At 47.4% G+C, this 126,078-nt stretch overlaps 4 protein-coding genes and 1 long non-coding RNA gene across 16 annotated transcripts; 2 read left to right on the forward strand and 3 right to left on the reverse strand.

Moving 5' to 3' along the window:
• Positions 1-425: 425 nt before the first annotated feature.
• LOC123842420 (sialic acid-binding Ig-like lectin 14) lies at positions 426-6,123 on the reverse strand. 5 transcript variants are annotated; one of them, XM_064581791.1, is made up of 8 exons: positions 5,875-6,104; positions 5,421-5,792; positions 4,921-5,196; positions 4,694-4,741; positions 2,230-2,487; positions 1,989-2,124; positions 1,739-1,851; positions 703-828 (listed from the first exon to the last, which is right to left on the reverse strand). In XM_064581791.1, exons 1-7 carry the CDS (start codon positions 5,909-5,911, stop codon positions 1,782-1,784), a joined length of 1,197 nt encoding a protein of 398 aa, XP_064437861.1. In that variant the 5' UTR covers positions 5,912-6,104; the 3' UTR covers positions 703-828; positions 1,739-1,781. The 5 variants fall into 5 exon arrangements, with proteins under 5 accessions (XP_064437859.1, XP_064437860.1, XP_064437863.1 ...); XM_064581792.1 differs by having other exon boundaries at positions 740-828; positions 1,781-1,851; positions 5,875-6,105; XM_064581789.1 differs by lacking the exon at positions 1,739-1,851 and having other exon boundaries at positions 426-828; positions 5,875-6,123.
• Positions 6,124-39,728: 33,605 nt separating this feature from the next.
• Positions 39,729-59,971, forward strand: SPACA6 (sperm acrosome associated 6). Of its 8 annotated transcripts, none has more exons than XM_064581811.1 (9): positions 39,729-40,786; positions 45,075-45,152; positions 50,969-51,037; positions 51,785-51,808; positions 52,144-52,221; positions 52,343-52,452; positions 52,818-52,974; positions 53,059-53,269; positions 54,386-59,971. In XM_064581811.1, exons 1-9 carry the CDS (start codon positions 40,237-40,239, stop codon positions 54,417-54,419), a joined length of 1,311 nt encoding a protein of 436 aa, XP_064437881.1. In that variant the 5' UTR covers positions 39,729-40,236; the 3' UTR covers positions 54,420-59,971. The 8 variants fall into 8 exon arrangements, 4 of the variants coding, with proteins under 4 accessions (XP_064437881.1, XP_064437882.1, XP_045748020.2 ...); XM_045892064.3 differs by lacking the exon at positions 39,729-40,786 and adding an exon at positions 42,404-44,542; XM_064581813.1 differs by lacking the exon at positions 39,729-40,786 and adding an exon at positions 42,404-42,675.
• On the reverse strand, positions 59,927-71,761 carry HAS1 (hyaluronan synthase 1). The gene is made up of 5 exons (XM_045892016.3): positions 71,459-71,761; positions 66,372-67,076; positions 63,700-63,925; positions 62,962-63,094; positions 59,927-60,602 (listed from the first exon to the last, which is right to left on the reverse strand). Exons 1-5 carry the CDS (start codon positions 71,465-71,467, stop codon positions 59,927-59,929), a joined length of 1,749 nt encoding a protein of 582 aa, XP_045747972.1. The 5' UTR covers positions 71,468-71,761.
• Positions 71,762-79,130: 7,369 nt separating this feature from the next.
• Positions 79,131-119,797, reverse strand: LOC123855941 (uncharacterized). Its single transcript, XR_010408303.1, has 4 exons — positions 119,519-119,797; positions 117,724-117,920; positions 113,493-113,619; positions 79,131-79,592 (listed from the first exon to the last, which is right to left on the reverse strand). It is a non-coding gene; the product is annotated as an uncharacterized LOC123855941 (long non-coding RNA).
• On the forward strand, positions 89,931-100,100 carry FPR2 (formyl peptide receptor 2). The gene is made up of 2 exons (XM_045892025.3): positions 89,931-89,991; positions 98,493-100,100. The coding sequence occupies exon 2, from the start codon at positions 98,504-98,506 to the stop codon at positions 99,557-99,559; it is 1,056 nt and encodes a 351-aa protein (XP_045747981.1). The 5' UTR covers positions 89,931-89,991; positions 98,493-98,503; the 3' UTR covers positions 99,560-100,100.
• Positions 119,798-126,078: the final 6,281 nt, after the last annotated feature.

Genomic DNA, 126,078 nt, shown 5'->3' on the forward strand with positions numbered 1-126,078 from the left:
GCATCCTGCTCAAATTTAACAACCACAGAAGGTGACTGGATCTCCCACACTTAATAATTGTAGAGAACACAAAGCTGCCAACCCAACACAATATGTGGGAGAGTTCCTAAAGGTGATTGTCTCTAAAGGCAAGGGAAACAAAGGCAAAAATGAACTATTGGGACTTCATCAAAATAAAAAGCTTTTGCACATGGGGTGCCTGGGTGGCTCTGTCAGTTAAACGTCTGCCTTCGGCTCAGGTCATGATCCCAGGGTCCTGGGATCGAGCCCCGCATCGGGCTCCCTGCTCAGCGGGAAGCCTGCTTCTCCCTCTCCCACTCCCCCTGCTTGTGTTCCCTCTCTCGCTGTGTCTCTCTCTGTCAAATAAATAAATAAAATCTTAAAAAAAAAAAAGGGCTGAAGGGCGCCTGGGTGGCTCAGTCGTTAAGCGCCGGCCTTCAGCTCAGGTCATGATCCCGGGGTCCTGGGATCGAGCCCCGCATCGGGCTCCCTGCTCGGCGGGAGGCCTGCTTCTCCCTCTCCCACTCCCCCTGCTTGTGTTCCCTCTCTCGCTGTGTCTCTCTGTCAAATAAATAAATAAAATATTTTTTTTTAAAAGTCTTCTTTGGAACATGCTCAACAAAAAAGGATACACGATTAAGATATAAATTTGCTCTAGAAACTTCCACAGAGACATTAAACAGTAAAATCAATTTTAATGTTGCATTTTTAATAAAACTTTTATTTATAATTAAATGTGATGTTCTGTAGCAATTATTATGAGGTAGGTGTCTTTCATCTGGGAAAGAAAAGCTGTATTCTTGACTCTCCTGTGTACGGCTGTCCACACTGAGAAGGAAGTTTGGGAGACCAGAAACTCAGGGTTTAAGCAGGTAACTGCCGGGTCCTGGGAAGTAAGCCAGGGGAACTCCCTTTGCAGGGGCAGGGCTGGGGCTGGAGAGGAGGAGGGTGGGAGGGGTGTGGGAGGCAGCACCAGCAAGGAGAGGCAGGCTGAGCGGATCAGTGGAGGTGTGTATTAGATTTTTTATTTCCTTTATCTTAAAAAGCTTGCCCTCTGGGGAGAGACCGCACCACCCAGGGCCAGCCAGTTCTTAAAGAGGGCAAAGTGCTCTGCCAGGAGCCCACCTTTCAGATCAAACCAACCAATCCCCAGCCCGTGTCCCCCAAACACCCTATTTATTTATTTGAGAGAGAGAGAGAGCACAAGCAGGGGGAGCGGCAGGCAGAGGGAGAAGCAGGCTCCCCGCTGAGCAGGGAGCCCCATGAGGGGCTCGATCCCGGGACTCTGGGATCATGACCTGAGCTGAAGGCAGATGCTTAACCAACTGAGCCACCCAGGGGCCCCCAAACACCATTTTTCTCTAACTCACACACCCTGCCCTAAATCACCAAGGATAGGTATAAGACAACTAGACCCACCCCTATAGGCCAAAGCGCCCCAGAATTACTCAAACTAGCTGATCCTGAGCTATACTCTTGGCCTTGCCTTTCCTACACAAAACCCAGGAAAGGCTTTTTCGAGGCTTCTCCTGCACCTGCTTCTGCCTCCCAACCAAGACGTAGTGCTTCTTCCCCTGTGGCCCTGCATAGCGTGGCATGCCACGTTTCCTTGGGAAAGCAGTAACTTCTTCTGATGGGGTTAGCCTCTCCAGGTCATCGCTCATTCACCTCCCCAAATTAAACTCCCAGGGGTACAAGTGAGAAGGTTTGAGTTGAGAGGTTCCAGGAAGAGCCTGACCATGACATCCCGTATCTGTCCCCCTGGGCTCCAGGTCCACACCTCAGTCCTGTCTTGAGAAGGAAGGAGGCTCGATCAGGCCTCTCAGCCCCACTCCCTGGGGGTCTCCACACCTGCAGAACCAACACGGGTCTCAGATCAGAGAGCTACCACTTTAGTTCTAACTCCAGGCAGGGTGGGACAGCTCAGCACCACCTGGAACTCAGGAGCCAATCACCAGACTTCCCTGGAGAGGGACAGGCCCGCTCACCTGCTGTAGTAGATCCAGGTGAGTCCATAGGTGAGGAGGAAGCCAGCCCCCATGAGGACCCCTCTGATCAGGGTGATGACCAGCGGCCAGGAGCCCTCCTGCTTCTCAGTCACACAGTTGCAAGAAGAGGGGGTTCCTGCAGAAGGGGATCCAGAGGATGAAGTTCCCCAGACCCCAGTCCCTTCTACATCCCAAACACCTGACCAGACTGACCACCCCCAGAAACTGTATTACAACTCACTCTGCACAAAGAGGCAGAAGGAAACGTGCTGGGAGCCCAGCGGGTGCTGAGCCTGGCAGGTGAACTCCCCTTCATCCTCAACCCCTACATGGGGCAACTCCAGGACCCCAGGTGCTGAGGGCTGGGACGGGCTCAGGGCTTTTCCCTCCCGGGACCAGCTCAGCGTGGCGGGGGGGTTGCTCTCAGCGATGCAGACCAGGCGCAGGAACTGGCCCTCCAAGACAGGCAGTGACGTGTGGTTGCACGGTGTCTTCAGGACTGGGTAAGAGATTCACCACAAAGCGGGTGGAGCCGAGAGATCCAGCTCTCCCTCCATCTTCCCATAGAGCCAGAAATAGGAAGACAGGGCCATGTGACAAGGGCTAAGGAGTCGGCTAATCATGGCTGAAGGGGCAATGACTCTGGTGGTCAAGTCGGGCCACCAGAGAGAAGGAGGCTCTGCTGCAGTGGGCAGGGCGAGTGGTGGGCGGGCAGCTCTGGCGGACATGCGCCAAGAATCTGAAACCGCCTGGTAGATGAGGGGAAGCGCACTTGCACCTGTAACTTGGCAGGGAGGACCGGGAGCACCAGAGGCACGATCACGGTGGGAGAGAAGGCAGAGTCAGAAATTTTGGGGCTCTGAGTGCCGGGCTGAGGGCATTGGGCTTTCCCCTGAGGTTACTGGGAAGCAGTAGGGGCTATGAGTAGGGGAAATGCAAATCAGTGCTGGGTCTAGAAAGACCCTGCTGGGGCCAAGGGGGGCCTGCGCCAGAGAGATTAAACAGGAGGCAGGGAGGCTGAGGAGGATGCTGAGGCAATAGTCCAGGGTCCAGGATAAGATTGGAGCTGGTCTGGGGCCAAAGGCAAGAAGAGGGAAATGATTTGAGAAATGAAGTTCTCGAGACTCGCTGACTCATGGGGTGCAGCTGGTGAGAAGGGGAGTTATCTAGTGTGGTGGCCAGGCCCCCTACCCCCGCCCCGGGGCTAAGTAGCGGACACAGAGAGGCACCCGCAAGAGGCAGCTACATGTCTCATCTGTGGCCAGCTAGAAAGTCGTGGGAGGCACCAGGATAGGGTCAGAATAGGGATGGGGTCACAAGTGGAGACATGGGACAGAATGAGGATGCCCAGGAAAGTGGGCACAGAGAGCAGCAGGGGTCCAGGGTGGAGCTACGGGGACTGGGAACATCGAAGGGTCCTACAGAAAATGACTAGATCAGCGATGAAGGAGTGCAGACACAAATTGAAGCGTAGGGAGCAGAACCTGGAGCAGTCAAAATCACAGAGACAGAGGTTGGAAGGGTGGCTGCCAGGGGCTGGGGAGGGGCTGGGGAGTCAGTGCATGATGGGCATAGAGTTTCCGTTCTGCAAGACGGAGAGAGCTCTGCAGACCGGTCGCAACACTGCGAAAGCCTTCAACACCGCTGCATGGTGAAGATAATAAGTTTTACATTGTGTCTGTTTTACTACAATTACACATAAACTCTAGGACGCCTGGGCGGCTCAGTCGGTTAAGCGTCTGCCTTCAGCTCAGGTCATGATCCCAGGGTCCTGGGATCGAATCCTGCATCAGGCTCCCTGCTCAGCAGGCAGTCTTCTTCTCCCTCTACCTGTCCCCCTACTCATATACTCTCTCTCTCTTTCTCAAAAATAAATAAATAAAATATTTTTTAGAAGTCCCTCCCCCCTTTCCTTTTGCCCCTCTCCCCATCTCTCTAATGTGAATAAATAAATAAATCATTTAAAAAGGAAAACAACCATAAACTCTAAAGCTAATGAAAAAAGGAAGGAGGTCAAAAGGCACCAACTTCCAGTTATAAAATAAATAAGTCAAGGGATGTAATGCGCAGTTTGGTGACTATAGTTAATAGCGCTATATTGTATATTTGAAAGTCCCTAAAAGAGTAGCTCTCAGATGGTCTCATCACAAGGAAAAAAATTGGGGGGCGCCTGGGTGGCTCAGTCATTAAGCATCTGCCTTCAGCTCAGGTCATGATCTCAGGGTCCTGGGATTGAGCCCCGCGTCGGGCTCCCTGCTCTGCGGGAAGCCTGCTTCTCCCTCCCCCACTCCCCCTGCTTGTGTTCCCTCTCTCGCTGTCTCTGTCAAAAAAATAAAATCTTTAAAAAAAAAAAATTTGTAGCTATGTGTGGTGAGGGATGTTAGGTAGACTTGTTGTGGTGACCATTTTGCAATAAACACAAATACCAAATCATTATGTTGTCCACCTGAAACTTACACACTCTTATGTGTCGATTAGAACTCAATTAAAATAAAACATACATAATACACACAAACTAGAGAAAAGAAGAGGCAGCAACTGAAAGCAATCCTGGGTCCACAATGGGAGACAATAGTGAGGTGGGTGGGGGCAGACACAGACCCAGGGGCTGAGGAGAGAGGGAGAGTCTCGTCTCCAAGCCCTGAGCCCTGAGCAGGCACACCCCATTCCCATCACAGCCCCAGGGAAGAGAGGATCCTTCCTACCTGTGTAGTTTCTCTGCAAAATGCGGGTGGTCATCAACTGCGGAGCGTCTGAGGAGGAAAGATATGGTGAGGGGCAGGGTGGGCTTTTGCCCTTTGTTCCAGGAGCCCCATAAGTGGAAGGGATGGGCTTTGTGACTTCCCCCAATGTCCCCCAGGAAAAGTATCCGGGGACTGATGCCTTTTCCCCCCACTGCCCTGAGGGACCCAGCCATCCCTCCAGCACTCACAGGAGACATTGAGCCTGATGGTTCTTTCCACGGTGTCCTGACCTGGCAGGTGCACCTGACAGGTGAGGTTGCTGCCATGGTCCTGCAGCCTCGGGGTGAGGGTCAGCACTGAGGAGTGGAGGGTCTGGGGGTCCAGCGAGTCAAGAGCATCCCCCACCCAGGAGAAGGTGAGAGGTCTTCCCTCTTCGCAGGATCCCAGCATACTGCAGGTCAGGTTTGTGGGATAGCCAGACTTCAGGGGCTCCGGAAAGTGGATGTCGGGTTTCTGTGTCAGGGCTGAGGAGGAGAGAGGGAGGTGCTTGGGCCCCAGGGAGGTGGGGACCCAGACTGTGACCCTGAGAGGGACCAGGGCCTCAGGGCACAAGCTGACCCCGGGCCCCCATACCTCTTCCCACCATCCCAGCCCCAAGACCTGGAGCAAGGAATGTTCCAGTGTCCGGTTCCTGTTCTATGAGGGGGTCTCCACGTCCCAGAGCCCTCTTCTGGGGCCCCTGCCGGACCTGCCACCTGCACCATCAGCTTCTTATCTCTGTAATTATATTTCACGTTGTCTCTCTCCATTCGGAACTTGTAGACTCCCTGGTCACTCTTCCTGGCCTCTCTGATTCTCAGGGAGCAGTTGTTGTCCCAGGGGTTCCCGATGAGGTGGAATCGGCCCCGGGCCTCTATCATCACCATTTTCCTTTGGTCATTTGTAGCCACAGGATAACGGCTGTCCCCATTCCGGAACCAGTACACGTAGGGCTTCTCACGGGAATACCACGGGCTCCAGGGGTAGGAGAAGGAGCAGGGCACGTGGACACAGAGACCCTCCTGCACCGTCACTGAGTCCTGCACTCGGAGCTCGAACCCTGGATCCTCCTGCAGGGACCCTGGGGGGACACGGAGGCTCAGCTGCGGCTCCAGCCCACTCCCACCTGTGCCCAGCCAGCCCCCCTCCCTTGGCCCACTTACCCCCCCACAGCAGGGACAGCAGCAGCAGGGGCCCCATGTCTGCACCGGCCAGGGCAGGAGCCCGGGTTCGGGTCCCTCTGTCAGGGAAGGAAATGGCCCGAATGGAGGGTGAGGCCAAGGAAGCCCCAACAGGAAGCCGGGTGTGACAGAGCTGTGGTCACCACAGAAGGGGAACTTCGTCAGCACGGGCCATGGGAGGTGAAGTGGGGGCTGAGAAATCATCCCGTCTTGCCTCCCTGCCATTTGCAGATGGTGAGAGGCTTGTCTAGGGGGACAAGGCCCCAGAACTATGGCCCTTTCCCAGGGCAACGTGGTTTTTATTTTTTATTTTTTTATTTTTTTAAAGATTTTATTTATTTATTTATTAAAGAGCGAGCGAGAGAGAAACAGCATGAGAGAGGAGAGGGTCAGAGGGAGAAGCAGGCTCCCCGCTGAGCAGGGAGCCCGATGCGGGGCTCGATCCCAAGACCCTGGGATTATGACCTGAGCCGAAGGCAGTCGCTTAACCAACTGAGCCACCCAGGCGCCCTATTTTTTATTTATTTATTTTTTTTTTGAGAGAGAGACAGCATGAGCAGGGGGAGGGGCAGAGGGAGAAGGAGAAGCAGACTCCCTGGTGAGTATGGAGCCCGACATGGGGCTCCACACGGGGCTCCATCCCAGGACCCCAAGATCAGACACTTCACTGACTGAGCCACCGGGGCGTCCCTCCTCATGCACCATGTTTGCACAGGGAAGAGAACACCACCTTGCCAGTTTCCTGAGAACAGTGCCTCTGGGCGCTAGAAGAGATCCGGAGCAAATGCATTAGCACATGATGGAGCTCTAAGGAGAGGCTCCGAGGCTGAGGGGCCAGGTGGCAGGGTCTGCCCCTCTGTCAGGAGAGAAGTTATCAGGGACAAATACGTCAAGTAGACATACATGACTTGGTCCACAGTAGTCACAAGAGATGTGGCTCCCATCAGTGACCCTGGGGCCTCCTGGCCCCTTGGATTTGGGTCCCCAGTCCCACCACAGTCCTCATCCCAGGCCACCTCAGACTCTGGTCTTGCTGTTGATGCAGAACTGACCTGAGAGCTGGGCATTTGGAATGTGGAAGTTGAGGGCATGGAGTGACTGGGTTGGAACCCAGATACCTACCTACTGACCACCTCAGCTACCACCTGCTCAACTTTACTAAAATTAGTTAACCTCTCTGTGCCTCAGTTTGCTCATCTACAAAATGGGGACACTACTACAAATGCTGTGTGCATTACATTAAATGAGTTCATGTATGTCAGATACTTAGGACTGTGCCTGGCACTGAGCATTTGTTCATCCAAATGATGTTTCCTGGACACCTCCCATGTGCCAGGCCCTGTTTTAGGGCTGGAGATACAGCAAAGGGTCAGCTCCTAAGAGCTGAGGATGGAAAAGATGAGTCAGAAACTCTAGTTAGAAGACAAACAGTTAATAAAAAAATTAAAATGCGCTATCCCTTAGAGAGTGACATATGTTAGGGAAAAAAACCCCAAAACAGAAAAACATCAGAGGAATTTTTGAAGACTGCTGAAATTTAAAAAAAAAGACTGTGCCTGCGACAAGCCTCATGGAAAAGTTGACATCTGAGTGAAGACATGGACAAAGTGAGAGATCCTGTGGGCACCCACACAAAAGGAACCCATTGTGAAGGACTAGTGCACTCAGAAGTCCTAAGTGGGAATAGGTGTGTTGGCAGACAGCTGGATAACAGCGTAGCAGAGTGAGCCATGGGGAACATGGGAGGAGAGGAGGTCTCGGAGGTACCCTAGGTCAGCTTCTGAAGAGCTCTGGAGGCTGCTGAGAGAACTTGACTTGTACTCTGGGTGTATTAGCCAGGGTTCTCCAAACAGAACCCATAGGATCACATTCTATGCATATATAAAGAGATCTATTGTAAGGATTTGGCTCCTGTGATTATGGAGGTTCAGAAGTCCCAAGATGTGCAGTTGGCAAGTTGGAGACCCAGAACATCTGATGGTGAGTTCCAGTCCAGAGACCAGGGGTTTAAGATCCAGGAAAAGCCGATGTTTCAGCTCAAGTCCAAAGGCACAGAAAAAATGATGTCCTAGCTCAAAGGCAGTGAAGGAGAAAGAGTTCCACTTACTTATGGAAGGGTCAACCCTTTCCTTCTATGCAGGCCCCTAATTGGACCGGGCCCACCCACACTGGGAAGGACAATCTGCTTTACTCAATCCACGGATTTAAATCATTGGCCATTGGTGATTTATTCAACTTCCAGCCCCTCTCCCCTCCCTGGAGGTCAAAGTCCCAACCCTTCACTCAAAGTTTCCCTTAGCAACCAGCCCGCATCCTTAGCTGCTATCCAAAAGTCACCTCATTAATATAACAAAAGACACCTTAATTGCTTTCATCACTTAGTAAATTCCAAAGGTTTTAGGAGCTCTGTGCCAGAAACTGGGATGGGAAGACCAAACGTACATGTTTCTGATTATAAATCACAGTATTACAGGTATGAAGGACAGTGCAGGCCTTGAACAGAAAAGGGACAGGATGTGCTTTGCTTTTCCCCTGAGCCCCTGCTTGCTGGACTGAGCTCAGACTCCTCTGGGGTTGTTATGTTGCCCTGCTTGTGAGATGGGGGCGCCCAGGTCTGGGTGGACATGGTGGGTTGGTGGGAAGCTGATGGCTAGCAGTATTTGTTGGTGCATCAGATGCATATTGAGAGAAAAAGAGAAAAATCAACAACACCAATGTGTTTCTCCTGAGTAGTTGCAAGCTCCAAGCTGCCATTGCTGGAAAAGGGAAAGATTTTTAAGATTTTGAAAGAAGAAATTCGGGAGCTCAATTTCGGACATGTTGGGTTAGAGATGCATGTCACACACACAAGTGGAAAAATCAATAGAGGGTGCTTGATCTGTGGGTCTGTAGTTTAGAAAAAGTTCCAGCTGGACCCATGAACTTGGAGTGTCACCACACAGACTATATTTAACAGTGGGCTTGAGTGTGATCACACAAGGCACGAGATGAAACAGAAAGGAGGTGAGGACCATCTCCAGTGGGCATCAGACCCACCTTCCTGCTGAAAACAACCACAAACACAAAGGGAAAATCATGGCAAATCTGAAAACCACTGAAGGGCTGACAGAATTTTCAGCGTGAAGTCGAGGACAGGGTAGAAACCCAGACAGAGAAGGGAGACACCAAAGCCACACTTTAGCTGAGGGAATTTTGAATGTGGATTTGGGACTTGACCGTCCCTAAGGATTCAAGTCAGATTGTATGTCAGGTGGGGAAGGCTCAGGACCTGCAGAAGCCACAACATGTAGAGAGATAAGGGCCCTATTTGAACAGAAAAGGAAGTTTCCCCATAGCATTTCCAAGGAAGGGAGAAGCCAGATGGGACAACCTCTGGTCCCACAGGAGGAGGACTGAGGGAGAAGACTCTGTCCCAGCCTGAGGGTCCAGCAGCCCTCTGAGGGCACTTGGATGGGTGTGGAAACACCAATACAACAAGTTCTCAGGGTCAGATCTGCAGTTCCAAGCCTCAATCCAACCCATATATCTTATAGCCCTGGGAAAGCCTGTCCTCACCTCCACTGCCTCCCCTACATTCCTGGGTTCCCCAGGGCTCCCTCATGGCTCTGTCTTCCTATGCTATTGTTTTGTTGGTTGGTTGGTTGGTTGGTTGGTTGGTTGGTTGGTTTTTGAATGTCCAGATCCTGGTTTCTATCTAAAAGCGGCATCTTACTCTATGTGGAAAACCCAAAAGACTTCACCCCAAAATTGCTAGAATTCATACAGGAAATCAGCAAAGTGGCAGGATATAAAATCAATGCACAGAAATCAGTTGCAATTCTATACACTAACAACGAGACAGAAGAAAGAGAAATTTAGGAGTCAACCCCATTTACAATTGCACCAAAAACCATAAGATACCTAGGAATAAACCTAACCAAAGAGGCAACGGATCTGTACTCAGAAAACTATAGAATACTCATGAAAGAAATTGAGGAAGACACAAAGAAATGGAAAAATGTTCCATGCTCATAGAATGGAAGGACAAATATTGTTAAAATGTCTATGCTACCTAGAGCAATCTACACATTCAATGAAATCCCTATCAAAATACCATCAACTTTTTTCACAGAGCTGGAACAAATAATCCAAAAATTTGTATGGAACCAGAAAAGACCCCAAATAGCCAAGGAATGTTGGAAAAGAAAACCAAAGCTGGGGGGCATCACAATTCCAGACTTCAAGCTCTATTACAAAGCTGTCATCATCAAGACAGTGGCATAAAAACAGACACATAGATCAATGGAACCAAATAGAAAACCCAGAAATGGACCCTCAACTCTATGGTCCACTAATCTTCAACAAAGCAGGAAAGAATATCCAATGGAAAAAAGACAGTCTCTTCAACAAATGGTATTGGGAAAATTGAACAGCCACATGCAGAAGAATGAAACTGGACCATTTCCTTACACCATACACAAAAATAGACTCAAAATGGATAAAAGATCTAAATGGGAGACAGGAATCCATCAAAATCCGAGAGAAAAACACAGGCAGCAACCTCTGTGACCTCGGCCACAGCAACTTCTTGCTAGTCTCCAAAGGCAAGGGAAACAAAGGCAAAAATGAACTATTGGAACTTAATCAAGATAAAAAGCTTTTGCACAGCAAAAGAAACAGTCAACAAAACCAAAAGACAACCGACAGAATGGGAGAAGATATTTGCAAATGAGGTATCAGATAAAGGGCTAGTATCCAAAATCTATAAAGTACTTATCAAACTCTGGGTGCCTGGGTGGCTCAGTCGTTAAGTGTCTGCCTTCAGCTCAGGTCATGACCCCAGGATTCCGGGATTGAGCCCCTGCTCAACAGGAAGCCTGCTTCTCCCTCCCCCACTCCCCCTGCTTGTGTTCCCTCTCTCGCTGTCTCTCTCTCTGTCAAATAAATAAATAAATAAAATCTTTAAAAAAAAAAAAGAACTTATCAAACTCAACACCCAAAGAACAAAGAAGCCAATCAAGAAATGGGCATCAGGAGCGCCTGGGTGGCTCAGTCAGTTAAGCGGCTGCCTTCGGCTCAGGTCATGATCCCAGGGTCCTGGGATCGAGCCCCTCATTGGGCTCCTTGCTCAGCAGGCAGCCTGCTTCTCCCTCTGCCTCTGCCTGCCGCTCCCCCTGCTTGTGCTCTCTCTCTCACTATCTCTCTCTCTGTGTCAAATAAAAATAAATAAAATCTTTAAAAAAAAAAAAAAGAAAAGAAATGGGCATCAGACACGAACAGACATTTCTCCAGAGAAGACATACAAATGGCCAACAACCACATGAAAAATGCTCAACATCACTCGGCATCAGGGAAATACAAAGCAAAACCATAATGAGATACTACCTCACACCAGTCAGAATGGCTACAATTAACCACTCAGGAAACAACAGATGTTGGCAAGGATGCGAAGAAAGGGGGACCCTCCTACACTGTTGGTGGGAATGCAAGCTGGTGCAGCCACTGTGGAAAACAGTATGGAGGATCCTCAAAGGGTTGAAAATAGAGCTACCCTATGACCCAGCAATTGCACTACTGGGTATTTACCCCAGAGATAGAAATGTGGTGATCTGAAGGGGCACTTGCACCCCAATGTTTATAGCAGCAATGTCCACAATAGCCCAACTATGGAAAGAGCCCAGATGTCCATTGACAGATGAATGGATAAAGAAGATGTGGTGTATATATACAATGGAATATTATGCAGCCATCAAAAGGAACGAGATCTTGCCATTTGCAATGACATGGATGGAACTGGAGGGTGTTATGCTAAGTGAAATAAGTCAATCAGAGAAAGACAATTATCATATGATCTTGCTGATATGTAGAATTTAAGAAACAAAACAGAGGACCATAGGGGAAGAGAGGAAAAAATAAAAGAAAAAGAAATCAGGGAGACAAACCATAAGAGACTCTTAATCTATAGGAGACAAACTGAGGGCTGCTGGAGGGGATGTGGGTGAGGGGGTGGGGTAACTGGATGATGGACATTAAGGAGGGCATGATATGTAATGAGCGCTGGGTATTATATAAGACTGATGGAACACTGACCTCTACCTCTGAAACCAGGAATACATTATACGTTAACTGAATTTAATTAAAAATAAATTAATTACAAAAAATAGGAGCAGTATCTTGGGGTGCCTGGATGACTCAGTCGGCTGGGCATCCGATTCTTGGTTTTGGCTCCAGTCATGATCTCAGGGTCATGGCATTGAGCATCTCTCTAAAATAAATAAATAAATCTTTAAAAAATAATAAAAATAAAAGCAGCATCTTGATTTCCTTTTGGAGGACGGCCATCCTCCCACCATCAAGCCCACTCCAGGGGTGAATCTGTGAACCAACACTGACCAGTTGGCATAGTTCATCACTGACAACACCTGTAGTCAATTCATCAACACCTGGATGAGCCTATATCCATTTTCGTCTAAAGAGTTTCCAGGACTTTTGCTATACCTTTGGGAAAAATAGCTGTTCTCTTTCCTCTGGGGTCTTTGAATGGGCAAGTTTCAAGCCTGGAGCTATCAGAGGCTCGAGAGAGGTATGCTGCTTTTATTTTTATTATTTTTTAAAGATTTATTTATTACCTGCCTGAGAACAAAGCCCACAGAGGAAAGCAGAGCTATAGGGGTAGCAAATTTTTAAAAAGGATTTCGGTGACATTGACCAAACTCTAGAACCCTCTGTGCCAGAAGCCAGCATATTTCAAAACTTTTTAGCTCACAGAGTATGATACTGTGGTTTTACAATAAGAAATATACATTTGGTCATTGTCCCAGTTCCTGGCACAATGTCCTAAAACCCTTGGAATTTCCTAAGCAATGAGAGGGGATAAAGGTGCCTTTTGCTCTGCTAACGAGGTGACTTGGAAAGCACCTAAGGGTGGGGGGTGGTTGCCAGGGGAAACAACCATGCAATTAGAATGTTGGGACTTTCAGTCCTAACCCCTGACTTCCAGGGAGGGGAGAGGAGCTGGAGGTTGAGTTCAAATGCCAATGGCCAATGATTTAAGCACTCAAGCCTATATGATGAAGCCTCCATATAGACCCAAAAGGACGAGGTCCAGAGAGAGCTTTCTGATGAGTGAACCAGAACACATCCACGTGCCACCATACAGGGCCCCAAACTCCACAGGGACAGAAAAGCTCCTTTGTTCAGAACCTCACCCTATGTACCTTTGATCCAGCTGTCGATTTGTATCCTTCGATATCCTTTGTAATATATTGGTAATCTAGTGAGTAAACAGGTTTCCTGAATATGTGAGCTGCTCTAGCAAATTAACTAAACCCAAGGAGGGGCTGCTGGGAGCCTCTGATCTAGAACCAGTGGCTCAGAAGCGCAGGTGAGAACCTGAGACCTATGATTGGCATCTGAAGTAGGGGAAGGGGGCAGTCTTGTGGGACTGAGCCCTTAACCTATGGGATCTGAGGCTGTCTCCAGTAGCTAGTGTCTGAATTGCAGGACACCTGGCTAGTGTCAGAGAATTTCCTGAATGTGTAAAGAGAAGACCTACATGTTGGAAATTGGGAGTAGAATTGTGGTGAGTTAATACTTTTTTCCCCTCCATTAGGCCAGTTTGAACTGGACTGATGTTACATGTACCTGAAAAAGTTCTAACACAACCTCCCCGCTAACCACCGTGCCCACACCCCCTTACCTACTCTGCCTCAGCCCCTAAAGCTGCCCAAACCTCTCAAACTCAATTTCACAGCTCATAAGCCTTCCACGGACTTTCGGGAAAGACACTGACATACGGTCATGCTTTTTAATAAGCCCATCTCTGATGCCCATCAGTATAAGAAGAACATGACCAAAACCCGTCGTAGAAATAAAGACCAATCTTAGCTTGCGCTTCCATAACAAAATACCACAGACTGGCCACTTAAACAAAATGGAAGGAGGGAAGGGGGAGGGGGGAGGGAGAGACAGGCAGCCAGCGAGCAAGCCCCGAGTGAGCATGCATGCCACTCTCTGTTTGTCCTCTTACAAGAACATCTATCCCATCATGGGGGCTCCACCCTCATGACCTCATCTAAACTTAATCACCTCCCAGAGGCTCCACCTCCAAATTTGATCACATTGAGGGGTTAGGGCTTCAACATATGAATTTAGGATGGGGGTGGGGGGGCACAAACATTTAGTCCATAATAACGAACCAAATGAGAGCAGGTAGAAGCTATTTATTCAGAAGGGGGGGAAATCGGAGGGCGAGACCAACCATGAGAGACGATGGACTCTGAAAAACAAACTGAGGGTTCTAGAGGGGAGGGGGGTGGGAGGATGGGTTAGCCTGGTGATGGGTATTAAAGAGGGCACGTTCTGCATGGAGCACTGGGTGTTATGCACAAACAATGAATCATGGAACACTTCATCTAAAACTAATGATGTAATGTATGGTGATTAACATAACAATAAAAAATTTTTAAAAGAAGCTATTTATTCAGAGCTTGCTATGGTAAGGGAGTCGGCCACCATCACTTGCACTTGGGGCAGAGCCTCAAAGGCAGGCAGAGGATTGGGAAAGCTTCATTGAGGAGAAAAGAGAAGGCTTCAGGTGTGTCCTGGTTGGAGGCTGTTGACCTGGGGAAGCTGGAGGAGGGTTAACTGAAGTGAGGCACCCTAAGTGACTGGTTAGGGGTACACACTGGCTTTCTCTGTTTGGTCCTAGACTGGAAACTGGGACAAAAACCAGGGAAGCCATCAGTTATTAATCGAGTCCTGGACACTTGGGGCTGCTTGCTACAGGGGTTAATGTTTGGCGTCCTGAATCCGTTATCAGAGATACAGTCTGACTTCGCACAAGTTTGATCTGTGGATAGTAGGCTGGCTTCCTGGGCTGGTGGCTGCAGATTGTGGGTCAGAGTTCTATTTTTACATATGGTCTGAGTTTCCTGCATTTGCATATTCAGTCTCTCACCCTATAGTGAAGCAATGTCCACGTTCACAGAGGACCACAAAATTCTTCTCAGGGAGAAGACCTACATACTTACTTTTCAAAACAAATCAATGACCTTTTTTGGGTGTCTAAACAGAAAGCCCAGGATCAGCCTGGAGCTTGGGCTAAAGAGTAGGCTAGTATGTCTCCGCCTGATAAAATCATATGAACCCCAAGACTGGCTGAGAGAAAGACTGAGGGCGGCTTGGGTCTCAGTGGCAGTGGAGGTGGTGGGGACGGAAGCTGGACTTCTTATGAGAGATGTGATAGGAGATGCAGCTGCTATGAGGCCCCATGGGGTAGAGATGGACAGTGCAGATTAATGTCCCATTTAGGGTGCTTCTTCTTCTGTGGGGCTGTTCCCCACTGCTGTCCCTGAACCTTTCGTATGTTACACATAATACCATTGGATTAAAGTGCTGGAGAAGGCAAGAAAGAAGTTTTGTTTTGTTCCCATATTGGGGGAAAGGACATCACAATATGTGTGACAATTAGGAGAATGTCATCATTCCCAGTAATCCTCCTAAATAATATGCAGAGTGTGCAATTTTGTATATACTGTACTTTTGTGGCATGGGGGCTCCAGTTATATTCTCTAGATGTTAAAATCCTGGGGGGCTGCAGGATTCAGGGGATGCATGATGGCTAAAATCCCTGAAGATATCAATCTGGTGTACAAAATTTGGACATAATTGAAGGTGACAGAAGGAGCTGAGAACAAAGGTGTAACCCCTGCATTTGACCAGCAGTGGTTCCAGGACTAAAGGTAAAACCAGGCACCTGGGAAGAGCCTCTCTCCCCTTGACTTGGTTTCCAACAAACAGGCCAGGTCTAAGTCATATTTGTATTTTGTTTGGTTGGACTGGTTTGGAAATATTTTAACAAATGAACTTACAACATTTAAATATTGGGAGATATTTCAAGATTTTTTTTTTAAAGATTTTATTTATTTATTTGATAGAGACACAGCGAGAGAGGGAACACAAGCAGGGGGAGTGGGAGAGGGAGAAACAGGCTTCCCGCCGAGCAGGGAGCCCGATGTGGGGCTCGATCCCAGGACCCTGGGATCATGACCTGAGCCGAAGGCAGACGCTTAACGACTGAGCCACCCAGGCGCCCCCCCCTTTTTTTTTTAAGTAGGCTCCACGCCCAGCACGGTTTCCAGTGTGGGGCTTTGAACGCATGACCCTGAGATGGAGACCTGAGCCAAGATCAAAGATCCGCTTAACCAGCTGAGCCACCCAGGTGCCCCTCAAGATATTTCTTGAAAAATTAAAAGATCTGGTATTCTCACATGGTAGCAATCAGCTGAGACTGCACAGGAATTGACTGCCTTTATACCAATGCACTCCCCACCATGCGCATCCCTCCACTAAAGCCAAATCCAGGTACTGTTTATCAGACACTTGCCAACTCCAAGTACCATTTGTCAGGTACTTTGCTTACGCTAGTCTGCTCCCCTCATTTACCAAACTGCCTTGTCTGTGTAGGGATTTGATTTTGGAGAAAAGCCCTCAGCATCTGTGGTCCTGGTTTGAGGAAGTACTGATATCCTTAAAATATTGAATATTCAAATTCATGAGCATGACATATCTCTTACTGAGGACTTCTTTAATTTCTCTCAGCAACATTTTCAGTTTTGGGTGTAGAGGTCTTGAAACGATTTTGTTAGTTCTACTTTTAAGAATATTGTGATTTGGGGTGCTTTTTAAAATGATATTGGAAAAAAAAATTTTTTTTAAGATTTTATTTATTTATTTGAGAGAGAGAGAATGAGAGAGAGAGCGCACATGAGAGGGGGGAGGGTCAGAGGCAGAAGCAGGCTCCCTGCTGAGCAGGGAGCCCGATGCGGGACTCGATCCTGGGACTCCAGGATCATGACCTGAGCCGAAGGCAGTCGCTTAACCAACTGAGCCACCCAGGCGCCCGGAAAAAAATTTTAAAAATAAAATGATATTGTATTTTTTATTTAATTTTCTGATATTTGCTAATACAGATATAGAAATCATTTCTATATGTCGGCTTTGGATACAGTAACTCCACCGAATTACATATTGATTCCAGTAGTTTGCTTGTCTGTTTTGGATTTTCTGTGTAAATGATCTTGTCATTGGAAACAATGATGTTACTGCTTCCTTTCCAGCTACATTGCCTTTTCCCCCTGCTTCATTGAAGCTTGCAGTCATTTCATCACAACACGGAATAGAAGTAGTGAAAATAGAGACCCCTGGCTGACTCAGTCAGAACGTGCAACTCTTGATCTTGGGGATGTGAGTTCAAGCCCCATGTTGGGTGTGGAGATTACTTTTAATTTTTTTAAAAATATATTTTAAAGGGCGCCTGGGTGGCTCAGTTGGTTAAGCGACTGCCTTCGGCTCAGGTCATGATCCTGGAGTCGCAGGATCGAGTCCTGCATCGGGCTCCTTGCTCAGCAGGGAGTCTGCTTCTCCCTCTGACTCTCCCCCCTCTCATGCTCTCTCTCTCTATTTCATTCTCTCAAATAAATAAATAAAATCTTTAAAAATATATATATATATTTTAAAGAAGAAAAAGGAAGAGGGGGAGAAGAGGAAGAAGTGGTGAAAATAGACATCCTTGTCTCTTTTTTGACCTTAGGGGAACAGAATTCTGTATTTCAGCGTAACTGAAGCCAATTCCACGTAAGTACAGTGAATCCTGTGCCACCCACCAAAACATTCTAGATGATAGTTTGCATTTAGTTCACACATAGGTTTCTTTTTTCTTTCTTTCTTTTTTAAAGATTTTATTTATTTATTTGACAGAGAGAGACACAGCGAGAGAGGGAACACAAGCAGGGGGAGGGGGAGAGGGAGAAGCAGGCTTTCTGCAGAGCAGGGAGCCTGATGTGGGGCTTGATCCCAGGACCCTGAGATCATGACCTGAGCCCAAGGCAGACGCCCAACGACTGAGCCACCCAGGCGCCTCTACACACAGGTTTCTAAAACAGTTTTACCTCATTGGTCACAGTTTAACATTTGGAGATCTCTCACAATAATCGGAATGTCCACCGTCTCTTGAAAATGTTGATGATCTGGCATGCCCATATGGCAGAAACCAGGTTGGGCTGAGCAGGATCTGTGCGGCTTTATTGTGGGGCATTCTCCCAGCAAGTGCTGTGGTCTCTCCAGAATTCAGGCCAAAGCCATGTACCGTTTTTCAGTACACTTGCCCCATTATTGTCCTTTACCCCACGTCTCCTAGCTCATTTTCCATACCTGCCTTTCTGTTGTAGGGGTTTGATTTTGCATCTGCTGGGAAAAGAGATGCACTCTCCCATCAAGCAAAAAATTCCTCTAGCCAGAGGTTTACTCTTGACTTCATTTCTCAACCGGGGAATGGATCCTGTTCAACCGGAGGCAGGGAGGCAATCAAAGTCCAAGTGCGCCCCCTGCTGGACAAAGTGCGCTCAGCACGCTTGGCCCGTAAATCACGGAGCGGACAGGATTCCCAAGTTAGATGCCTAATAATGCTCCAGCTCTCTTCCAACACAATTTTGACAAATAATAAAGGAGAAAAAGAAAAGAGCATGAAAAAATTATAGAGAGGTGGCCAGCTGGCTCAGTCGGTGGAGCATGCGACTCTTGATCTTGGAGTTGTGAGTTTGAGCCTCTCGTTGGGTGTAGAAATTACTTAAAAAAAATTTTTTTAAAGAGTATTTTAATTTATTAACTGCATGAAGCAAAAAAAAATCGTAGGCTATAGCAGCTTCCCACTTATAAGGAAATTAAAGAAAACTTATATAAGCAATGATAAGAAAACAATACAAATGGAGCTAGTAAATCTAGGGGAAATTATTAAACGGAAAACAATGACAATGAAAAATTAAAATGGGACTTAGAAGCAGAAGTACAATACTTGGCACACAGAAAGTAAAAACTAGTGGCATAGATTCTAAGCTCAGGAAAATCACACAGGGTGCCGAGGAAAGAACCAAAAGGTGAAAATAATGAAAGGGAAAGTGACAGTTCTGGAAGAACCACTTTACTTAGAGAATTCTTCATTCAACTCCTTGCTAATAACTAAAAAAGTTGGGATAAATGAATGATTTTTCAGAAACATAAGTTGCAAAAACTCTTCTTAGGAAGAGATGAACTTGTTAAATAGATTGGTAACTATAAAATAAACTGACAGAATCAGATTAATTTATTTTATTTTATTTTTAAAGATTTTATTTTTAAGTAATCTCTACACCCAACATGGGGCTCGAACCCACGACCCCAAGATCAAGAGTCGCTCACTCTTCCAACTGAGCGAGCCAGGTGCCCCATACTAAATTATTTTAAACTATCAACAGATAGGCGATTCTGACTCGATGTAAACTAAAGATAAAAATTAAAACTTCCCAATTGTATGTATAGAGCCAACACTATAAATCTAATATGGTAAGACAAAAAGGGAAAACTACAGACAAATCTCCCTAATGAATATTGATGGAAAAATTCCAAATAGATAACTAGTGTGGAAACCTCCAGTACATTTAAAATATATATATATGTACACACCATGGCCAAAGGGATCTCCTAAAATTCAGGTACATTTCCCAACAAAAATCCTCTTATATGAGATTATTTCCTGAATTTATTTTTTTTTAAAGATTTTATTTATTTATTTATTTGACAGAGAAAGACACAGTGAGAGAGGGAACACAAGCAGGAGGAGTGGGAGAGGGAGAAGCAGACTCCCTGCAGAGCAGGGAGCCCGATGTGGGACTCGATCCAGGGACTCCAGGATCATGACCTGAGCCGAAGGCAGTCGCTCAACCAACTGAGCCACCAGGCGCCCTATTTCCTGAATTTAGAAATCTACTTGGGGGGCTTGGCTGGCTCAGAAGGAAGATCACATGACTTAATCTCAGGGTCATGAGTTCAAGCCCCACATTGGGTGTAGAGATTACTAAAAATAACAAGCAAACTTAAAAAAAATCTTCAGAATTCTATTTACCTACCTATCTGTCAGGTCACATAAAAAGAAAAACAAGTTAATTGCTTTCTTTTTTTGTTTGTTTTATTTATTTATTCATGAGAGTCAGAGAGAGAGAGAGAGAGAGAGGCAGCGGCAGAGGGAGAAGCAGACTCCCTGCCTAGCAGGGAGCCCGATGCGGGACTCGACCCCAGGACCCTGGGATCGTGACATGAGCAGAAGGCAGACGCTTAACCATCTGAGCCACCCAGGCGTCCCAAGTTAATTGCTTTCTTACAAAACACTGCATTGGCCTATCCCAAGGCTTACTCCTGTAGGTGAGGAGAACAACGGCAAAAGGCAATGTAGATGGGCACCTGGGTGGCTCAGTCAGTTAAGCGTTTGCCTTCTGCTCAGGTCATGATCTCAGGGTCTTGGGATGGAGCCCTGTGTTGGGCTCCATGCTCAGCATGGAGTCTGCTTGAGATTCTCTCTCTCTCTCTGCCCCTCCCACTCATGCTCACTCTCTCTCTCTCTCTAAAATAAATAAATAAAATGTTAAAAAAAAAAATAACTTGCAGCCCATTGACAAACACTTGAGGCAGGCAGAGTATGACATTCCTCCAGGAACTCCCAACTGTCTTAATGTTAATACTTTGCTAGAGACAAAAAACCACCTTGGCTTGACAATAGCTAGGCCTCCAGGATCCTGTAAGTCTTTAACATATAAAAATCCTTTTGGAAACTTGCTTTATCTCTGCCCCTTCCAACTTAAAAGTATATAATCAGGGGCACCTGGGTGGCTCAGTTGGTTGGGCATCTGACTCTGGATTTCAGCTCAGGTCATGATCTCAAGGTTGTGAAATCGAGCCCTGCATAAGGCCCCGCACTGGGTGCGGAGACTGCTTGAGATTCTCTCTCCCTCTGCCCCTGCCCCGCTCACGTGCTCTCTTTCTCTCTCTCTCTAAAAATAAAATAAAAATAAAATCTTAAAAAAAAGTATATAATCAGTCACTCCTCACAACCTTGGTGCAGCTCTATCTGCCCTCGGGTCCTGTCCCTGTGCTTTAATAAAACCACCTTTTTTGTACCAAAATGTCTCGAGAATTCTTTCTTGACCATTCACTCCCAGATACCACATAAAATCACATCACTTGGACCACTTCTCTCTGCCATCTTTTTTTTTTTTTTAAGATTTTTATTTATTTGAGAGAGAGAGAGAGCACATGAGAGCGGGGAGGGTCAGAGGGAGAAGCAGGCTCCCCGCTGAGCCAGGAGCCCGATGTGGGACTCGATCCTGGGACTCCAGGATCATGACCTGAGCCAAAGGCAGTCGCTTAACCAACTGAGCCACCCAGGCTCCCCTTCTCTCTGCCATCTTTACTCATTCCCAAAGCAATTTCTTCCAGTCTGAAGTCTTTAAACACTATCAAATATTGATAACTCCCAAATGTGTATCCTCCTTCTGGTCCTCTCCCCAAAGCTCCAGATTCATCAATTTAATTGCCTGCTTGGGTATCTAATATGCACCTTAAACTCACCCATGCCCAAGACTTACTCTAGATTTCTGCTCCATGCCTGCTCTTCCCACAGTCTTCCCCATCTCAGAAGAAGGTAACTCTACTTTGCAGGTGCACAGGCCAAAGACCTCAGAGTCATCCCTGTCTCCCCTCCTTCTCATTCGCCCTACATCCCATCGGAAATATCCTCAGCTCTGCGTTCAAAATATATGCAGAATTCATCTTCTCCTTTTTTCTCCTCTCCTTCCCTTCTCTTCTTTTCTCTTTCCCTCCTGAGTAGTAGGGCTCGGGTATGACAGAGCTAGACGGATACCTGTACAGAGAGGTGGCCGGGAATGGAGTGTCTCAAATACAGTGAGGAGGGGGTCTACTCAAGAATGTCATAGAGGAATGTCAGAACCTGAGCAAGATGAGGAGGGCATTTACATGTGTTTGCTCTCTGAAATGACTCAGCAGGATGATGAGGGAGTCCTAGGTAGAGTAGGTGGGAACATCCCAGCAGGGAAAGCAGAGCCAAGAGGGATAAGGAGGGCAACCACACTGGGGAGGAATGGTGGCTGAGAGGGAGAGCTAGATACGCTCAGGGGGTCTGGATGAAATAAGTAAATATGTTTTGAATAATGGGAAACAGATTTCTCATTTTCAGAGAAGGGATTTACACATACAGGAAAGCAGAAACTAGAATGACCCATGTGGTATTGGATTGGAACTGGAGGTAAAGGACTGAACACATGGATTTCAATATTTATTTTGTAAATGAATTAATGAATGTGTGCAGACAAAAGGCTATTTCCAACTAAGTCGAGAAAAAGAGAGTGGCACCTGCTATCACAATTATTATTTAACATTCTAGGGGTGCCTGGGTGGCTCAGTCGTTGGGCGTCTGCCTTCGGCTCAGGTCGTGATCCCAGGGTCCTGGGATCGAGCCCCGCATCGGGCTCCCTGCTCCACAGGAACCCTGCTTCTCCCTCTCCCACTCCCCCTGCTTGTGTTCCCTCTCTCGCTGTATCTCTGCCAAATAAATAAATAAAATCTTTTAAAAAGGGGGGGGGGGCACCTGGGTGGCTCAGTCGGTTAAGCGTCTGCCTTCGGCTCAGGTCATGATCCCAGGATCCTGGGATCGAGCCCCGCATCGGGCTCCTTGCTCTGCGGGAAGCCTGCTTCTCCCTCTCCCATTCCCCCTGCTTGTGTTCCCTCTCTTGCTGTCTCTCTCTCTCTCTGTCAAATAAATAAAATTTATAAAAAAATTATTATTTAACATTCTAATAGTTGGGTTCTTGGTTGCAAAGGAAACCAATTTGGGTTGACTAAAAAGAAAACAAAAGGAATTCATTCATAGGACATGGGGCAGCTGATAGTTTGGATGAGAAAGCTAAAGTAGCAAGTTAAAATGGGTCAGAACCCAAGGAAACAATGAAAGGAGAATGGTCACCAAGTTTGCCTAGGGACAGACTGGTTCAGTGCCAATGCCATCCAAATGAGCTCTGACCCATTCTTAATGTCTTTATAAAGTCTCAGTGTGAGTTCAGTTAAACACCTGCATGCTGACCACTAGGTTTCAGGGAAAGCAACTATCTGGCCTTTAGGTCCTTAATGGTAGGAAGTGGGACCTCACAATTCCCAAACAGGGAGACAGAGTTCAGCTGCTCAGTGCAAACATGGATCTGACGGTGCCCGCCAAATGTAGTTACAGAACAGAACCAAACAACAGGTATAAGAACTGGAAAGGATATATCTTTATTTCTTGCAATTAGTGTGGTTGTGTGCCTGGGAAATCCAAAATTAACTGGAGGAACTCTTAGAACCAATATAATAACTCAATCAAGGTGTCAAGTTACACCACAGTTTTTCAATTTCAGCATTATTTATATTTGGAACTGGATAATCCCTTGTTGTGGGGAGAGAGAAGACACCCTGTGGCATGCTTAGCTGATCTCTGTCTTCCACTCACTAGATGCCAGTGGCATACCTCTCCCCCCACTCAGGACAAACAAATGTCTCCAGACCTTGCCAGATGTCCCCAGGTGGGAGAGCAAAATTGTCCCCACTTGGATCAGGTTGTACAATTAATTTATAAAAATCAGTAACTTTCTTACATTAAAAAACAACCAATCAAAAACTATAATGGGAAAGGGGCGCCTGGGTGGCTCAGTCGGTTAAGTGTCTGCCTTCGGCTTGGGTCATGATCCCAGGGTCCTGGGATTGAGCCCCGCATTGGGCTCCCTGCTCGGCGGGAAGCCTGCTTCTCCCTCTCCCACTCCCCCTGCTTGTGTTCCCTCTCTCGCTGTGTCTCTCTCTGTCAAATAAATAAATAAAAATAAATAAATAAATAAATAAAATTATAATGGGAAAATACTTTTTGTTCATACATAAATTACCTTAAAATCATATTAAATCCAGCTGGAATGACATTGTGTATGGTGTGAGATATAGACCTAATTTTACTTGTTGATTCTTCATAAGATCTTGATTAGTATATTTATCTTGTATCTTGCCAAGTCAAAGAACTTGATAATGAGTTCTGTTTCTCTGTAAATTCTCTTGGGTTTTCTAGGTAAAGGATCATATCGTTGGCAAAAGATAACCATCTTGTCTTTTCATTTCTCATGTTTACACTGTTTATTTCAATTTCCTGTCTAGCTGCCTTTCCTAGCACTTCAGAAGCAATTATGATTGTGTTAATAGTGAGACTGCCTTTGTTCCTGGCATAAATGGGAAGACTTTAGAATTTCACCATTATCATTAATGACTCTTAAGTTTCTTTAGCAGTTGGGATGGCTGTACTCTGTTGGATTTGATATAATTCTTTTCTAGATATTCTGTAATAGCGATTTTGACTTTTCTCTTTGGCCTACTGTCAGAGAATGTTTTTCTTCCATTTTTGCTGCGTGTATGTGTGATTTTTACCATTTTGTGATGGATACAGTGACTCATTAATTACATGAAATAGATCCTCTATGTGGCTATCCAACACTTGAAATACGGCTAGTTGTGACTCACTGAATATTCAATTTTACTTCGCTCTAAAATTAATTAAAATTTTTTTTTATTTTTAAGTAATCCCTACACCCAACATGGGGCTTAAACTTACAACCCCGAAATCAAGAGTTTCATGCTCTCCTGACTGAGCCTGTCGGGTGCCCCTCACTTAATTATTTTAAATGTACATACCCGAATGTGGCTACTGGCTACCACATTAGACAGGACAGCTCTAAAATTTTACCTATTTTTATGCATTGACTCTACCCTGGCCGAGAGAAGTGAATTAAAATCTCTTAGTATAGGTCAGTATTTGTGTATTTCTCCTCATGTTCTGTGGTTTTTGCTGTTTAAATTGTGATGCGATATTATATGATATGTAGAATATTGTGGCTCTTAGATTATTCTTGTGTAATACATTTTTTTATCCTTTTAAAGTATCTCTCTTTAACCCGTTTATGGCTTTTTGTCCTGAATTCAACTTGGTTGTATATTAAAATTAAAGCCCTGATTTTTCTGTCCGTTGGTCTCATTCACCTTGGCCCATCTTTTCATTTGCAAACTCTCTGAGTCAATTCGTTTTTTTGTTTGTTTTTTAAATGTTTTATTTATTTATTCATGAGAGTCAGAGAGAGAGAGAGGAAGAGGCAGAGGGAGAAGCAGACTCCCCGCCTAGCAGGGAGCCCGATGCGGGACTCGATCCCAAAACACTGGGATCATGACCTGAGCCGAAGGCAGAGGCTTAACCATCTGAGCCACCCAGGCGCCCTGAGTCAATTCGTTTTAACATGTCTCTTATATTCCCAGAAAATAGTTGGGTTTTACTGTGTGATCTGATGTGATAATTGGTTTTTTTAATATGTAGAATAAGCACATTTTTTTTAAAAGATTTTTTTTTTAATGTATTTATTAGAGAGAGAGAGTGAGAGAGAGCGCGCAAGAGGGGTAGGGTTAGAGGGAGAAGCAGACTCCCCGCTGAGCAGGGAGCCCGATGCGGGACTCGATCCCCGGACTCCGGGATCATGACCTGAGCCGAAGGCAGTCGCCCAACCAACTGAGCCACCCAGGCGCCCTGTAGAATAAGCACATTTAAATTAATTCTTATGACAGATATATTTGACCTTAGTTTTTTTTTTTTTTAAGATTTTATTTATTTATTCATGAGAGACAGAGAGAGAGGCAGAGGGAGAAGCAGGGTCCTAAGGAGCAGGGAGCCCGATGTGGGACCCGATCCCAGGACCCTGAGATCACGACCTGAGCCGAAGGCAGACGCTTAACGGCTGAGCCACCCAGGCGCCCCTTGACCTTAGTTTATCAGCATTTTAATGTTATGCTGTTTTTATTGCTTCTTTTGAAATTATATTTCACAATATGGTCTGTGTTTTGTTTGCATTGGTGTGTGTGTGTGTGTGGTGTGTGTGTGTGTGTGTGTGGTCTTTCTTCACTGTGAGCAATGACAAAATTAGAATCTTTCCACTTCCTCTTATCCCCTCCATACCCAATTTTATTTGATTTTGCTGTTTTTCTTAGTTCTTCTGGGTTTTACTTTTATATCTTCAAATATTCATCCTCCTATTGTTTGATCTACTTTATTTTTTTTTATTTTTTATTTTTTTAAAAATTTTATTTAATTATTTGAGACAGAGAGAATGAGAGACAGAGAGCATGAGAGGGAGGAGGGTCAGAGGGAGAAGCAGACTCCCTGCCGAGCAGGGAGCCCGATGCGGGACTCGATCCAGGGACTCCAGGATCATGACCTGAGCCGAAGGCAGTCGCTTAACCAACTGAGCCACCCAGGCGCCCTGTTTGATCTACTTTAATGTTTTATTTTACTCCACCTGTGAAAACTTAAGAGATCTATGTTCTTTTACCACTTTCCGTCTTTGATTCTTCCCAATTTTTGTCAGTATATTATTCTTAAAGGCAAATGACTTATAATACTTTTGTTCTGTGACAACAATCCCCATCGTTGTCTTACTCTGAGTCCAACAGGTAAGTAGGTTAATGTTTACTGGGTTGAAGTTCATCATTTTATAGTGGGGCTAGTACAGTTGGCTGGTTGCCCCACAGCTGTTCTCTGCCCCCTTAACTGTTCACACCTAGCAAGAAGCTAGTTCTCCACATTTATTTAAATGATCTTCAATTTACTGTTTAGAGACAGTTTCCTCCGCTGAAGCTCAGGAAGGTGGACACATGCTGGTCCAGGCATATATGGTTCCTACAATCTACGATGACAGAGCAAGTAAGATCCTTTCTCTTTCCTGTCATTCATTTATCAAATCTCTTAGAAAAGTAATGAAGGGTGTTTGCTTATTTGTTTGTTTTCACATGGCATAAGAATATACTATAAGTCGGGCGCCTGGGTGGCTCAGTTGGTTAAGCGACTGCCTTCAGCTCAGGTCATGATCCTGGAGTCCCAGGATCGAGTCCCGCATCGGGCTCCCTGCTCGGCAGGGAGTCTGCTTCTCCCTCTGACCCTCCTCCCTCTCATGCTCTCTGTCTCTCATTCTCTCTCTCGCAAATAAATAAAATCTTAAAAAAAAAAAGAATATACTATAAGTCTAATGTTATCAAATTAGTATAATATTGGAATAAGAATAGAAAAGTTGGGCGCCTGGGTGGCTCAGTCGTTAAGCGACTGCCTTCGGTTCAGGTCATGATCCCAGGATCCTGGGATCGAGTCCCACATCGGGCTCCCTGCTCGGCGGGAAGCCTGCTTTCCCTCCCCCACTCCCCCTGCTTATGTTCCCTCTCTCGCTGTGTCTCTCTCTGTCAAATAAATAAATAAAATCTTTAAAAAAAAATAGAAAAGTTGATCAAAGGACACAGTAAAGAATCCACAGTAGATTCAAGTCTGCATGGGAATTTTAACTATGACAATTGTGATAGTCCTATTCAAATGAGAAAGAATAGTTTATTTAACAAACACGCCTCGGCCAAACAGACCTATCTGAAAATATAATAAAGCTGGACTCCCATCTTAGCTCATACCATATACAAAGAGGCATGCCAGAATTAAACATTTTTTAAAAGTCGTGAAAGTATTAGAAGAAAATCAAGGCAATTATGGAGCTGTGGAGGTAACTTTCTTAAGCAGGAAACCCAAAAGCTCTTGGGGGGGGGCGGGGGATAGGGATAATCATGTGGCTATATGGATATAAAAACTTTTGCCAAGAAACAGGCTTTTTTTTTTTTTAGATTTTATTTATTTATTCGACAGAGACACAGCGAGAGAGGGAACACAAGCAGGGGGAGTGGGAGAGGGAGAAGCAGGCTTCCCACTGAGCAGGCAGCCCGATGCGGGGCTCCATGCGGGGCTCGATCCCAGGACCCTGGGATCACGACCTGAGCCGAAGGCAGATGCTTAACGACTGAGCGCCCCAAGAAACAGACTCTTAACTATAGACAGCAAACTGATGGTTACAAGGGGGGAGGGGATGGGGGGATGGGTTAAATAAGTGATGGGGATTAAGGAGTGCACTTGTGATGAGCCCCAGGTGTTGTATGGAAGTGTTGAATCCTAAATTCTACACCTGAAACTAATATTACACTGTATGTTAACTAACTGGCATTTAAATAAAAACTTTAAAAAAATGAAATGGAATAAAACTTAAGACTTAAAAAATAAATAAAACCTTTTGAATGGTAAAATGTACCAAAACCATAATCAGTGTATTAAGGGTCATGGATAGTAAATTTTTCAATACTGATGGTTGATAAAAAATCAAGATCTATATTCCTACAAGACGAAAAAAAAAAAAGACAAGCCAATAGAAAATGGGCAAAGAATGAGAATAGAGAATTCATAGAAAAGCAAATCCAAAAAGCTAAATATGAAACAAATGCTCAAATCAACCAGGAGTTTGAAAAGTGCATATCTGAGTAAAATCAAGATGTCACTTTAGATGGCAAAATACAAGGAATTTGAACACCCTCAGTTGGTGTGAATGTGAGGAAAAACTATCCTTACATGTGGAAACAATACAGAATCATCCACTAGCATTATATCTACACCTTCACTTAATCTCAACCATCCCATTCCAGAGAATCAATCCCACAGAGACAGAAGTAGGAACACATAAGGATTATTTACGGTAGCAAACCAAACCAAACCAAACCCACAAAACTGGAAACAAACTGAATGTTCATCAACTGAATAATGGCTGAATAAATTCTCGTACACTAACACCACTGAATACAAGGCAAATAAAAAAACACATCACAACAAACTGAGTAAAGAAGCAGGTATGAGAATTCAGTTATCTCCCATTAAGTCAGGTATTAAAGAGACTCGCAAAAATGTAAAACAATATCCCTTTATATTGATTTTTGTTTTTGAAAATATAAGTGTTTTTCATTAAATATATTAACTGTTCTAACATGTATGGATTTATCATTGTTATTTTAAATAAATTAATGTTTTGACAACGATTCTCATTGGATGAGGATTATAAAGAAACTACAAACCTAATTAGAAAAAGAATTAGAGGGGCACCTGGGTGGCTCAGTCAGTTGAGCGGTTGAGCATCGGTCGCTTGATTTCAGCTCAGGTCATCATCTCAGGATCGTGAGATTGAGCCCCATGGGGCCTGCTTAACATTCTCCCTCTCCATCTGCCCCTCCCCCCTCTAAAAGAGAATAAAACATTTTTTAATTTAATTTAAAATTTTTAAAGATTTTATTTATTTGACAGAAAGAGACACAGCGAGAGAGGGAACACAAGCAGGGGGACTGGGAGAGGGAGAAGCAGGCTCCCCGCTGAGCAGGGATCCCGATGTGGGGCTCGATCCCAAGACCCTGGGATCATGACCTGAGCTGAAGGCAGACGCTCAACGACTGAGCCACCCAGGCACCCCATAAAACATTTATTTTAATTAAAAATAAAAAGAATTAGAGAGGCGCCTGGACGGTGCAGTTGGTTATGCGTCTGACTTGGTTTTGGCTCACGTTGTGACCTCACAGTTGTGATATATGAAACTGCCTCAGCTCCGCACTCAGTGGGGAGTCTGCTTGAGATTCTCTCTCTCCTTCTCCCTCTGCCCCTCCCCCCCCACTTGCACACACTCTCTCTCAAATAAATAACTAAATCTTTAAAAAAATAAATTTATTATTTAAAAATATATAGTAATGTTGATAGTACTGAACCAATGTTAATTTCTTGAGTTTTGAAATTTTTTTATTTTATTGCAATAAACTGAACATGAGATCTACCCTCTTAACGAATTTTTTTTAAGTATTTTTTTAAAATTTTTTAAAAGATTTTATTTATTTATTTGACAGAGAGACATAGTGAGAGCAGGAACACAAGCAGGGGGAGTGGGAGAGGGAGAAGCAGGCTTCCCGCGGAGCAGGGAGCCCGATGTGGGACTGGATCCCAGGACCCTGGGATCATGACCTGAGCCGAAGGCAGACGCTTAACGACTGAGCCACCCAGGCGCCCTCTTAACGAATTTTTAAGTGTGCAATACAGTGGTGTTGACTGTAGGTAGGGTTGTACCACAGATCTCTAAAACTCATTCATCTTGCTTAACTGAACTTTATGTCAGTTGATAGCTTTCTATTTCCTCCTTCCTCATCTCCTGGCAACCATCATTCCACTCTTTGATTTTATGAATTTGACTATTTCAGATACCTCACATAAGTGGAATCATCCAGTATTTGTCTTTCTGTGACTGGCTTATTTCAGTTAGCATCGTGTCCTCAAGGTTCATCCATTTAGTTGCATATTGCAGGATTTCCTTTCTTTAAAGCCGAATAATATCACATCATATGTCTATACCACAGGTTTTTTCTTTATCTATCCACCTGTCAATGAACATTTAGGTTGTTTCCACATTTTGGCTATTGTTAATAATGCTGCAGTGAACATGAGAGTAAGTAACTCTTCAAGATCCCAGTTCAGTATTTTTAGATGAATATCTAGAAGTGAGATTGCTGGATAATAGATAATTCTATTTTTAAATTTTCAAGAAAGCTCCATACTGTTCTCCTTTTTAAAAAAAAATTTATTTGTTTATTTGAGAGAGAGCGAGAGAGCCCAAGCAGGAGGAGGGTCAGAGGCAGAGAATCTCAAGCAGACTCCCCGCTGAGCATGGAGCCTGACATAGGGCTCAATCCCAGGACCCTGGGATTATGACTTGAGCTGAAGTCAAGAGTCTGAGCCACACGTGTGTCCCTCCATACTGTTTTTAATAACACTTGTGCCGTTTTGCATTCCTACCAACAGTGTGCAAAGGTTCTAATTTCTCTACAACCTCGTTAACACTTGTTGGGTTTTTTGGGTTTTTTTATAATAGCCATCCTGACAGGTGTGAAGTAATAGCTCACTGTGGTTTTGATTTGCAGTTCTGTGATGATTAGTGATGTTAAGCATTTTTTTCATGTATCTGTTGGCTATTGGTATTTCTTCTTTGGAGAAATGTCTATTCAATCTTTAGCTTATTTTAAAATTGAGTTATTGGGGCACCTGGGTGGCTCAGTCGGTTAAGCGTCTGCCTTCGGCTCGGGTCATGATCCCAAGGTCCTGGGATCGAGCCCCGTGTCAGGCTCCCTGCTCAGTGAGGAGTCTGCTTCTCCCTCTCCCTCTGCCCCTCTCTGTGCTTGTTCTCTCTCTCTCAAATAAATAAATACAATCTAAATAAATAAATAAACAAATAAAATTGAGTTATTAAGATGGTTTTTTGGGGGGGTTTGTTTGTTTTGGTTTTTTTACTCTTGAATTGTAGGAGTTCCTTATATTTTCTAGAGATTAACTCCTTATCAGATATATGGTTTGTAAATATTTTCCCCATTCCATAGGTTGTCTTTTCACCCTGTTGATTGTTTCCTTTGCTATGCAGAAGTTTTGAGTTTGATGTAGTCCCCCTTGTTTGTTTTTGTTCCTGTTGCCTGTGCTTTTCGGATCATATCCATGAAATGATTACCAAGGCCAATGTCATGAAGCTTTTCCCTATGTTTTCTTCTAGGAGCTTTATAGTCTCAGGTCTTATGCTTAAGTCTTCAACCCATTTTGAATTGATTTTTGTGTGGGGCATGAGATAAGGGTCCAATTTCATTGTTTTGCATGTGGATATTCAATTTTCCCAACACCATTTTTTTTTATTTTATTTTTTTAAAAGATTTTATTTATTTATTCATGAGAGACAGAGAGAGAGAGAGAGAGAGAGGCAGAGGGAGAAGCAGGATCCCCAGGAGCAGGGAGCCTGATGCGGGACTCGATCCCAGGACCCTGGGATCATGACCTGAGCCGAAGGCAGACGCTTAACCATTTGAGCCACCCAGGCGCCCCCCAACACCATTTTTAAAGGGATTATTCTTTCTCCATTGTGCATTCTTGGCGCCAGTTATATAAGAAGTCAACTTTAGGGAAAGCTAGAGGAGTATGTGGGAATTCTCGGTACTATTTTTACAACTTTTCAAAACACTAAAATTAGTTCAACATAAACAGTTAAAATTAAAACTGCATGGTGGTCTGACTTTAACATTTTAACATTAGAGCATGGGAACAATGATTTCTCGGCATTTTTAGCTGTTATTTCTTTTTTCTCTGTTCACCATACTGCACAGTTCTGATACTAAATAAATGCTCACTTTGCCAGTAACAGATCTCCATGATAGTGATCTCCCCACCAAGTTATTAAGCTTTCCTTCCTCACTAAGAGAAGGTGATTAAAATAAAGGATTACTTCCTGTTCAGGAAAATTTGGTCAAAAGCGATGATGTAATTTCATTAAAGGTGAACCACAAACTGAGTCTTTGCTGCTTTCTCAACAGTTTCAGATGCAGACTTAAGATTGTTGCTCTCAGCTATATTTTTTGTGAAGTATAACCTAAAAATGCATGAAACAAATGTATTCATACACATATCATGAGTAATTTTAAAATAAACATTCCTATTCTCACATAGGTCAAGAAATGAAATATACACAATATTTCAGACTCTCCTCCATGTGTTTTCCTCAATGATAACTCCTCCATCGCTCCAGAAGTTGACAACATTCTTTTTTATAATCTTCACCTCACTCTTCTTTTCAATGCCATCCCTTATGTAGGTTTCTTTTGCTCGTTTTCAAGTATAGATATTTATTTGTATGAAACAAGACTATATATTTTTTTTATCTTATTTTCTCCAACATTTTGTGTGTGAGAGTTGTCTACGTAGTTCATTTCTTTTCCTAGCTGCATTTGCTTATCCATCTGATTCTAAGTGGACATTTGGATTGCTTCCAGATTGGTACCATGACAAATGAAGTTGCGGTGAACATTCTTACATGTACATCTGGTGTAACTGTGCAAAGTATCTATAGGGAAGCAGTTCCCAGAGTTTTTAGTTTCAGGACTCCTTTACACTATGAAAAAAGAAGTATCGCGAGCCCCAAGAGCTTTTGCTTATGCAGGTTCTATCTATGAATACTTGCCTTCCTAGAGGTGGCTCAGTCAGTTCAGTGTCCCACTCCTGATTTTGGCTCACATCATGATCTCAGAGTCATGAGCTTGAGCCCTGTGGCTGGCTCCACGCTGCGTGTGAAGCCTGCTTAGCATTCTCTCTCTCCCTCTCCCTCTGCCCCTCCCCACCCCCACTTGCATTCTCTCTCTCTCAGAAAATAAGTAAATAAATAAATAGAAATTAAAATGGAGAAAATTTCAAAATATTTATGTGTTAATTCATTTAGAATGGTCTGGGGGTGGTAATAGCTCCTCATATTGCTTGTACTGGATCTCTCACCATTCCTTACTGGACCTCTTAATCCTGCCACACCTCTGTAACTAGTTATACCTTTATTAGTTTATGTGTAATTGGGCCCCTAACAGTGCATCAGTTTCCTACTGAGATTCTGACTGATACATCTATACCTTTACCATGTTCTTGCTCTGGGATCATTTTCCTTTTGTGATTTAAGTACCTTCCTCCAGAGGGGGTCGAAGTTTGCTTTTCCATTTGCCCTGGTACTAATGTGGTACCACTTTGTTTATGTTCCCTTCATTCCAGGAGCCTGTTTTCATAATTAGAGTAAGCAAATGCTCATTGGTCAAAAGCAGTTTGGAATATACATATACAAAATCTTTCAAAAGTATTCTTATAAAATATGTTGTTTTGAAGTTTGATTAGTGAGAACAACATGTATTTCAGGCATCTTATTTCTAACACTTTCCTATTTTTCCGGTGCTCTTTGCATTCATTATTATGTCTGGATCAAAGATGTTTTATCATAAAAGTTGTTATACATGATTTTGGAGTTTTATTTCTACCTCAAGAAATTTAACTCAGCAAAGTTTCAAACTTTAAAATTCATCTGCACGGGGTACCTGGGTGGCTCAGTCGGTTAAGCCTCTGCTCTTGGTTTCAGCTCAGGTCAAGATCTCAGGGTCAATATCTCAGGGTCCTGAGATGGAGCCCCTGTGACAGGCTCAGCATGGAGTCCGCTTGTCTGTCTGTCTCCCTCCTCCTCTGTTCCTCCCTCCACTCGAGCTCTCTCTGTCAAATAAATGAATAAAGAAATAAAATCTTTAAAATTCATCTTCACAAATGTGAAGTATACTTTTTAAAATACAATTAAACAACTTAAAAAATCAACTACAGTTAAGATTTTTTTTAATAGTATGAATGGTAGAATACAAAACAATTCTACAAAGAAGGCTGCCTGCGATAAAAAAAAAAAAAAGTCCCTGAATTTCCAACCTGATCTTTGCTGTTTTGCCTCTATTATTATTTACATTTTAGATTTGTCAATCCCAAGAGGAGAAAATTGTCTTCCTAATGGTATCTAAATAAAACACCTTTAATATTCACACCCACTCTATTTCCTGATTTGTATAATTACACGGAAGTTCTCAAGATTTGTTTTGGGCATGTAAAAGGCATGGTGTAATGGACAGATTTCCCATCTCAGGATGCTGCTGGGGGTGCTGAGGTCTTGAAGCGGAGTGTGTCTTCCTGCCCCTCTCCCCCCTCCCCCACCCCTGCTCCCCAGGAGCTTGTCCTCAGGGAAAAGGAGCTGCCTCACCCACAGTCACAGCCCCTTCGTGGAGGCAGCCCATATCCATCACCTGGTCCATGTGTAATATAAAGGCTTGGTCCCCTTGCCCCAGATTTGAGACACGTGCCTGGGGGCATTCAGCTCTAGCACTGCCTATGGGACCCGCTGAAGTATACTTCAGCTTCTCCCTCCCCCACCCCCTTTAGGCTGTTGAACCTGAGAGCAGTCCCAGTTAATATCCTAAACCCTAATTTCTTTTTCAGAGTCCTTTTCCTGAAAACCCAACCTACAGCCTACAGGCTTTCACAATCATCATTAATTATTTCAGCGTCTTATTCCTGTAATTATGTAATTACTCACACACACACACACACACACACACACACTTCAGCTGACTGATAAAATTTTAACCTTGAATGCACACACAAGATTTTCATTCCACGTTACACCAGGATGCTCAAATTTGAAAGTGACTCTTACGATCTTAAATTAGACAGGAACCACCTGGCTTGTTCAATATCCCTCACGCTATTACGCTGGTTAGATGTGATGGTAACCCAGCTGATCACATACTCATGGAATCCACCCAAGTTCAGAGACACGAGGCATAACCTTCGATCTGGCATTCAGTGCTTCAACCTTCAAAAGACTGAAGGAAGGCTGAAGTCAAATAGAAAAACTTGAACAAATGCAGAGGCCAAAGTGGAATTTTAACACAAACCATATATATACATACACATATATGCACATGCGTGGGCATGTGTGTGTTTACTTGAGCACCTGGTGTGGAAAGACAGATTAACACGGATATGATTTGCTTTCCTAGGATTTCCATAACTAATTACCTCAAACTGGGTGGCTTAAAACAACAAATTTATTCTCTCATGGTTACGGAGGTCAGAAGTTGGATATCAGGTGTCAGCTACCTCTGAAGACTCTGTCCTTTTTTTTTTTAATAAATGAGGTAGACTTTTATTTTATTTATTTATTTTTAAAGATTTTATTTATTTATTTGAGAGAGAGGCAGAGCACAAGTGGGGGTTAGAGGGAGAGGGAGAAACAGAATCCCCGCAGAGCGGGGAGCCCAACGTGGGGCTCAGTCCCAGGACCCTGAGATCATGACCTGAGCCAAAGGCAGATGCTTAACTGACTGAGCCACCCAGGTGCCCCTGAAGGCTCCTTCCTGACCTCTTCCAGCTTCCAGTGGTTGCCAGCAATCCTTGGCATTCCTTGGCTTGCAGATGCATCATCCTGATCTCTGCATCCCCCATCATATGGCTTTCTTCCCTGTATCTCCTTTGTATCTTCAAATCTTCTTCTCCTTATAAGGATACCAGCCATTGGATTTAAGGCCCACCCTATTCCATATGATCACATCTTAATTTGACTGCATCTATAAAAACTCCCAAATAAGGTCACATTCACAGGTACTGGGCATTAGGACTTCAACATATGTGGGTGGGGGCGTAATTCAATCTACAACAGATACCATACCATACGGGATTCAGAGTGGAGAGGCACCTGGGGAGTGGACAAGAAGGGAAAAGTCAAGAAAAGGCAAGCAAAGAAAGAAGAAAGGGGAGGGGAGGAGGAGGAAGAATGTAGTAAAAATATTTACATTAGTATAAATTGTTCTGTTAATGTAAAATGCTGTGCATGTGTATGCAGAAATTACAGAGCTAGCTATTTTTTTGTAGGAATAACAACAGATAATTCTTCTATGGGCTTACTATGTGCCAGACATTGTTTTAAGCACTCTGTATATATTAACTCCTTTAATCTTCATATACCTTGTGATGTAGGTACTATTAATTATCATACCCATTTCAGGGTTTTGACAAAATTGAGGCATAAAGAGACACAGCTAGAAAAATGGCTGAGCCAGGATTCAAGCCCAGGCAGCCTGGCTTCAGAATCTGCTCTTAAACACCTTGCTATACACAATATAATTCTGTTCTTGGAAAACAAAAACACTGTATGTGTGTACAAATGCTTGTATATTTTAGAAGACATAAAATAAGGTGTCAAGATAAAAAAGTAAAGGAGCGCCTGGCTGGCTCAGTCAGTGGGGTGTGAGATTTGATCTCAGGGTTGTGAGTTTGAGCTCCACGTTGGGTGTAGGGATTACTTAAAAATAAAATCTTAAAAAGGATAAAAACGTAAAATCTTGGACTTTAATCAGTTCTGTTGGGGGGGTGGGGGTCACAAATGAATGAATGTTCTGATTGGCCCGTGTTGGGTTACATGCCCAGACCACATGTTTTGAGGGAGGAAGCATCAGTGCTAGAACATTCTTTTTCTTTTCTTTTTTTTTTTAAAGATTTTATTTATTTGACAGAAAGAGACACAGCAAGAGAGGGAACACCAGCAGGGGGAGTGGGAGAGGGAGAAGCAGGCTTCCCGTGGAGCAGGGAGCCGGATGCGGGGCTCGATCCCAGGACCCTGGGATCATGACCTGAGCTGAAGGCAGACGCTCAAGGACTGAGCCACCCAGGCGCCCCTAGTGCTAGAACATTCTTATTAGAGTCATGTAGAGTGGATTTCTCACAGGAAAGAGGCTCTATTGCCTGAGGAAGGGGAAGTGGATGGCAGCTGAGGGGCTTGAAAAAACTACCCATCCACTTGTCTCCTTGAGCCTCAGAACCACCTTCCCTACCTTTTGCAGAAATGCAAAGAGCAGAGCAGCTGAAAGCCCTTCACTATTCAGATGACACTCTCCCCAAAATTCACACCCATTTTTCCTACCCCCCTGTCCAGGAAAGGGTTAAAAAAGGGACCAAGCTTTGTCTTCTCCACACCCACCACACACACACACACACACACACACACACACACACACAGAAAAGGTCTCCTGTCCCCAATTCCTACAAGGGGCAAGTGCCCATCTAGGATTATTTACTGGTGCAACGGGAACATGTGTTATATTTGGATCATCTGGTATTTTGGATGTTCTGCCAGTCTGAGGATTATTGCACCTGTGGAGATTAAGTGGCACTCTAGGATTATCTTGAGTTTGGAGTTTAACCCCCATGTGGAAGGATTTTCTGGTGGTACTGCAGGATTATCTCCGGTTTGGGATTGATCCTTCATGTGGAAGGATTCTCTGCTACTTTGATGTTCTTCATGACCTGAGGCCTTCTTTCCTATAGTAATAATCAGTGAGTCCTTGACTCAGACCTACTTCAAGGCAGGTATCTTCCTGGCTAACAGTTCCTGTTCTGGGAACTTGGGGATGGACTTTGTGATGATGGGTGGGATGTTTCTATTTTCCACTGGCGGACTGTTCCAAGGGATAATAAGAATGGCAAAACTTGGATCTCAGGAGTTGATGGGAATGGTGGTCCCTGTATTTTAGGGGTATAGGAATTATGGATGTTGGGTATCAGGGATTAATAAGAATGACGGTACTTCTGTGCCAATGTCTGATGAGAACGGGGCCCTTGTGCCTCCAGGGTTGATGGGTCCCAAGTCCGGGGTGGGGGTGCTGAGGGCAACAGTGGGTCCCGAGTCCCAGCGATTGATGGGAATTGCATCAGCTGAGTCTTAGGTGCCAAGGGATTTGTGAACTCTGTATATCAGAGAATGATGGAAACAGTGGTTCCTGTGACTCACTAACCAATGGGAATGGGGGCCTTATGGTACGGGAACTAATGGGAATTAGGTTCTTTTATCCCAGAGGCTTAAGCAAGTCCCAACCTAACCCATAAAGCCATTTGTTATTCATCCATCCCTCCATTCATTACCAAACATTTTCCTAGGCCCCTGCTCTTAGCCACACCCTATGCTGGGTGACAGTGAGGACACAGAGATGACTCAGACCTAGATTGTGCCCTCAGTGAATTCCCAGAGCCAGACCCAGACACCGAAAGTCACAACATGACAGGATCAGAGCCAGGACAAGGAGACAGCAGGGTAGCGCAGTTACCGTCCTGTCCCGACTACAGGGCATCTGTGGTAAATGTAGAGTGACAGTAATTCTGGATACTAAATCAAGGTGCAGAGTCTGACAAAAGGTCTTTTTTATCCTATATGAGTTTGTGTGCATGGTAAGCCTAACATGAGCCAAGTAACTAATCTCAAGTAAGGTACATATTTTTGCAGAGGCAGCTCACCTCCAAAGAAAAGGCATGGAACTTGGAGTCAGAGAGGCCTGGGTTCAAATCCTAACTTTGTGAGTCTGGCTAACTCACTATGCAGGATCTCAGTTCCCTTCTCCTTACACGGAGATAAAACAATTCCAATAGTAAGACCGCTGCGATGATTGAAGGATCCAGTGTGTAACAAATACCCAGCCCACTGCGGGTCCCGAACTAGACATTCAATAAAGATTATGTGTTGTCATCATTATTGTTCCTATCATTAATAATTAATAACAAAATTTAGGGGCGCCTGGGTGGCTCAGATGGTTAAGCGTCTGCCTTCGGCTCAGGTCATGATCCTGGGGTCTTGGGATCGAGTCCCGCATCGGGCTCCCTGCTAGGCGGGGAGCCTGCTTCTCCCTCTCTCTCTCTCTGACTCTCATGAATAAATAAATAAAACATTTAAAAAATAATAATTAATAACAAAATCTAGAAGACCTTGAAATGAGTATTTATCAAATATCTGAGTTCAGAGGCTTAAGAGCATTGGAAGAAGTCAGTAAAAAAAAAAAAGTAATTTACATATGCATCAGTATTAGTTTTTGTATGCAAGAAAAAAAATCTCCCAATTGACTGATTGGATAAGTATGGATAAATAAATTTATGCAACGGAATACTATACAGCCCCTAAAACGAAAGAGTTAGCTCGATAAGTGTGGGTAGAGAAGGATCTTCAAGATAGAGTGCTAAAAAAGCAAAGTGTGGGATAATGTGATCCCAGCTGGGGCCAAAGAAAGAAGGGGGTGGCATGATGTATGTGCAGAGCGGTACAGAACTCGTTTGAAAAGATGCACAGGAAATTGGTAAGCACAAGCTGTCTCCAGCGAGTACCGGGTGGCTGGGGGACAGGGTGGAAGGGAAATGCATTTGTCACTGTTAGAGCCCCAGAACCGTATACCCACCACTGTCTGAACGTCTTCCCTAAATGTCCCCTGGCCCAAAGGTCCATGAAGTTCCAAGTTGCGCATATCACCTATCCTCTCCTGTCCCCTCTTCCTACTGATTCCCAGTTGGGAACAACTTCTGTCCCCTCAGCTCCTGGGCCAGACTCCCGGTTGGTGCATCTTCTTCACCTCTTCCCTCCCCGTCGGCCCCCCAGTCTGTCCGTGCGCAGTCCTTCCTGCCTCCTCACATTCTCTGCCCCGCCCCGTCCTTTCTGTCGGCAGGGTCCCAGCCCCAGCTCGGGCATCCCTCCCGCCCCCGCCCGCACCCATCCCCCACAGGGCCCCAGAGGGGACTCTCGGACGCCCAGATCTGGCCACAACCCCCCATGGCTCCCGGTCCCCCCCAGGAGAAAGTTCCCAGCCTGGCCCCGCCCCCCCCTCAGCCGCATCGTCGGGGCTCCTGGGCTCCTGTCCTCTAAGGCTCGAGGCCGACTTGACGGCTCTGCGGTCCTCCCGGAATCGCCCCCGGTTCCGGGCCTTCGAGCCTCTGCCTGCAACGCCCTCGCCGCGGCCAGCCCCGTCTCGGCCATCCAGACCTAACTTCTCCCGGTTCTCGGAGGCCCCTTCGGCTGTCTCCGGCTGAAAGGACTCCTTCCGCCCCCGGGCTCCCACAGCCGCTGGCCTCTGGCTCTGTCATAGCCCGGTCGCCCTGGATTGGAACTGTCTGCGTCTGGGGCTGTCTCCTCCATCGGACTGTGAGCTCCGTCTGCAAGGGCAGATGCGGGTCTGATTCACCTTCGGGGCCCTAGTGCGGGGAGCGGGCGGGGGGCCCGAAGCGGAGGGAGGAGGGGGAGGCTGGGAGGGCAGGAAGGGGGAGAGCGAGGAGGGGAGCAGACCCCGCTGCGGCGGGGGGGGGTGCGGCGGGAGGAGGGAGAGGAGAGACACAGAGACCGAGAGGCCAAGAGGAGAATGCAGCGCGCAGGCGGCGGCGGCCGCGGGAGAAGGCGAGGGAGCCGAGGTGGAGGGCGCGGGAGAAAGCGGGGAGGGGAGAGCCGGGCCGGCCGCGGGCGGGGAGGGCGGGAGAAGGGGAGCGCGGCGCCCCGCCGCCCCGGCCCCTTTTGTCCCTTCCCTCCGCCCTGCGTCACGCTCCCGGCCGGCCTCCCCGCGCGCTCCCTCCCCCGCCCGCGCCTCCTCCCCGGGGCCGGATGGAATTTTTTCCCCTGGACCGGGGCCAGCTCCGGGGCCGGGGGAGGCAGGCCGGGCCGGGCCGGCGGCGGGGAGGGGCCGGGGCGGGGGCGCCCGCGGAGGGGGCCGGCCCGCGGGGTCCCGGGCGGAGACGCGGGCCGGAGGGAGTCGGGCGGAGGGAGGGAGGATGGCGAGGCCGCCGGGAGGAAGGGGAGAGGCCGTCGGGCGGCGGAGGCGGGGAGAGGATGGAGAGCGGGCGGCGGCTGGCCGGGCTCGGCGCGGCCTGGGGGCTGGCCGGGGAGCCCCTGCCCTCCGACGCGGGAGCCCCGGAGCCGTGAGTCTGCGGAAAGCCGGCTTGGGGGGCGGCGGGGGGCGGGGGGGAGACGGCTGGGGCCCCGACCCAGGGTTCCAGGAGGAGGCCGCCGCGGCCTGGGTTTCTGGGTCCGTGGAGGAGGAGGGGGCTGGGGACCCAGACTCCCGAATCCTCGGAGGAGGGGGCTGGGGGCCTGAGGGCCCGGATTCCGGGGGTCCAGAGGAGGAGAGGGCGGAGAACACCTCCTGGATTCCAGAGGAAGACAGAGATGGGGCCGGGATAGCTAGATGCGGAGGCTGAAGAACGCTGGGGCAAGATGCCCGCCCGAGCCCTTAGGGGAGGTGCAGGGAGAGAGGTTGGCTTCGGAGGTGCCTCCGGCAGCAGAAGGGTTAACGTCTGGCTAGAGGGGAGGGGGAGGGGCGGGGAAGGGGCTGCGGGGCTTTGAGGGGTCAAGGGTGAGCCGTTCGAGGTGGGGGCGGAGGAGGGGGGGAGGTTGTCTGGGCTGCCAGACAGGCCAGGGTCAGCGGCGGGGGCAGGGGATGTCTGGCGGAGGAGAGGCCCAGCATCCAGGCTCCCTTGGGGAACTGGGATTCCAGGCCCCAGCCCCCTCCTCCCTCAGACCTGGGAGTCCGCAACCCAGCCCCCTCCCTCAGAATTCCAGAATCCGAACCCTTAGCCTCCTTTACCCCAGGACCCGAGAGAGTCTGGGCCTCCGGCCTCTTCTTCCCGCAGACCTGGGAGTCCACACCCCAGCCCCCACCCTTCACAAAACGTCCGAGTCCGGGCCCCTCTCCCCTTCCTCCCCCGAACCCAGGCGTCCCCACCTCCTCTTTAAGCCCCAGCTGGATCTCAGCCCTCCGGGGGTTAAGGGGGCGGGACCAGCTGGTTGCCATGGTGCCAGACTGTTTGGGTCTGCTCTCTGACCCTTGGGGGCTCCCCAGGGTCTGCAGAGAGGGGGAGGGGGACCCAGACCTGAGGGAAGTCCAGCGCCAACCCCTTCCCCAAATCGGGCCTGTGGGCCCAGAGAGTTCATGTCTCCATCAACGCCGCGTCCAGTGACCTTGAACAAGTCCTGACCCTTCTCTCTGGGTCTCAGTTTCCCCAAGGAGAAATTTGTCGAGGGAGTGGGGGGATGCTCGGGTCCTGCAAATCTTTAAGATTCTCAGCTCCCCTCTCACCCCCTCCTCAGGCCCCAGGCAGCCCCGGGGCATGCTGGGAACCCGGCCTGGGCTCTGGGCCAGGTTGTGGGGGGGCGGGGGCAGCCTCCTCCCTTCCCCTTCCTCCCCACCTTGGCCTGACTCTCGCCCCCGCCTGAGGGTCTGGGAGGTTGGGAAGGAGGGAAGGGGGATGAGAACCGGACCCGACTCTGGCCCCCCATCTCCTTTCCTCCTCCGCCCCCTTCCCGCCTCTCCTCCCCCTCCTCAGCAGGTCGCTACCCCAGCCCTGGGCCCCTTCTCGAACCACCCCCACCCCACCCCCAGCTCCAGACCTGGCTCCGAGCTGCGAGGGGGAGGGAGAGAGGGAAGGAGAAAGACAGAGAGAGAGAGAGAGAGGCAGAGAGGGGGCGAAGGAGAAGGAAGGGAGGGAGAAAGAAGGGTGGGGGGGAGGGAAGGGAGGAAAGAGACAGAGGGAGACAGAGATGGGAGAGGGAGAGAAACGGAGAGGGGAAGGGAGAGGGCCAGAGACAGAGACCTTGAGGTAGGAAGAGACTGAGAGAATGAGAGACAAAGAGAGAGGGAGGGAGGAGGAGGAAGAAAGACCGAAGGGAAAGAAAAAGAATGAGAAAGGAGAGAGAGGGCGAGGCCATCTGCGAGGGAGAGCGCCGGGACCACGGAGGGGCGAGAAGGACAGGAGCGGAGAATGAGCAATGCAGAGCCCGAGAAACAGACGCAGGAGGAGCTGGAGACCAGGTAAGCCGGGGGCTGACGCGGAGGCCAGGCGCCGCAGAAACAGCAGGAGGAAAGAGCCAGAAAGATGGAGATGGAGCGTGGGACGGGGAGAGCAAGACAGACCGAACTGGACAGAGAGGCCGACCTGCCACTCGCAGGTGCGCACTCTTAGCCCCGGGGTGGGGAGGCTGGGTGCTGGGCCACCGCCTACCAGGCCCGGCTCCTCCCGCTTGCCCGGCTCTGGCCCAGCCTCTCCCGATCTCTGGGCAGCCTTCTCCCCTGCCCAGTGGGGAAGCTGACAGCACCTTGCTAGGCCTGGGGCAGCGTCAGTGCTCAGGGTTCATAGCTGTCATCATTATAAATGATGGGAGGCCCAAAGAAGAAATGAGAGAGGGGGGAAAATACCCAGAGAGGTTTGAAGGTTTCATATCCCTGCCTCCGCCCTAGTCCTGGATTCCAGAATCTGACAGGTAGGTAGGGAGCTGCTTGCCCAAGGGGCCAAACTCCGAAACAGGTGAGGTTCCCTCTGACTCCGCATCCAGGAAGCCAGGAAGCCCGGCTGCGCCTTCCCCAGGGAGGCAGGCCTGGCTGGCCTCCCGGGTCTGAGGGAAGAGGGGGCTGGGGGCCTGGACTTCTGTGTCTGAGAGAGGAGGGGCCTACTGGCCTGGACTCCAGGGACCTCTGAGGAGGAAGGGGCTAGGGGCCTGAACTCCTGGGTCCCTGAGACTGATTCCTGGGTTCCTTGGGGAGGAGGGGGCCGGGGGCCCGGATTCCTGGGTCCTGGCACCCACCCGTAGAACCGACCTTGCGGGGCCTTCGCCGCACACAAGCTCGAGTCTGTGGGTCCGTGTCGGGGGCTCACCATCGCGGCTGGGGTCTTCCCGGCCCTCCCCACCCTCCCTGGCCCTCCTGGCCCCCATCTGTCCGTCCATCCGTCTGTCTGTCCACCTGCCGCGCCCCCCGGGCTGAGGTAGGAGGTTGTATAGTTGAGGAGGACACCCACGGAGATCACTATACGGCCTCCTAGCTTTCCCCAGGCTGCGCCCTGCACGGGACGCCCGGCGGGGACCCCAGCCCCTGACCGCTGCCCCATGCGGGGGGACCCTGGGAGGAGGAGCTGGGCTGTCTCTCCTGTCCTGTCCTTGCATTCCCTCCTCCCACTTCCCTCAAAGAGTTTCTGTCCCATGAAGAAACCTCTATTTTGCTTTCTCTGTCTCTCCATCTCCACTGTGTCTCTGGAGTCGGCTGGGTGTCTACCCAGCGGCCTCTCAGACTCTCTCTCCATGTCTCTCTTATTGTGCTTTCCGGTATCTCTCCGTGTGTCAGTTTCTGTCTCTCGGGCTCTCACAGTATCTCTGTGCCATCTCCACTCTGGCCTGTCAGGCCACCGCACACAACACTGCCGGCCTCTGGGTCCCTGAGACCCTTTAACCTGTGAGGACATCCAGGGTCACAGGTGAGGTTCTTGGGAGCCTGGCGTCCGGCCTAACCACAAGCTTGGGGATTGCCCGCCTGACCCCTGACTCCTCACACCCGTTCTCCCCGAAAACCCAGAGCTTGACATTTGACCAGCCACAGAAATCCAACCTCTGCCCCCATACCACATGCCCCTCCCCCACCCCATGGTGACCTCACAAAGGTCACCAGCTTCTCCCTGGGCCAAGACCCTCTGTTATGGCCCTGCTGGCCCCAGGCAGTGCTGTCCCATCTGCCCTGGTAGCCCTCATGGTCTTCAGGGCCCCCGCCTGGGCCTGTCTCCTCTGCTTCACATCCTATAAGGAGCGTGTCCGCATCTGCCAGATCTTTGCTGGTATAGAGGGCCCTGAGCTGGAAAAGTGTGAGGAGGCATTCACCGCCGCCTTTAAGGGCCTCCTAGACACTGAAATCAGTGAGGAGAACTGCCACTTCTTCCAGGGTCCTGGGGTAGGGGGGAGGGTGTCTGCACAGGGAGGTTCCAGAGAGCCTGGCGAACCATTGAGAGATTCACCCAGAGAGGGAGGGGTGGGGCAGACTTAGAGGGGAGGATGGAGACTGAGGGACAGACTCAGTGAGAGGAGGATAGAGTGTGGGACAGACTCAGAGGGGGAGGATAGAGACCGGGGGACAGACTAAGGAGAGGATAGAGATGGGGAGATAGATTCAGAGGGGGCGAGGATAGAAATGTGGGGGGACAGACTCAGGGAGGAGGACAGAGATGGGGGACAGACTCCGGGAGGTGGATAGAGATGGGGGACAGACTCAGAGAAGGCAGGATAGACACTGGGGGGGAGGGACAGACTCAGAGATGGGGGATAGCAGTGGGGCAGGGACAGAGACTTGGAGACAGGAGGTGTCTTAGAGAGACAGAGAATGTCCACGGAGTGGACATGGTGTTGAGGGAACTGCTTTTCCCAGCCTCTGTCCTCCACCCTTACTCCCAGACTACGATGAGAGAAGCCACCTGCATGACGCCTTCACCCAGATGACCCACTCTCTCCAGGAGACGGCCACTGCCCAGGGTGAGTGGGGTGGGGACGGTTTGGTGGACATGGGGTGTAAGCCCCCAAGAGATGGATGTGTGTGCAGGGGGGCCCCCAGAATGTGGCAGATCTGGAGGAGGCAGTGCTAGGAAGCTGAGTGAGCTTGATTACTTGTTGGGGGGAAGGGACGGTCAGATGCTGGTGGGGAGCTCAAAGAAGAGTGCAGAAATGACCTAGAGTCTGAAACCTAGTTGGGATCAGGAGGACATGAGTTCTGAGCTGGCTGTGTGGCTCCCCCTGGCTATGAGGTTTTGGATGTGTTACTGCCTCCCTCTGGGTCTCAACTTACCCACCTGTAAGGTGGGACAATGTCCTTGCCTCCCTGAGAGGGAGGAGCCTCCTGACCAGATGGACCTCGGAGGGAGAGGGAGGAGGAAGGCGGAGCACTGCTTGCAGCATAAACTGGCCAGTTGCTGGTCCAGGGCTCAGGGCTTATTTCTACATCTGCTGTTACACCCTTTGTTTTCTGCTCTTGCCCACCAAGCTTTCTGACGATGATCCTGAAAGATGGGGAGGTTCCTGGCCACCCAGGGGGTGTCTGGGGGGTCAGCATGAAGAAGACTTCAGCTACAGATCCCCCAACCCCAAAGAGAGGCCTGAGCAACTCAAAGCTGGGGTGAGGGGAGGTGCTCAGGATTCCAGAAAACACCCTTTCTCCCCACTTAGGCCATCTTGTCATAGAAGGTTTTGAGGAGAACAGGAACAAGTCCAGTTCTGTGTGTAGAAGACCTCCCTAGAGCCTTGTGTGGGACGCAATGGAGTGGGGAGGCAGTGGAGGCTGGGCGGCCTGGGTGGAGGCTGGGGTGAGGGAGGCCTGAGCTGGGGCGGGGCTGTGAAGGTGGAAAAGCAGCACGGATGAAGAAGAGAGTCAAGGGCAGGAGGGACGGGGCTTGGGTCTGAAGGTCTGTTTGGGGACTGGGGTTGGGGGGGGAATGGATAGCACCCAGGGTCCAGCTCCATGCGAGGGTGGGCACTGGGTCTTCCCTGAGACGGGAAGCCTGGGAGAAAGAGCAGGGTGGGAGCAGATGGTGAGCTGGGCTAGGACATAGCGACGGTGAGGGACTCGGGGGACATCCAGGAAGCAGCTAGACCACAGGTCCAGGGTTTAACTGAAAGGTCAAGGAGACTTGAGACTGTCCTGAAGGAGCAGGGCTGTGAGCAGGGGAAGGGCAGGCTCAGTTCTGGGCATGGAAAGACCCTCTGGGGTTGTGAAGGGGACAGACTGGAGGCCGGGAGAAGCTGGTGCAATATGACCAACAGGTATTCATCGAATGTGCCAGAAACAACACTGGGGACATAGCTCTGACCAGATCTGCAGACCACTAGCCCTCAGGTTGCTTATACTGCGGGGGGTGGGGGTGGGGGAGGCAGACAATAAACATAATCCATGAAATACTACAGTGTGTCAGTTGGTAATCCAGGATGTAGGAGGAAAACAGGAGGGAAAGGGAACAGGGTACCCAGTGGGGTGGTTATTTTAAATAGGTTGGTCAGGGGAGTTGCACGTGAGAAGGTCCAATTGAAGAAAGACCTGAACCAGGTGACAGAGCCATACAGATAATCAGGGGAAAGAGCGTTCCAGGCAGATGGAAGAGCCAGTGTGAAGGGCTGGAGTGGAGTCAAGGGGGGAGGGAGAGGATGCAGGAGATGAAATCAGAGGCTGCACAGAACCACATCCTGTAGGACCTCATAGGCCAGTGGTTCTCAAGCCCCAGTGTGTGCCAGAATCTCCTGGGAGCTTGTGAAAATGCAGACTCCTGGGTGCCACCCTCCATTTCTGCCCCTTAGGTCTGAGGTAGGGCCAGGAAGTGGGCCTTTCTAACAAGTTGCCCACTGCCGCAGCTGCTCCAGGAACACGCTTGGGGACCCGACCTTGTGTACCCTTGAACTGACTTCCACTTTCGCTCTTGAGGGGGTAGCCATCAGAGGCTTTTAGGGAGAGAGAAAGAGACAGGATCAGACCACGGCCACGAGGGCCAAGGGCAGAAGCAGGGAGACCGGTGAGGAGGTTAGCGGTGGTTCGGACCAGTCGCAACCCCAAGATGAGGGCTGAGCTGAGAGGGGCAAGTGTGAGGGGGGAGGGGGAGGAAGATGACGGATCTGACTCTGTGCCAAACCTGCTTCATACATGGGAGAGGCCGTGTCTGCACTTACTGATGCTAACTATCGTCCTAAAGGGTATCTTCCTACCAGCCCTGTCACGTGGGGTTTGGTAAGCCCATTTTCCAGATGGGGGAAGTTGGGGCCCAGCTGGACAGAAAGGATGGACCCAGGAGATATCAAGACTGGCCTTGTGTAGGGGAAGCGTGGGGGAGGGGAAGGGCAACTCCCAGGTCTCCCAGATGGAGGACCCAAGAGATGGACGTGCTGACTCAGAGAGGCTCTTGGTGGTGGCAGGTGATACTGTTTGTGTCCATACACCAGGGAGTGGGTGGTGTGGTGTGAAGGGCAGCGTGTCACAGGTAATGCAGCTCGATCACCAGGGGTCAAATCTAGCTATGTGACCTTTGGCCACCTTCCTAACTTCTCCGTGCCTCCATTTCCCCATCTCAAACTTGGAGATGGTAACATACTCACTGTGTCCCAGACACCATCCTAAGGGCTTACGGACATTCTCAAATGTAGCCATCCAATGGTACATAGTTTGGCACGGGGATGCTTTTATATTGTATGGCATTAAATCCCCCCCAACCCTAATAGACACTGATACTGTCCCCATTTTACCAACTGAGGATCAGGAAAATTACATATTTGGCCAAGGTCATGTAGGGAAGAGGATTTGAAATGGGTTTCTCAGATAGGAGGCAGGTGCGCTCACAGATGGACAAGCCAGGACTCAAACCCGGATGGTCTGAAAGTTGAAGTTCCTAATGATACCCACCTCTCTGGGGGAGACTTTACAACATCTACCATGCCCCCTTCTGGTTCACTTGAGATAACCTCCACCCCTTGGCCTCTTTGGACATTTCACTCCATCCCTACTTTATTCCCATGACATACTTAGATATAACACACACACACACACACACCCCTGCCATGGCTCACTTGGCATATCCCACACTCATCCTCCCTGTGAGTCACTTGGTTTGGCACAGAGATATTCCTTGGATGACTCCTCCAACATCTTAGCCTCTCATCTGAGCACCCCACTCTGACCACATCCTCCTGACCATCCTGCCATTTCCAGACCACACGCCCGCCCTGTGGCCAAGGAGAGACCTCTAAGTCCTTGACCCCTCATTTTGAACCCACTTCCTGGCTTCAGTGCCCCCTCTCTCCAGTTTATACTCAAGGATCATCTCATCAGCCACCCTCTCACCAGTATTCTCAGTTCCTTCCCTTTCTGTATGGTTTGAAATTACACATTTCACGTGCAATGGCTTAAGCCAGCTAGAAGTCTTGAGGTAGGTGCTTAAGTTTCATATGGCAGCACCATTTCATTTTCTGGGGGACCCAAACCTTTTCCAGCTTCCTGCTTTACTATCCTAGGATGTAGCCCTTATCCTCATGGTTCTGCATGCCTGCTAGAGCTCCAGCCATCAAATCCAAGTCTAAGGCAGCAGATGGAGGAAGGGGAAGGGTCAATAAGATGGTGCCATTTCTCTCTTAAGGCTCCTTCCTATGACTCGCACATGACATTTCCACTTACAAATCATTATATGACCACAAGTGGGTCACATGACCACACCTAGCTGCAAGGGATATTGAGGAATACAGTCTTTTAGCTGGGTGGTTGGTGGGGCCGGGGGTGCTTTCCCAGCTGAAATGCAGTGTGATGTTACTACAGAGATATCTGGAAGCAACTAGCAATCCCTGTCTACCAGTTTGCTAGGGCTGCCATAACAAAGTGCCATATACTGGGTTGCTTAAACAATAGAAATGTATTTGTTCACAATTCTGGAGGCTAGAAGTCCAAGATCAAGGTGTCAGAGTGAGCAGGATTGGTTCCTTCTGAGGCATCACTCTTTGGCCTGTAGATGACCATCTTCTCTCCCCCTGTGTCTTCACATGGTCTTCCCTCAGTGTGTTGGTGTCCAGATTTCCTTCTCTCTTTTTTTTTTTTTAAGATTTTATTTATTTATTTGAGACAGAGAGAATGAGAGACAGAGAGCATGAGAGGGAGGAGGGTCAGAGGGAGAAGCAGACTCCCTGCCGAGCAGGGAGCCCGATGCGGGACACGATCCCGGGACTCCAGGATCATGACCTGAGCTGAAGGCAGTCGCTTAACCAACTGAGCCACCCAGGCGCCCCTAGATTTCCTTCTCTTATAAGGCAATCAGTCATACTGGATCAGGGCCCATCCTAATGTCCTAATTGTAACTTAATTACCTCTTTAAGGCTGTATCTCCAAGTACAGTCACATTCTGAGGTACTGGGGTTTAGGGCTTCCAACATTATGACTTTGGGAGGGACACGATTCAGTCCGTAACACCTGCCACATTTCTTATTTATTTATTTATTTGGGGGGGGGGGCGCAAGGGAGAGGGAGAGAGAGAGAGAATCCCAAGCAGAATCTGTGTTGAGCACGGAGCCCAACGCGGGGCTTGATCTCACAACCCTGAGATCATGACCTGAGCAGAAATCAAGAGTCAGACACTTAACCAACTTAGTTAGCCACCCAGGTGCCCCACATCTGCTACATTTCTAATTTCCAAAACCACCTCCACCGGTAAATCAATCCAGCCAGCCATCCACTTTGGGAAAAACCACAAAACCTTACAGTTTGGAGGCCATTACAATGGTCAAAACTCCAAAAGCATAAGAATCAGAGATAAAAAAGAGTCAAAGGGGTAGAAATGAATAGTCTGGGCACCATGCAGAAGTGGCAGGTGCATGCCCAGGGGGGTGGCTGCCACGAAGCTCTAGCTAATTGCTGCCTCATGAAAATACAGTCTCTTGTGTTATAGCTCTTCCAAATTTTGTAAAAGAGATGCCAAACATTCTATGTGACTTTCCCAAATTTTACACGATAGCAACTGGTTCATATTTTAAAAATACTTTCCAGTCCAAATATAACACATTCAAGGGATGGACTGGGGCCAGAGGCCACCAGTTGTGGTCTTCATTCCAGCTGGATCCTGGAATTCATTCTACACATACTTCTGAGCACTTGCTAAGACTCAGGGCCCCCTCCTGGGTTCTGGGGATACAGCACTGAAGAATGACATGTTTACTAACTGAAGAGACAGACTTAAATGATCACTGTATATATAAATATATATAATTGTAAACTGGTGAGAACTCTGAATGGAATGAATGGAACACTTCAAGAGGCAAAAATAGGGAACTGGATTAGGTTAGATTTGTGGTCAGGGAACACCTCGAAGGAGAGGACATGAGGTAGGAGATGAAGGATGAGTAGGAGTAGGAGGAAAGATGTGCTGGAAACACACCAGCACATGCAAAGGCCCTGAGGTGCTAGAGAATATGGTCGTTTTCATACATGAAAGGTGGGCAACAGGGATGGAATAGAGAGGCAGAGGAAACTAGGCCAGACCTTGTAGGGCCCTTGGTGAGGAATTTGATCTTTATCCTCCCCTTTCCTCTCAACAAGATCAACACAGAGGATGCAGAGGAGGGGTTCCATCAGAAAGATAGTCCAGATGCAGATGGAAGGAGACTTGGGGATCTGTCAGCCTTCCAGGTAGACAGGGCGGGAGGAGGTGAGACGGGGGTGCTTTATATACTAGACATGTGGGGATGGGGAGGGCCTGAGGAAGGCACAAACACCGTGATAGCAAGTTGACCGGGCTTGAGAAAGGGTCTTTACCACAAGGCCCCCCTCCACCCTCCAGGCTCCTTTAAGGTGGCTTTTCCTGATGCTGCGGAGAAAATGCGGAAGGTCATTATGCAGCTTAAAGAAGGTAAAAGAAGTCAGCGCGCAGGCGTCGGTACACACACACACACACACACACACAGTTCTAAAATCCTGAGCCAGTCATCGTCTCCCGTTAGCCCAGCCCCTCTGAGCCTCTTCCCCTGTGAGGAACACTCTAGAATCTGGTCCCTGCTTCAATGGAAGGTTTCCTTTCCAGCTAGGACCCCATTTTGGGATGATTCTGTCCCAGATTAGCCCGGTCCTCTCTCTGGATCTCTCTGGCCCTGTGCACTCTGTGATGTTTCCTTTCCAACTGGGCCCCCTCGGTGGGCGAATTCTAGCCTGCCACACCTCTTCTCTAATTGGGCCCCCTCGTTTGACCCAGTCCCCTGGAACTATCGCCCGGGGCCTAGCCCCGCCCCCTCAGTGGGATACCCCAGGGTTCATCCCGCCTCCTTAGTCGGCAGGCCTGTGCCTGACCTTAGTGGAATACTGCAGGCCTGGCCCCGCCTACAGGGGGACTGCTGCAGGCTTAGCCCCGCCCCCTAGGTGGGATACCCCAGGGTTGATCCCGCCTCCTTAGTCGGCAGGCCTGTGCCTGACCTTAGTGGAATACTGCAGGCCTGGCCCCGCCTACGGGGGGACTGCTGCAAGCTTAGCCCCGCCCCCTAGGTGGGCTGCAGCAGGCCTGGCTCCGCCCCCTCGGAGGAAAGCATCTGGCCCAGTAACCTATCCTCTAGGGGAGCTTCAGGTGGGCACTTCCAGGATAGTAACCCTTCCTCTCTCTCCACAGTCCGGGCCTGCATCCCTCCCTGCGGTAAGCACTACACCCCAAGCTCAGAACTGAGGGGGAAGGGAGGTGGTCGGGAGCGAAACCTGGGACTAGAACGGGAGACCAGTAAGAGCCCTGGAGAAAAGTAAAAGCAGGTACTGCTCACAAACCTCATACAAGGCGGGCCCGAAAGCAAAAACAAGCCAATAGGAGTCCCAGAGGCCGGAGAGTGTTGCGAGCCAGCCAGTGAGCGCAGGGAAGGCGGCGCCCAGGACCCGTCGGGCCGTTAGAGCCCGGGAGGCTGCACAGACCTTATTGGCCAAAGGGACCCGGACTGGGGAACGCAGACGGAGCCCAGGTGCAGCGTTTCCGTCCCACAGGACTCCAGGAAGTCGCCCGGCGTTTCCATTGCCGCGGGTGCTACTCCACGGTCTGCGACCTCCCGCTGGACTGCCCAGGTGAGGGGCGGGGCCTGGAAGGGGAAAGGAACCGGACGGACCGGAGGAACGAGAGCTGAGCAGGGAAGGGACCGGGCCAGACGGGGGGGGGGCTCGGGCGGTGACGCGGACCTGTTTTCAGTTCAGGACCTGACGGTGACTCGGGGTCATCAGGCTAAGTTCTCTTGCACTGTGAACTTCCAACTGCCTAAGGAGGAAGTCACCTATTCCTGGAAGTTCGCAGGAGGAGGTGTGAGTCGGAGCGGGGCCAGCGCGAAGGGCTTAGGAGGAGGGTTATGCTTCTCTAGAGGACGGGTGGTCAGGACGCAGCGGGTGGGGCTCGGGGGAGCTCGGTCTAGATTCAGGCTTCGTGCACGGGGAGGGTCCCTGGATTTAGAAGTGGAGGCAGGGCTCGGGAGGTGGCTTAGAGGGGCGGGGTCGTGCGTGAAGGGTCAGTGCCTAAGGGGCTAGGGGTGGGGCCAGGGCTCAAGAAGGTGTGGCCTAGCTCGGGGGCGGGGCTTGGACGTCGCGCTTTGGCGAGACCCAGCAGAGGGAATCTGACCTGGGCTCGGGCGAGGCTCCTCTCCTCCCGCCGCTTCAGCCCGAGCGTCCCGCAGGTCCGGACGCAGGACGTGTCCTACTTCGAAGACCTCCCGCGGGCCCGAGGAAACCTGGCGCGGATCCGGCCGGTGCAGCCCGCGCACCGCGGGACGTTCTCTTGCGTGATCCTGCACGACCAGCTCCCGCTGGCGCGGCTCTACTTCTTTCTTAACGGTGCGGGCGGGGCTGCGCGGGGGCGGGGCTGCGCGGGGCGGGGCGGGGCGGGGCTTGCGCCTGCTGACGTACGTGGCCCCGCAGTGACTGGTGCGCCCCCACGTGGGGAGACCGAGCTCCAGGTCTCCTTTCGGGAAGTGCTGCGTTGGGCGCCGCTGGAGGCGGAGATGATCGAACCTTGGAGGCCAAGCCTGGGCGAGCTGCTGGCCAGGCCCGAGGCTCTGACGCTGAGCAACCAATGCTTGCTCGCGGCCGTCGCGGCCTTAGCATCAGTCAGTGCGACCCTTGTGGTGTGGTGAGTGCCCAGGACCCCGGAGTCCCAGCATCCGCTCTCCTTCCTCAGCCCTGGTGTCCAGCACCCTCAGACCCAGGAGTCCAGACCCCCAGCCCCTCCTTTTTCAGACCTAGGAATCCAGGCCCCCAGCCCCCTCCTCCCTCAGACCCAGGAGTCCAGGCCCCCAGCCCCCTCCTCCCTCAGACCCAGGGTCCAGGGCCCCACCTCCCTCCACCCTCAGACCCAGGAGTCCAGGCCCTCAGCTCCTCCTCCCTCGGACCCAGGAGTCCAGGGCCCCAGCCATCTCCTCCTTCAGACCCAGGAGTCCAGGCCCTCAGCTCCTCCTCCCTCGGACCCAGGAGTCCAGGGCCCCAGCCATCTCCTCCCTCAGACCCAGGGTCCAGGGCCCCACCTCCCTCCACCCTCAGACCCAGGAGTCCAGGCCCCCAGCCACCTCCTCTATCAGACCCAGGAGTCCAGGCCCCACCTCCCTCCACCCTCAGACCCAGGAGTCCAGGTCCCCAGCCACCTCCTCCATCAGACCCAGGAGTCCAGGCCCCACCTCCCTCCACCCTCAGACCCAGGAGTCCAGGCCCCTACCTCCCTCCACCCTCAGACCCAGGAGTTCAGGCCTCCACCTCACTCCACCCTCAGACCCAGGAGTCCAGGCCCCCAGCCACCTCCTCCCTCAGACTCAGGAGTCCAGACCTCCACCTCCCTCCACCCTCAGACCCAGGAATCCAGGCCCCCACCTCACTCCACCCTCAGACCCAGGAGTCCAGGCCCCCAGCCACCTCCTCCCTCAGACTCAGGAGTCCAGACCTCCACCTCCCTCCACCCTCAGACCCAGGAATCCAGGCCCCCACCTCCCTCCACCCTCAGACCCAGGAATCCAGGCCCCCAGCCACCTCCTCCCTCAGACTCAGGAGTCCAGGCCCCCACCTCCCTCCACCCTGACCCAGGAGTCCAGGCCCCCAGTCCCTTCCTCCTCCAGTTTCAGGAGTCCAAGCCCATAGGCCCTCTTCTCTCAGATCCAAGAGTGCAGGCCTTGTCTACCTTTGGGACCCAGGCTTCCAGGACCCAGATATCTAATCCCAAAACTTTCCCACCAACACAAATGCCTCCTTGTTTCCCCAGGATGTTCTTTCGATGGTACTTCAAGGGCAACTAACAAAGGTATCTTTTTCTTACTTCCTTACCCGGTTTTCATTCCTAAAATAAAGAATATATTTCAGCTCTGTAGATTCTTTCATCTTTGAAGGTGGTCACCGCTAACGCAGGTAGGAGGAGGGGCAGCATACCCCAAATATGCCCAGGTGACTATTCCTTTAATGACAGTAATATGTAGAGCTGTCAAGGTACATGCAAGGTCCTGTGCTGAGGACTTTCCGTACAAGCCTAGACCCCTCCCTAGATTGCTGACTGTCTCTTTGACATTTCAACTTGCAGACGATACCCTCAGACGGATTCCTTGATGTCTCTTTGGGTTTTTTGTTGTTGCTTTTGTTTGTTTGTTTTGTGCAAGAAGGTGATTTTATTAAAGCATGGGGACAGGACCTGTGGGCAGAAAGCGCTGCCCTTGATGTCTCTCTGAACGCCTGTTCCTCCTCAAGGCTTTCCTGCTGAAGGCACCACCATCCACCCAGCTGCTCATCCCGAAACCCGCGTTTAATTCCTCCCCCACTTCTACTTCCATGACTCAGCCTTTTTAACTCCTAAACATCTTGTGTAGCTGCCCTCTGTCTGTGGTCCCAGTCACCATCGTCTCTTGCCTGGATCACTGCAGCAGCATCCCCACTCGCCTCCCTGCCCCGAATCAGCCTTGCCTCACTCCGGTCCATCCTCCACATGGCAGCCAGAGTAATATTTTAAAGTATGTCAGATCATGTCACTCCTCTGCTCAAAAGCCTTTGGTGGCTCCCTATTGCCATTGGAACAAATCCAATTCCTTGTCAAGGCCTCTAAGATGCTCCAGGTTCTGGCCCTTGCTGACCTGGCAGGCCTTGTCCCCTACCACTCTTCTCCCTTGATCTTTTTACCCTGCACTTTGTCTGGCCTTTGCTTATTCCTTACATTTGTCATGATTCTTGTCATCCTCTCCAGGACCTGGTTACGTGCTGTTTCCTGCCTAGAATAAGGTTTTCTCCCTTTTGTGTCTAGTTAACTCAGTTACAGTTTCCCCTGAAAAGCCTTTACATATATTAACCTATTTAATCCCCACGATGAGTCTGTGTATCTGGTGCTATTTTTGCCGGACTCCACCTCCCTTTTCTTGTTCCCCTCTTTACCCTCTAGCCCCACTAGCCATTTTTTTTTTTTTTTTTTTTGTCCCTGGAACACGCAAAGCTCAGTCCCATGTTCGGGCTTTTGCACATGCTGTCCCTTCATACTTGACATGACTTTACTGTGAACCTCACGGAGCTACCTCCCTCTCACAGCTCCCCGCTCAAATGTCATCTTCTCTGACTACTTCCCTCCCCCTATTTTGGCTTGTGCACAGTACTCATTGGGACTTAATGTCAACTTCTGTTTTTTATTTGGGTTTGTGTCTTCCCACCTAAAGGATAAGTTCCTTCTGGGCATCTACTCATTCTTGTTCACTGATATAGTCCCCTTTACTGACTCACTCATTCAGAGAATATTTACTGAGTACTTCTATGTGCCAGGCATTTTCAAGGTACTGTAGAGACAGCAGTGAAGAAATCAGAACAGACAAAAATCTGCACCCTCATGGAGTTTAGATTCTTTTGGTGGGGCGGGGGGGCAGAGGGAGGAGAGAAAGAATCTTAAGCAGGCTCCACACCCAATGTGGAGCCCAAGGTGGGGCTCGATCTTACAATCCTGACATCATGACCTGAGCTGAAATCAAGAGTCAGATGCTTAACCGATTGAGCTACCCAGGCGCCCCATGGAGTTTAGATTGTAATGGATGGTTAGATAATAAACAAGAAAATTAAGCACAATAAGACATGGATCAAAGCAAAAACAGCAGGGACAAAAGCCCCTGAGTGTGCCTAGTGTTGGGGACGTGGCCGGGAGGCATATGGAGCAGAACTTTAATGAAAGAGTAGGCAGTGAGGTCAGAGAGGATGTGAGGGGACCAGATCATGGAGGACCTTGGCCACTGTAAGGTCTGGATTTTCCTGAGATGAGAGTTATGGGCAGTTTTTGAGGCGAGGAAGGTCATGATATGATTTGAGTTGCATGGCTACTGCATAGATAAACTGTAGGGGGCAGGGGTGGAACTAGGAACTGCTGTTAGGTGCTGTGGTAATCTGGACAGCTTTAATCCAGGAAGGAGATGCAGCTCGGGGACAAAGTGGTGACAGTGAGGAGCAGTGGCTCTAGATCCGTCCTGAAGGTAGAACCAGTGGGGTTTGCTGATGGATCAGAATGTTGGGTGTGAGGGGAAGAAAAAAGAAGGGGCAGGTGTCAATGGTCATGGCAGCCGCAATGTCAGTAGAACCCTCTGCCATGACGGGAACATTCTAGATGTGCTCTGTCCATGTGGTGGCCTCCAGCCACCTGTGGCCATGAAGCAGGTCAAATGTGGCCAGTGACACTGAGGAGCTAAATTTATTTTTTTTTAAGATTTTATTTGAGAGAGAGTGAGGGAGAGAGCGGGACGGAGCAGAGGCAGAGGGAGAAGCAGGTTCCCTGCTGAGCAGGGAGCCCAACGTACGACTCAATCCCAGGACCCTGGGATCATGACCCGAGCCGAAGGAAGATGGCTTAACCGACTGAGCCACCCAGGCACCCCCGAGGAGAGCTAAATTTATAATCTTTTATAGCTTTAATAATTTAAATTGTCCCTCATCTATGAAAACAGAAGTCACAGAGGCAGGTGTCTGGGGACCCTGGGTATAACTCCGGATCACACTCTTTGTTTACTTAACTAGGAGCTACTGGAAGGCAGGGGCTGCCTCTCATTCATTTCGGTATTTGCAAACCCGGCAAAATGTGGAATTCAGTACATACTTAGTAAATGGTTTGGGGACTGATTGACATCATCAAAGAATGAGTGAATGAAAAAAAAAAAAGTCCAGGAATTTAGAGGTGAGGTCTGATCTGAAGATACAAGTTGCAGAGCCCCCTCTCCAGGCATGGAGCGTGAATGAGGCACGCAGAGCCACGCCGCTGGATACACAGAGGAAATGAGTGTAGACGGATAAGAGAAGTGGGTAGGAGGAGGTTTCTCCAAAGGTAAGCAGTCCGAACCATGAAGAGGAACTGAGAAGGAAAAACGGGGAAAGCAAGGCAGCTGCGGCATTCTGAAAGCCAGGCGAAGAAAACATTTCAAGGAGATAGTGATCAGCTGGGTCACATGCTGCCACATGGTGAAAGATAAGGCCTGAGAACTGGCCGTTGGTTTTAGCAAGCTGGACATCACTGATGAACCTGACCAGAGCCATTTCCATAGAGCGGTGGGGGGGAGCCATCTGATTGGCATGGGTTTAAGCCACACTCGTCATGCAAAAGGGAAATGCAAATCAAAACCACAGTGAGATACCATTTCACACCCCCTGGGAGGCTATAATCAAAAAGTCAGGTGAGGGGCACCTGGGTGGCTCCGTCGGTTAAGCGTCTGCCTTCGACTCAGGTCATGGTCCCAGGGTCCTTCGATCGAGCCCCGCATCGGGCTCCCTGCTTAGTGGGGAGTCTGCTTCTTCCTCTCCCTCAACCCCTCGCCCCACTCATGCTCTCTCTCTCAAATAAATAAAATCTTTTTTTTTTTTTAAGTCAGGTGATAACAAATGTTGGTGAGGATGTAAGGAATTCGGAACCCTCCTACTTTGCTGGTAGGAATATAAAATGGTACTGGCATTGTGAAAACCATCTGGCACTTCCTCAATAAAATTAAACAGGATCACCATATGACTCAGCAACTCCATTCCCAGAGAATTTAACCTGTGTTCACACAAAAACTTGTATGTGAATGTTCGTAACATTATTCACAGTGGCCAAAAAATGGAAACATCGCAAATGTCCATCAACTGATAAATGCATAAACCAAATGCGATACTTCCCTACAATGGAATATTATTTGGCAATAAAAAGGAATGAGCCAGTGATACATGCAAATCTGTAGAGACAGAGAGTAGATTATGGTTGCCTAGGGCATCGAGGTGGTTTTGGGGTGAGGAATGAAAGGGACTGCTGGTGGTCATAGGGTTCCTCTTTGGGGGTGAGGGAAATGTTCTAAAATCAGATTACGGTAATGGTTGCACAAGTCTATAAACTTACTAAAAACCACTGAATTACACACTTGACATGGCTGAACTTTGTGGGAGAGAAATTGGAGACAAATATAAACAGCTCTCAAGGAGTTTTGCTGTTAGAAATGAGACAGGATGGGGTGCCTGGCTGGCTCAGTCGGTAGATCATGCAGAAGATCTTGATCTCAGGGTCATGAGTTTGAGCCCCACTGGGGGTAGAGATTACTTAAAAAAAATGAGACAGTAGTTCAGGAGGAAATAGGTCAAGACAGGGAGTCTTAAAAATCAGAGAGTGAGGGGCACTGGGTGGCTCAGTTGGTTGAGTGTCTGCCTTCGGCTCAGGTCATGATCCCGGGGTCCTGGGATCAAGCCCCGCATCGGGCTCCCTGCTCAGCGGAGAGCCTGCTTCTCCCTCTCCCTCTGCCGCTCCCAATGCTTGTGCTCTCTCACTCGCTCACTCTATCAAATAAGTAAATAAAAATCTTTTAAAAATGTATTTTAAAAATCGGAGAATGACAGCACATTTGGATGCTGAGGGGAAAGACCCGTGGGGAGGCAAGAATTGATGACGTGGGAAGAACAGAAGGAGTGAGATCTTTGAGTAGACCAGAGGGTATGAGGTCCAGTGCCCCAGTGGAAGGGGTTGGCATTGGAAAAGGCAGTTCACCCTCACGAATGGGGGAAGGTGGCCTGTGTGGGCACAGATGCAAACCAGTGGAAAGACGTGCAGGTGGGACTGAAAGTTTTCTTCCTCACCTTTGTTTTCCCAGTGAGATGGAAAGCAAGCTAAGGGTGAGGTGCTAGGCGTTTGAGGAGACAAGGTATGACTTACCTTTCTTAGACAGTAGCCAAGTGGATGGACCAGGGAAGGGCCCTCCACGGTACCTAAGAGTGTCCCCACATAGTAGGCACTGCGTAAGTATCGGTGATGAGAAGTTGAGAAATTTCACCCTCACAACTGACCCAGGGGATTATTATCCATTTCCCGAGGAAGGAGCCTGTCTACGTTCGAACAGCTGGTACCCAAGACAGAGCCACGAGTCCCCACCCTTCGACCCTGTAGCCCTTCAGTTCTCAAAAAAAAAAAAAAAAAAGTGGGGGGGGAGACTCAGAAGAAAATAAATAAAATTCTTTATTATATCCTAATCACACAGTACAAACGGATATTAAATAAGAACAGGGAGAAAGCAGGCCCCTGGACAGCATGTGGGGACCCTTGTCCCCCCCCCTAAAAATGCACGCCCTGATCAATAAATACCCCTCCCCAGGGACCCTGAAGTCCCAGCCCCCAAACGGCCCAGGTTGAAGAATCTTGGGTCCACCCGTCGCTTCACAGAGGAGGGAAACTGAGGCCCAGAGAATCACCCGGCAAGTGCGTGGCTCTGTTCCCCGCCCCCCCCCCCCCGCGGGTCTCCTCCCGCCTCCCCGAAGTCCCTCGGGCCAGCAGCCCGCACACCTGCACTCACACCTGGACCCGGTAGCCACCCGACCGCCGCCGGCAGAGCCTCCGCACGCCCCCCCAGTAGAGCGCCAGCATGACCGCCCAGTACCCCACGTAGGCGCCAGCGCCCGCGGCCAGGTGGCGGGCCTCGGCGGCGCGGGCAGGGCCGCTCCAGTCGGCCCGGGCCTCGCGCACCACGCCGCGGACCAGGCCTCCCAGCAGCAGCAGAGCCCAGACGGCCAGCGGCAGCAGCGGCACGTAGCTGGCGGCCAGCGCGCGCCGGCCCGAGGTGCCCCAGCCGCTCCGGTTCATGGTGGCGAGCGCCAGGAACTTGGCGGGCAGCAGGCCGCCCATGTAGAGCGGCGCGTAGAGCGAGAGCAGCAGCATGCGCGCGCAGCCGCGCAGCCAGGCCGCGAAGGCCGCCTTGGCCAGCGCCACGCCCTGCACGCACAGCAGCACCCACAGCAGCGCCCACGGGCGGCCCGCGTAGAAGAGCCGCAGCACGGTGGCCGCCACGAAGAAGGGGAAGAGCCCCGCGACCACGGCCTCGTAGGTCATCCACGCGTGGTGGCGGTGCCACCAGAGCGCGTTGTACAGCCACTCGCGGAAGTAGGACTTGGACCAGCGCGTCTGCTGGCTCAGCCAGCGCAGGAAGGACGACGGGGTCTCGGAGTAGCAGCGCGAGCGGGACGTGTACCTGCGCCGGAGGGACGAGGCGGGGCTTCAGCACGGCCCTCCCTGCGGCCGGGACAGCGATCGGGGCGGGAGAAGGCCACCGCGCCGGGCGGCCACGGGGCCGCAAGCCTGCCTGACCTCCCTGGGCCTCGCGTTGCCGTGAGCAAAACGGCCTCGACCAGGATTCCTACCTAATAGGGCTGCGGTGAGCACCGAATCAGGACTCGTGCCGCCTGCTGAGCTCAGGATGTTGGACTTGCTCAGTAAGTATTAGGAACTACTACTGTGGGCGCCTGGGTGGCTCAGATGGTCGAGCGACTGCCTTCGGCTCAGGTCATGATCCTGGAGTCCCGGGATCGAGTCCCGCATCGGGCTCCCTGCTCGGCGGGGAGCCTGCTTCTCCCTCTGACCCTCCCCCCTCTCATGCTGTCTCTCATTCTCTCTCTCAAATAAATAAATAAAATCTTAAAAAAAAAAAAAGAAAAGAAAAGAAACTACTACTGTGGGCGCCTGGGTGACTCAGATGGTTAAGCGTCCGCCTTCGGCTCGGGTCATGATCCCAGGGTCCTGGGATCGAGCCCCGCATCGGGCTCCCGGCTCGGCGGGGAGCCTGCTTCTCCCTCTCCCACTCCCCCTGCTTGTGTTCCCTCTCTTGCTGAGTCTGTCTCTGTCAAATGAATAAATTTTTAAAAAATCTTAAAAATAAATAAATAAGGGGCGCCTGGCTGGCTCAGTCGTTAAGCGTCTGCCTTCGGCTCAGGTCATGATCCCAGAGTCCTGGGATCGAGCCCCACATCGGGCTCCCTGCTCGGCGGGGAGCCTGCTTCTCCCTCTGACCCTCTCCCCTCTCAGGCTGTTTCTCTCTCACTCGCTCTCTAAAAAATAAGTAAAATCTTTAAAAAAGAAAAAAAAAAGAAAGAAACTACTACTGTTTGCACAATGACTAATACCACGACTGCCGTTACTAATATCATTACAGTTACTGACCTATTACTAGTGCTATCACTAATCTATTACGAATACTTTAGTGGTCACTCTTACTGGCAGGCCCGGTGGTGAGGGATAAGCCAGGCGATGTTCCTACCCGGGGCAGCCCATGTGTTCAAGCTCAAGGGACCATTAGGCCCCCTTCCTGTGGCCACAGCGGACATCCCAGTCAACCCCACCCAGTTCGCAGCTAAGCCCACACAAGGCTAGGATCCCGTTTCTGGAACGTCATCAAGTGGGCCACTAACAGTCAAGTTTGTTAGGAGGCGTCAAACTATTCTACCCCACGGGTATTACTTGACACCCTCCCGCTCCTTCCCCTGTGTGGTCTGGCATCCCCAGTAGCCTCCCTGCCCTGCCCTTGTCTCCTGCAGTCTGTACTCAAAACAGCTGCCAGAAGGATCCTATCACAACTCTGCCCAGAACCTCCCATGGCTCCCTCATCTTCGTTCAAAGTTCTTGGGTGGCCTCTAAGCCTTTCTTGAGTGCTCCCCGTCACCACTCTGTCCTCCTCCCCTGACGCTCTCCCCCTTGCTAGGGCTCCAGCTGCACCGTTTCCAGCCTCCATCCCTGCCCTTCCTAGGGCATCCTAGTTAACATTTCATTCCCTGCTCCCAGACTCTCTAACCCCCTTTCCTGGCACGTCCATTATCCAGCCTACTACATGTTCTCCTTAGTTACTGTCTCCCCAGTAGGTATGAGCATGAATCTGTGTCTCTTGGTAACTGCTGCATCCTCAGAGCTTGAAACATTGTAATGAGGGGTGCCTGGCTGGCTCTGCCAGAAGAGCGTGCTGTTCTTGATCTTGGGGTCATGAGTTCAAGCCCCACACTGGGCATAGAGAGTACTTAAATAAATAAACTTAAACAAAAACACATTATAATGAATGTTTGCCTTGTGAATGAATGCATGAATTCCCTTGGTGTACCCCAAGTTCTCTCTGGCCCTTTCACAGGGTCTAGCTTTGTAGAAATCTCTTTCCCCTGAACTCGACCTGGTTGAACCCATACTCCCCGAGTCTCACTGAATTACAACTCTTCCTGAAGCACTTGATTCTTCTTGCTCACTCTCTCACTAGATCCCACTCTCTTTCCCTCCCCACCTCACCTGAAGTAATCTGCGCTGCCGGGGGAGAGCCATCCTGCCCCATCTCATGTGGTTTATTCTAGGCGGAATTCCCCACCCTCACCTTGCCTCATTTAGTAGAGTCCATTGGGTCACATAATCAATGCAAATGCCACCCCTACTCCTTCTAGTATCTTCCACTCTCCCCTAACGTCTCATTTGGTAGAGCCCACTGTCCTGCACGATAACTTGGGTTTGGAGAATTCCCAACACACACACAGAGTCACTGGCCTCCACACACACCCAACTACCAGATCCCCTCTGCTTACTTGGTCGCATAGCCCATGCTGAGCATGCGGTTGGTGAGGTGCCGGTCATCCCCAAAGGTGCAGTGGGTACCCAGGAACTTCTGGTTGTACCACGCCTCAAGGAACTGCTGCAGGAGGTTGTTCCTGTACAGGCCTAGGTGGGGGTGGGGAGTACAGGACCATCAGCCTCTACTGTGCCCAGTACTGTCCCCAATCCTATCTCCCAACCCAGTTCACCTCCAATTCTGGCCCCATCCTCAACCATCTCAATCCTGTCCTCAGCCCTATCTCCAGCAACAACTCTAGCCCCAATCCCATTCTCAACACCAATCCTTCTTCAACCCTATACCCATCCCAAATGTGCCCCAATCCTGTCCCTGACCCACACCCACATCCACTTTGACAGCAAAGCCACCCCAACTCCATCCTCGACCCCATATCCATTCTCAGTCCTATCCCCTACCCATCCCCATCCAAAAACCCTTCACCAACCCCAAACTTGGCCCCAACCCTTTCCTTGACTCCAATTCCATCCCATTCCCTTCCCTAAACCTTTCCCCATTCCCTATCCCCATCCACACCCTTTCTCCAACCCCACCAAACGCCATCCCGCCTCCAACTTCCAGTTGTGTCCCTATCCCCAACCCCTGTTGCAGCCCCATCTTTGTCCCCAATCTCAATCATATCCTCAACCCGTTCTGGCTCCCTCTCGCCCCCTCCACCCTATCCATGCCCTTCCCAAGTCCTACCCCTGCTCACCTAGGGGACCACTGATGCAGGACACACAGTGGAAGTAGCTCTGACAAGCCCGCTCCACGTTGAAGGCCACCCAGTACCGCAGGCTGCTTAGGAAGCTGACCCAGGAGTCCAGGGGGTTAAGGATCCGCACATCCCCCCCAACAGCTCCTACCCGGGGGTCCTCATCCAGCACCCGCACCAGCTCCAGCAGTGCCATGGGGTCCAGCCTTGTGTCCGAGTCACAGACCTGTGGGGTGGAAAGGGCCAGGATCAGGCCAAATCCCTGCCCAGGGCTGGTGCTTGAGGGGAAGGCACCAAAGGGTGGGGAGCTGCTGGGACACTCCGCACCCAATCTGAACACAACTTTCAATTTTGTAGTCATTTTCAATGTCTAATCACACTTTAAGATGACCTCCCTAAGACCCATAACCTTGTATCATACCCTCCTCTGGCATGTGGGCAAGACCTGTAACTTGCTTCTAACCCACAGGATATGGCAAAAGTGATGGCACATAACTCCCATGATTATATTGCCTTATATGCAAATAGTAAAGGAGTTTTGCAATGTAATTAAGATCCCTGGGGCACCTGGGTGGCTCAGTCGTTAGGTGTCTGCCTTCGGCTCAGGTCATGATCCCGGGGTCCTGGGATCGAGCCCTGCATTGGGCTCCCTGCTCCACAGGAACCCTGCTTCTCCCTCTCCAACTCCCCCTGCTTGTATTCCCTCTCTCGCTGTCTCTCCCTCTGTCAAATAAATAAATAAAATCTTAAAAAAAAAAAATCTCTAATCTACTGAGATTTCCTGGGTGGGTCTGACCTAATCAGGTGAGCCCCCCCTTTTTTTTTTAAGATTTTATTTATTTATTTGACAGAGAGAATGAGAGAGAGAGAGCACATGAGAGGGGGGAGGGTCAGAGGGAGAAGCAGACTCCCTGCCGAGCAGAGAGCCCGATGCGGGACTCGATCCAGGGACTCCAGGATCATGACCTGAACTGAGCCACACAGGCGCCCCCAGGTGAGCCCTTTAAAAGAAGGTCTAGAAGTCAGAGACTTTCTCTTGCTGATCTGGAAGAAGAAGTATTATGGCTGCAAGAACATGAGTTCTGCCCACAAACACATTCGCTTGGAAGAGGCCCCTGAGCCTTAGATAGGACCCAGCTCCAGCTGACATCATGATTATAGCCTGATGGTACCTGAACAGAGGAACCAGCTAAGCTTCGCTCAGACTCCTGATTCATGGAAACTAGGAGATAAGTGTTTTGTTTCAAGCTGCCAAATTTGTGGTCATCTGTTAGGCAGCAATAGAAAACTAATGCAGTGCATTACTGAATGAGTTTCTACTTTGGATGAAGACAGGAAGAAATCTCTACGTTGAATGGGTGAATAAAGCAATGAATGATTTCTACATTGGATGGATAAATGAATAAATCTTTAGATTGAGTGGATGACTGGATGGATGGATGGATGGATGGATGGGTGAACGAGGGAAGGAAAGAGGTTGCATCCAACAGGTAATGAATGAACAAAATAAATGAATGACCTCCGTACTGGAGAGATGGATGTAAGAAGGGACGAGTGATGTCAACTACAATTAAAAAAAAAAAAAAAAGAATGTATGAGTAAGAGTGAAAGAAAGAGTATAGAGTATGCAACTTGAGGTTGAATGAATGAAGAAAGGGAGGAGTTGGGTGCCTGGGGGGCTCAGTTGGTTAGGCGACTGCCTTCGGCTCAGGTCATGATCCTGGAGTCCCGGGATCGAGTCCCGCATCGGGCTCCCTGCTCGGCGGGGAGTCTGCTTCTCCCTCTGACCCTCCCCCCTCTCATGTGCTCTCTCTCTCCTCTCATCCTCTCTCTCAAATAAATAAATAAAATCTAAAAAAAAAAGGGGGGGAGGAATTAATGAATCGCTACACGATGAATAAAATGAGTGGTCTCCTTATTGGATGGACGGATAGAGGGACGTAAGAACGAAGGAGAGACGGAAAGAATCCCTACACTGAATGCTGGATAAAAAAGGGAGTTAGAGGTCCATTCTGGGGCGCCTGGGTGGCTCAGTTGGTTAAGCGACTGCCTTCGGCTCAGGTCATGATCCTGGAGTCCCGGGATCGAGTCCCGCATCGGGCTCCCTGCTCAGCGAGGAGCCTGCTTCTCCCTCTGACCCTCCTCCCTCTCATGTGCTCTCTCTCTCCTCTCATCCTCTCTCTCAAATAAATAAATAAATAAAATCTAAAAAAAAAAGGGGGGGTGGAGGAATTAATGAATCGCTACACGATGAATAAAATGAGTGGTCTCCTTATTGGATGGACGGATAGAGGGACGTAAGAACGAAGGAGAGACGGAAAGAATCCCTACACTGAATGCTGGATAAAAAAGGGAGTTAGAAAGAGGTCCATTCTGGGGCGCCTGGGTGGCTCAGTTGGTTGAGCGACTGCCTTCGGCTCAGGTCATGATCCTGGAGTCCCGGGATCGAGTCCCGCATCGGGCTCCCTGCTCGGCGGGGAGTCTGCTTCTCCCTCTGACCCTCCCCCCTCTCATGCTCTCTGTCTCTCATTCTCTCTCAAATAAATAAATAAAATCTTAAAAAAAAAAAAAAAAAAAGAGGTCCACTCCGCTTTCCGCCCTGAAGGAAGAAGCCTAGCGAAGAGGGACTGCGAGCGTCAGGGGCGCGGTGGGGCGCGCGCACTCGCACTCACCTGCACGTAGTCCACGGAGTCGCCGAGGGCCTTGAAGGCCGTGTACATGACCTCGCGCTTGCCGCCCCAGCGCTGCGCCACGCACACGCACCTGTGCGTCCTCACGAGCGCCTCGACCGCCAGCCGCCCCGGGTCCTCGGCCTCCACCTCCCGGTAGGCGCCCGCGCCTGCAGCGCCCGCCGCCGCGGGTTCCCAGGGCTGGTGGTAGTTGCCGTCCCACACGTACGTGGCGGGGTCCTCGTCGGCGAACACCTCGCGGAACATGTCCACCATGTAGAGGTCCTCGGCGCGGTTGCCGTCCACCACCATGAGGACGCGCAGCCGCGCGCGCGGGTACCGCAGGGCGCGGGCGGACGCCAGGCACTGGCGCAGGTACGCCGGGTCCTCCTGGTACGCCGAGATGGTCAGCGCCACGCTGCGCGCCGCCGCCGCGTCCGGGGGCCCCCGCGCCGCCGCCCGCCGCGCCGCCGCCGCCCCCCGCCGGTGCTCCAGGGACGCGAAGAGGCTCTGCGCCACCAGGTGTGCGGAGAGGAAAGCCCCGTAGAGACCGAAGGCCAGGAGGCCGTGGCGATCGGAGGCGAGCGGCACCCCGGCGGCGTAGGCCCAGGTCATGAGGCCCAAGATGAGCAGCGCGAAGGTGATAGTCAGCACCCGCCGGGCCAGGCCAGAGCAGTGGCGGGCGGCCGGGGTGGGCTTGGGCGCGTCCTGCTGGGAGCAGAGAGAGGGGATAGCAGGGGGAAGAGTCCTGAGATCCTCTTCTGGGAAGGGAAGACCTAGGGTTTTTGCTTTCCCCCAAGCCAATACAACATCCCCTTTTTGTAAAGAAAATCCCCTGGGAGGGGGGTGGGGGGGCGCCTGGGTGGCTCCGTCGTTAAGCGTCTGCCTTCGGCTCAGGTCATGATCCCAGGGTCCTGGGATCGAGCCCCGCATCGGGCTCCCTGCTCAGCAGGAAGCCTGCTTCTCCCTCTCCCACTCTCCCTGCTTGTGTTCCCTCTCTCACTGTGTCTCTCTCTGTCAAAGAAATAAATAAAATCTTAAAAAAAAGAAAGGAAAGAAAGAAAGAGAGAGAGAGAGAGAGAAAGGGAAGGAAGGAAGGAAGGAAGGAAGGAAGGAAGGAAGGAAGGAAGGAAGGAAGGAAGGAAGGAAGGAAGGAAGGAAGGAAGGAAGGAAGGAAGGAAGGAAGGAAGGAAGGAAGGAAGGAAGGAAGGAAGGAAGGAAGGAAGGAAGGAAGGAAGGAAGGAAGGAAGGAAGGAAGAGAAAGAAAGAAAGAAAATCCCCTGGGTACTGCAAAGTTATTTCCACTAATGAAAATAATTGTGGCAAACAGCAAAGCTCCATGCCTGATTATAGTATATTGATTCTAATACATTTTTCCCCACATTTTAAACAGCTCTTCAATCCATGAGGATTACACTCAACGGAATGTCACAGTTTAATTAACAGGGGATCTCCTCCCCTCCCGCTTCTTGGTGGCACATAAACACTCATCTCACAATTAAAGGTTTCTTAGTGTTGAGATCATCATCATCATCTTAAAAATAATGCAATATGAGGGTGCCTGGGTGGCTCAGTCCTTGAGTGTCTGCCTTCGGCTCAGGTCATGATCCCGGGGTCCTGGGATCGAGCCCCACATCGGGCTCCCTGCTCAGCGGGAAGCCTGCTTCTCCCTCTCCCACTCCCCCTGCTTGTGTTCCCTCTCGCTGTCTCTCTCTCTGTCAAATAAAGAAATAATTTTTTTTTAATGCAATATGGTATGTACCAGGTGCTGCTATAAGCCTTTTATAGAAACTTATTTTAATCCTCAGGACAGTCCTATGAGGTAGGTACTATTATCCCCATTTTACAGCCGAGGCAACTGAGTCAGAGAGAGGTGCAGCAACCTGCCCAAGGTCACAGCTGGATAGCAGAGAAGCCAGGATTTGAAACTAAGAATCCGGTCATTGAACTACCAGCTTAAATACTGGCTTTACTTGTCGGGAGAGCTGGGGATGGGGGGGCAGGAGATAATGTTTACTGCCACCATACACATAGCAAAACTGAGGACTGATTAGCCAGGAAGAGTGGCTTGCTCAAGGTCATGAAGCTCACAGGTGGAGGAGTCTTTTCTCTGACTTCCCAAAGGAACGACCACATTCTCCTTCATTGCTCAGGTTCCCGACAGGGCCAAGTGCCCAGTACATGTTGCAGGAAGAGCTCAGAATCAGAGAGAGGGGTGCCTCCGTTTTCTCATCTTGTAAAATGAGGATTTAGCCCCTTCTACACGCCAAGTACTGTCCAAGTGTGGTGGATACTGTTGCTCCTATTACATATAAGGAAACTGAGGCACAGGGCAGTGATTTCTCTTGCCCAAGGCCATTCAGGCAGTCTGGCTCCATCGTCCTCTAAACTGCCTCCTGTGTCACCAGCTCCCATCTCATGGGCTTCTTTACGAGTTAAATGAGTCATTAGGACACAGATTTGTGTCGTCCAATACAGGCGTCACCAGCCACACGTGGCTACTGGGTCCTTGAAAAACAGCCAGTAGGACAGAGGAACTGAATTTTTAATTTTATTTAAATATTTAACGTCAGAAACTGACACTTGATTCAATTATTGGAAAGCTTTTAAGTATGTTTGAAACAAGTAGGGTGTGGGAAGCTGCTTTTTCATTGGTAAATTTTATGAAATCTAAATGCAGATCAAGTATCTCCAATGAAAATACAGCATCTGGGGCGCCTGGGTGGCTCAGTTGGTTAAGTGACTGCCTTCGGCTCAGGTCATGATCCTGGAGTCCCGGGATCGAGTCCCGCATCAGGCTCCCTGCTCGGCAGGGAGCCTGCTTCTCCCTCTGACCCTCCCCCCTCTCATGTGCTCTCTGTCTCTCTCATTCTCTGTCTCAAATAAATAAATAAAATCTTTAAAAAAAAAAAAAAAGAAAATACAGCATCTGCGTGAGATGTGCTACACATCTGGATTCTGAAGCCTTAGTTTGAAAAAAAAAAGAGTAAAATATCTCGTTAATATTTTTGTATTGGTTACATACTGAAATGATAGTTTTAAAAATCTTGTTTTGAAGTTTTATGTTATGTTGTAGCAAATATAGGTCTGATGCGTCTATTCATGAAATGATAATATTTCTGAGAGAGCCGGGATTGGCACCCTACAGCCCTCGGGCCAAATGCCTGCTACCCTTTTCACTACAACCCTGCAAGCGAAGACAACATTTTAGTTTGTTTGGTTTTTTAAAGATTTTATTTATTTATTTTAAGATTTTATTTATTTGAGAGAGAGAGACACAGCGAGAGAGAAAACACGAGCAGGGGGAGCGGGAGAGGGAGAAGTAGGCTTCCCGCCGAGCAGGGAGCCCGATGCGGGTCTTGATCCCAGGACCCTGGGATCATGACCTGAGCCGAAGGCAGACGCTTAATGACTGAGCCACCCAGGCACCCCAGATTTTATTTTTTAAGTAACCTCTACACCCAGTGTGGGGCTTGAACTTACAGCCCCGAGATTAAGAAGCACGTGCTCAGGGGTGCCTGGGTAGTTCAGCCAGTTAAGCACCTGCCTTTGGTTCAGGTCATGATCCCAGGGTCCTGGGATCCAGCCACACATGGGCTCCCTGCTCAGCAGGGAGTCTGCTTCTCCCTCTCCCTCTGCTGCTCCCCTTGCTTGTATTCTCTTTCTCTGTCAAATAAATAAATAAAAATCTTAAAAAAAAAATCGCATGCTCTACCAACTGAGCCAGTTGGGCATCCCTAGTTTTTACATTTTTAAATAGGTGAAAAAAGTCAAAAGAATAATATTTTGTGGCATATGAAAATTACATGAAATTCAAATTTCAGCATCCTTAAATCAACTTTGATTGGCATACAGTCACATCTGTTTACATACTGTCTATGGCTGATTTCACGCTACACCAAAGTTGAGTAGTTGCAATAGAGATCATATGACACACACACAAAAACTCAAATATTGACTATCTAGCGTTATACAGAAAAAAACTGATGCCCCCTGATATATTGGGTTACATAAATATTATTGATCGTAAGTTTACCTTTTAAATGTGGCTACTAAAAATTTTAAATTATGTATGTGGCTCACATGATGTTTCTATAGGACATGGCTTTTAGCTTCTATAAGTAGAGCTTTGAGCCTAGTAATCACTCAATATTAATGATTACATTATTAAAACACTCAGAAACACACCTGTATCAGCTGTGGACACACAGCCCCACACATATATTCACACATGACAAGAGACACACAGTGTGCCCACACAGGAGGACGTTCATATTCTAGAAGATAACCCAGACACCTGCTGTTAGAACTTAGGGATCCTGAGACCCGCACCAACAGCCACACAGGTGAACTTGGGAGCACGCCCTTGAGCAGGAAGGAGCTAAACCAGGACCGGATGCCCACAGAGCAACAGAGATACAGGCACCCACTTGTGGGTCCGGGTGGGAGCAAAGGGACAGAGCTTCAGAAAACAGTAACAGTTAAGGTTGAGCCCTATGAAGTGGCCTTTTTTTTTTTTAAAGATTTTGTTTATTTATTTGAGAGAGAATGAGAGACAGAGAACACGAGAGGGAAGAGGGTCAGAAGGAGAAGCAGACCCCCCCCCCCCCCCCCCCCCCCCCCGCTGAGCAGGGAGCCCGACGCGGGACTCGATCCCGGGACTCCAGGATCATGACCTGAGCCGAAGGCAGTCGCTTAACCAACTGAGCCACCCAGGCGCCCTGGAGTGGCCATTTTTTAAAGGGCAGAAGTGACCAGATACCTGCGATTTCATTTGGTTCAACTTAATAGTTATTGAGCACATAAACGTAGAAATCCGGCCCACGTGTCGAGCAAATACAGCTCTGCCTCGCCCACCCGCACCCCGCACGCAGACACGGGCTTACAGCGGGATCAGCAAGGACATGTCACTTCTCATACACTACAGGCGCGATGGCCACCTACACAGGGGGATGGAACCCAAGCGCTCCGACCGGGTCACTGTCCCACAGCGACGGTCGCCGTCATGCACAGGAGCGCGCGCGGTGTCCCCCGACCCCCCCACCCACGTGGTCGCACAGGTGCCAGAGTCCCCGCCCGGCCGCACGCACCTGTGTCATCGCCGCGGGTCGGCGGGCGCTCCTCTCCTGCTCGCTCCCGGGTCTCGCTGTGGCTGGGGAGCCCGGGGGTCATTTGAAGACCGACGCAGGCGGGGGCGGAGGAGGGCTGACGTCAGGGAGGAGCTGGGCCAGGGGCCCTGAGGTCACGGACCAGCCGGGCAGCTCCACCCGCTTCCCGCCATTGCCCGCACCCCCGCGCCCGACGGCCTCCCTTCCCAGGGCCGCCGTCTCGCCCTTCCCTGCCCTCCCAGGCCTCCTTCTCGGCTCTGCGCTCTCGTTCCCCGCTCTTCTTTCTCTCCATTTCTGCGCTCCCCTCCCTCGCTTTCTCCCCGCCCCCCCACACCCTCCGTCTTTCCTCCTGTCTGCCCGATTTCTCTGCCCACCTCTCCCGCATCCCAGCCGCTCCCCTCGAAGCCCCGGGGACGAGAAAATGCGCACACGCGCGTGGTTGTGGGTGTGGCCGCGCGCGCTGGCTGTGAGGCCCGCTGTCCGCAAGGAGCTGTGAGTGGTGGTGGGTCTGCATGTGTGCCCGTGCGAGCGTGTGCGCGTGTGCCAGGGCCCGGGGAGGGGGCTGGGCACTGGGATTTGTCTCCCAGGGGCTCCGCCGTGAACTCACAGAGTTGTGCGTCAGCTGCCCCCAGGGAGCCCCGGGAACCTGAGTCAGAGTGAAGGTGGCCTCGCTTAGAGGCCAGAGACGGGGTCCTGGGGCTTCTAAGGCCCCAGCCCCTCAGGACCAGGAGGCTCAGTGATAAATGTCATTGTTTCCATGCCCTTCTTTTCCCATGATTAAAAACAAACAAACAAACAAACAAACAAAACCCTCTATCTAATTCTTTCTCTCTGTTCCTCTTCGGGTGAACTGATAATGCCCGTCTCTCTCCCTCTATAGCTGCCTCTGTTTCTCCGTCTGTGGTCGTACATGCCCATCTCCTACTGTCTCTGAGTCTCTGTCCACCTGTCTGTCTCTGTGTGTTCCTGTTTCTCTCCATGCCTCTCTCTCTCTCTCTCTCCCTTTTCCTTCTCTCTGTGCCCATTTCTGTCTGCTTCCCTCTGGGTTTGTGTCTGTCTGTCTCTTCATTTCCGACTCTCGGTCTCCCTGACTTTCCTACTCTATGACTCTCTTCCTTTCTCACTCTCCTGTGTGTCTCTGCCTTTGTTTCCTTTGTGTTTGTCTATCTTCTCTGTTTCTCTCTCAATATCTGTATTTGTATCTTTTTTTCCCATCTCCCTGTTTTTGTTTCTCTGTTTCTCCCTGTTCCTCTCAGTGGTTGTTGCTCTTTTCTCTGTCTCTCTTGGTCTCTGTCTCTGTCTCTATCGCCCTCGGTCTCTGTGTATCTCTGTGCATCTTCTTCTGAGGTTCCATCTCTGTATATGTTTTTCTGACTCTCTCATTCCCTGCTTCTCTCTGACTGTGTTTTCTGTCTCTAAGTCCTCCTTTTCCCCTCCTGCTGCTTCATCGCATCCAGACTGTCCTGGAGCTTTCCCCTGCAGGACACCAAGTCCTCACTCCCTGGGTTTCCCCGGGGAAGGCAGGGTGTGAGGGGCCATCACTAGGTTGGGCCTTGCCTGGTCTGGCTGTCGGGGAAAAGGCCAGTTCAGGGCCCAAGTGAGAGGCACCCCGCCCACTTCACCAGGGCAGGGCCGCATCCTGACGCTGCTGTTGCCAGGAGCCTGCCGCCTGGTGTCTGGCTGTGTCAGGATGATGGATCCCCCGGTGGGAGCTGAGCCCAGAGCAGGAGGGGAGGGAGATTCCTCTACCCCAGGGTGGGGGTGGGGGCAGGCCAGGCTCCACTCAGAAGCCGGGCATTTGGCTGCCCAGCCCCCACCGCACCCTGCCCGGGTGGAGCAGCTGTATAAAACCAGATGTTTCTAAAACCAGAGTGTGGATGAAGGAGGGACCAGCACTTTAAACCCCAATGGTTTCCACTTCCAGGATCCAGGAGTCCTGACCCCAGCTCCCTCTTCCTTCAGACCCAGGAGTCCAGGCCCCCACCCCCCTCCTCCCTCAGACTCAGGAGTCCAGGCCCCCAGCCCCTCCTCCCTCAAACCTAGGAGTCCTGCCCCCAGCCCCTTCCTCCCTCAGACTCAGGAATCCAGGCCCCCAGCCCCCCAGCCCCCTCCTCCCTCAGACCCAGGAATCCAGGCCCTCAGCCCCCCAGCCCCCTCCTCCCTCAGACCCAGGAGTCCAGGCCCCCAGCCCCTCCTCCCTCAGACCCAGGAATCCAGGCCCCCAGCCTCCTCCTCCCTCAGACCAAGGAGTCCAGGCCCCCAGCCCCCTCCTCCCTCAGACCCAGGAGTCCAGGCCCCCAGCCCCCTCCTCCCTCCCAAAAGTCCAAGCTCCCAGCCCCCTCCTCCCTCAGGTTCACATGTCCAGTCTCCCAAAATTCCTTGCAGGGAGAGATGATCAAGGCTGGCAGCAGCCAAAACAAGGACAGATGAAACCAGGCACTCCCACAGGAGGCAAGAGGTAGTGGCAGGATCACCTCTTGCTCCCCTCACTAACACCCATCTCTCCCAGAACCCTCCACTCCAGTGGAGGCTGATCTCTGTTCCCTGCCCTGGGTACACAGTGGCCCTCCCAAGATTTCCATCATCATCAGAAAACCTTGGGCTTTGGTTTACAGAAAACCAGGACAGGGGTGAAGAGTGGGGAGAAAATAAGGCAGAAATGGAAAGGCAGGGGAAAAGAACATTTGTTCCCTGTAGGAACATCTCCTGCACCACCAGTGGGTCAGGCTCTCGGCTGGGTGATGCCAGGCACACAGAGATGACTCAGACCTGGGCCCTGCCCTTGTGGAGATGCCAATCTTGTGAAGGAGACAGCTGTGTAAACAGAGGATCAAAGACGAGTGCGAGGATGCCCCAACCCGGCTGAAGAATCAGGGTGGGCTTCCTGGAGGAGGTGATGTCCAGGAGGAGTAGAGTTAGCCAAGGTAAGGGTGGGGGTGGGACTAGCGGTTAGAAAGTGGAGTAGGAAGGGCACTCAAGGCAAGAAATGTCCTGGCCGGTCAGCAAAGTACAGGTGGGTTGATGTGTAGAAGCATAAAGGGCAAAGCACTGGGTGGGGGTGGGATGCATAGCTGGGTTCACCACATGCAGGATTGGCAGATTCAGGGGCTGGGATTTGGTCCTGGGGGTGCTGGAGAGTTATGGGTGGCTCTGGGTGCCTGTGAGGGACAAACTGGATGGAGAGACCGGGGACTTATGGCAGGGGTGGCTGAGTGGCGGGGTTATATCAGGGTCTCTTATGAACAAGTCTGAGCTGGGATGCAGGCAGTAGCTGCTGTGGGGCTGGAGGAGAGGGGGAGCACAGAGCGAGGTTGAGCAGAGCTCCCTGAGGACCCTGAGGAGCAAGGAGACCGAGAGGCAGCTCACTGAGCCTTTCATCTGAGCTCCTTTTGACTACATTTGCCTCATTTCGGTCAGGTACCCTTCTCAATGATGACTTGTCTCCTGGGGAAGGAGGGAAAGCAAGGGCCCTGGGGAAGTAAGGTGAGGAAGTTGTGGTGTTTTGTTAAATACCTGAGTCCAGGCAAATGTGTCTGGGTGGGAAGGAAGTGCTTTGGGAGAGTGTAGATAGGGAGACACAGAGGATGGAGGGATGAGGGAAGGAGAGAAACAGAGAAGGGTGGAAGGATGGAGGAGAGGAGGAATGAAAGAAGGAAGTGAGGGAGGGAGAAGGGAAGAGGGAGGCTGGCTTACCTGGCTACCCTCATCTGGAAACCTGCCCCCCACCACTCCTGTTCCCCTTTACCTCCCTCTGCTCTTTCCTGTTTGTCACAGCATTTTTCACCTTCCTACATAAAGTGTAAGTTGCCCGTTTATTGCCTTTCTTGTATAAAGTGCATCTCCCTCCTTAGAACACAAGCTCCATACAGGCAGTGGTCTTTGCCTGTTTTGGTCATGACTCTGTTCCGTTGGGATCTGGACCCGTGCCTTGTACACAGTAGGTGTTCAACAAACGCGTGTCGGATGAATGAGATCCCGATGGAAGACAGAACTACCACCGCCCGTTCTGTCTTCCTAAGAGGAAAGACAAAGAAGAGGAGGAAAAGGAGAGAAGAGGAAGGAGGGTAGAGGAGGAGGAGGGAGGGGAGAGGGACAAGGAGGAAGGTGAAGTGGGCAGGAGAGAGCCCAGTGCTGGGACCCCCTCCCCACACCCCTACCCAGTTGGTGGGGGAGCCATCCCTGAGTGGTCAGTCCTGAGAGGCACGGGATTAGGGGCTCCCAGGGAGGTGGGACCCTAGGCAAGGTGCCCCAGGGTCAGCAAAGATCCAAATCTGGAAGCAGATTGCCTGTGGACTTCCAGGAACTCAGAGGGCTTGGGTCCCAGCGCTGAGCAGAGCCCTGGACAGTGGCAGCCCACAGGGCCTTTCCTCCCACACGCCTGCATTCTGGGAAACACCCAGGCCTCCAAGGTTCGGCAGAAATTCTGGAAGGGAGGGAGAGAGGGAGGCAGCAGTGACTGCATGTCCACCTTTGGCCTCCAGGAGGAAGTTGTGGGGCCTCCGGGGGCCCTGTCCTTCCTTAACCCTGTCCCAGCTTCCTCCTTTGCTCCTGTCCATGTCCCTGAAGGAAACAGAAACAGAAAGAGCCAAAAAGAGGGAAAGGAAGAAGAAGGAGACTTCCTTTTTCTGGGAGTTCTAAACTCTCCCAGGAAAGCAAGAGAAGTGTCTCCTTTTTCAGAGAGGGAGCCTGAGGCCTGAGAAGAACAGTTTCCTAGCCAGAGTGATGCAGCAGAGTCAGAAAAGAAGGTCACTGAGGGAGGAACGGCTGGGGGCTGGACCTCTGGGTCTGAGGGAGGAGGGGCTGGGGTCTGGACTCCTGGGTCTGCGGGAGGAGGGTGGTCTGGACTCCTGGGTCTGAGGGAGGAGGGACTGGGGGGCCTTGATTCCTGGGTTTGAGGGGGGAGGGACTAGGGGGCCTGGACTCCTGGATCTGAGGGAGGAGTGGGCTGGGGGCCTGGATTCCTGGGTCTGAAAGAGGAGGGACTGGGGGGCCTGGACTCCTGGGTCTGAGGGAGGAGGGGCTGGGGGCCTGGACCCCTGGGTCTGAGGGAGGAGGGGCTGGGGGCCTGGACTCCTGGGTCTGAGGGAGGAGGGGCTGGGGGCCTGGACCCCTGGGTCTGAGGGAGGAGGGACTGAAGCCTGGACTCCTGGGTCTGAGGGAGGAGGGGCAGGGGGCCTGGACTCCTGGGCCTGAAGGAGGAGGGGTTGGGGGCAGGACCCCTGGGTCTGAGGGAGGGATCTGCACTGCTAGGTGCTGAAGCGGAGGCCTGGGGCTGGACTCTCTTCTGAGCTCCAACAGAAAATTTTGTGAGACCCAGGTTACTCTTGCTCACATGGCTTTGGCTCTGTGCCTCCACCACTTCCTTCCGAAAGCGGTCCACTGTGAACCTGAGTCCAGTTCCAAGACAGACCAGTGCTTGATGAGCTTCCATGGGAGGAACACAACTGTCTGAGTCAGAAGACAGATGCGAGGATGTGGAAGGAGGGACAGTCTGGGGCCCCAAGGAGGAGGTGGTTACTTGTGTGTTCTTGGCAAGGAGTCATTTCATTCCCCTGAGCCTCTCTTTCCTCATCTGTGAAATGGAAGTATCTCAAGTTGTCCCTCACAGGGTAGCCCTTCAGATTCACGGAGAGAGCATCTGCCTGGCACACTGCCATGTGAGATACTTGTTAACTGTTCCCGAACCAGCAGCACTGAAGGTCTCGGTGAATGGTTCAGGTGGCAACAGGGGACTCTGGCCACCTCAGTCATGATCTGGGGGGGTCAGCCCGGTAGGGTCTGGGAGGGGCCCACGGTCTGGAGTCAGCTGCTCCTGGGTTCCAAGGCTGGTGGCCTTCGGCAAGTCCTGTCCTACCCTGGCCGAGTGTCCTCCTTCCAGCTGCAGACGAGGAGAGCCCATGACCTCACGGATGTGCGTGGATGGAGCTGTGCTGGCCACAGAGCCAATCCCTGGGCCCCGGCTTCCTCAGCTCTGGAGGAGGGAGAAAAGACCCGCCCGCTCGAGACTATTTCAAGGAGCTTGGAAAAGTTTGGGGAGTGGACAGCATGCAGCACAGATGGCAGGGCACGAAGGGGTGCCCTGTGGGCTCCAGATGGAGGAAGTCAGAGGGACAGATGCCGGGAGCCTCCTCTGTGGTCAGTGCTGCAGGCCTGTCTCCAGCAGGCGGAAATAGCCAAAATGTTGATGGTGGCCAGGGTCTGCGCCACACCCCAGGCCGCCTACTTCACATCCATTAGCTCTAACCAAAGGTCTCCTTCAGATAGTTACTCCAGACCCGGTGTTAGAGAAAACTGAGGTTCAAAAAGGTAAGTGACCCGGTGAAGGTCACACAGGTAGCAGCGGAGCTGGGATTTGAACACGGCTCATTCGGAATCGGAGGTCCCCGTGCTTTCTGCACTGCGGTGTGCTGTTAAATGTTAACAACGGGCTCCAGGAAAAACAGTATGCCTGTACATAGAGACTTACGTTTACAATAAAAGATTTACTGACTTTAAAGCCCAGGTAGCACACAGTTTACAAATAATAGTACAATCCATGATACTCTTTGTTGTAAATTCCATACGACTGTAGTTTCAGGAGACTTGCTGTTTCTTGCAAAACCCTGCACCAATTTTCATAATTCTGTCGCCAACAGTAATATCACACTATCAGACTACAAACGAATATTTGATTATCATCTAATCCAGCAAATATGTAGCTCGTTCACTGACGAAGAAGTGTAGGTGCGACATGAATGTCGGGTGGTATTTTTGTTTACGTTAATGAAAGACAGACGTGAAACAAAGATGTATGTTGGAACTTGATTTGCTCCTCAAATATAGCAAAGAAATTAGGAGGTGATGGATTTTAAGAATTTGTCTTTTTAAAATGTGACTTAATTTTATATGATTGATTTCTAATAATGGCTCCTAAAATTCCTGAAATTTTAACAACTATCTCTTTGCGAGAGGGTACAAGCCATCTCAACACATCACTGGTGTTGCCCCCACAGACAACAGGGGGCAGAGAGAAGGACAGATTTGGGGTCGCCACCATGTCAGAGTCAAGAAATCATGGTCCCTGCCTGTTCTGAGGCTTGGGGGACCGAGACCATCTGAAGCCTGTGGAAATAATCCTGCCCAGAGTGGGCATTTGTCCGTGGTGGTCTCTGCCTCAGGCACTATCCAGATTGCTTCAGGTCACTGACAACTGTGCTGGGAACACAGATATTTCTGTGCGTAGTGCTGGTGTTTCTCCCAGCGCCCCTCTGTGTGGATGAGGTGGGGTGGGGAAGAGTACGAAATGATTTTCACTGTCTTCCTGGAGCCCTGTGTCAACTCACCCACCTCAAATCTGCAGCTGCAGAAATCTCTGAAACCCACCCTTCACCTCTCCTGTGCCAGGAAAGTGCTCCCTCCTCCCTTTCTCTTTTCTCTGTCCTGCACCCCTCCATCCCCTCTACCTCCCGCCTCTTTTCTTTCTGTCCTCCCTTCTTTCTCTCTCTAGTGAACTGTTTACCAAAGTATAATATACATACAGAACATTACACTTATCATAAATGTACCACCAACAAATGGTCACAAGATCAAGAAGGAGAACATCTCACCACCCCCTTGCCCTCACCCCGTGCCCATCCTCCCCCCACCCCCCCCACACACGAGACGGACTGTCCTGATTCTAATCGACTCGGTCTAATCGACCCGTTTTAAAATTTCAGACAGTGCCTCCTCTTGTATGCCTAGTGGCGGCTTCTTCTTCTTTTTAAAGATTTTATTTCTTTAGAGAGGGCGAGAGAGAGAGAGAGAGTACATGAGTGGGAGGAGGAGCAGAGGGAGAGAGAGAATCTCAAGCAGACTCCCTGCTGCATGCACAGAGCCTGATGCAGCACTCAATACCACGACCCCGAAACTCCGAGACCATCACCTGAGCTGAAGTCAAGTGTCGGACGTTCAACCAACTGAGCCACCCAGGTGCCTCTGGTGCCTGGCTTCTTTTGCTCAACATTATGTCTGTGAGATTCATCCACAGTTGTGCACGTTGTTATGATTGGCTCATTCTCCTTCCTGTAGAGGACCGTCCTGTTGTGTGAATATTCTCTGTCTCTCTTCCTTGTGCAGATAATCCTCTACAGAGGGACTGTTAACAGAGTTGGGAAGGCAGAGGGTCAGAGCCATGAAGTCCTCGGTGCCAGGAGTCTGGGTCCCCAGCACTCCCTAGTTGCCCTAGAGCTGAGGTTCTCTGTTCTCTACCCTTCACAGATCTATCTTCTGATGAAGCAAAATTTCTCAATCTTCCATGATTTCTTTTTTTTAAATTTTTATTGTTATGTTAATCCCCATACATTACATCATTAGTTTTAGATGTAGTGTTCCATGATTCATTGTTTGTGCATAACACCCAGTGCTCCATGCAGAACGTGCCCTCCTCAATACCCATCACCAGGCTAACCCATCCTCCCACCCCCCTCCCCTCTAGAACCCTCAGTTTGTTTTCCAGAGTCCATCGTCTCTCATGGTTCGTCTACCCCTCCGATTTCCCCCCCTTCATTCTTCCCCTCCTGCTACCTTCTTCTTTTTTTTTCTTTTCCTTAACATATATTGCATTATTTGTTTCAGAGGTACAGATCTGAGATTCAACAGCTTTGCACAATCTTCCATGATTTCTAAAGGAGCAGAGCTGAGGGACCAGAAGGAGAAGTAGACCAGGGGCTGCCTGAGTAACAGGAACTGGGGTCTCTCCTGATTTCCAAACACTCAGGGATGTGTTGGCACCATTTGTGGCTGAGCCAGAGACTCTTGGGAATCTAAACACCCAAGCCCTCACCCCCATGCTCCTACCTCTGCTGGCCCCTGCACCTTAGGGTTGATTTGTGATCTGCGCTGACAACATACGCATCTCCCTGAGGTTTGAAAGGTTATCAGAAAATACCAGTAGCTGTCTCACAAATATATTTGTCAAAAGCGGAGTGAAATTTGGGAATACAAAGGCAATCAGGAGACCTGAGGGTACTTACTCCTTCATATTCTCTGGGGCCTGCACGTGTCAGGCTCTGTGGCCAGAACGCAGAGGCAAACGGGACTCAGAACAGCCTTGATGAGCTCAGAGTGTGGTGGGGAGAAGGGGAGAGGGACCCTCAGTCACACTAGAGCTGCAGGGCCAACCCTGTGGCCTCCAGCCACATGGAGCTATTTAGATTTAAATGCATTAAAATTAAATTAAATTTGCAATCTAGTTCCTCCACTAGAGATTTAGACTCCGGGCTGGATGCACAGCTGCCATGACAAAGAGCGGGTCAAGGAAGAGGAAAATGAGGAGTCGATGACTCTGAACCTCATTTCAACATGTGGGGTTTTCCCCACACCACCAAGCAATTCTTTGACACCAGCTGGGTGTCCTACAGTTTGACGCAATTCCAACACTACACTGAGTCGGACCCCACGGGTTGGGGGCTCAGTCCCACGGGATTGCCCCCCTCCCACTTCTGATGCCAGGTGCAAGACCAAATTGTCACCTGCTTCCCACAACCTCCTCCTTGGGTTTGGTTAATTTGCTAGAGTAGTTCACAGAACTCAGGAAACCTGTTTACTCATTAGATTACCAGTTTATTACCAAGAATATTAAAGGATATGAACTGGGGCGCCTCAGTGGCTCAGTCGGTTAAGTATCTGCCTTCAGCTCAGGTCATGATCCCAGGGTTCTGGGATTGAACCCCGCATCAGGCTCCCTCTGCCTCTCCCCCGACTTGTGTTCTCACCACTCTGCTCTCTCGCTCTCAAATAAATAAATAAATCTTAAAAAAATAATAAAGGGTATGAATCGACAGCCAGATGAAGTGAAACATAGGGCGAGGTCCCAATCAAAGGAGTTTCTGTCCCCATGGAGTTTGGGGCTAAGCCTGGTGGCATGTGGAAGCATTCTGGTTCCCCAAACTGTAAGCCCTCCAAAACCCAGCCTTTTGGATTTTAATGGGAGCTTCATTCCATAGTCATGACTGATTAAATCTTTGGTCATTAGTGACTGAACTCAATCTCCAGCCCCTCTCCCCTCCCAGGAGATGGCGGAAGGAGGGGGCGGGGTTACTGAAAGTTGACTCCTCTGGTGACTGGCCCCCATCCTTAGGTGCTTTTCAAAAGTCACCTCATTAACGTAACAACAAACACCTTCATTACTCCCATTACGGGAAATTTCAAGAGATTTGGGAGCTTTATGACAGAAACAGGGGTGAAGATCAAATACATATTTTTTTTTAAAAGATTTTATCCATTTATTTGATAGAGAGAGAGACAGCAAGAGAGGGAACACAAGCAGGGGGAGTGGGAGAGGGAGAAGCAGGCCTCCCGCTGAGCAGGGAGCCTGATGCGGGGCTCCATCCCAGGACTCTGGGATCATGACCTGAGCTGAAGGCAGACGCTTAACGACTGAGCCACCCAGGCGCCCCTCAAATACATATTTTTTATTATAAATCACACTATCACAGATACTCCCACAATTGCTAACATGCACAGATACTCCCACAATTGCTAACATGCAAGCCTACCAGCGAGATCACTTAGCTAAAGAGGCTAAGGTCCTTGCCCTCTGAGAGAAAAGATTGGGCAAAAAGTATATAGAGAAAACAAGAACTCTAACAAAAACGTGCACAGATGGTCATAGGAGCTCTCTTCACAGTAGCCAGAAGGTGGAAGGAAACAAGCCAAATATCCATTAGCGGATGGGTGGAGAGACAAAGTGTGGTCCATTCACACAGTGGAATATTATTCAGCCATAAAAAGGAACAAAGCACTGACACTTACTATAACATGGATGTACCTCGAAAAGAGAAAGAAGCAATACATAAAAGATCACATATTATATGATTCCACGTAGATAAATGTCCAGAACTGGCAAACTCAGTCAGAAAGCAGATTCAGGTTGCCAGGGGCTGGGGAATGGGGAATTACTGTTTGATGGGTACGGAGTTTCTGTTGGGGTGATGAGGAAGTTCGGGAACTAGGGCGTGGTGATGGTTGTGCAATATGAATGTGCTTAATGCCACTAACTTATGTACTTAAAAATAGTAAATATTATGTGTATTTTATCACAATTTTTAAGACGCAAAGAAAAAAAAGGTGTATGGACATCTGGTTGATGATTGATTGATGAGAGATAGCTCCAATGACTCACAGTCAGACAGACATGAGCTAAGACTTTCTTCCTCCCCTGACTCTCTGCCTGAGGGCAACAAGACGGAACTTCCCCATCTCAGATCCTGCCCTCCTCTCTCATAAGGGGCATGAGAGCTCCCCTTTGTGAGAGGTCAGGCACAATATTTGGTTGGTTTTCAAGGACAGGCAAAATGGATCAGTGAGTGGTAACAATGTGTCATCAAGTGTTATAGCTTGTGGATTCTGTGCTAGAGGAAGTCAGGCTCTGGTCTCTGTGGTTCTCCTGACCGGAGAGATGGGGTGCCCTTCTCCATCCATTGTGTGGGCTCCGTACTCTTGGGGATGAAGAAGAGCACGGTAGTAATTACCGTCCAAATACGTGCTGGGGATGAAAGTTAGCAAGATGGGCTGTGCAAAATACATGCTGGGCTCTTGCCGAGAGCTTTACTCAGCAGCTCAGGCTGTCAGATTCCAGCCAAGGTCTCCTTCTGCTCCTACTCTGCCATCCCACCTCTGCACCTGAGCTATCTAGTGCAATAGCCACTCACCCCCCGTATTTCGAGCCCTCGAAACATGGTTAGTCTTATTTGAGATGGGTTGTACGAGTAAAAGCACCCATCAGATTTCAAAGACTTAGAATGTTAAAAAATAATGTGAAATATCTCAATAATTTTTATATTGACTCCATATTGAAATGACAATTATTTGGCTATGGGAGATTAAGTAAAATATTTTCTAAAATTTAACATCACCTGTTTTGTTTTTTTTTAATATTTTTTTTATTTATTTGAGAGCGAGAGAGCGAGAGCCCGTGCACAAGTGGGGGGAGGGGCAGAGGCAGAGGGAGAAGCAGACTCTCTGCTGAGCAGGGAGCGCCACTCAGCTTGATCCCAGGACCCCGGGATCTCAACCCGAGCAGATGCCAGACGCTTCACCGACTGAGCCACCCAGGCTCTCCTCACGTGTTTCTTCTTATTTTTTCGAAGTACCTACCAGACCATTTAAAGTTACATACATGGCTCACTTTTCTATGGAACTTCGATGCCCTACAGTCTGAGAAGTAACTTGCAGATGTTTCCCCCTTCCCTCTCTCCTCCCTCCCCCACAACTAACCACAGAGACACCCTGAGGACTGTTTGTCCTCAAGAATCTTTAAGGCAATCATTTGAAAAGCAATGAATAAGGAAGATTCTGCAATGACAGGAGGGGACACACTGTGCAACTGTTACTCCACCATGGTTGGAGGGTGAGCAGGAAGCCTGTTACGTGCAACCAGTCCAAATCACGGTGGCTCCCATTTACTGAGTCCCATCTACAGAGCCATTACTGTGCTGCATCCCCACTCTTCTTGCCTCTGAGCTCAGCAAGCTCCGAACGGGCTAAACATAATCATCACCAAATGACGGAAGAAACTCTGGCTTGGAGAGGGGAGGTGACTGCCCTAAGGTTTAAGGTTGCAGTTTTGAGGAGGCAGAGCTGAGTCCTGTTGATGGGTTCCATGGAACATCCAGCACCAGCCTCTTCATGTGGAGACCAGGAATCACTGCTCTGGAAGGCTACTGCTTCTCTATTACCTTCACTTCCCCAAGGTCCATGATAATTACTTTGGCCTTTCTGCTTTCTCCTTAAAGCTCTGAACCTCCTCTGTCATGTCCACTCACAGCTGATGCCCTTGCTTTGTACTCCACCAAATCCACCCTCCTGTCTCCTCCTGCCCCGCTGTTCTCTGCTTTTGCCTCCATGACCAACAAGCAAGTACACCAGCCCAAGACCTAGCTTTCTTTTTTTTTATTATTATTATTATTTTTTAAGATTTTATTTATTTACCTGACAGAGAAAGAGAGAGAGAGCACAAGCAGGGGGAGCAGCAGAGGCAGAGGGAGAAGCAGGCTCCCCGCTGAGCAAGGAGCCCGACGTGGGGCTCGATCCCAGGACCCTGGGATCGTGACCTGAGCCGAAGGCAGATGCTTAACAGCTGAGCCACCCAGGCGCCCCAAGACCTAGCTTTCTACTTGTCTTCTGAACCTTGCCCCCAACCCACTTTCTTAAGAACTTCCCTCCTTCACTTTTCCCCTTTTCCCTGTAGCAACAATATCTTCTCTCTACTCCAACATTCCCTTCGGCACCCCAATATGGTCTAGAACCTCTTATCTTATAAAAAATGTATTCTTTGATTCCACGTCCTTCTTTAGTTTCCAACAAATTCTTGGCTCTCTTTCACAGCAAAACATCCTAAGGGAATAGTGTACATTCACTATATTTATTTCTTCATCTTGCATTTCTCGATAACTCACTCCAAAGAGTCTCTTGACTCCATCATTCTGATGTGTCCTTGTTGAGGTCCCTAGCCCCTAGAGATACATTTCCCACCTGGAATTTCCATAGACTGTGGCCCTTGCTCTGGATAATTCTAAGTTCTGGTCTCCTAAGAAGAGTAAAGACAATCATCCTAAAAACATTATTGCCAAGGCCCTGAATCAATTAGGGTTTTTCAATTATAAGTCATTTACAGTTTACAATTATACCTAACAACATCTGAAACCAACACAATATTTATGGTCTACTTTACAAGAATTTTGGAAATGGACAGTACTAGGCTGGATTCTGTCTGAATAATATCATCAAGAACCACATTTATTTTAATCCTTCCACTTTATCATCCCCAGTTTGGTGGCTTTCTTCCTGGAGTTTGCCACCTAATGGCTGCAACATAGCTGCCACAGCTCCTAACTTCACACACAGCATCCCAAGCCAGGAGGATGAGGATGAAATGGGAAATCACTGAAGATTTTTAATCAGAAGTAGGGCATGTTCAGATTTGTGTTTTATAAAAATTTCTTTGGAGTCATACATATAAGACACATGTTAGAAGGTTCCCAAGGGAGGAAGGGTAACAAGTGTGGATGTAACCAAGAGTCAAAAGGAAGTCATAGTCTTACTGGGAATTAAAGTGAAGAGAATGGCAGAGGGCACTACTATTCATAGAGGAGAAGCGTTCAGGTGCTGAGAGAAAATAAGAGACATGGGACCCCACAGAGAGTAACTCCCACACAAATTTCCAGGTCTTTGGAAGTCTGGTGTTCTTCCTGAAGCCGGGATTCCTGGATGCCCCTGCATGTTTCCCATAAGCCCTCTTTACTGAAGCATATGCGGGTTTTGTTCTTTGCTACCAAATGGCCTATGATTAACACACCAGGATTTGTAAAACGGACAGAGGTAAAGTGACTAAGGTGAAAAAATGGAAATTCTCAACAGGACTCAGATTCCTGAGTGTCCCCATTGTCTAATCTGTGTAAGGCCAAGGGGAAATGATTGAGCTTGGCCTTGGTGGGACAAGTTCCTGCCTATGTTGCAAAAATCCCTGACTCTTGTTGTATCTGAAATGGCCAGCAAAGTCTTTCAGTAAATCACAGTGCCTGAGATGGTGAAGCCAGATTGCCTGGGCTGGACACCCAAATTTACCATTGGCTAGTGTTGCAATTGGTCAAGCCATCCAACCCAGGGATTGGCCAACATTTTCTGTAAAGGGCCACAGTAGTAAATATTTTATGTTTTGCAGGCCATAGTGTCTCCATCAAAACTACTCAACCTTGCTGTTATAGCTGTGTGCCAATAAAACTTTATTTAAGGATGCTGAAATTGGAATTGTATATAATTTTTACTTGACACAGAATATTATTCTTTTTTCTTCAGCCATTAAAAAATATAAGCCAATCAAAAATAGATGGGGGGGCTGGATTTGACCCCCATTTTTACTTTGCTGAGCCTCAGTCACCCCATCTGTGAATTAAGGATAATAATTCTCATGGAGGACATGTTTGAGCAAAACAAGTAAGATAACTGATGCAAAGTTATCCTGAATTAGTATGGATTAGTTAATTGGCATGAATTATCATTAGCAGGTATTCTTGTGCACTACATATTACCATATGCTAGTAATTAGAAAAGAATCTCTTCCTCTCATGTTTTACATTCTCTCTGGGTGAACCTATCCACACTTAAGGCTTCAACCACACCTCATTAATAATCCCCAATTCCCTGCCTCCAGCTTGGACCTTGCTCTTGAATTTCAGGCACATCATCTTGGGTTCATTTGTCCCTTCAGGCCCATTTCTAGAATTTGATCTCATTACCTTCTCTGATAACTCTGTGTGATGGAAGGAACTGTGTCCCTCCAAAATTCATATGCTGAAGCCCTAACCCCACTACCTCAGAATGTGACTGTATTTGGAGAGAGGGCCTTTGGCTCTGACCCAATTTGACTGGTGTCCTTATAAGAACAGGAAATGAAGATACAGACACACACAGAAGAAAGACATCCATCTACAAGCCAAGAAGACAGGCCTCAGGAAAAAACAGCGCTGCTGACACCTTGATCTTGGGACTTCCAGCCTCTGGAACTGGGAGGAAATAAGTTTCTATTGTCTAAACTGCCCAGTCTGTGGTATTTTATTAAGGCAGCTCTAGCATACTAATATACTCTGCCTCTTCTCATGGAATTCCATCTCAGTGATGGCCCCCAAATCCACCAAATTACCCTGGTGCTTTTATTTTATTTATTTTTTTTAAAGATTTTATTTATTTGAGAGAGAGAATGAGATAGAGCATGAGAGGGGGGAGGGCCAGAGGGAGAAGCAGACTCCCCGCCGAGCAGGGAGCCCGATGCGGGACTCGATCCCGGGACTCCAGGATCATGACCTGAGCCGAAGGCAGTCGCTTAACCAACTGAGCCACCCAGGCGCCCAAGGGTGTTTTATCTTTTTAATTAAGAAAGAATTAAACATTAATTTAGTGTTTTTATTTTCTTTGGATAAATATCCAGTGGAATTACTGAATCACGTAGTATTTCTATTTTTAATTTTTTGAGGACCTCTATACTGTTTCTGACAGTGGCTGTACCAATTTACATTCCCACCAACATGAGGGTTCCTTTTTCTCCACATCCTCACCATACTTGTTATTTCTTGTCTTTTTGATTCTAGCCATTTTGGTAGGTGTGAGGTAATATTTCATTATGGTTTCGGTTTGCATTTTCCTGATGATTAGTGATGTCAAGCATCTTCTCATGTGTCTGTTGGCCATCCATATGGCTTCTTTGGAAAAATGTTTATTCAGGTCCTCTGCCCGTTTTTAAAAAAGATTGATTTTATTTATTTATTTATTTATTTATTTATTGCACAGGCAGGAGGAGCAGAGGGAGAGAATCTTAAGCAGTTTGTGCTGAGCGTGAAGCCTGATGTGGGGCTCGATCTCATGACCCTGAGATCACGACCTGAGCCAAAATCAAGAGTCGGTCGCTTAAATGACTGAGTCACCCACGTGCCCCCCTCTACCCATTTTAAAATCAGATTATTTGGATTATTTGGGGGGGACTTTTGGTGTTGAGTTGTATACGTTCTTTATATACCTTGGATATTAACCCCTTATGGGATGTATCATTTGCAAATATCTTCTCACATTCAGTAAGTTGTCTTTTTTGTTTTGTTAATGATTTCCTTTGCTGTACAGAAGCCTTCCCTTTTGGTATGGTCCCAACGGCTTTTTTTTTTTTTTAAGATTTATTTATTTATTCATTCGAGACACAGAGATACAGAGAGAGAGAGAGAACATGAGCAGGGGGAGAAGCAGAGGGAGGGGGAGAAGCAGGCTCCCCGCTGAGCAGGGAGCCCGATGCGGGGCTCAATCCCAGGACCCTGGGATTATGACCTGAGCCGAAGGCAGACGCTTAATGACTGAGCCACCCAGGCCCTAAAAACTCTTGACTGGAGGGGTGCTTGAGTGGCTCAGTCGGCTGGGTATCTGCCTTCGGCTCAGGTCATGAGTCAGATCCCAGAGTCCTGGGATCAGCCCCATGCAGGGCTCCTCTGTCCCTCAACCTGCTCATGCTCTCTCTCTCATAAATAAATGAAATCTTAAAAAATAAAACAAAACTCTTGACTGGAAAGATCTGATGAGCTTCCAGGTTAGTGGACCCACCAAGGTGTTGGGAGGGTGCTACCCTCAGAGAGGAAAGTGTGCACTCCACCATCTGCATACCTTGCTGTATGCATCTCTTCCATTTGGCCGTGTAACCGAACCAAATGAGAGTTTGTCCACCTGATGTGCAGCAAGCCAATAAAAACTGACACTGAGCTTTGGCAGTTAAGAAAGGAGAGCTATTTTTTGGTGTGGCGCCTCCCAGGAGAATGTGGAGCTAATGCTCATTAGCCCCAAACTCCCTGATGGCTTGCAAGTGAGGGGTTTTAAAGGGCAAAATTTGGGGCACCAGAGTATCTCAGTTGGTTCAGTGTCCGACTCTTGATTTCAGCTCAGGTCACGATCTCAGGGTCATGGGATCAAGCCCTGCATCAGGCCCCTGTTCAGCGGGGAGTCTGCTTGAGATTCTTTCTCCCCCTCTCCACCCTGCTTGTGCTCTCTCAAATAAATCTTTAAAATAAAACAATGGGCAAAATTTGGGGCAGGGGTCTCCTGAGAAGCTGGATGCTATAGTAACACTTCATCTGGTTCCCTGGAGGTCTTTTCCAACTCAAGAGACTGAGAATCTGAAAAATATCTTTATTCTTTATGTTAGAGATTTCATTAAGTACATTTGGTGATTATACCTTTACGGTAGTGCTAATTAACTACTTGTAAGCTAGTGGGGTTGCGTTCCTACAGGTTCCTCAGCTGGTCCAGCCAGGCCTGGGGGTGATAAGAACTCTACTGTTCATTTTTTCATCCAAACTGACATGACGGATTCCGGCTTCCACTGGTCTTGAGTCGTATCCTTTATAATAAACTGGTAAACAGAAGCAAATTGCCTTCCTGAGTTTGTCAAGCCACTCTAGCAAATTACTGAACCTGAGGAGGGGTTCACAGGGACCCCTGATTTATAGCGGGTCAGTCAGGTATAGGTGACAACCTGGGACTTGCAAGTAGCATCTGAAATGGGGCAGTCTTGTGGGATCCAGCCCTTTACTACACATTTGGTGTCAGAACTGTTATGTGAGGAGAGAAACAAGTTTTTGCTTAACCACCATCTCCCGCTTTGTATTGCTTGTCTTGAGTTCTTCTCACCTCAGTAATTATTTCCTTCATTTTCCTGAGTCTCTGAAGGAGAAAGGGCCTGGACACCCACGCTCCTTGACCCTTGACATTTAGAGGGCTGAATTCCTGTCTCCCACAGTAGGCTGGAGGTGAGGGGAATATTCAGACTTCAGTCTCTAAGGAGAGTACACAGACAACATATCCAGGGTGCTTTCTGGAAATTGCAAAAAGCCCTGGGTTTGTGTCACCTGATTGGTTCCAGCTCCATTGTCCCTCCCCCACCTTACCCAATAAAATATCTGCCCAAGCTGAGTCACTCTGCAGGAAGCTGGGAACTAGCAACAGAAAACAGATCTCAGTTGGTGGTAAGTTGGGGGCCGGACAATTTCAAAAATTATTATTTGAACATCTGCTAGGTGGTAGATATCTCCTAAACCTTCAGAGCTGGGTGTCCAATATAGAATCCACTTGCCACATATGGTTATTGAGCTCTCGCTGGTCCAAGATGTGCTTTAAGTGTAACACCCATTTAGTACATTCAAAGACTTACCATGGAAAAAGAATGTAAAATAGCTGATTGATAATTCTTATATTGGTTATATGTTTCAATGATATTCTTTTTGACATGTTGGGTTATATACAATGTATTATTTAAAATTAATGTTATCAAAATCGATTTCTTTTACTTTGTAGAAAGAATGGTAAGCCTCACATGTAGCTTGCATGTAGGTTTCTTTTTTTTTAAAGATTTTATTTATTTATTTGACAGACAGATATAGCGAGAGCAGGAACACAAGCAGCGGGAGTGGGAGAGGGAGAAGCAGGCTTCCCACTGAGCCGGGAGCCCGATGCAGGACTTGATCCCAGTACCCTGGGATCATGACCTGAGCCGAAGGCAGACGCTTAACAACTGAGCCACCCAGGTGCCCTGCATGTATGTTTCTACTGGACAGCGTTACTCTAGAGTTTTAGCACTGAAAGAATTTGGTAGTCTTCTAGCATATATACGAATGTGGAGGATATTTATTTATTTATTCATTCATTCATTCATGTAAAATTCTTTAAAACTTATTTGAAAAAAAAAAATTTATTTGAGAGTGCGCGTGCACAAGAGAGAGCACGAGCAGGGGGAGGGGCAGAGAGAGAGGGAGAAGCAGCCTCCCCCCTGAGCAGGGAGCCCAATTTGGGCCTTGACCCCAGGACCCCGGGGATCATAACCTGAGCTGAAGGCAGATGCTTAACTGACTGAGCTACCCAGGAGCTCCTAATGTGGAGAATATTTAGACTAGAAAATGAAAGAATGCATAAATAAATAAAAATATCTGGTAGGATAAACTGTGCCTGGAGTCGCTGCTCTGCATTGTGGGCCAGGTGGTGCCTCTGAAGATGTAATTACTAAGCTGAGAATGAATATTCGGTAAGAGCCAAATGTGGGAAGCTTGAAAGAGCACTGTAGGCAGAAGGAACAGAGGATGCAGAAGCCCTGAGATGGCGGATGAGCTTGGCATGTTCAAGGAATTGAAGGAACTCCATTTGGATGGAGCGCATTGTGCAAGATCAGAATGAAAGTATGGAGTATGATTGAGTGTGATGTTGTGATACATAATAATAAATATATATTTGGTTTTTGTCCTGTTTCTGGCACAAAGCTCCTAAAACCCTTGGAATCTCCTAAGTCAGGAGAGCAACCGAGATGTCTTGTTAAGTTAATGGGGTGGCTGGTTACCAGGAGGACCAACAATGTGATTGGAGGGTTGGAACTTTCAGTCTCAGTCCCCGGACCTCCAGGGAGAGAAGTGGTGGAAACTGAATTCAATCCACAATGGCCAATGAGTTAATCAATCATGCTTATGTAATGAAGCCTCCATAAAATCCCAAAAGGACAGGCTTCAGGGAGCTTCTGAGTTGGTGAAAACATGTGGAGATGTGGAGATGCGGGTAGAGCAGCCCACCTGGAGAAGACATGGAAGCTCTGAGTCCTTTCCCCATACCTGGCCCTATGCATCTCTTTCATCTGCTGTTCCTGAGTTATATCCTTTTATAATAAACTGGTGATCTAGCAAGTAAAATACTTCTCTGGGTCCTGTGAGCCACTGCAACAGATTAATCGAATCTGAGGAAGATGTTGTGGGAACCTATGATTTAGAGACAGTCAGTCAGAAGCAGAGGTATCCTGGGCTTGTAACTGGGGTCTGAACTGCCCCAGGGGCAAGGGGGCATCTTTTAGGACTGAACCTTTAAGCTGTGCAGTCTGATAGCGTCAGAATTGAGTTGAATTCTTACACACCTGCTGGTGTTCAAGAATTGTTTGTTGGTGTGAGGACTCTCCTACACTTTGGAAATTGGGTCACAAAGGGATAGACAGGAAAGATCCAAGAGTGCTCGGTAAGCTTGAGCTTGGAAGTCAGGAGTTTGGAAACCACTGGAGAATGTTGAGCAGAATAATGTCATGCTCTCTGTTTTTAAAAAATCAGTTGGCTAGCCCCACATCGGGCTCCCTGCTCTGCGGGAAGCCTGCTTCTCCCTCTCCCACTCCCCCTGCTTGTGTTCCCTCTCTGGCTGTGTCTCTGTCAGATAAATAAATAAAATCTTAAAAAAAAAAAAAAAAAGATCAGTTGGCTATTGTCTGAAGATGGATTTTTGGTGGGGGGTAGTGGTGGGGGAGGCATTTGAAACAGGAACAAGCTATTTGCAAGTTCAGTGCAAATATGCAAGCCAGACGAAGGGCCATGGACAAGAGCACTGGGGATGTGAATGATTCTGGGTGTGGATTCAGTTGCTTTGCAGACAGAATCAACAGACTTGGGAAAGACATCAAGAATGATAAGAATAAGGGAAAGATATCAAGGATCCATTTTAGATTTGGAGTGATAAGGGAAAGACATCAAGGATCCATTTTAGTTTTGGAGCTTTAACAGCTGAGTGTTTAATCCAGATAGATATGGAATACTGGGAGAGAGGCAGATTTGGGGGGATGGGATAGTTAAGAGTTTGGTTTGGGTAATGTCAGGTTTGGAATGCCTATGGGATTCCCACAGGGAGATTTCAAGTAAGGTGGCTATTGGTACCAGGGCACATGGCTGGCTCAGTCGGTGGAGCATGTGACTCTTGACCTCAGGGTTGTGAGTTTGAGCCCCACGCCGTGTGTAGAGATTACTTAAATAAATAAAACTTTAAAAAAAAAAGATTTTATTTATTTGACAGAGAAACAGCGAGAGAGGGAACACAAGCAGAGGGAGTGGGAGAGGGAGAAGCAGGCTCCCCACTGAGCAGGGAGCCCCATGTGGGGCTCGATCCCAGGACCCTGGGATCATGACCTGAGCCAAAGGCAGACGCTTAACGACTGAGTCACCCAGGCGCCCCTAAATAAAACTTTTTAAAAAAGAAGTTATCAGTGTGGTATTATAAGCCATGAGACTGGATGATACTATGGAAAGACTATGTATAGAGGATGCAAGGGAGCAGGTATAAACCCAGAGACACCCTAACATGTAAAGTTAAACTTAGAGGGGGTGCCTGGAGGCTCAGTCAGTGGAATGTGTGACTCTTGATCTCGAGATTGTGAGTTTGAGCCCCACGTTGGGTGTGGAGATTACTTAAAAATAAAATCTTTCAGAGGCACCTGGGTGGTTCAGTCGGTTGAGCATCCAACTCTTGATTTTGGCTCAGGTCATGATCTCAGGGTTGTGAGCCCCGTATTGGGCTCCATGCTCATGTGGAGTCTGCTTGGGATTCTCTCTCTCCCTCTCCCTCTCCCCCTGCTCATGAGCACAAGAGCACTCTCCCTCTAAAATAAAATCTTAAAAAAAAATCTTTAAAAATAAAAAAAGTTAAATTTAGAGGAGAAAAAGCTAGTAAATTGGACTGAGAAGAGGTGGCCAATTGAGCTATAATAACAACCAAGAGTGTACTGTGGATACATTTAAGTGACTGCCTTCGGCTCAAGTCATGATCCTGGAGTCCCGAGATCGAGTCCCACATGAGGCTCCCTGTTCAGCGGGGAGTCTGCTTCTTCCTCTGACCCTCCCCCTTCTCATGCTCTCTCTCTCTCTCATTCTCTCTCTCTCAAGTAAATAAATAAAATTTTTTAAAAAAGGAGGAGGAGGAAGGGGTCACATGGGTGCTACATCACTGAGGTATCAGGATGAGGACTGAGAAGGGACCACTGGAGCCGGTAACAAAAAGGCCACAGGTATCCCTGAGGAGAGCACATTCTGTGGAGTGCTGAACAGCGAAGTCAGTCTGGAGTATGTGTAGGAGAAAATGTGAGGTGAGGAGTGGAGACACTCCCTTCTAAAGTTTGGCTGTGAATCCTCTTCACAGAAAGAATTCTCTTGAGAGAAATAGGGCTGAAGCTAGAACAGAATATGGGCCAAGGATGGTCTCTTTTTATTTATTTATTTTTTTGAAGTAAGCTCAATGCCCATTGTGGGGCTTGAACTCATGACCCTGAGACCAGGAGTCATGTGCTCTACCCACTGAGCCAGCCAGGTGCCCAGGATGGTTTCTTTTTATAGGGAGGAGATACGGTAACATTTATGTGATAGTGAGAATGGCCTTAGTAGAAAGAAAATCTTGGATTTTTGTCTTTGGCAGAAAAGAAAAGGGATAATGCAGGAGGAAAGTTCTCAGGAAGGTGAGGTAGAGAGGGATCCAGAGCAAACATGGGAGGGTAGCTGCTGGGATGAATGAGAATGCTTTACTCACTACAACAAGTGCAAGTAGATTGGAAGGTTTGGGGCAGCGCAGGCTAAAAAGTTCTAATGGTTACCATTTTCCCATTACAATATGAGGCAAAGGCATCAGCTGAGAACGGGGACGAGGAGGGGCGAAGCCAGGTAAAAGCAGAGAGGAGAAAAGGAGAACTGAAACAGTTATTTAAAAACTTGGAGGGAAAAAAAAAAAAGCAAAACTTGGAAGTGCAAATATGCTAGAGAAGTAGAGTAAGCTAACACAGAAGTACTGAGCTGCCATTTGAAATCTGGTCATAAATTCAGTTGTGCCCCATCGTAGTTGTGACACTCACCAGGCAAGTCACTTCCCCTGCCAGAGCCGTGGTTTCCTCTCTTTATCCCAGAGAAGGTTGCTGTAATTGGAGATTATAAAATGGACAGTGACTGGCACATTTGAGGGGCTCACTGAACAGGAGCCCTCATAATCCACAATAGTATTGTGTGTGGTTCACAGGTCCTGTCTCCCAAACTACAGCTAGGGTGGGCCCATAATGTACAATTTTGCCTCATTGGCCTTTCCCCTCCTGTCACTGCACAATTGTCCTTCCTTGTTGTAGCAGCATTTTTAAACCAAGATCTATAGATCACTGAACACATCATATCTTCTGAGTGCCTCACAGGGTGGTTAGTGAGTGGGTAGAGAGAACATGACTCTGTCAAGGAAGTATGGTGGGTGGAAGAGAGTTGAGGGGACAATTCTGGTGGAATTTCAAATGCTCATATGTGAGGGTTGTGGGCTAAAGGAGCTCTTGGCATATGCGAAAATGTTCCTAAGTACTAACTACTACTGTTATGAGCGCTGTTCTTGACTTGAACTTGAGCTTCCACAATGCATGGCCCAGGACTGAGCCCCAGGACACAGTACAGAGCCAGGTGAAGACCAAGAGTTCCCATCTGTTAAAGACTCACTCGGTCCTGCCTCAAACACTTCCATGTCTACTCTCAATTAATCCTCACCTGAAAAATCAGTCTTCACCATAAAACTGCCTCCATTCTGCAGAGGAGCAAACTGAAGCTCAAAGAGATGGCACTAAGAACTCCTTGGGCAGGTGTCAGATGAAGAGTAGAATAAAGACTGACCTCCCTCCAGAGCCCAGCGCTTTTTACACTGGTAACAGTGACTCTCAACTGGGAGTGCTTCCCGCCCCCCGCCCCCCCAACCCAGGGGACATTTGACAATTTACTTCTGGATGTCACAACTGGTGGTGGAGCTGCTACTGGCATTTGGTAGGTAGGGGTAGGGATGCTGCTAAACATTCTGCAGTGTACAGGACAGTCTTCCAAAACTAACAATTACCCAGCCCCACATGTCAATGGTGCCAAGGTTGAGAAACTGCACTAAATCAAGCAATGTGCCATAGAGACCCACTGGGAAAGTGACTGGTAAAGACAGGAAGAAGGACAGGAGGGAGGGAGACCACGTCCAGGTAATCTTGGGGGAACCCCTTTAAAAAGCAGCATTTTAGACTGGCAAAGGCAGTGACTCTGGAATTGGCTAAATCCAGTTTTCAAAACTTGCCACCTCTGCTGACTAGCTGGGCATGATGTTGAACAAACTACTGAAACCCCTGGGCCACAGTTTCCCTTTGATAAAAAAGGGATAACAACAGACACCTTGCAATATTATTATTATTATTATTATGTTTTTATTTTATTTAAATTCAGGTTAGTTAACATATAGCGTATTATTAGTTTTGGGGTAGAATTTAGTGATTCATCTGTTGCATACAACACCCAGTGCTCATTACATCAAGTGCCCCCCTTAATGTCCATAACCAATTACCCCATTCCCTCACCCTATTATTATTTCTTAAAGATTTACTTATTTTATTTTATTTATTTATTTTTTTGACAGAGAGAGATATAGCGAGACCAGGAACACAAGCAGGAGCGGGACAGGGAGAAGCAGGCTTCCCGCAGAGCAGGGAGCCCGATGTGGGACTCGATCCCAGGACCCTGGGATCATGACCTGAGCCGAAGGCAGACGCTCAACGACTGAGCCACCCAGGCGCCCAAAGATTTACTTATTTTAGAGAGAGAGAAAGAGCACGAGCTGGAGGGGCAGAGGGAGAGGAGGGAGAATCTCAAGCAGACTCCTCACTGAGCACAGGGCCTGACGTGGGGCTCAATCTCATGACCCTGAGATCATGATCTGAGCCAAAAGATTCACTTAGCTGACGGAAACACCCAGGTGCCCCTATTTATTTATTTTAGAGAGGGGTGGGGAGAGGCAGAAGAAGAGGGAGAGAAAGAATCGCAAGCAGACTCCCTGCTGAGCACAGAGCCTGATGTGGTGCTCCATGCCATGACCCTGAGATCATGACCTGTGCCAAATCAAGAGTTGGACACTTAACTGACTGAACCACCCAGGCGCCCCAACACCTTGCAATATTATTATGAGTATTAAATGTGAACAGGTGCTTGGTAATTACAATTTCTCTTGAGGCTGAATAGCCCAGAGTAAACTGATCCTCAAATTTTTGAGGCCATAGAAGACCACCTTAGCTTTTATGCAGAGATTCCAGAGTGGGGTTCATGAATATGCATTATTAGTAGCCCCCCTGGGTATCTTTTTTTTTTTAAGATTTTATTTTTAAGTAATCTCTACACCCAACGTGGGGCTTGAACTCACAAGCCTGAGATCAAGAGTCGCACGCTCCACTGACTGAGCCAGCCAGGCACCCCAGCCACTCTGGATATTTCTGATACAGCTAAGAGATCACAATATGAGAAAATTTGTTAATGTGCATGAGTCACACAGACTTCTGGGTTGAATATGGATGCGGTAGTTACAGATGTGACCTGGTCCAGATGCAGACACTACATTTTTTCGAATTCTTATTCTTTTCTTTTGGGGGGGGGATTATTCTTTCTTCTTTTTTAAAAGGGAGATTCTTAAAAGCAAGGAAATCTATCCCAGAAGCTCCCCCCCTGATATTTTCCAGCAGTGTTACTGTCCAGGATTTAGTCATGTGCCCACTGTTAAAGCAAGCCCTTGCAAAGCAAAGGGGATTCCAATTACTGGTGAAACTAATCAGAATTTGCCTCCAGAGACTGAGAGGAACACCTTCCCTGAAGGATGAGTAACTAAACAAAACTACGGTTTGGGCAGCAGAAGAGACTTGGGGAATGGATGTTGGGGGCAACCAGCAATGTCTGTCAAAGTGGTGTAACAGAGAAAGCCAGATTAACCTGGGTCAAAGGCCTTCCTCTACCACTTACTACTGAAGTGACTTTGGGCAGTTTCTATAATTGCTCTGAACATCAGTTTATTCTTATGAAAACCAGAAATAATGAGTATTATAGCATTCTTATGTAGATCAAACTGGATCCCCATATATAGCAATTAACACAGTGCATGGTCTCAGATAAGAACCCAACAGATACTACTAACAAATTTTATTATTCTCACATTCTTTATCCCACAGAACACTAATGCTATGCAATGGGTAAAAATTCTTCACATCCCAGAGAAGAGCTCCATATCAAGCAATGAAAAACAGAAGGTTGAAAGTAGAGATAGGGCCCCCTTTGCTGACTTCCTCTAGCACAGAATCCACATGATGTAACAATATTACTACATATTACCGGTAACTGTTCAAAGTCCTCAATTATAAACTCAAACCAAATCCTAAAACTTTAACCTCAATACTAAGCAAACAGCCGGCGAAGGGTTCTCATAGTGTGAGCTGGGAGTCTGGGAGAACCTGGGGCTGCAAGAGCTTGCCAAGCTTACCAGCATCTATGCAGTGAATCATGGGTGAGAGGTGGACCTACTGACTCTGCGTCTAGTGTTTCCCCTCACTAGGCCATAACTGTCTGTCAATTTTTTCTTATCTCTATACCTTCAGAGTAGTTTTCTGCTAGTGAACAGGAGCCTTGAAATCCTCTTGACTAGGCAATCAGCCTGATAGATGGAATACATCTGAATAACTGTGGGAATATGGAGAACTATCCTCTCCCAAAGTAATAGCCAAGGGAGTGCCAATTTTTAGTATGACTGGCCACAAGTTTCAGCTGAGTCGGGTGTCCTGGTTGGAGTGGGAGCTTAGCGGAGGGTGATGTTGGCCATGAATAGGGATGCGGTAAGATGGTTCCTCAGATGAGACATGGCAATTGTTGAAATGTTTCAGGTGTGGGCAAGATGGAAAGCAACATCTCCATCCCAATGGATGGACCCAAAGAGATGCTCCATGAGCCTGCTGGCTACACGGTTCTGTGGATCCTGTCATTGGTGGTGCTTGGCATCACCTTTGTCCTTGGCGTCCTGGGCAATGGGCTTGTGATCTGGGTGGCTGGATTCCGGATGCCACGCACAGTCACCACCGTCTGTTACCTGAACCTCGCCATAGCCGACTTCTCCTTCACTGCCACCCTACCATTCCTCATTGTCTCAAAGGCCATGAGAAAACAGTGGCCTTTTGGCTGGTTCCTATGCAAGGCAGTTCACATTGTGGTGGACATAAACCTATTTGGGAGTGTCTTCCTCATTGCTTGCATTGCCCTGGACCGCTGTATTTGTGTCCTGCATCCAGTCTGGGTCCAGAACCACCGTACTGTAAGTCTGGCTACAAAAGTGATTATCGGACCCTGGATTCTTGCCCTAATCCTTACTTTGCCAGTTTTCATCTTCTTGACTACAGTAAATGATGGAACAGGGAATATACGATGTACTTTCAACTTTGCATCCTGGGGCAACAGTACTGAAGAGAGGATGAAGGTGGCCCTCACCATGTTGACGGCCAGAGGGATCATCCGGTTTATCATTGGCTTCAGCATGCCGATGTCCATCATTGCTATCTGCTATGGGCTCATTGCTGCCAAGATACACAAAAAAGGCATGATTAAGTCCAGCCGTCCCTTACGGGTCCTTACCGCTGTTGTGGCTTCCTTCTTTCTCTGTTGGTTCCCCTTTCAACTGATTGCCCTTTTAAGCACAGTCTGGCGCAGAGAGATGTTGTTGGAGCGTAAGTACAAAATCCTTACTGTCTTTGTTAATCCAACGAGCTCCCTGGCCTTTTTCAACAGCTGCCTCAACCCAATGCTCTACGTCTTTGTGGGCCGAGACTTCCGAGAGCGATTGATCCACTCCCTGCCTGCCAGTCTGGAGAGGGCCCTTAGTGAGGATATAACCCACACCAGTGACACAACAGCCAAATCTGCTTTATCATCTGCAGAAGCAGAGTTACGGGCAATGTGAGGGGGCTGGGGGACATTTTTGAGCTCTGCATGCTCTTAACCCTGCTCCCATTTCCAGCTTCATCTTACCTTGGGTCAGGAAAAATACTTTGGTGTCCCCTGACTTGTGGGGAAAAAAGTGACATAAGGTGTCATTCTGATTTTGGACCTCAGCCTCTACCCTGGGATAAGGTGGAGGTTGTCAAAGGGTACAAGGGAGGAGAAGAGAAAGTGATGGGGAATTTGTAAAGTTTAGGTGAGAGAGTATAGTAAGGGAAAAACTAGTTATTTTACCATTAAAATTTTGCTTAGGGTTTCTTTAAAGCTATTGTTAATCAGACTACAGAAATTTCTCTGTGTTCATAGCTTACTAAGAGTTTTCTTTTTAAAATCATGAATGGCTATTGGATTGTATGACTTGCATTATATGCGTATATTAAGATGATCATATAGTTTTATCCTTTCATTTGTATCATCATACATTACACTCTAGGCGTGGCACCATTAATTTCTGCATGTTAAACTACCCTTGCAGTCCCAGAATAAACCACATTTGGTCATGATGTATTTTGTCTATTTATAATTTATCTCTCTAGATTTGTTTAGAACTTCTGCATTTATGTGTATGTAAAGATGGATCTCTTACTTTCCTTTTCTCTAGTGTCCTTGTCAGCTTCTACATCAAACTGCTGATGGCCCCCTAAACAGACTTGGGAAGTGATTCCTCTGATTCTTTTCTTTCATAAATGTTTAGAATTTCACCAGTGAAGACAGTTGGCTTTGGGTTTTCTTTCTGGGAAGGCTTTTAGTAATGAGTTCAATTTCTTTAATAGCTATGGGACTATTCAGATTTTCTATTTCCTCTTCTGTCAATTTTGGTAAACTGTGACTCTCAAGGAATTTAGCATTTCATCCAAACTGTCAGATTTATTGGCATGAAACAGTATGATAACTGTGTGTAGTACTTGGTATGGTTTCCTTCACATAATGAGAATGTAAACTATCTGAAGACAGGGATTTTGGCCCTTATTGTTCACTGATGGATCCCCACACCCTATGTATAAAATAGTGCCTAATGTGTGATAGACAGACACTCAATAAATATTGAATTAATGAATCAATAGACAATACTGTCATCCAGGTGTCAAGTAAGAACCTTTAATGTCTAGCAAAAATGATCTCTCACCCTCATTTCACGAACTGGGAGTGCCCAGTAGATTCTCACTGCAGTTTACAATATTTACAAATTCCCATGTGGTTTACATTTTTATGAACACCTATGGTTTTGAGTTTCTGCTTCAAGTAAAGCACTCTGGCTAACTGTTCCCTGGTGCTTTTGTTTTGAAGTCAGTCAGTCCATAATAGTACTCAGCCTTTTTTTTCTTTCTTTCTGCAAACATGACTCACAAATTATCTGTTACCGCGTAACATACTTCCCTGATGCGCTGGCAAAAAAAAGAACTCAAACTAAACATTGGGTCGTCTTATTATCAAAAGTCCCTCATTCATTCTGCTGCTTTACTGTCATCCTCCTGCTTTACTGTCATCCTCCTTCTCCCCTTCCCTCATGTCACCCATAAAGTTTTGCATTTCCAGTGCACAGCAGTGTACCCATTTCATTTACATTTTTGACTCCTAGAAATGCTTTTTAGTTCCCAAGAAATGTCCAACTAAGGTGTGGTCATGGAAAATAAGACACAAGTAAGAAATGCAAGAGTGCAAAGCCAGGAGCCACAAAGGATGGTGTACATCTTCTCAATAGAACCAGTGCTTCCAAACTGGCTAATTAAGAAATTTGCTTCACTGTCAGGGCTGGGAATTCTTATGATGCCTGCTCACTGGCCTTGGTTATTTGCAACAGAATAGTGCCTGCTATATCCTCTCTACTTTTCTGTTCTTCATTGGAAGTCTTCATTGTATATGCCCAGTTCCTACTGCACCATTATGTATTGGGTCTCTGGAAGCTGAGGATTCTTTTAAGTTTATGGAATGCTTATCATAAAGAAACACTTATAAACCTCACTGAAGCTAAAACTCCAAAATAAAACATTGGGGCTATCACCCTTGGGAAGGATGGGATTACTTTTGTTTGGAAGAGTATACAGGGATGTTGAGGGGGCAAAGAGGTAGGATGTGGTAGAGACTGCCAGCTTCCTACCCAATATTCATCCCCCTCCATTACAAGAAGTAGGTGGATATTCATCTAACTAAATTAATACTTTCCTCAGCCATCCTTTCAGCTAGATGAACTTCTAGCAATTCTTAGCAATAACATGCCAGGTATATCAGCATGTAAAGAGCTTCTTCATTCTTTTTTTTTTTTTTAAGATTTTATTTATTTATCTGAGAGAGAATGGGAGACAGAAAGCATGAGAGGGGGAGGATCAGAGGGAGAAGCAGACTCCCCGCCGAGCAGGGAGCCCGATGCGGGACTCGATCCCGAGACTCCAGAATCATGACCTGAGCCGAAGGCAGTTGCTTAACCAACTGAGCCACCCAGGCGCCCAAGAGCTTCTTCATTCTTTTTAAAGCTTGCATGGTATTCCACTGGATTGACGTAACAAAACATTTAATCAGTTACATATTAATGGCCATTTAAATTGTTTCTAAACATTTCTCTGGCCTTTTGGCTAAATTGTTTTATTTTTTTTTGTAAATTTTTTTTTTTTAAGACTTTATTTTTTTGCGAGAGAGAGAGAATGAGAGACAGAGAGCATGAGAGGGAGGAGGGTCAGAGGGAGAAGCAGGCTCCCCGCCGAGCAGGGAGCCCGATGGCGGGACTCGATCCCGGGACTCCAGAATCATGACCTGAGCTGAAGGCAGTCGCTTAACCAACTGAGCCACCCAGGCGCCCTATTTTATTTTTTAAAAAAATTTTATTTATTTACTGAACAGAGAGAGAAGGAGCACAAGCAGGGGGAGCAGGAGAGGGAGCAGCAGACTCCCTGCTGAGCAGGGAGCCCAATGTGGGCTTGACCCCAGGACTCTGGGATCATGACCTGAGCTGAAGGCACACGCTTAACTGACAGTTTAGAGATATATAACTATGTAGTAAAATTACGAAGGAAAGTGACGAATTGACTGCCATAATCAAGATAGTGGTTACAGTTGGAAAGAGGGAGGAAAAATGATCAGAAAAAAGTATGTTGTGGCTGATGGCTTCTGGAATGCTGATCATGATCTATGTCTTCACTTGCTGCTGGTACATGGGTATTTGTTTTACACAAATATATGAATCTTCATCAAAAAAAAAGATTCGGGGCACCCGGGTGGCTTAGTTGTTAAGTGTCTGCCTTCGGCTCAGGTCCTGGTCCCAGGGTCCTGGGATGGAGCCCTGCTTCGGGCTCCCTGCTCCGTGGGAAGCCTGCTTCTCCCTCTGCCACTCCCCCTGCTTGTGTTCCCTCTCTAGCTGTCTCTGTGTCAAATAAGTAAATAAAATCTTAAAAAAAAAAAAAAAAGATTCATTTTACTTTAGAGAGAGAGAGAGGGAAAGAAAGGTGAGAGGGAGAGGGATAAGAATCTCAAGCTGACTCTCCACTGAGGGTGGAGCCCAACCTGGAGCTCGATCTCAACACCCTGAGATCGTGACCCCAGGCAGATACTTAACCGACTGAGCCACCCACGCGTCCCTAATCTTCATGTTTACCTTTTATTCATTTTTGCCCTTAGGTTTGTTATATCCCACTTTTTTTTTTTCTTTAATAGTTCCGTGAAATTCAGGCTCCTTTTCCTTCATACCAGGAAAGCTTCATAGCTTCTGGATTTCGGCTGCCTCAAGCAGGGCAACCCATTTATAGAGGCACTGAAGTTCTCTAAATTTGCTAATTGGATTTATCAGGAGAGGGAGAGCTGAGGGGTCAAAAGAAAGGGGCAGCTAAACAATCCGGTATGGCTGGCTTTGGTGTTCTTACTTGTCTCAAGTGCTAAAGAAAACAAACTTAGAAATCGAGCTCCACCCTGTGGCTGCCAGAACACAAAGCAAGGAAATGGGAGTCTGACCAGCCTCCTGAGCTGTACAACCTCACTGGGAGCAACTGGGAGCGATCCTCTAGAAGAACCAGATTCTCTCCTCCACAAGTTCCCCCAGAGTGACTTTTTTTTGGGGGGGGGGAGGCAGGTGGAGAGGGATTGAGAGAATCTTAAGAAGGCTCCACGCCCAGTGCAGAGCCTGACAATCTCACAACCCTCACATCATGACCTGAGCCGAAATCAAGAATCAGCCCTCAACCAACTGAGCCACCCGGGTGCCCCCCCCTAGTGTGAATTTCTAAGTGCAAGGAAATCTGTTTTCTAATGGAGGAAGTCTCCTCATTCCAGAATGTACATTCCAGAGATAGGAGACTGGGGATCTCTCCTGTATCCCATCCCACCATAAGATACTAGATAAACTTGCTAGTAGATAAAAAGAGAATCTGCGTGAATGTCTCATAATCTTGGGACACTGAAGATTGAGCAACTGTGTTTTTTCCTCACATTCCCATCTCATGGCTCTCTCAGCCCCAAATATCATCTAGGTAACTATTTCCCAAATGTGAACCTACCACTGATGCTGTTCGCCAAAATCATCTGGGGAGGTTTTTTTTTTTTTTTTTTTTAAAGATTTTATTTATTTAGTCATGATAGAGAGAGAGAGAGAAACAGAAGGAGAAGCAGGCTCCCAAGGAGCAGGGAGCCCGATGCGGGACTCGATCCCAGGACGCTGGGATCATGACCTGAGCTGAAGGCAGACGCTTAACCATCTGAGCCACCCAGGCACCCCAGGTATTTTTTTTTTAAATATGGGTCAGGTCACTGCACCATCAAGCCATCTCCGATTAACAAAGTCTGGTGCAGAATGCAGGAATCCATATTTATTCCCAAAGCTCTCTGGTAACTGTGATGTGCAGTCAGATTCCTCTGATGATGAGCAGTTATATAAATGCTTTCTTTACAAGAGAACAGACTAAGAACTAGTATCAGATCTTAGAAACACAGATACATCTTTATAGTCCACACCCAAGAACAAATGGTCTTCTTATGGGGCTGGGGAGGCAGCTATTAGGAGGGCAATGTGAGCAGTTCAGTTAGCAAAATACATCTTGACAGAAAGGTCGCTGCCCCAGTATCTTGTTCAAGGCCCTCTAGAGCAGCTTTGGTCTTGAAGTCGCAGATGTGGGCGAGTTAAGGTGTCACTATTCTACTCTTCTAAAAGGAGAGGTTCTCAGGAACAGTAACAGAACTACTACTTAATCAGAAAGGCATCTTCCCCACCCTTTCCAACTCCAAATTCTCAGCCTCCACAATCATGACAGCCGATACCTCACAATAAATCATACACCCACACCCCCCACACAACCCAGAATAGATTTGTTATATTCCATTGGTTCTGTTTCTTTGGAGAACCCTAATATACTAAAAAATTATTGTCGATTGTAATGGTATGGTGGCTATAGTTTTTAAAAATCCTTATCTGTTACAGATACATACTGAAGTATTTAAGGGGAAAATGACATATGATTTTTTTTAAGATTTATTTATTTGAGAGACAGAGAGAGAGCATGAGCACGAGCAGGGGGAGGAGCAGAGGGAGAGGGAGACGCAGACTCCCTGCTGAGCAGGGAGCCCGACACAGGGACTCCAGGAGTCCAGGACCATGACCTGAGCCAAAGGCAGACGCTTAACCGACTGAGCCACCCAGGTGCCCCGTGACATACGATATTTGATTAGAAATATTCCCCAGGGGAAAAAAGGAAGGAAACGTAATCAGTGAGAGATCAACAAAATGTTTTCAATTTTTGAAGCTTTCTACTCATGTAGATGTTTCCATTTTGCACTTTAAAGTCTTTTAAAAAATCACTCTATGATCCAACAAATCCATTCCTAGATATATGCCCTGCCAACAAACATGTGCCTATGAACGCTAGGACACATAGATGATATGAGGGAAAAACAGTTGGACAAAAGAGCGTGCCCAAGATTACAAAATGCTTACATATTTCATAAGAGCCCCAAACTGGAAACAAGCCAAATGTCCATCTTCAGTAGGATAAACAATTGCAGTCTAATCCTAAAATGAATTACTATATAATAAAAATGGTTGAAGTAGCCTGCATGACATGGATCAATCTTAAGATCATCATGTTAAGTGAAAAAGCCACATATATCAGAATAGATTTGTTATATTCCATTTACGTACAGCTTTCCAAAAGGTAGTTAAACTATACTACTTAGGTACACATACTTAGGTTTAATTTTAAAAGGCAAGGGATTTGGGTGTCTGTGTGGCTCAGCTGGTTAAGTGTCTGACTTTGGCTCCGGTCATGATCTTGGGGTCCTGAAATTGAGCCCCACATCGGGCTTGGGGAGTCTACTTGTCCCTCTCCCTCTGTCCCTCCACCCACCTGTGCTCTGTCTCTCTCTCAGATAAACAAAATCTTTAAAAAAAATAATAAAAAGCAAAGGGTTTATTACATAAAAGCCAAAAGGGTGATCATAGCTAGGAGGAGAGAGCAGGTTTGATCTGAAAAGTATACAAGGTTGGCTGGCAGGCTTCTGGGGTTCTTTTAAGTTTCTAGATCTTGACTTATGTGGGAGGCACATAGGTGTTTGTTTTATAAGAATGGGACAAGTTGTACATGTGTTTTATTCACTTTTCTGCACCTTTGGTATCCTTCACAATAAGGTTTTTATTTTTAAGATTTTATTTTTTTATTTGACAGAGAGCACAAGTAAGCAGAGAGGCAGGCAGAGGGGGAGGGAGAAGCAGGCTCTCCAATGAGCAGGGAGTCCGATGTAGGACTTGATCCCAGGACCCTGGGATCATGACCTGAGCCAAAGGCAGCCACCTAACCAACTGAGCCACCCAGGTGCCCCAATAAGGTTATTTAAAAAAAAAAAATCAATTCCTCTCGTGTCCACTCCTGTTTACACTAAAGAAGCCTCTTGGCTCTGGAACCCAGGCAGCCTAAAGTAGAGCATCCTATTCATATCAGAGCTACGTTACCTAAAACTGGGCTTATTAGAAGAGAGAAATCTGGGGGATCAAAGGCCAGCAAAAGCAAAACAACTCAGGTTTGACCTGGGTTGATGCCCCTTGTGTTACTTTATTTGTTCAAGAGCTAATGAAAACCCTGAGTTAGAACATAACTCCCACCTAGTGGTTGCTTGCAGTTAAGACACAATAAAGGAAGCGGAAGTTTTGCTGAATCTCACTTCTTCATCCCCACTGGGAGAGGCTCTGGAGTAAGTTTTCTGGGGCTCTCCGAACAAACAATCTTCCAGGAAATCCAGGATATCCTCATCCATCCAAATGTATATTCCAGAGACTGGCCTTCACCTCACCCCTCACTGTTACTAGACTGAACAAAATAGGTTATAAATGTTTTACACTGTCTGTTTGTCCTCATATTCTCAGCCTCACCTCCCCCAAATACTGTCTATGGTGGTATTTCCATGTTGATCTCCACTGTGGCCATAAGAGAACCAGCAGGGAAGTAGTTAAAACTACAGATGAGCAAACTGTGTATTCTGTTATTTAGCCATAAAAAATGAGGAAATCTTGCCATTTGCGACAACATGGATGGGCCTTGAAGGGATTATGCTAAGTGAAATAAATCAGAGGAAGACAAGACTTGATCCCAGGACCCTAGACCTGAGCCTAAGGCAGACGCTTAACTGACTGAGCCACTCAGGCCCCCCGTACCTATTGCTTTAAAACAAAAACCTGGTTTCTAATGATTTGTCATGTGGAAATTTGCAGTGAAGCAAAAATGAAGCCAAATTATTTCTTACTGTTCCAAAATCTCAGTATGCAATTCTCTGAAATATTTAGCTAATATAAGGAAGTTCTGACTTTGTCAGACACTTCATGAAATTCCTACAATGATAAAAACAATGGAAAGACACTATGAAATCTTATTGTTCAAATATAGTAAGTACTGATTACCAAGTACTTGGATTAGACACCTTTCCTCAATTAGGTATCACAGTCAGAACAAAGGAAAGTGATGCTGATGTTTATTCACGTATTATAGTACTTTCTGAAATTGTAGTATTTCATACATATTGTATGTATGTAAGATAGATAACAAAATAAGTGAAGACTCCTATCCACCACTAGACTTCAGAGAGATAATATTACCGACGCTGTGAAAGCCTTTTCTTTGCCTTTTCTGACCAAATTCCCCTTTCACACCAAGTAACTACTATCCTAAAATTTTGTGTTTAGCATTCCCCTACTATTCTTTATAGTTTTACCATATATGTATCTCTAAGAAACTTATTTGATTATACCATTTATTTCTTTTTTCAAGTAATCTCTACTTGCCCAAGGTGGAGCTTGAACTCACGACCCCAAGATCAAGAGTTGCATGTGCATGCTCTTCCTACTGAGCCAGCCAGATGCTCCTTTTTATACCATTTAATTTTTACACTGTATTCTGTGACCAGACTTCTCAACCAACATTATGCTTGTGAGATTCAATCATACTGATAAACATAGCTCCAGCTCATTTCTTTTCCCTGTGGTATAGTGTCCCACTGATGAACATGTGGTTTTTGCCTCAGCATATGTAAGACATAAAATAATTAGCTCCCTCCCTCTATTTTGTAAAAGGAACTACCCTTGTTTTTTCTCTTTTTTCTTTTTTAAGTAAGTTCTATGCTCAATGTGGGGCTTGAACTCATGACCCCAAGATCAAGAATCACACGCTTTACTGAATGAGCCAGCTAAGTGCTCCAAACTGTCCTTATTCTTATTCCACAGTCATAAATAAGCATAAGTAAATAGGAATTTCAGCCCTTTCAGAAATACTGGGAAAGAGTCATATATTTCCCTCTATACCCTCAATCATCCTCATCCAAAGAAATAGGCTGCAGAGAGTATAGTGATTCATACTACTCCAGTTATAAGGATACTGCACTGTTGTGATGCAAAATACAAATGTTGGAATTTTTTATGGGAAGTCTACGTACTAAAAATCATATAAACTACTTTGCTGAGTATACCTTTGGGTATAGTTTTGACTTCTGGAGCCATGCTAATGTTTTGCATATAAAATAATACCAACATCGGGCGCCTGGGTGGCTCAGTTGGTTAAGCGACTGCCTTCGGCTCAGGTCATGATCCTGGAGTCCCGGGATCGAGTCTCGCATCGGGCTCCCTGCTCGGCAGGGAGTCTGCTTCTCCCTCTGACCCTCCCCCCTCTCCTGCTCTCTCTCTCTCATTCTCTCTCTCAAATAAATAAATAAAATCTTTAAAAAAAAAAATAATACCAACATCAACAAGAATAGGTACAAAAATTCTAAGAATACAAACAGAAAATAATTTAATTTTATTTTTATAATCACTCCAATGTAATTTTTAAAACCGTCCCAAGTAACTTTTTTTATTTATTTTTTAGTAATCTCTACACCCCATGTAAGGCTTGAACTTATGACCTCAAGATCAAGAGTTGCACGATCTACCAATTGAGCCAGCCAGATGTAAATTAGATAATAGTACTGAATCAATGTTCCTGATTTTAATAGTTATACTGTGATTAGGTTGGAGAATGTCCTTGTTCTTAGTATTTACACACTGAAGAGGTATCTATCTGAAACTCACTCTCAAATGGCTCAGAAAAACAAAATAATACGTATGTGTGTATACATGCAGAGAGAAAATATAATAAAGCAAATGCAGTAAAACATTAACACCTGGGTAATCTGGATGAAAAGTCCACTATATGGGGTACCTGGGTGGCTCAGTTGGTGAAGCATCTGACTCATGATTTTGGCTCAGGTCATGATCTTAGGGCTGTAAGACCGAGCCCCAAGCCCCATTTCGGGCTCTGCACTGGGCATGGAACCTGCCTAAGATTTTCTCTCCCTCTCCCTCTGCCCCTCCCCCAATCACTTGCGCACTCTCTCTCTAAAAAAAATTTTTTTTAAGTTCTTTGTAACTATTCTTGCAACTTTTCTGTAATTTTGAAATCAGTTCAAAATATAGTTACAAAACATATATTCACCTCTTACCTATAAATATACTTACACATATAGCTCAAAAAGTCACAATTTTCAAAGCTCAAAAAGCATGTTCCATGATACTATCAGAAAATAAACACCTAGATATATAGCTGAAATTATTGGTAAACTCCTCTTATTCTGAATGTTCCATTTATACACATACTTAAAAAGGCTCATACTCCACAGTGAACACTGATGTCTTCTTCATACTGAAAGCCTTTTGAAATATTTTCTTTATCAACATGGTATTCACAGCAAGAACATGACTTACTTTCTAAAATTATTTCTAGAGGAAATGATCTCAATTTATTGACCTGATTTAATTTTTCCTAAATATAAGTTCTTATACACAATTAGAGTTGCATTTCATGGTGTAGTCATCCCCACGCTTTTAAAAACTTTTTTAATTTTTATGTTTTAAATATTTGAGAGAGAGAGCGCGCGCATGAGCAAGCGCATGAGTCAGGGGGAGGGGCAGAGAGAGAGGGAGAAGCAGACTCCTGCTGAGCAGGGAACCTGACGCAGGGCTCGTCCCTGGACTCTGGGATCATGACCTGAGCCAAAGGCAGATGCTTAACTGACTAAGCCACCCAGATGCCCCACTTTTTTTTAAGATTTATTTATTTGAGAGAAAGAGAGAAAGAACATGAATGGGGGGAGGGGCAAAGGGAAAGAATCTCAAGCAGACTCCCCACCTAGCATGGAACCTGACACAGGACTCCATCTCACGACCCTGAGATCATGACCTGAGCCAAAACCAAGTATGATGCTCAACTGACTGAACCACTCAGGCACCCCCTTTTTAAAAAAATTAATTTAGTTTAGAAAGAGAGAAGAGGAGGAGGGGGAGAGGGAGAGAGAATCCCAAGCAGACTCCCCGCTGAGCACAGAGCCCAAGGCAGAGCTTGATCTCATGAACCTGAGATCATGACCCAAGCAGAAATCAAGAGTAGGATACTTAAGCAACTGAGCCACCCAGTGCCCCCACAGGTTTGCATTCTTACATGTATTATCTGTGGACATTTTTTTCATAATCAGAAAAGGTTTTCAAAAAAGAAAAGGTTTTCAAGTATTTTATGGCGATCAGAGTTATTCCTTAGTGTAAATTCTCTAATATCACATGCTTCTGACTTTCAATAAAAGATTTTCCTCACATTCATTACTCTTCTATGATTCACTCTGGCGTAAACTCTCCGGTGCATCTGAAATTTGGTTTCTCAATGAAAATATTGCAACATTCCTCCCCTGTGTACAGTTTCTTTCCTCTATGGGTTTCTGTGTGAAAACTTCTGCACATTTGCTAAATTCAGTTTCTCTCGTGTATGCCTTCTGATGAACGATTGCACTGTAGGTTATTACTGAAGATTTTTGTCATATTTATCTATGGCACTAGATTTCTCTCTCATTTTAATTCTCAATGAAAGTAAACATCTGACTGGAAGTTTTTCTTTAGTCACCATAAAAACTGTCTCCCATACGCCTGCTATCTCATGTTGGAATGGCCTCCTTAAATGCTTTTTCATTTTCACCATATCCATCTTATCCATCTGATTTCTCTACTATATGACACTGGGCATGGAACTGGACTACTATGTGACTTGACACCAAAGGATTTCACACATTCACTGCATTGTAGGGTCTCTCTCCTGTATGTGTTCTTCGATTAGGCCAGGTTTCCAGGTGAAAGCTTTCCCACATTCACTACATACATAGGGCTTTTCTCCTGTATGGTGCATAATGAGTGGGGACTTATGGCTAAAGGCTTTCTGACAATCACTGCGTTCATATGGTTTTTCTCCTGTGTGGGTTCTTTAATGTACAGGGAGTTGTGACTTCTGTGAGAAAACTTTCCCACAACCACTGCATCCATAGGGTTTCTCTCCTGTGTGTGTTCTCTGGTATGTAATGAGTGGTGATTTGGTGCCGAAGGCTTTCCAATTCACCACATTGGAAAGGCTTCCCCCCAGCCCCCTGGTATGAACTCTCTGAGGTAAAATGCATTCTGACTGCCGCACGAAAGCTTTCTGACATCGACTGCATTTATAAGGTTTCTCCCCAGTATGAATTCTCTGATGTAAAGTGAGCTCTGACTTCTCGATGAAAGCCTTTGGACATTCTTTACATGAAAAGGGTTTTTCTCCAGTGTGAGTTCTTTGTTCTTCAAGGAGCTGTGACCTGCAGATGAAAGCTTTTGACACTGACTGCATTCATTGGGCTTTTTTCTTGTATGCGTTTTATGATGTAAAGTGAAACTAAACTTAAAAAAGTTCTTCCACATTCCTTACATCCATAGGGTCTCTCACCTGTATGAGTTCTCTCACACTTAGTGAGATGTGGCTTACTAATGAAGGTTTTCCAACATTCATTACATTCATAGGGTTTCTCTCTGGTGTGAGTTCTCTGATGCAAAAACAGGGTAGATTTGTGGGGGGAGGCTTTCCCACACTCACTCACTGCATTCATAAGGCTTCTCTCCTATGTGAGTTCTTTGATGTAAAATAAGCTCTGTCTTCCGAATAAAAGCTTTCAGACACTCATCGCATTCATGTATTTTCTCTCCTGTGTGAATTCTCTGGTGTACCATGAACTGTGATTTCTGTGAGAAAAATTTTCTGCATTCACTGCATCCATAGAGTTTCTCTCCTTTGTTACTTCTCAGTGTAGAAGGAGTTGTGACATATGGTTAAAAGATCTTTGACATTCACTACATTTATAAAATCTCATTTCTATATGACTCATTGAGGCACAATGTCTTACTGACGGCTTCTCCACAATCATATTCATAGCAATTCCAGAATGAGTGTTTTTGTGCATAGTGTGGAAAAATAACTTTTCAGGTTTTTTACTTATATAATTTCTGTTCTGGAAAAGTCAGTCTAAATAATGTTTCAAAGTTTTTCCATTTGAGTCAAATTGATCAAAGTCTTTTCTCAGGTGAAATATTTTGCTGAATACATCACATTCCTGGTGCCTCTCCCATGGGATCCAGCCTGTCAGAGTTTCCCCAAATCCCAATCTATACCATCATCAGCTTGCCAGGTGTCTTCTAGGAAGGAGACCAATGAATGTGTATATGATTAGGTACTGGAAGGGGCCAACTCTCATAACAAGGATCAAGGGATCAAGGAAAGAAATGATGTTCTGGAAATAGAATACAAGTTAGAGGCATCCATTAGAAGGTGAAGAGAAAATAGAAGGGAAGCAGAGCAACATAAAAGTCATGGTTATGGGGAAAAATCCATGTGTACGTGAAAGCTTAATTCTGACCATTGGTGAGACGTTGAGTAGGAGGAAGGCAACGTGAGCAGTGTTGGTGATAAAGAGTGAAGACGCTAGAAAGAGAATAACCAAGAAAGCCGGGTCCTGGCTAAGTTGCAGATCTGACACAGAGGGCAAAGACTTCAAAAAAGTTTATTTTTTTTAGTAATCTCTACCTGCAAAGTGGGGCCTGAACTCATGACCCCGAGATCAAGAGACACATGCTCTACTTACTGAGCCAGCCAGGTGCCTTAAGGGTTTAAGGGTTTTTAAGCAGTATTCTCAAAATAACCTATCAAAGGTTCTAGTTCCTTAGGCTTTCACTCATGGACCTGGCTTTTATCCACTCACCTAGATGGCCCTTACTGCTGATTTCTCCCTCTATAACCCATGACTCCCTGTTCCAGATGGAGGACTGCTGCTAGTCTGGAAGTCTAACAATCTGCATATGGATAAACATGGTGCCAAGAGCTTGGTCTTTGGAACCTCTGAAGAAGTAGGAAGGGACTGTTTCAGAGTTAGCACCTCAGCAAAGTGAAAAACTTTCATTTGGGAGGTGAGAGCAAGATCCTCTCTCCAGGTTCAGACAGACACAAAAGTTCTACCATCCATAAATCATACGTTCAAAGACGTTAAACATTTCAGAAAACTTAAAAATTCCAGAAGTTAAGAAAGGAATGGCAATAGGCTGAGGGTTCACCAAGGGTCCTTACCCACAGACACGAGGTTGCTATAATTTTCCAACATTACATCCCAGTATAGGTTCTTCTGAACAGCATCCAGTAGCTGCCACTCCTCTGATGTGAAGTCCACAACCACATCCTTAAATGACAATGTTACCTGTAAAAGCATACTCGTTTCAAGTGATTTTTCACACGGTGATGTGGAAAAAATGCATATGAATTTATTATGATCATTTCCACATTACATTATATATCCAAGGACTGATGAATCTAGTTTTACCCTTACGGAAGAAACTTACAACTCATTAAACATATCCTGCCATTCAAAAAGTCAACTAATGTAACTCACCAGATTGACAGAATCAAGGATAAAAATCACATCATCATGTCAGTGGATGTAACACAAGTGAGAATACATATGTCAAAACTACCAAATGGTTAAGATTTGTACTTTTCGTTGTATGTAAATTTTACATCAAAATAAATAAAAGTACCATAAATACATATTAAACAATAAGTTAATGATATACATGCTGGGGTATTTAGGGAGCAGTTTGCTAATGTTTGCAATTTACTTTGAAATACAGCAAAAAACAAGGGAGAAAGGGATGGCTAAATGGAGAGGGAGGTTCTTCTGATATTCTGAGACTCAATTTCCAACATGGCAGGGTGACGGTTTCATCATAACAAAAAAAAGCAATTCTTGGGACACCAGCGCAGTGTCCTACAATTCAGCTCAATTCTGACATTGTCTACCTGCAGACAGCATCGGATTCCACCATGTAAGGGTTCAGTCCCACAAGACTCCCCTTCCCCTCTCCCATTTCAGATGCCAGTCACAACTCCAGATTGTCATCTGTACTTCTGATCGACTGGCTATCAATCAGAGGTTCCCACAATTTCCTCCTCAGGTTCAATTAATTTGTTAGAGCAGCTCAAAGAACTCAGAGAAACATTTTGCTTTTTAGATTACCAGTTTACCATAAAAGGATATAACACAGGAACAGCCAGATGGAAGAGATGCGTAGGGCCAGGTATGGGGAAAGGGTAGGGGCTTCCATGCACTCTCCAGGTGCACCACTCTCCCAATCTCCACTTATCCACCAACCCGGAAGCTGTCTGAACACCGTTCTTATGGGTTTTTATGGAGGCTTCATTGCACAGGCATGACTGATTAAATCACTGGCCACGGGAAACTGATTCAATCTCTTGCCCTTTTCCTATTCCCCTAGGTCAGGGGGTGTGACTGCAAGTTCCAACCCTCTAATCACATGCTTGATTCTCCTGGCAACCAGCCCTCATCCTTGGATGCTTCTAAAAGTAATTGTTCACATCACAAAAGATACTGTTATCACTCTCAACATTTAGGAAATCCCAAGGATTTTGGGAGCTATGAGCCAGGAACTGTGGACAAGACCAAATATAGATGAGAAATGTATTTTGGGGGCGCCTGGGTGGCTCAGTTGGTTAAGCGACTGCCTTCGGCTCAGGTCATGATCCTGGAGTCCCGGGATCGAGTCTCTCATCGGGCTCCCTGCTCGGCAGGGAGTCTGCTTCTCCCTCTGACCCTCCCCCCTCCCATATGCTCTCTCTCTCATTCTCTCTCTCAAATAAATAAATAAATAAATCTTTAAAAAAAAAGAAATGTATTTTGGTTGTCTGAATGACCAAATGTACATTTCTTATGACTCACAATATCACATGGGTGATAAAGCAAGTGCAGTAAAATGTTAATTACAGAATCTACCTGGTTGGTATATGAGTGTTCACTGTAAAATTCTTTCAACTTTTCTGCACATCTGAAATTTTTATAACAAAACTTCAGGAAAACACTAGAAAAAAAAGCATAAAATAAAACTTAACACCCTTTAATGATGAAAACTCTTAGCAAATTAGGAATATAAGTAATCTGCCTTAATCTGAAAAATAGTACAAAACCTAAATAATAAATAATATAAAACCTCAAAGCAAACATTACACTCAATGATGAATTATTAAAAGTTTCTGCACTGAGACAATGAGACAAGGATGCCTATCACCATTTCTATTCAAATGGTACTGAAGATCCTAGCCAATGCAATTGGGCAAGAAAAAGAAATAAGAGGCAAAAATATTAGAAAGGAAGAAATTTATCATTGATAGAGGACATGATTTTGAATGTAGAAAATCCGTAAGAATTATAAACTATTAGAATTCATAAATGAATTTCTCAATGTCACTGGCCATAGGATCAGTGTTGATAAATCAACTGTATTTCATTTTTTAAAAAAGATTTATTTATTTACTTTAGAGAGAGGGAGAGAGAGAGAGCAGGGGAAGAAGCGGAGGGAGAGGGAGAGAAGCAGACTCCCTGCTGAGAGGGGAGCCTGACACGGGGCTCAATCCCACATTCCTGAGATCATGACCTGAGCCAAAACCAAGAGTCGGACGCTCAACTGACTGAGCCACCCAGGTGCCCCAGTCAACTGTATTTCAATATACTAGTAGCCAACTACTAGAAAATGAAATTAAATAATAATACCATTCATAGTAACATCAAAACAGCAAATGCCTAGAAATAATTCTTGAAAAATTTGCAAGACCTCAATACTGAAAACCACAAAACTCTACTGAAACACATTAAAGAAAATGTGAATGAATCCAAGAAAATGCCATGTTCCTGGATTAGAAAATTCCATGATATAGGGGCATCTGGGTAGCCAATTGGTTGAGCATCTGACTCTTGGTTTTGGCTCAGGGCATGATCTCATGGGTCATAGGATAAAGGCCTGTGTTGGGCTCTGCACTCAGCAGGGAGTCTGCTTGAGATTCTCTCCCTCTGTCCCTCTCCCCACTTGCGCTCACGTGCTCACTCTTTCTTCCTCACCCCCTCTTTCTAAATAAATAAATTTTAAAAATCTTAAAAAAAGATAATTCCACAGTATAAAAATACTGATTATCCTCCAAATTGATAGAGCCAAGCAACTGGATAAAACCAATATCCTAGGAGGTGTTTTGTGGAAACTGACAAGCTGCTTCTAAAATTTTTAAGAAAATACTAAGGACCAAAGCAACAAAGCAATCTGGAGAAGGGCCTGTAAGACAGCAAGAATGTTAGCAAGAAGAACAGTGAGGAGGCAGCTGCAGCAGTCCAAGTGACCGATGTATTGTCTACGGCTGCTGTTGTGCTGTGTGGGAGAGTTGAGGAGTTGTAACAGAGACTATCTGGCCCACAAAGGCTAATCATCTTGCCCTTTACGGAAGTTTGCTGACCCCTCATCTGAGAAGCCAGATAGCTTCTCAGCTATTAACTGAAAGAAGGAAACTATGGAAGGAACAGGGTTCAGGTGAGATCAGGAACTTGGTTTGGGAAATGATTAGCTGGACACACCTGTAGAGATGTGTACCTTAGAGATGTCAGGGAGACAGTACGATATAGGAGGAGATGCTTAAGGAAGAAGTGCAGGCTGGAGATACAAAGAGGAAGCCATCACCATACCAGTGCTGCTTAAACTGTGACACTGCATGAGAACACTGAGGAGTGAGTACAAATACAAAAGATGCAAGGAATGAGCCCTGAGACACTCTGGGGATTAAGATAAGAGAATGGGAGACAAGACAAATTACAAAAAGAAGTTGAACCCTACAAGTGGCCAATAAGGCAGAAAAATCCAGAGAGCATGGCATTCTGAATACCAAATGACAAGAGTATTTTAAGGAAAAAGGAAGTACTACCAATGTTGGATGCTGCTGGAAGGTCAAGTAAAAACTGAGTGTGGTATTTAACAACATGAAGTCATTGGTGATCCTGATAAAAACCACTTGTGGAGGAAGGAGGAGATAAAAAGCAACTGCAGTGGGTTCAAATAAGAAAGGGAGGAGGAATGGTGATACTGATTTGGGGCAACTCTTTTGGTTTTTGATGAAGACCTTGTGCCTAAGTGCCAGAAAGCATTTACTGGCTGTGAGGAACTGTCTTAATGGAAAATGTACTTCAAAAAAAAAAAATGTACTTCATAAAAATGCCTGTTTCTCTTTTGATTATGGCTCCCATTGGCACCAGAGGAAAACTGGCAACTCCACTTTGAACCTAATGGTTTACATAGCAATGTTTTGACGTTAAGCACTTTGAATGACCCACCATTTGTAAATGCACCCATGCTCTACCTGGCTGCGTCTTAATCTTCTTTCTATGCCTTTTTCCCACCTGACTTTTATCATTTGTGCTTTTAATTATGTACATTCTAGAAATGTCCTCAAATCCTTTGGAAAGACAGCTCACCTGGGATTTGGTCATTTTCAGCTGCTCTTGGAAAATGACCAGTGACTCCAGCATCTGCTCAAATGACTTTTCTAGCTCTTTTCTGAGTCTTGATAAGAGTTCTCTGGTCAAGAGAACCACCAGTGCCATGACACTGCTTGTTCAGGAACCTCTACCTCCTCACATCATGGAATCTGTCTTTTCCCAGAGAGTGAGACCTGTGGATTTAAGAGGAACATTTACTTTAGATGGCATATCAACTAGAGACCCTGAATCTCTGCTTTTATTCCAGAGGACCTACCCTCACAGAGAACTCCAGGCTGGGCCTTCTGTTGACTCTGCTCAGGCTTCCGGGAACAAAAGTAACACTGAGTTTGACACCTTAAGTAGTTAGTTTAATCCAAAGGTTCTAGAAATACAATGTCCAAGGCTGAGATGCTCTTAATATTCATAAATACATTCTACACATACTTATGGATTGATAACTTCCCTAGTTATTGTTACTGGACTTGAGTGCTTGGACCCAGCAATGGTGGAAATGAGGCTGGACCCAAAATTTATTCATTTATTTTTTTAAAAAGATTTTATTTATTTGTCAGAGAGAGAGCACAAGCAGGGAGAGTGGCACGTAGTGTCTCTACTGAGCAGAGAGCCCAATTCGGGACTCAATCTCAGGACCCTGGGATCATGACCTGAGCCAAAGGCAGCCGCTTAACTGACTGAGCCACCCAGGCACCCCTGGACCCAAAATTTAAAAGCACATGCAAGGCTTTATTGGGGCTTATGGTCAAGCACAAGGGAGGCAGCACAAAGGAAGGAATTCCTTAGGCTGACTCCCTGAGGAGAGGTCAGGGAAAGGTTTTAAAGAAACTTCGGTGGGAAAAGGGTGACACGTTAGCATGGAGAGGCAGAGATTTATTTATATCTGCACACTTAAAGGTCATGCTTCCTCATGTGTTGCATATCTAACACGTTAAATCTCCACCTTCTCCCCCCATGGTTTTTAGTATATAATGAGGGTAAAAGTCAGTGAAAGGTCAAATTTGGTAACCATTGTGTCTCAGACTAGTTTGAACTGATCTGCGCTTGCTATTTGGCTGGTGCTTTGCTCTGCAAGAAAAGTGGTAACAGTCAGCAAGGACTTTCCCAGGTGCATAGGGACTTATTTTTGAGTTTTTGACTATGTATTAAAATCTGCAACTTCAAAAGTATAGTCTATTGGGAAACATAGTAACTGGTAGAAACTGAGTTTTGAGAACAGTCCAAGAAAAAAAAAATTACAGGCAAATCTCATACATGAACACCAATGATACCATGCAAAGGAATAGTAGGTCAAATCCAGCAATGCAAAGAAAAGCTAATTTAGGATGTCATCACGGGTTTTATACCAAGAGTAGAAAGTTGATTTATTCTTATTTTTTTAGAGATTTATTTATTTATTTGAGAGAGAGAAAGAGAGCAGGGGGAGGGGAAGAAGGAGAGAGAGAGAGAATCTCAAGCAGACTCAGCACTGGGCCTGACGTGGGGCCTGATCTCACAATCCTGAGATCAAGACCTGAGCCGAAACCAAGAGTCAGATGTTTAACCAACTGCACCAGCCAGATGCCCCAGGAGTACAAAGCTGATTTAGAATCCTAGAGTCAATAAATGTAGTTCACAACAATTAAATAAGAAAAATCATGATAACAAAAAACATTTGACAAAATTCAACTTACAATGATGACTAAAACAACAAAAAGAACAAAAATCTTAGCAAAGTGGGAACTAGAAGGAAACTTTCTTAGCCCAAAAAAACAGTATTTATCAAAAAACCTACCTCAAACATCATACTTAAGAGTAAAACACTGAAAATTTTCCCAAACTGAGGTCAACAAGAAAAGGATGCCTACTAGCAGTATTTCCATTCTTCATTATATTGATTGTCCTGGCCAGGAAAAAACAAGGAAAAGGAAAACAAACAAACAAACCCTGTAAGGATAGAAAAGATGGAACAGAAATGCAGTAAGTTGCTTTTGATAGGGTTGTTTACAAAGAAAAATTCAAAGACTCCTCAAACATATTAGTAAAACTAACAAAGTTATATAACATAGCTAGATACAAAATCAATATATAAAGTTTAATGCATTTCTATGTAGTAACAAGAGCAATTAAAAATAGTTACTAAAAAAAATTTAACCATTTTTTAAAAAGTGTGAAAAATAAGCCCAAAGAATGTGAGAACATCTGCAACATGTATCACCAATCAGGACTCATATATAGAAAATATAAAGAACTAACAAATCAATTTTTAAACAATGGGAAGATATGAGGCATCTGGCTGGCTCAGTTGGTAGGGCATGCAACTTGACCTCAGGGTTGTAAGTTCGAGCCCCACGTTGGGTGTAGAGATTACTTACAAATAAAATCTTAAAAAAATAAGGGGTACCTGGGTGGCTCAGTCGGTTGAGCGTCTGCCTTTGGCTCACGTCATGATCTCAGGGTCCTGGGATCAAGCCCTGCGCCAGGCTCCTTGCTCAGTGGGGAGTCTGCTTCTCCCTCTCCTTCTGCCCCTCTCTCTGCTCATGCCCTCTCTCTCTCTCTCTCAAATAAATGACATCGTTAAAAAATATATTAAAATTAAAAATGGGCAGATAACCCAACAAAAATTGGGCAAAAAAATTTGAAGAGGCATGTTATACAAATGAAATCCAATGTCCTTGAAACATAATAAAAGGGGCCCAGTCCTACTGATAATAAAGAAGATGTAAATTAAAACTACAGTGAGATACTACCACAATCCCAGTAGATGGACCAAAAGCAAAAGATCTGAAAATACAGGGGGCTGGCAAGGATTTAGAGCAAAAGGAGCTTCCACACGCTGTTGACAGGGGTGCAAATTAGAAGCGCTCCTTCAGGGAAAACATGGTGTTAGCTAGTGAAGTTATTGTTATGATCAAGCAACAAGTAAACATCTCAGAAAAACTTATGGAGACTTGCAAACCAGGATATGTATACTAGAATGTTCACAACAGCACAGTGTATAATAACCAAACATGAGAAACAATTCCAATGTCCATCCACAGTAAAATGGAAAAAAATAAACTGTGCCATATTAATAATATGAATGAATGAAATAATAAGAAACTAAAGATACATGTAACATAGATGAAGCTCATAAACATAATGTTGAAGAAAGAGGCAAGACACACAAAAATATAGCATGTAACTGTATAAACTGAAAGAAAAGAAGAGAAACAGGTAAAAGTGCAACCGTCACCCACTGTTCTAGCTCCTCTACATAGATTTTACTTAATGTTCACAACCCTCGAGTCACTATGAATTTAGTTTACACAAATGAGAAACTGGACACTCAGAGAATTTAGGTAACTTTCCCAATGCTCTAGCTAGTGGTATAATTGAGATACAAGCCAAGACTTTAAAAATCCACATTCTTTCCACTAAAATAATTTGAAGATTTTGTGACTGCTTTCCTAAAAAAAATCTCGAGAGAGAAAAAAAAAACAGAAAACGATGCATAATAATGAAAATTCAGCAATGGGCCCAGATAGATTTTTAAAAAAGATTTATTTATTTATTTTTGAGAGAGACAGAGAGAGAGTGCAAGTGTGAGTGGGAGAGGGGCACAGGGAGAGAATCCTCAAGCAGACTCCCCACTGAGGGTGGAGGCAGATGAGGAGCTCAATCCCAGGACCCTGGGATCATGACCTGAGCTGAAGGCAGATGTTTAACGGACTGAGCCACCCAGGCACCCCAAGATAGGTATTTTAATTGCTTTTCTTTACATCAAAATTTGAAACAAAAGTTTAAATGGCAAAAAAGAAACACTTGCAATAGCAGTAAAAATTATTAAAGACAAGATGAATATCCAGAACCTATATAATAAAACCCGAAAATTTTCTTGAGGAGCTGAAGAGACCAATCTGTATTAAGATAAAAGTACAGATTGTTCTTCCTAAATTTATGTATAGTTTTAATGTGACACCAGGCAAAATTCCATAGTATATTCACTTGATGAAATACTAAAAGTATTTTTTTAACTTTTAAAAAAAGTATTTTAGGGGCGCCTGGTCGGCTCAGTCGATTAAGCGTCTGCCTTCGGCTCAGGTCATGATCCCAGGGTCCTGGGATCGGGCCCCGCATCGGGCTCCCTGCTCAGCGGGAAGCCTGTTTCTGCCTCTCCCTCTGCTGTTCCCCCCGTTTGTGTGCTTTCTCTCTCTCTCTGTCAAATAAATAAATAAAATCTTAAAAAAATCTATTAAAAGCATTTTAAAAAGAATATGGGAATGTATATATGATAAAGTCAGTTTTAAGAAGTTATTCAATTAATAACTTTAAAAGGCATAAAAAGCCTAAAATAAAGGGGCTTCTGGATGGCTCAGTCGTTTAGCATCTGACGCTTGATTCTGCTCAGGTCATGATCTCATGGGTCCTGAAATCGAGCCCCAAGTCCCGCCGGCACTCAGTGGGGAGTCTGCTTGAGAGTCTCTCTCTACTTCTCCCTCTGCCCCTCCCCCGACTTGAGCGGTCTCTCTCTCTCTCTCAAATCTTTTCTAAAAGCCTAAAATAAAAAACATAAGGAAAAGTTAACAACTGTTATCTCTAGGTAGCATATTTGGGGGAAACTGGCTTGTTTCTCACCACCTGTTTCATGATCGACCAGAAAAGAAACAACGCAAATGAGATTTAAAAAAACCAAGGACAAAAGGCAGAAGCCACACCTTTCATAACACATCTTCTGCAGATTAATTTAATCTAGTCACTTAAAAGTATTTTCATTTTTCACTGAACGGATAAGAGAGTATGAGTTGGGGTCAAAGGGGAGTCGAAACAGGCCTTGCGCAGGTGATTGGGTATGATGGACCCAACTGTGTGTCGGCTACGAGAATCGTACCCCAGAAAGGCTTTTCCCATTTTCCGAGGCGGTGGAGTCAAATTACCGAAAACCCCCTGCCCATCAAGACCTCCCCCAATTCACCACACTTCTCAGACCTGTGCACAACCCCGACAAGCTACTCAACCACAAACACAAATGAGGATCTCCAACCGCTCACGCCCACACACTGCTATCTTATCCTGAAGCAAGTCACCCCATCCAGGGACCCACCACACTAAGGTTACCGGGCTCACACAGCCAACCAAACACTGACCACCAGAAGTCCCCGAGGAGTGAATCCCTGGCCTCGCTGACCCGCTCCCGCGACCCTGCTCTCACACCCAAGCCACCCCTCCAGGCACTCATCACAGACGCCCCAGCCCACCGCCGAACGCCAGCCGCCTCCAGGCTGCCTTCATCAGTTAGGGATCCCACCACCCGCCCCGAGCACTCACCAGGCGCCGCACCTCAGGCGAACAGGAAGTTTGAAAGGACGGCACACACCACTTCCGCTTCCCGTCCGGCCCAGCGCCGACCGCTTCTCTCGCTCACTCCCAAGCAGGTGGAAGGGCCGCATCCTTCCGAAGACTCGAATTCTGCACCCTTGACGCCTGGCGAGTAATAACGGCCCCTCGCACTGATCGGCTTCACAGTGGGAGTGGTCGTCTTGAAATAATGCGCGGGGCAGAAGCCTCCGCCGGCTTCTCCCGCTCTCACACTCACTTCCTCCCGAAAGCCTTTCCGCGCCGGGGCCGCTACGCATGCTCAGTAGCGCGTGCGACGCGCTGCCCCTCCGGGGGCCGGTACGCATGCTCAGTAGCGCGTGCGACGCGCTGCCCCTCCGGGGGCCGGTACGCATGCTCAGTAGCGCGTGCGACGCGCTGCCCCTCCGGGGGCCGGTACGCATGCTCAGTAGCGCGGCCCACCCGGCGCGCCTCCCCGGCGGCCGACGGGTTACCTGCAGCCGGAGAGATGGTTGGTCTTGCACCAGACCGCCGAATCCAGGGCGACCTCTGATGAAGGGCATCGTGCTCTGCACGGGGCACAGTAGACACGTGCATTGACGAGAAGTAACTCTAGGGTATTTGGAAGTAGAGGTCGTGGAAGAGGAGGCACCAGGGCTGGTAGAACCGGGAAGCCAACCGTGAAGACAGGTTGCGTGCCTGACGGTGAGGAAGAGGGACGGATGGCGGCCAGGGGGAGCTTCCCCCCCGGGGGCGCCGGCCAGAGCTCAGCGGCGCGGCGCTTTCCAGGTGCCCGAGGGCCGGGCCACAGCCGGAGAAGGGTCGGACGGGGTACACCGTTGCCAATCCTAAACCTAGAAGAAGTGCAGAGGAGAGCTGCTGCATTTCTGGAAGCATCTGGTGGGCTCTGCAGATCAAACGAACCGGCCCTACTCCAAACTCCAATCTGTTACACATCCTGGGAAATCAAAAGGCTAAAGTTATATCACCCCCCCAAAAAAAAGCATACTTCACCTGAACGCCTCCAAACTATCTGCGGGTTGGAGAGGTCACATAAAGACCTTGCTTTTGAGTTCCTCTTCGAAGACACAGCAGAAGAGGGCTTTTGTGATATCCCAAGGACAAAGTGGAGACCCAGACTCAAACGGGACGAGTCATGTTAATGTGACCTGTTGTCAGGCTGCAGCAAAATGTCCTGGTGTACACTTTTTTTTTTTAATTTTAAGATTTTATTTATTTGAGAGAGACAGAGATAGTGAGAGAGCAGGAGTAGGGAAGAGAGGGAGAAGCAGGCTCCCTGCAGGGAGCCCGACCGGGTGCTCGATCCCAGGACCCTGAGATCCTGACCTGAGCCGAATGCCGACGTTTAAGGCCTGAGCCACCCAGCCGCCCCTTGTGTACACTTTTATGGCTCTTATCACTTAGGAAACCCCCAGTGTTTTAATTTCCACTATTTAATTTCTTAGGTTTGGTAATAATGTCATGAATATTATGCAGGGGATGCATGATAATATACAAGTAAGGTGTCATGGTATCTTTAATTTCAGATGATTTTGAAAAAATAAATAGGTAGATAACTAAATGGAAAACAGGTACATAACAAAATGGTTAAATTTGTCGAATCTATTTTGTAGGTACATAGGGACCATTATTATTTAGATTTTCAACCTTTTTATACTTAATGATTAGATGGCAAAGTTGGAAAAATAATTATTTCTAAATAAAATATTTAGAATTGTTTCCTAATTTCCAAAGTTATAGATTCCTAGCTAATTTTTGTCATTGACTTCTGTTTGTGAGCTTAACAGAACCCGATTGCACATTATTTAGTTCAAACTTTGAAATTTGTTGAAATCTGCTTTATAGCTCAGAACATGGCAAACATGGTAAACTTTGAAGTGCTTGAAAATTCTGTGCATTTTGAGGATGTTTTATATAATACCTCCATTATACTTATTTTTATGTAGTATGTTCAAAACTTATTTTTACAAACATTTTATCAGTTTATTCTGTAATATACTGGTATTAAAGGATTAAAATCTCTGATTGTAAATTTGTCTCTATAAATCTTATATTTTTACTTAATTTGAGTCCCTGTTTGATGTATGAATTCAGCATTTCTTCCCATGACTAGTGACTGTCCCCTTAGAGATTATTTTTTTCTGATATTTAGTTGTACTAGTTTTGTCATGTTTAGTATTTGCATGAGATGCTTTTTCGTAAAATCCATGTTTTATGTGGTTATTTCATTTTAAAAAAACAGTATTTTAATTTTATCAAGTCTGACAATAACAAGTCTGTATATTAACCAGAGCATTTAATTCATTCACGTTTAACTTACTGACAAATTTTTGTTTGATCCTACCTCTTTCTATTTGGGTACTTACTCTGTTTCTTTATTAAACTCTACTTTTTAGCCTTCTTTTGGGTTCGTGATGATTTTGGGTTTTTAATCATTCTATTTTTGCTCTTTATCTTTGCCTTTGACTAGTTTGGAAGATACATACCCTGCTCCTATTCCCTTAATGATTACTTTATTTTCCTTAATGATTGAACGTGCATCCTTACCATAATAACATGCATTCTTAACACTCAAAAGTTAACAACTTTATACTTCTTTAGGAAAATAGAAAGTACTGTAGAACACTTTAATACAGGATACCTCTTGCAATTTACATGCTGCTGTTGTCATGTAGTTCAAGTCTATGTAATTCTTAAAATGATAGGATTATTTTTGCCTATCGTCTTTATTGAAGTTTACTACACTTTGACTATAATTACCTCACAGCAACAGAGTAAATTAATGTCAATAGAGTGAATTAACTTTTATTAATATGTATTTTAATTACTATTAATTATAGTTATTAGTTGCTGTGCTGCCTTACCAAAGGATTATGAGGTCCCTCATAAACAGATACAGTCTGTGCTCACTTCCTTTTTCTGTTTGGGTTAGCCTGTTGGTAGTACAAGACATTCCCCTGTGCATCTGCTGTTTTCATTTCTTTGAAAATAGCAGCTGCTTCCAGTTTTTCAGAACTC

The sequence above is a fragment of the Mirounga angustirostris genome, unplaced genomic scaffold, assembly GCF_029215605.1.
Source record: "Mirounga angustirostris isolate CCGP_5_RB_7025 unplaced genomic scaffold, mMirAng1.0.hap1 SCAF_16, whole genome shotgun sequence".
Taxonomy (NCBI): Eukaryota; Metazoa; Chordata; class Mammalia; order Carnivora; family Phocidae; genus Mirounga; species Mirounga angustirostris.

What these genes read in the sequence shown, in the direction of transcription:
- LOC123842420 (XM_064581789.1), bottom strand. Translation starts at nt 5,911, where the DNA reads ATGGGGCCCCTGCTGCTGCTGTCCCTGCTGTGGGGGG. An exon ending in TTTGCAGAGAAACTACACAG is followed by an intron (nt 2,488 to 4,693) that starts GTAGGAAGGATC and finishes TCTCTTACCCAG; the next exon opens with TCCTGAAGACACCGTGCAAC. An exon ending in ACCTGGATCTACTACAGCAG is followed by an intron (nt 829 to 1,988) that starts GTGAGCGGGCCT and finishes CTTCCTTCTCAG; the next exon opens with TGTGGACAGCCGTACACAGG.
- SPACA6 (XM_064581811.1), top strand. Translation starts at nt 40,237, where the DNA reads ATGCAGCGCGCAGGCGGCGGCGGCCGCGGGAGAAGGCGAGGGAGCCGA. An exon ending in GACGCGGGAGCCCCGGAGCC is followed by an intron (nt 40,787 to 45,074) that starts GTGAGTCTGCGG and finishes CCTTACTCCCAG; the next exon opens with ACTACGATGAGAGAAGCCAC. An exon ending in GGAAGTTCGCAGGAGGAGGT is followed by an intron (nt 52,453 to 52,817) that starts GTGAGTCGGAGC and finishes AGCGTCCCGCAG; the next exon opens with GTCCGGACGCAGGACGTGTC.
- HAS1 (XM_045892016.3), bottom strand. An exon ending in CTGCATCAGTGGTCCCCTAG is followed by an intron (nt 63,095 to 63,699) that starts GTGAGCAGGGGT and finishes ACCCCCACCTAG; the next exon opens with GCCTGTACAGGAACAACCTC. An exon ending in AGCATGGGCTATGCGACCAA is followed by an intron (nt 60,603 to 62,961) that starts GTAAGCAGAGGG and finishes CCTCCGGCGCAG; the next exon opens with GTACACGTCCCGCTCGCGCT.
- FPR2 (XM_045892025.3), top strand. Translation starts at nt 98,504, where the DNA reads ATGGAAAGCAACATCTCCATCCCAATGGATGGACCCAAAGAGATGCTC.